Source organism: Tasmannia lanceolata, unplaced genomic scaffold, assembly GCF_043159265.1.
Source record: "Tasmannia lanceolata isolate RefF3 unplaced genomic scaffold, GAP_Taslan_0.1 ptg000012l, whole genome shotgun sequence".
Lineage (NCBI taxonomy): Eukaryota > Viridiplantae > Streptophyta > Magnoliopsida > Canellales > Winteraceae > Tasmannia > Tasmannia lanceolata.
This window is the reverse complement of record NW_027518689.1, coordinates 41,611,603-41,733,498: the sequence shown is the minus strand read 5'-3', so window position 1 is coordinate 41,733,498 and position 121,896 is coordinate 41,611,603. Positions and strand designations below refer to the sequence as shown.

The 121,896-nt window shown below is 39.4% G+C and overlaps 5 protein-coding genes across 5 annotated transcripts; all 5 read right to left on the bottom strand.

The window, feature by feature from the left end:
* Positions 1 to 294: 294 nt before the first annotated feature.
* Positions 295 to 4,599, bottom strand: LOC143888824 (isoeugenol synthase 1-like). Its single transcript, XM_077393220.1, has 5 exons — positions 4,509 to 4,599; positions 3,531 to 3,694; positions 3,224 to 3,452; positions 2,712 to 2,915; positions 295 to 641 (listed from the first exon to the last, which is right to left on the bottom strand). The coding sequence occupies exons 1-5, from the start codon at positions 4,597 to 4,599 to the stop codon at positions 445 to 447; spliced, it is 885 nt and encodes a 294-aa protein (XP_077249335.1). The 3' UTR covers positions 295 to 444.
* A 27,377-nt stretch (positions 4,600 to 31,976) lies between these two features.
* On the bottom strand, positions 31,977 to 42,992 carry LOC143887365 (isoeugenol synthase 1-like). Its single transcript, XM_077391463.1, has 5 exons — positions 42,807 to 42,992; positions 34,530 to 34,664; positions 34,223 to 34,451; positions 33,698 to 33,901; positions 31,977 to 32,399 (listed from the first exon to the last, which is right to left on the bottom strand). The coding sequence occupies exons 1-5, from the start codon at positions 42,990 to 42,992 to the stop codon at positions 32,203 to 32,205; spliced, it is 951 nt and encodes a 316-aa protein (XP_077247578.1). The 3' UTR covers positions 31,977 to 32,202.
* Positions 42,993 to 50,741: 7,749 nt separating this feature from the next.
* LOC143887364 (isoeugenol synthase 1-like) lies at positions 50,742 to 56,231 on the bottom strand. The gene is made up of 5 exons (XM_077391462.1): positions 55,968 to 56,231; positions 52,817 to 52,951; positions 52,510 to 52,738; positions 51,758 to 51,961; positions 50,742 to 51,115 (listed from the first exon to the last, which is right to left on the bottom strand). The coding sequence occupies exons 1-5, from the start codon at positions 56,151 to 56,153 to the stop codon at positions 50,916 to 50,918; spliced, it is 954 nt and encodes a 317-aa protein (XP_077247577.1). The 5' UTR covers positions 56,154 to 56,231; the 3' UTR covers positions 50,742 to 50,915.
* A 6,969-nt stretch (positions 56,232 to 63,200) lies between these two features.
* LOC143888823 (protein FAR1-RELATED SEQUENCE 5-like) lies at positions 63,201 to 64,024 on the bottom strand. Its single transcript, XM_077393219.1, has 2 exons — positions 63,301 to 64,024; positions 63,201 to 63,205 (listed from the first exon to the last, which is right to left on the bottom strand). The coding sequence occupies exons 1-2, from the start codon at positions 64,022 to 64,024 to the stop codon at positions 63,201 to 63,203; spliced, it is 729 nt and encodes a 242-aa protein (XP_077249334.1).
* A 26-nt stretch (positions 64,025 to 64,050) lies between these two features.
* LOC143888822 (protein FAR1-RELATED SEQUENCE 5-like) lies at positions 64,051 to 65,328 on the bottom strand. The gene is made up of 2 exons (XM_077393218.1): positions 64,763 to 65,328; positions 64,051 to 64,693 (listed from the first exon to the last, which is right to left on the bottom strand). Exons 1-2 carry the CDS (start codon positions 65,326 to 65,328, stop codon positions 64,051 to 64,053), a joined length of 1,209 nt encoding a protein of 402 aa, XP_077249333.1.
* Positions 65,329 to 121,896: the final 56,568 nt, after the last annotated feature.

The following is a 121,896-nucleotide window of genomic DNA, read 5'->3' as shown; positions in this document are numbered from 1 at the left end:
ATGACCTAATATATAATTTCATGATAGAAGGGTTCTTCTCATGGATTCTAGGGAATGTGAGGATGCTTATTTTACCAGTGAAACTTCACAGATTAATACATTAGGCTATTGTTGGTTAAAGTGTAGCAAAATTAGGGTGTCTACACAATCTTCTCCCCGTCTAAAAAATTTTAAATGAAACCCTAGTCTTTGATAATTAAACAGAACAACTACATTTTTTTCCTTGATAATTAAACACAACAATTACATTTTTTAATACCAATCATGTATCCATCTCTCACATGGAAAGTGCATTAACAATTTCCAATGACTTCACATCACTTTGGCTAGACCTTATTGCTCACTCTACAATAATGCAAACACTGAGGAATCTTGCTGTTTCTTAAGGGCTTAAGCAGACAGAAGAACTTGTCCTGTGAAACAGATAATATGGCTCTCCTCATGCTAAAAAGATGCGAGCTTAGGTTTGGGGGCACCGACCACACAGATGTCGAGGAAACTGTGGATTGGAGTGTATTCGTAATTTGGATATGGCTTCGAAGCTTCCAAATCCTTTTTCTCCAGTTCAAAGCTCATCTGATCACCCTTGATAAAGATGTTGTGAAGGATGGAAATTGGTATGTTGTCGGGATATGTAAGAGCTGCCAAGGGAGAAAGAGAGTAGCTTAATAAACGTAGTAAATATTGAAAAAAAATTGATAACCGCACACGTCTATCGTTTTGATTATGGCACGCCTCTCTTTCTTTTCAAGTTTTGCTGTTTGGCTAATGGGAGCATAGTTACTAGGGGTTCAACTCTAGACGGGTTGGGGCGGGTTGAGGGACAACCTTAGCCCAACCCGGGGTGGCATTACCTCAACCCTAACCTAACCCAACCTGAAACTCGGGTTGAGGAGGGTCAACCCTAACCGAATCGACCTCTAAATTAATCTCACAACCCTAACCCAATTCGTCCAACCCGATTTTCTAAAATGGGTCGCTCGAGGCAATATATATATATATATATATATATATATATATATATATATATATATATATATATATATATATATATATATATATATATATATATAAAGAAACTATGAACCTAAGATATTGATATTACAGATAAAATTAAGGAGAAGGGTATTGGGTTAAGGTTTGGTCAAGTTGCCCAAGGCATCAACCCTAAGCCAACCCGAAATTAAATAGGGTTGGCTATGTCCAACCCAACCTAAGGAAACACCAATGCAACCGAGATGAAATCGGGTTAAAGCCGTTGGGTTCAAGTTCAGACTGACCCAACTTAATCTCACAACCCTGACCCAATTCGTCCAACCCGATTTTCTAAAATGGGTCACTCGAGACAATATATATATATATATATATATATATATATATATATATATATATATATATATATATATATATAGAGAGAGAGAGAGAGAGAGAGAGAGAGAGAAGGGTTGCTGCGCTCGAGAACAGAAACAAGAGGGTGGGGCCATTGGGGGGGTGATCCTAAGCATTCATTTGGAAGGCCCCATCGTGGATGGGGGGCCTACCAAAAATCAGCTCCATTGGATCACCAATGGGTGTCCATTTTGTGGGGCCAAAAATGGACAGATACGGTTTGTCCACAAATCTGTCCATTTTTGGCCCCACAAATGGACACCCTAAGGTGATCCAATGGAGTTGATTTTTGGTGGACACCCTACCCATGAAAGTGCCCATCAAATGAATGCTTTGGATCCCACCCAAAATGTGGCCCCACCCTGTTTCTATGCTCGAGCGCAGCAAATGCATGCTCATGTGTGTATATATATATATATAAGAAACTATGAACCTAAGATATTGATATTACCAATAAAATTAAGGAGAAGGGTATTGGGTTAAGGTTGGGTCGAGTTGCCCAAGGCATCAACCCTAACCCAACCCGAAATTAAATAGGGTTGGCTATGTCCAACCCAACCTAAGGAAACACCAATGCAACCGAGATGAAATCGGGTTGAAGCCGTTGGGTTCAAGTTCAGACTGACCCAAGTTGCATCCTATAACAGTTACAAAGCTCTGGTTAGGCAATAATTCGGAAGGCAAATGTTCAAAATTTTAGAAATGTTAGGAAAGTACTCGGGAGAAATTTCCTTGTATAGAAGTGGTTATTTACTTGTGCATTTTGCAACTAAGTCCGTCACTACAATTTCTTTTGTAATAATTTGGTATATCTTTCAAAATTTATAAATAATATATGAGAAATTGACGAATTATTCGTAAAATAGTACCATTAAAAAAAAACTATTCGTAAAATCATGCTCAATTGAAAAAATGCAAGAATTTTGGGTAACTCGGGAATTTTTAAAGTCTAAAACTGTTGAAGTATAAATGATCAACAGCCAATCACTCCAAAAATGAAGTTGTTAAAGCTGATGTTATTTAATTATTTATTCTTCACCCCCTCTCCTCTCCTCTCTCTCTCACACACACACGTGGCCCCTCTTTTAGGTTGGCCCTACACATGGATTTTTAATATCAAATAGTTGTTGGTTTTTTAACCCAGGGTTTGCCTTGAGGCAGTAGCTGTGATACCATGTGAAACAGCCAATTACTCCAAAAGCTTAGGCTGTTAGAGTTGGTGTTATTTAATTCTTTATACTTCAAAAAAAAACAGGTGCAGACAACAACTTACTAGCCTTTACTATGGTCAGAAAACTGAAAAGAAATTGTGATATTCTTACATTCTGAGAGCTTCACAATTTCTTCTTCGGGGACATGGATCTTCTTCAAAGTCCTTCCAGACTTCTTCTCCCAAGACGCTATCAATTCTAGCTGAGAGATGATGTTTCCTGGTGGCCTATAGATGATGACACGATTGCAAACCCAAGGATCGGTTGCTGCCTTAATCGTGTAAGCCGCCACGTCTTTCTCATCATTCAACACAGCTGAAGAGGAAAATTTTCGTTCCATTAGGCCTTACTAATTAAGAAGAATCTAGCTATAGAAGTATCTATTAATGAAAAAGACTAACACAAGGTCAAAACTCCAATGTTTTGATAAGATGCGTGAAACATCTTATCGTCTAGCATTTAAAAGGCTTTCAGAAGGATTTTACAGTTCTCAAAAAGCTCTTATAAGCCCTTTAAATACTAAACAACAAGATCCTGAGCGCATCTTCTCGAAACAATGAGTGCTGAAATCATTTCCCTAAATAGAAACCATGAAAACACACTGAGATGTTTGTACTAAGTACCTTTGGCTTCCCCACTGCCATAGACTATGGCATCTTCTCTTTCGTCGTGCGGATGAAGCAAATAATCAACAAAGTATGCTCCAAAGGAGTTTGCAGAGACATAGGTGTATGGGATTCCTGCTGCTTCTGTAGCCCTTCTTATCTTCTTCTTGTTCTCAAGGAGAGCTTGAAATGGAGGGAGCCCACTAACCCTATCCACTTCATTCCCAAATTCTGATGGGAGAAACCTCTATAGAACCACATAAATGGAAAATTTAAGACATAAATATTAATACACACACATAGAGAAAGAGGGAGATATGAATACCTTGATGTTACCAGCCTCTTTAATGGCGTCTATGATTTTGATCTGATCTAGATGTTGAGGAACTGCAAGTGTAGATATCACCACATCTACTTGTTTAATCACATAGACCAGCTTTTCATGCTCATCCAAATTTCCCTGTTTTGAAGAAACACTAGTTTCAATCAATTAATTGGGTGCAAAAAATATTAGGCCAAAAAGGGACGAGCTAGACTCATCAACAACTCTAATTAAAAATTTTTAATGATTTTGCAATAGATAGTAATTTTCGCTTTCGTGATTAAGACTAGTTAATCTCCTAGCGTCACAGCTATAAAAATTCTCTCTATAATTTAAAAAATCTTGAAAAATCACAAATTTTTATGCCCCATTTTAAACTTTAAAAATTGATTAATTAAAAAATTAATCTAGAATTTTTTGAATTAAATGTGGTTTTTTAGAATTAAACCCGAATTAAATGTGGATTTGACGATTCCTCGTATGTTATCTCACTCTCGGGAGACATCCAACATTTTATTTTATTTTTGATGGGTAAGGAGACATCCAGCATTGACTGAAAAGGATATTGAAGTGGACAGATCTTAAGTTAGCAATAACATTAACTTAACCATCATTTCGTTGACCATATATTCGTTGTTCTATATGGCAAATGATATGTTCAACCCTTTTTATTTGTCTTTTCTTTATTTTAATGAAAAGCCAAACAGAAAAGATATTCATTTTTTAAGGAAAAGACTTAATCGGGTAGAAATGCTAGAAAAGGGGTGGAAATATCATTTACCATTTGTATAAATATAGATGACAAGTATGGCGATCTTGCCCTGAAAAAGGAAAATGACCATAGAAAACAACAAATCAGCAGGTTAAGACCTCTTTGGGATGTCTTTCTCATCTTAAGACCATAAACTTTGGTTGATAATTCCTCAAATTCGGTTTGGTAATCAAGAACAGAACCAGACTGAGTTAATTTTGACAACGCACCTTGGGGATCTGCATAAGCTGAAGGGCCAAAGCGATGTTTTAGTGCAGCTTCAAATTCAGGCCAAGATCGTAGCTGATTGCTGTTGGACATCCACTAAAACCAGCTTGATGCAGGACCTTCCATATGGAAAGAAACCATCTGAAGTTTCTGATGTTCTGGGGTTTGATGAAAAGTAAAAAACTGGGTAACTTTGAAGAGCCATGACGTCGGATCTCCTCCACTGAATTTGGGAAAATCCAGTTTAACATGGTTCTGGAAAGGCATAGAAAGAACAGAAGAAGGCATATCTCCTTGTTGGAAAGAAGAATTGGATGGGTTTTGGGTGTGTTGGGACTTGGGAAGAAGTGGATGGGTTTTGGTTTTGCTGATTTTTACTGGATTCAAAATTGGATGACAATTTATCCAATTGCTGCTGCATTGGGGGGGAGAATAGCCAAGAAATCCTCTGTCATTTGTGTCTGCATAGCAGTCATTTGAGCGAAAATTTTATCAATGTTAACATCTGGTTGAGAATTTTGTCTAGCTCGAGTTCCATCTGCCATGATCGGAAAACAATGAAAGCACCAGTGATGCTTCTTTAATGAAGAATCTTTTTGATAATGCAATCTGCACTTCTGCAATTAGAAAGAATCAAGAAAAGAAAGGAAAGCCTAGAAGAGAAACAGAGGAAGAGTAGAAAGAGAAAGAAGAAGTTCTGAGTAATTTCTTGATTTGTCCCATCTCAATGAGTACATTTATAGCCTTAGTGTATTCTGTTATTTTCTGTTACAACCATCAACTGTCTTTTGACTCTAGTTACATCATTTTAACCTACTAACTAACTCTAGTTCTAACCCATCTCAGCTGACTTTCCCTCTCCAACTTAAGTCTTGTTTATCTTCAATCCCTCACAAAAGCAGCCATCCATCTTGGCTTGCCTCTGCTCCTTTGATTAGTAATTCGTGTGGTTGGAATCGTTATTTGATCATCAGCAACAGACTGAGTAAAAGATGTATCATATATGCACTCCATCAATTTGATATTATCACTCTTTTATAAAATTATTCTGAGTCTCCTGTACAATATCTGCTAAATGGGAGCCATCAAGACCCCAATGGTTCATTGTTTGTCACTTCAAGAACCTGAATATAAAAACCAAAAAAAAGAACAATACATATGTCGATTCCTTGACGCCTGGAAGGACGCTAAAACTGAACAAAAGAACATTCAGGTTGAAAGGGCTCTGATAAATTAACAGAAAACCCAATAATGGAAATTGAACAGACTTGTAATTCCCTCTAATTTGTAAGTCACTTGTTGTTCCCTTGTCTAGAAATGAGTATTTATTCTTGTATGCAAAATGAATACTTGAGTAATAGTATTATAGTTAGAATCATCTTATAAACTATGGCAAAAGAAATGCTTTTTTTCATGTCGTTGTAAAATATCTTGGGTTTTTTTTTTTTCATTTTGAAGTAAAATAGATCCTATATGATATTTAAAGTTATTTCACTTGATGTAATCCAAATCTAAAAACAAAAGTGCATGAACCATTTCCGAAGAAAAGAAAAATGTTGTGAAAAACCCAGAGCCACAATAAGCAAAACAAAACCCATGATCCCATTAGAGCTATAAAAAGATAAAGTTTCAGCCAAATGTTGTTAAAAATCAGCTGATATGATCAAATATAAACCAATAGATGAATGGAAAGTAATTTCACTTTCGTTAGAAAATGAAACTTTTAAACCAATAGCACACCAAATGGCATAGAAAATGAAACTTTGAAACAAGGGAAAAAGGCTGTCCATTTTCCTTCCATTACTTTAGCTTACAACCAAATAATAACTTTTCTTGTTAGAAAAACATAGGGCTTTACACAGTGCAACAAATGAGCGTCGTCTTGCTTTTTATCTATTTACTGAATAGTCTGTTAAAAAGTAATAAAAAATCAGGAAATGAAAAAACGACAGTAGCAACAAAAAGAGGATGATAATAAAATGCTTTGACTACGGTTGTATGATGTAGCTTAGATATGAAATAGCCAGATCAACCAGACCTATGGGTGAAGTTTTTGAGGTCAAATTACAATCAGGAGCTTGACAACTTTCCCTCTGTAACAGACTTTTCTACTCACCACTTTCTCAATTTAACAATATTATGTTAAAAAAACACCCACAGCCATACAACCAAACATGGAATTTCCTGATGCTTCAAGGTATCACAACAACTAAAAATGCATACAAAGCATCACAAGAACAAACGAAAAATACCCATATAACGGAATTCCACAAAGTCAATGAAGAAACTGAAACCAAGACAAATAAGCACAACTTTTCTTCTGCAAGTGATAAAATAAGCCAAACCCATTTAAGAAACAAACATTACAGTTATGTCCAATCTGAATATAATCCATGGAAAACCCAATGCAATGTATATGTCCCTACTCCCTAGCATGGAGTTGCCAAATATGCTCTGTCAAGAGCTTCCATCATTATGAACCCTTGCCAATCTTCTCCAAGTAAATCTTTTGGATATTCTGCTAGGTTTCTATATATATATCCTAATTGAATCTTTGTAATCTCCTAAGGAAACACTTAATTGATTGTGATCTGTGATTGGGATTCACTATAGTTAATAAATAGAAGCTTGCAATCAACTTTGCAGGTAAATCAAACACTGCAAACTGTACACTTTAAAATCAAGATAACACCCCAAAATAAGCAGGAAAAATTAATAAATAAAATAAAAAAGTATAAAAATACATACCGCAAATTTCACCAATTACTCAATAAAAAAATCGAACTGCAAAGGGAATAATTGTGGGCACCAATTACTCATAAGAGACCAGGTGCTTGCACTTGGGCGGACGAGGTGCACTTCGGACCTTCCAAATTCGTAATCAGGCACGAACCTTTTGTATCTCTGATTATCCATTGCAACAGAGCATAGTATGGGTTACAGGGCTGACTTCCCTGGATGGCGACTCTTCTTTGTTTCAGGTACGTCTCGAATCTGGGTTAGTCCCCGAATCGAGATGTATCTTACCTTACATCGTCACTCATGCTGTGAGGGGCACTCTTTCTAGAGTTCCTGGTAGAGCTCTCCTTCACGTGGATGATCTAGAGACTTTTGAAGACTCGTCCCTCATCTCTCTCTAGGATCGGGGTCCACAGTATGGTGTATTGTCACTCGGATGTTATGGAGGTTCATAGTTTTGATGGCCTAATACTTGTGAGAATGACTGTATTTATAGGGTTTTAAACACTCAGAAACTCTCATTATACTTAGGAACCACTAATTATACCTAGGAACCACTATTTACCATTATGTAGTGGTTCCAAGCTATAAATAGTGGTTCCAAGGTATAAATAGTGGTTCCAGAGTAGAAATATTGCTTCACACAATCTAATAGTACTTCATTAGGTGTCAACGTTGTAATGAATTTATGAACAATGGGTTAAATAGTTTTCTAAACACTCGAATGTTAGGTGGTTCATAGTTTAGATGGCCTAACACTTGTGAGAATGATTGTATTTATAGGGTTTTAAACACTCAAAACTACTCATTATACCTAGGAACCACTAATTATACTTAGGAACCACTAATTATACCTAGGAACCACTATTTACCATTATGTAGTGATTCCGAGGTATAAATAATGGTTCCAGAGTAGAAATATTGCTTCACACAATCTAGTAGTGCTTCATTGGGTGTCAATGTTGCAATGAATTTATGAACAATGGGTTAAATAGTTTTCTAAACACTCGAATGTTATTGTGGTTCATAGTTTAGATGGCCTAATACTTGTGAGAATGACTATATTTATATGGTTTTAAACACTCAGAAGTACTCATTATACCTAGGAACCACTAATTATACTTAGGAACCACTAATTATACCTAGGAACCACTATTTACCATTATGTAGTGGTTCCAAGCTATAAATAGTGGCTCCAGAGTAGACATATTGCTTCACACAATCTAATAGTACTTCATTGGGTGTCAATATTGCAGTGAATTTATGAACAATGGGTTAAATAGTTTTCTAAACACTCGAATGTTATGGTGGTTCATAGTTTAGATGGCCTAATACTTGTGAGAATGACTGTATTTATAGGGATTTAAACACTCAAAAGCACTCATTATACCTAGGAACCACTAATTATACTTAGGAACCACTAATTATACCTAGGAACCATTATGTAGTGGTTCCAAGCTATAAATAGTGGGTTCAAAGGTATAAATAGTGGTTCCAGAGTAGAAATATTGCTTCACACAATCTAATAGTACTTCATTGGGTGTCAATATTGCAATGAATTTACGAACACTTGTATGACGAAATGGTGGAAAGGTCGACCTGCAGGTCAACCTGTAATTGGTCTTCCTACCTGTTTGGTCAAATGTTGAAAAGGTCGACCTATCAAGGCAAATTCCTACCTGTTGGTACATATGCTATAAAGGTCGACCTATTATGGCAAATTCGCACCTGTTTGCGAAGAATGTAAAAAGGTCGACCTTCAGGTGTGACCCATACAATACTATTTGCATTGTATTCCATTAGGTCACCCTGTGGAAATGATATTTTAGGCACAACCTATTTGCATTGTGGCTTATCTAATGGACGGTTTGGATCATCCTATGGTGTGACCCGTACAATACTTTTTTGAAAAATGCTGGAGTATATGGGTTTACACCATATAAAAACTCTTTCTCATGAAGAAACAATATAGGTTTTCCCTACCACTTAGTCGAAAGTCAAAAGTATTTATGTAATTGAACACAATTTGTAGAAGGGCAGTGAAAAATTCACGTTGTATTTTTCAAAATGGACAATACAGCCCACACCATAGGATGATCCAAACCGCCCAATTGATGGGCCACAACATAAATAGGTTCTGCCCCAAAAATTAGTTCCATAGATGATCCCAATCGTCCAATCTATAGAAGTTTCCATAATCTAAGTCCCTCTTTAGATTGGATGGTTAGAATCAACCTATGGAAATGATTTTTGGAGCACAACCTATTTACGTTGTGGCCCATCAATTGGGCGGTTTGGATCATCCTATGGTATGGGCTGTATAGTCTGTTTTGAAAAATATGGGTTGGATTCATCCTAGAAAGGAGCTGTACAATGGAGTTTTACGAAAGGCAAGACTATCAACACTTGGTATGGGGAAGAAGAATCTAAAAAAGCTTAATAGGGTTTGTAAAATACATTGGGATCTATTTTTAAAAAAGGTGGAGGGAAAAGCAACTCAACGGCATTCTTGTCTTTAAACATGCCTTCGGATGCGTTTCACGCCTTTTTGAGAATTTAGCCAACTCAACCCTTTTTTGTAGGAAAGAACATTGTACTTGTTGCCTTTTTTGAGGGAAATGATATTTACGCCCCTTTTATCAATTTTTCTGACATAAAGTACATGAGCCCCCTTTTTGCCATTGATACACTGACGCTGGGTGTCCCTGGTGATGAAAAGGGGCGTAAATATCACTTCCCTTTTTTTGTAGCCCAACTCCAGATTAACATCAATCCAAGACATTATAATATTAGACCTTTGCATTGTCATATTAACCAAACTACCCCAAACCTGCTTGCTTAAGAAAGGTCTCACGTAATGTCAGATTTATTCTTTCTCTTTCCTCGAACTCCTCATCCCTGCTATTTGATAAAGACACACCTATTGCTCTAAACTCTATTGTCTGAGTATAGATATCATTTTTTGGGCTATCCGAATACCCGATTTGAGATTTACAAAAGATCTCTTATCGGAAGAAATCAAAAGCACTCTCTCTCCATTTCTTATTTTACATCATCTCTCTGGTTCATCAGTGGTATCAGTTTATTTGGAAAAAGGAAAATGAAATTGCCATTTTGATCATTGCAATAGAAAAGCTACGAATAAATTACAATAGCACAGAATAATAACTATGCTAGATTAAAGGGATTTTACTGCCGGTTTAATAGAAAAGTGGTGCTGAAATATAGAAATTGGTAGTACATACACACATGATGCCTGTGTATTTTTTTTTGTATTAAGTGGTCATTGAGAGGATATACATAGAAGATGGGTGTATTGAAACAAAAAAATACTCAAACCTAAACAAATGGGTAATGAAAGTAAAAAATACTGAAAACTTAGTGAAGAATGAATGAATTACCAAAGAAGACCGAGAGCACAAAAGAAACCCACCACTGGGCACTGGCGCTCACAATATAGTAGAGAGAGGGAGAGATAATCTTAAACGAATTACTCTCTTTTAAGGATAGGGAATAAGATACGTATTTAATTGGAGACGGACGGTTTTGGAAAGCTGAGGAGATGCTTTAGCTGTGGGAAGGCCATAAGTCTTGCAATGATTTTTGTAAATGAGAAAACAAGGTAAGTTACCTACACACTAGCTTAAAATATAGTGGGGGCCCACATTGTTTGGGTGATCCAAACCATTCATTTGAATGGTCCTCACATAGATAGGGTGTCCACAAAAAATCAAATCAATAGGATCATCCCAACCATTCAAACTATGGAGGCAACAAATGGACTAATTTGTGAAGGTTTATACACGTCCATTTTACCTCCACAAATCATAGGGTTGGGATGATCCTATGGATCTGATTTTTTGTGGACACCCTATCTATGTGAGGACCATTCAAATGAATGGTTTGGATCACCCAAACAATGTGGGCCCCCACTGTATTTTAAGCTAGTGTGTAGGTAACTTACCTACACAAGTGTGTAGGAAATGTTTTCTCTTTGTAAATATATAAATCGTTTGGAAAGTTGAAGAGACAGACGTTTTAGGGGTGGAAAGTCTCGCTTTTAAAAATAGTAAATATATGATAAGAAGAAGGGAAATCTCGAGGGGAAAGAGAGAGAAAATCTCATGAGAAAATCTCGAAAATAATGCTAACACGTAAGCATGAATGAACAGGTGATATATCGCCAGAAGAGGAGAGCAACTCTCTAAATTATCGGGTGGAGATATTATCTCTGTAGGTGAGATGAAATAGGGGATGACTCGTAAGCAAAGTCTTTTAAAAACTTAGAAAATATAAGGCTATAATAAAGGGAGGAGAAAAGTTAGGCGATATTTTGTGGAAATCCCAAAAGATATATCGCCAGAAGAGGAGAGAAAATCTGTAAATTATCGGGTGGAGATTTTATGTCTTTAGGTGAGACGAAATAGGGGGATGACACGTAAGCAAAGTTTTTTAAAAACTTAGAAAATATAAGGTAAGACTAAAGGGGAGGTTGACACGTCAGCTTCAATGAACAGTAAATAGGCGTTCCTCCTTTTATATATATATATATATATATATATATATATATATATATATATATATGAGTTAAGTGAAGCTACACATACGTGTAGCTAACTTAGCTACACCACCGGCTTAAAATACAGTGGGCCCACATTGTTTGGGTGATCCAAACCATTCATTTGATAGACCCTCACATTGATAGGGTGTGCCCAAAAAATCAGCTCCATAGGATCATCCCCACCCTTCAAACTGTGGAGGCAAAAATGGACAGATTTGTGAAGGTTTTTACGCGTCCATTTTTGCCTCCACAAATCGTATGGTTGGGATGATCCTATAGAGCTGATTTTTTTAGCACACCCTATCTATATGAGGGCCCATCAAATGAATGGTTTGCATCACCCAAACAATGTGGGGCCCACTGTATTTTAAGCCGTTGGTGTAGCTAAGTTAGCTACACGTATGTGTAGCTGCACTTTTCTATATATATATATATATATATATATATATATATATATATATATATATATATATGAGGAAACTGTTGGTGCGCTTAAGCTCACCATAAGTTTGGTGAGCTTAAGCGCCCAATCACATGGGGGCCCACTTTGTTAGGATGATCCAAAGCATTCATTTGAAAGTCCCTTGCATAGATGGGGGGTGTACCAAAAATCAGCTCCATAGGATCATCCTAACCCCTCCATTTGTGGAGGACAAAAATGGACAGACACAAATCTGCCCATTTTTTGTCCTCCACAAATGGAGGGGTTAGGATGATCCTATGGAGCTGATTTTTGCTACACCCCCTATCTATCATAAGGCCTTGCAAATGAATGGTTTGGATCACCACAGAACATGTGGGACCCATGTATTGGGGAGCTTAAGCGCACCATAAGTTTGGTGCGCTTAAGCTCACCAACAGTTTCCTCTATATATATATATATGAGGTATCGCGCAGCCTGAGCAGTCCACTAAATACACGATCTGCCATGTTGTTTGAGTCATCCAACCCATTCATTCTATAGCAACTAACATAGATAGGGTGTCGCTAAGAAATCATCTCTATAGGATCATGGTAACTGTTGATTTGTGGACTTTTAGAATGGACGGCTAGAAAGTGGGCTTCTACAGATCGAGTGGTTAGGATGATTGTATGAAGATGGTTTGTTAGGAACACCCTATCTATGTGAGGTTCTATGGAATGAATGGGTAGGATGTGTCAAACAACATGGAGATGGTGTGTTTATATTGGCTTGCTCAGGCTGAGCTATAGCTCAGAAACTCGCTCTCTCTCTCTCTCTCACACACACACACATATATATGAGAAATTATATGATGGCCGACCATAAAGTCACGAGAAGGTGGTACGATGGAAGTACCATCCTTGATATTTGATCCAACAGCGGCATCTTAAAAAGTGCACTACTATTGGATCAAATACCAAGGGTGGTACAAATTTGACGTACTTCACGGTTGGGCACCGTATAAAATCTCTCTCTCTCTCTCTCTCTCTCTCTCTCTCTCTCTCTATATATATATATATATATATATATATATATATATATATATATATATATATATAAGGAAAAAGTTTCTGAGGTATCGCGTAGCCTGAGCAGCCCTCTATATACGCCATCTCCCATGTTGTTTAACTCACCCAATCCGTTCATTCTATAGGACATACCATAGGTAGGGTGTCCCTAAGAAATCATCACCATATGATCATGGTAGCTCTTGATTTGTGGAGTTTCAGAATGGATTGCTAGAAAGTGGGCTTCCATAGATCAAATGGTTATGATGATAGTATGGAGATGGTTTGTTAGGAACACGCTATCTATGTGCATGAGCTTCTATGGAATGAATGCGTAGGATGAGTCAAACAACATGGAGATGGTGTATTTATAGTGGCTTGCTCAGACTGAGCTATAGCTCAGAAACTTCGCCCCCTGTATCTATTATAATAAAGAGGAACGACTATTTTACTGTTCATTCATGCTTACGTGTCAGCCTCCCCTTTCGTCTTACCATATATTTTCTACGTTTTTAAGAAACTTTGCTTGCGTATCAGCCCCCCTTTCGTCTTACCTCGAGAGAGAAAATCTCCTCCTGATATTTTCGACATTTTTCTCTCGATATTTTCTCTCTCTCTTTCTCTCTTGAGATTTCCGTTTGGTATCCCCATCTAAAAACGCTCAGCGATACGGGATAAAATCTCGGGAGATTTTGGGAAGAAAAAAAAATCTTTGAAACCCTCTCTCTGCATCTCTTCACCGGATTTCCCGTCCTTCCCCATCTCTCTACGCATCCTTCATCAATACCCTCTTCACTGCCCTACTTTCTCTAACCAAGCCCTAAACAATAAACCGGATTTTCCTTTTTTTTTTGAAATGGCAATAATAATATATAGCAAATTTAGGAGGCCGAGATGGACCACCCATATCTACAATAGGAAGCAAGAAAGACACAGGAACGAAGAAAAAACAAAATACAGAGAAAACCCTTATCAGGGAGGAAGGTGGTCGAACCACAGAATAGAACCACCGGAGACACCACGCTTAGCTAGCGCATCCGCTTTTTCATTTGCTGATCTTCTAACATGTTGAAAGCCGATAGCGGACCCCGCAGTTAAGTCCTCAATCTCATCAAAAATGGAAAGAAATCTCCACGGAGGAGCCACATCACCTTTCAGCCAACGAATCACATTTAGCGAATCACCCTCAACAATGGTCTGATCCATCAACCTTCTATCAATATTCAAAATGCCACAATGTGCCGCCCTTACTTCCGCATCTGAGGAATCAGACACACCAATAGAGCCGTAGTATGCCCACATAACATCCCCCTTATCATTGTGACAAACCCCTCCCACTCCTGCCGGACCCGGATTGCCGGAACTTGCACCATCGAAATTAACCTTATACATGTTTTGAGCAGGGGGCTTCCACCTATGCAAAATAAGATCTCTGCGCTCAACACTAAAGCACACCTCCCGCCAACCTTCCCAAAGATCAAAAGCCGATACAAACCGAAAGGATGGGAGGCATCTCACCCAAGATATAACCAAGGTGATGATCTTCAAGTAAATCCAATGAGGATTCATGGCTTTCCCCTCAAAGACTCTAGAGTTCCTCTCCTTCCATATAGACCACCACGTAGCAAGTAAACAAAAATTCCACAAGGTTTTTCCTTTTTCCTTCCAAGGAACCCCTCCCCATTGGTGCAATAGCGACGGAATAGATTTTGGAAAAACCCAACAAATCCCAAATCGCATGAAGATGAAATGCCATATGAGCCTAGTGAACGAACAATGCATAAACAAGTGATCCACAGATTCCCCATCATGCAGACATAGTGGGCAATGATCAATAAGCCACATACCACGGTTTCTCAGAAAATTGATAGTTTGTATTCTATCACGACAAACCGCCCAACCAAAGATACAAACTCTAGGTGGGCAATTAAATTTCCATACCTTTGCCGAACATGAAGGGTTAGAAATGGGCATAATACTTTTATAGAAAGATTTAACTGAGAAAGTCCCAGAAGGTTCCTCAATCCAAAGCCTTTTATCCTCCCCATTCCTTTTAATGTAACAACCCGCAAGAAGGGCCCGCAGGCTAGAGACCAATTCCACCTCCCACTCAAAAAATGATCTTCTAAACCCAGGGTTCCACACAAGAACACCCTCATTCCACTCAAAGCAATCGCTAACAAAGGCCTCCCTATTTGAAGCCATATTGAATAATCTCGGAAATCGACACTTAAAGGACACATCCCCACACCACACATCCTGCCAGAAAGATATTCTATCACCCCTATACACTCTAAATCTAACCTTTAACTTGAAAAGAGAAGAGATTTTTAGAATGTCTCTCCAAACCGACAACCCTTTTTTTTCAAACAAGTCCAAGGATTCCCATCTCCCCATATCACATCCATACTTACTTCTAATGACCTTGACCCACCAACGATCATGCTCATCCCCAAATCTCCATAACCATTTACCCAAGAGCGCATGATTAAAATCTCTAATTCTCCTGATACCCAAACCACCCAACTTGATGGGTATACAAACCTCATCCCATTTGACCAAAGCAATTCCTCTCTTATCCTCATTCCCACCCCACAAAAATCTCCTCTGAATCTGTTCAATCCTGAGGGAGACACTAACAGGGCATTTAAATAAAGACATGAAGTATATAGGTATATTGGATAATACTGCCTTAACCAGCACAAGCCTACCACCACGAGAAACAAGATTCCTTTTCCATGAACCTAATCTTCTCTCGATCCTCTCAACTATAGGAACCCACATGTCTTTATTCGGTCTACCAACCCCTAAAGGAAGGCCCAAATATGAGGAAGGCAATGTGTCCAGCTGACATCCCAGAATCACAGCAATTTCCAGAGCCCTCTCCTCAGGAATATTCAAAGCAAAAATTTTAGACTTGTGGAAATTAGATTTTTGGCCTGAAATAAGCTCATAGCATCTCAAAATGGCTTTTAAGTTTCTCACTTGCCCAATCTCCGGCTCACAAAATAATAATGTATCATCAGCAAATTGCAAGTGGGAGACCTCCACCTCCTCCAAGCCGATCCTGAATCCTCTAAAAAGATCAAGACCGCTTCCCTTCGCCAGTAACCTACTAAGGGTTTCCGCCACAATGATAAACAAGAAAGGGGATAAAGGATCCCCTTGTCTAAGCCCTCTAGACGACTTGAAGAAACCCTTTGGAGATCCATTAATGAGAATAGAAAACCAAGCAGATGACACACAATTCTTCATCCACGAACGCCATAGACATCCGAATCCCATACGCTGAAGAGAGTAATCCATACATCCCCAATCCACTCTATCATAAGCTTTCTCCATGTCCAACTTACACAAGATGCCTTGCTTACGAAGTTTGCGATATGAGTCAATAGCCTCATTTGCAATCAAGGAGCAATCTAAAATTTGTCTTTTTTCTACGAAAGCACATTGATAATCCGATATGATTGATGGAAGTACCCTTTTTAAGCGATCCGCTAAAACTTTAGCCAAAACCTTATAAAGGCATCCCACAAGACTGATAGGCCTAAACTCTGATATCCTGCTAGCACCTTCCACCTTAGGAATTAGAGTAATGAAAGTAGCCCCCGAACCTCTATCCAACTCCATTCCTTGATGGAACTCATGAAAAAATACCACTAGGTCACCCTTGACATATTCCCAACAAGATTGGAAAAATGCCAAACAAAAGCCATCCGGCCCGGGAGCCTTATCTCTACTCAAAGAGAAAACAGCCCTCTCAATCTCGTCGACCTCAAACGGATCCTCCAATTTCCTACTCTGATCACATTCTAAATGATTAAAATCCACCCCCTCCGGAATAGGCTTCAATATACCATCTGATGTATATAAGGCATTATAAAAGCTCAATATAGCACTCGAAATATCTTCCTTTCCGGAAACCACCGCCCCGTCCACCATCAATGAGACAATCCTATTACCCCTTCTTCTAGCACTAGCCATAGCATGAAAGTAAGCTGTATTTTTATCACCTTCCTTCAGCCACTTGACCCTCGACTTTTGCCTCCAGGATATCTCTTCATGTAGAAGAATACTTTTATGTTCTTCACGAAGACGCCCCAATTCCTCCCTAGAAACAATGTTCCCCAATCCCTCTTCCTCTAAATCTCCTAGTTCTACAATCCTACTTTCCAACCAATTCTTTCTGCAAGAGTCAGACCCTCTTTTCTCCTTAATCCATTCCTTCAACATCTTCTTAACAAATCTCAATTTTCTCCCTATTCTAACGTCTGCAGGCCCCTCAAAATTTTCAGAGGCCCACCATTTTCCCATCCTTTCTTCCATATTCGGATCCTGGAGCCATGCAATCTCAAATCGAAAAGGTGGGGGCCCCCAAGATTCTAACCTCGGATCCAGAAGAATAGGACAGTGATCTGAAACCGAATGAACCAGGGATTTTTGTATCACCTCAGGAGTCAAGCACATCCACAGTGGACATACAAGGAAGCGATCAATCCTACTATGACTCTCCCCTCTATTCCACGTGAAACGAGCCCCAGATAATGGAAGATCGATTAACTCATGCTTAGAAATGAAATCAGCGAACAAGACCATATTTCTATTAGACCTCGTGCAATCCACCCTTTCACACGCAAATCTAATTTCATTAAAGTCTCCACCTAAACACCAAGGATGGGACCATCGCGCCCTAATCCCATCTAACTCCCCCCATAACAACCTTTTCTCCACCCTTTGAGAAGGCCCATAGATCCCAGAGAAAACAACCCTCACCGTGTCTTCCACCCTTTCCAGAACAACAGACAAGGAGAACCTACCCTTCCATTCCTCGACCACATTCCAATAAGACTCCTCCCAAGCAACCAAAATCCCCCCAGAAAGGCCAATTGAACCCACAAAAGAGAAGCTCCACTGACCTGTGAGACCAATACTCTGAACAGTAACCTTATCAATAACCTCTAATTTGGTTTCTTGTAGACATACAAGACTCGGTTTACATCTTTTAACCATTTCCTTCACTTGAGCTCTCTTCGCCAAAGAACCCAATCCATTTACATTCCATGATAACGTCTTCATAAGGAAACAATTTTCACGTACTTTCTCCCCTTTCTCCCTGACTTGACACTCCTCAATGGAGAACTCTTCTCACCTCCCTCACTCTTCTTACCTCCCTCACTCTTCTTATCCCCATAATTAACACCCGATTTCAATCTAGCCAACTCTCGGAGTGACTTCTTCGAAGAATCACCCCTGTGAGACTCGTTAACCTCTCCCCCAACCATATCCCTTAATTCAATCGACCGAATCATACCACGAAACTCCGGTAATGGTCCGAGGTATCTTAACCCCACCTTCCCACTAACATCTATCACCTTATCCACTGCCCTCTCCAGTAGCTCCATGTTACCCTCAGACCCCTCAACCCCCTCTATCTCCTCGGGACTATTGGAATTTTCCCGGCCCAACAAAGCCCTCTTATCAAGATGCGCATAACAAGAAGGAATAGGAGAGGATAGCAAGCAATGGTTTGGGACATCCATACCCAAAGACTCACTGATTTCGTCCTCTACATAGAAACCCATTTTTGTGCCCTGCATATTTGGATAAGGAAAAGACACCTCATTGCCACGAAATGAAAACAAAGAGTTGATACCTTTGGGGGAGTTGAAGCCAAGACTACAACCATCGCATTCCAGTTGTGATTGATTGACTTGAAATATTTTCATTAACCCACCAATACCTGGTAAGATAGGATCTTCTACGGCACTTGTGGTGCTTTTCTCTCCCGCTCGGTCCAGGCTGAACTGTACAGAGTGCTCTGAGTTACCCAACCCATCATTAATTCTCCGGAAAACCAATTCTGAAGGGATAATCCTCCGAGAGTATTCCTCACACCCTCCCCTCAAAGCAATGTTAGAATCTTCCCTACGACTCACCGATGTTCGCCTTAATTCAGCGTCACTTGAAGAGACACTATCCACTGCTCTTGAATCAGCCCTCCATTCTTCCAGGCTAATTTCATTGCCAGCAACACCATGCAAATCTGCCCCAAAGTTTATGCTCCCTTGATCTGGTGACATGTCAATCAAGGGCGGGCCATCAGCAATGTTGCAAAATTTCCTAGTAATTGGCATTTGTCTTAAAGGTGTAACAGGCCCACAACCTCTCCCTGAGTTGTTCTCCACCAGTCCAATAATATTCTCCACCAGCAGGTTCAAATGTCTTCTAAGCCCATTAATATGTCCACTGATTTGATCATCTGGCAAGCCCACCATCCTAGCGTCAATCAAGTCAACCCCCCTACCTCTGTCAACACCAGACGTCTGACCTTCCAGAAACTCCAGCCCACTCCCTTCCACTCTTTCCTCACCACAAATTTGGGAAATTTGATTTGCAAATTCTGCGCTATCGTGCGCCCCCCTGCTATCGTGTGCCTCCCCGCTATCGTGCACCACCCTATTCCTTCCAGCCCAATCCATGCTAACCTGCTCCTCCTCCCCACTACCAGACTGTTTTTCCGAACATCCATCAGCCCCAAACCCATCCTCATCATCATCCGAGCTGAATTGAGTGGAATATGTCTTCCCCCCATCCACCTTTTTGCGCGCCGACTCCATTTCGCATTTCACCCACATTGTTGCTCCGTCGATGCCTACCGGAAAAGCCACCACGACTGGGCAGCCATAGCTTGTGGCAATCCGAACTTTGGCCCACTGATATCCTCTAGCAGCTTTGCAGGAATCATCCATCTCAATTACCCTACCAATCCTCTTCCCGATGTTTCTGAAATTCTCCACACACCAAGCTTGAGGTGGAATTCCAGAAATGAACCACCACTCCACCCTTGTCAGATTCTCAAACTTCTTCGACCAAGAGCTCAATTCAACAAATGGCGAATTTCTAGCAGTAAACCAGGCTATCTTCGATTGCTCAAGAGCAGATTCTGCCTTTAAAACAATCATAACTTCCCTTTCATCTATTTTGTAAACTTTAACAGCCCCTTCTGCAACTTTCCTTTCAAACAACCAAGCTTCCAAAGCCTGAACATTGCCAGACCATCCTTCCCCGATTTTGCCCCACAAACTACGTTCTGTTCCTTTCAAAGAGACCAATGGAAGAACCGCTCCATTGTCCGGCTCGCCAAAGACAATATTCAAAGGAGTTTTCCTACTGCCAGACTCAGGCTTATCAATCCCTTCGATACTCCCACTACTTGATGCATTCAATGCGTTGGTCTTTGGTTTTGTCGGACTCGTATCGACATTGCAGTCATACGACGACCAGATCTTCCCGCATTGCCAACACTCAACCCTTCTCTTGAAATTGTAGAACCCGCACTTGCAGCACTGCCAGTCTCCCCTCAGCTGTTCCACTCTCTTCTTTCCTATTCTATCTATTCTCTTCTCCCTGCGATTCTTCTGCTTCGCCCAAGGAACCACCATTCTCTTCTCCCCCCTTTTTTCTTCCGCAGCACAATGGAGGGAATGGGTTTTATGGCCTAGAATAGAGGGAAACAATGAAGGTTGAAAAAGATGGTGGTAGGAGGTGGAACGGCTGAGAAGGGGAAGAAGGAAATCTGCAGAGGTGGCTGAGGGTGGAGGTAGGTGGTGAAATGGGTTTATAAAAGATCAAAAATGGGAGAGGTTAAAATGAAATGGGTTTTGTGGTGGTAAGGGTGGTTGATTTGGGTAGGGAGGTCGGATTTAATGGTGGCTGCAAAAAGGAGGGGAAGAAGAGGTAAGATGATGGTGATGATGAGGTGGCCGGTCGGTGGAGGTAGAGATGAAGATGAGGCGGTGGAGGTGGTCGTCGGTTCGAGGCGCAGAAATTGCAGTGGTGGTGGTGATCGGTGGTGGTGAAAAAAAAAAAGTGGCGGTGGTAGTGATGGTGGCTCAAGGTGGGTGGGGATCAAGCTCTGCCACCAACAAGAAATTCATGAGGCAGGATGGCTCAAGATGGGTGTCCGATCCTCAGATCCACATCTTGTGCTCACCAAGATATGTAATTTCTTTTGATGTACCCACGGAAAACCCTAATACATCATTTTCCCCCTTTTGAGCTCTAAACCCTCTTCTCAAAGACAAGAATATTTTGGATGAGGGAGGAGGAAAACAGAGCGGTGGAGAGGCGGCGGAGCCGGAGATGAGGCGGACTAATGGAGGCCGCGGAGCCACGCAATCGGAGATGAGGCGGAGGGCCGGAAGTGTTATGAACCCGATCTATTTGCAGCGGTGGTCATCTCCCCCATTTCCCAAAAAAGCTGAGCGGTTTTCATTGTCTCACTGCTCTCTCTGTCTTCATTATTTTCTACATTCTTTTCCTTTTAATCCTTCTTTGATTTGAAGCTCTATTTAACTACACTATAAACCGGATTTTCCTGCCCTACTTTCTCTAACCAAACCCTAAACAATAACCCTGATTTTCCTTCATTCCCCATACCTCAATCCCATCTCTGCATCAACCGGATTTTCCGTCCTTCCTCTCTCCACCACACGCATCTTTTTCTTTCTTTTGAATGGTGGATGAAAGAGTGATAAACGAGTGGGAATGCTACACTATGCACAGTTGACATACTTGGATACGACAGTTGACACCCATGGAATAACTTATACTCACCACATACTTGGATACGACAGTTGACACCCATGGGTTGAGGCAGTTTCTACATGATCTTATCAAAGGATGAGGAGATTCTTTAGAATTGAATTCTAGTTTTGACGCTAGGAGGTGCAGTGCGAATGAACTTGTATCTCTTCTTGTTTTGAGGTACTGTTTGGTGAGTGTAATGGTAAAGAGTCGACGACTGTCACATGGGTCAACGGGTGTATTTGAGGAAGACAATGAAGGGAATATGAAGAGAGGGAGACTAGTCCAACTTCTCTTCTATTCCTGCGTCTTGGCGTCTTATTGTTTTCTCTCCTCCTAATGAAGAGATATTATTGAGGAAGATGAAGGAAAATGGGGTCTTCATGATGAAATGGCATGTTTCCTAACAATTTGTATCACAACATAGTATATGGCCGGATCCATTACATTTCATTGATTTTTCTCTTCTTCATGAAATGGCAGCTGGTTCCTAAAGATTTTGTTTCACCATTTAGGAAGTCAACATGGAATGTAGTAACTGACTAACCGTGAGGCAATAACTGCAGTTTAGTGGTGAGATAAATGCAAAACCCGGATTTCATGAAAAAGATTTCCAATAATAGGGTGCAGATCCAAGATAATAGCGGGCGCAAATTCAATTTTCAATTTTGTATGGCGGTTTTTCCAAATTTATAGGCGGCACATTAATTCAAACGCAAAATAGGGCAAATGGGTTTTGGAGGGAAATTGTTAGCCGCAAACCCAATTTTGTATTTTGTAGGGGAAATTTAATTTTCTAAAACGGTAAACCCAACTTGTTAGCGGCAAACCCATTTTGTAGGGGGGGGGGGGGGGGGGGGGGGGGAACTTTTCCACAAAAAAATCTTGGAAAAAAGACGAATGACAACAGAAAGAAACATGCTCAGTATATATACGTATTAGCATGGACCGCTTAGAAAACACATCAGAGACCACTTTAGTAGATGATCGTAACCTTTCATTTTTTGGGCCTTCATAGCCCGTACACCCAAAAAATGTGGGCTGTTGGATGATCCTTAACCCTTCGATTAGAAGAGTTTGTCATTAGCAGAGCCATATAGCTTAGAATCATCCAAGTGGTTTGCAAAACGATGATGAATGCCAAATGATCGAATGGACTGATTTATACCTAGTGTCATCTTTAAGGTGTGGGCCGAAATATTAATAAAGGATCCATATCATGCTAGCAACATTTTATTAAAAGAGGTGTTAAACAATTTTGAGTTAACGCTTTAAATGGTGTGAAATACGTAAACAGAGGAATGGTAGAATTTATCCCATCTCAGAAAGAAGAAAGTAGGGAAATCACCTCATAAACCAGAAGCCGTCACCAACAGCAAGAGTAAGATGACGACCTCGACTTTGCAACTTCTTGAAAGAGGTGATCTTTGTGTTGAAAGAGGTGATCTTTGTGTTTTGGAAGGGAATGGTAGCCTTCAATGTTTGGTTTCTAAAAGCTTAATTAATCTTTCACCAATAGCTTCTACTTAAAAAGAATTTCTGTAAGTATTTCCAATGTTCCCTGCAAAAAATAAGGTCTCACTTGCCCAAAAAAAGGCAAGAAAAGAACAAAAAAAGAAAGAACAGAAAAAGTTTCAAAATAAATGGACTCTTCATAATCGTTTTGGGTGGATTTTCAAAGAAGGGAAATGGAGAGATATTAGGAAACTACCAAAACCGAATTAGCGGCCGGGTCGTTTAGGGAGGAAAGACAAATAGAAACCGAATTAGTGGGATTTTCTCTCACTCCCTATTGGCTGGGGGAGATTTTCTCACACTTAACAGCAATTTTCTTTCTATTTCAACTCAATCACGATCAAGAAATTTAAAAATGCAACCCACACTACATATAGAGAGAGAGAGAGAGAGAGAGAGAGAGAGTTTTTTTTTGAAATGGCAAATATTATAAAAGAATTGGGCCACCCGATAGGGAAATCCCGGGAGGACGTTACCATGTTTGGGTAGAAGTCAGTTTTTTTAGGGAAGGTGAAATCGGCAATTTCAACAAAAAGTGCGTGAAATTCGTTTTGGTGGATTCAATTTCAAAATTTAAAACTGATGTAATCCTAATTAAAGCTGTAAATTCTATTTAAGACAATATCTATTCCAAGGCAAATTTAATTTTGTTGAGCGGCAAACTCAAACGGCAAACTCAAATTAATAGCGGTAAATGATTGGAACGGGAAAAACTTTTCCAAAATAAACTTTTCTTCGAAAAAAGACGAATGACAACGGAAAGAAACATGCTGTGTGTGTGTGTCTATATATATATATAGCAGAAGAGAAAAGGGAGAATTATTGTCCATTTAACACTTCAATTTGGATGATTTTTACCGTTTTTTGCCCTCCCCACATATCTCTATATACTATCTATGTGAGGGTAAAATCGTAATCTACATACAAAAAGTACCGACACGGGTACCTGTCTATGACAATTACGAAAAAAAACTACCAAGAAGAGGTAAAGACATATGACAATGACGAAAGAACTAATTTATATTACTCATGCAGGACACTTGCAAAATATTGACGGATTCCGAGCACCTGAAGAGGAACAACAATTACGAAAATCTCTATCGATTGGAGAGCTAGGATCAACCTATGGAAATGATTTTACGGGCACAACCGATTGATGTTGTGTTATATAGAGACTTGCTCACCCTGTGCGATACCTCAGAAACCTCGCCCCCATATATATATATATATATATATATAGAGAGAGAGAGAGAGAAGAGAAGGTACTCCCTGAAGTAGATAACTTATCTACTCCCTACCTTAAAATAACAGTTGGGGCCACATTGTTTGGGTGATCCAAAGCATTCATTTGATGCGCCCTCACATAGATAGGCTGTGCCCAAAAAATCAGCTTGATAGGATCATCCTAACCCTATGAAGTGTGGGGGCAAAAAATGGACAGATTTGTGGAGGTTTTATACACGTCAATTTTTGCCTCGACAATTCATAGGGTTAGGATGATCCTATCGAGCTGATTTTTTGGGCACACCCTATTTATGTGAGGGCGCATCAAATGAATGCTTTGGATCACCAAAACAATGTGACCCCAACTGTTATTTTAAGGTAGGGAGTAGATAAGTTATCTACTCCATGGAGTACCTTCTCTTTTCTCATATATATATATATATATATATATATATATATATATATATATATATATATATATATATATATATTCATCTTCTTCGAATTCAATATATATTTGCATTTTGCATCTCTGATTCTTCTTCGACCTCCACGAGATTTTTCTCACATCTCTGCATCTTCTTTCACCTCCATATATTTTTCCGGCATCACTACAGAGTGATACCCATATATTTCTGCCAAAATTGCAAATTTCAGGAAGCTTTGCAGGAAAGATTCAATGAATACAATGGCGGATTTCGTAGCTCCACGAGTTCATCAATTGAAGATTTCAGGGACCAGATTTTGTAGCTCCACGATTTCGTCAATGGTAGATTTGAGGGTGCTACGGTTCGTCAATGGCAGATTCAATGAAGACCATGGGAGATTTCAGGATCATCCATGAAGACAATGGCAGATTTGGTAGCTCCAAAAGTTCATCAATGGCATATTTCTTGGTGTTTAGGGTAAGGGAAAGAAGAGGTAATAAATGATATTATGTATTTCCCAACGGCTACCTCCAATGGCTTGAAAATCTCAAAACTTGGAAGGCGCAATAGCCGAAGCAACTTTCTAGCCGGAAAGAAAACATGAATCCTCTTGATTTTGAAGGATTTTGGGTGGTGGATTCTCATCTACCACTCCACAGAAATAGAAAGGTAGTTCATTTTCCAGAAGAGCTTAAGGGCAGCAACCGAATGCAAGAAAGTCACTTTCGACCGGAAAGTAGGCAACAAAATCCTTTCCTTTCCACCAAAATACATCAATCGAATACTCCCTGATCGAATTTCTCAGGAAATTTGGCTCTTCCTTTCAAGGGTGTTCCCTTCATCAATTAACATTAACGGAGGAATGTCCTTTCTTGTCCCCTCTATGAGATTTCAAAAAAGGGATTTTTGCTGATTCGTCCCTACATGGCAAAATAATTGCTTATTAGTCCCTAAGAAAAGCATATTAGCTGAACAATCCTACTTTTAGAAAATATTCGCTAGAAGGTCCCTGAAACTCACGAACTTCAAAATGGCAAATTTAACACCCCCCCCCCTCTCATTTAATCCGTTTTAGCATTTTTTGATTTCCCTTCCAATATTTTCAAAAAAAAAACTAGGAAATGGAAATAAGCAACAATATTATCTCTTCCAATATTGACTGTCCCTTTTGCATCTCTGATTCTTCTTCGACCTCCACGAGATTTTTCTCGCATCTGCATCTTCTTTCACCTCCATATATTTTTTCGGCATCACTACAGAGTGATACCCATATATTTCTGCCAAAATTGCAAATTTCAGGAAGCTTTGCCGGAAAGATTCAATGAATACAATGGCGGATTTCGTAGCTCCACGAGTTCATCAATTGAAGATTTCACGGACCAGATTTTGTAGCTCCACGATTTCGTCAATGGTAGATTTGAGGGTGCTACGGTTCGTCAATGGCAGATTCAATGAAGACCATGGGAGATTTCAGGATCATCCACGAAGACAATGGCAGATTTGGTAGCTCCAAAAGTTCATCAATGGCATATTTCTTGGTGTTTAGGGTAAGGGAAAGAAGAGGTAATAAATGATATTATGTATTTCCCAACGGCTACCTCCAATGGCTTGAAAATCTCAAAACTTGGAAGGCGCAATAGCCGAAGCAACTTTCTAGCCGGAAAGAAAACATGAATCCTCTTGATTTTGAAGGATTTTGGGTGGTGGATTCTCATCTACCACTCCACAGAAATAGAAAGGTAGTTCATTTTCCAGAAGAGCTTAAGGGCAGCAACCGAATGCAAGAAAGTCACTTTCGACCGAAAAGTAGGCAACAAAATCCTTTCCTTTCCACCAAAATACATCAATCGAATACTCCCTGATCGAATTTCTCAGGAAATTTGGCTCTTCCTTTCGAGGGTGTTCCCTTCATCAATTAACATTAACGGAGGAATGTCCTTTCTTGTCCCCTCTATGAGATTTCAAAAAAGGGGGTTTTGCTGATTCGTCCCTACATGGCAAAATAATTGCTTATTAGTCGCTAAGAAAAGCATATTAGCTGAACAATCCTACTTTTAGAAAATATTCGCTAGAAGGTCCCTGAAACTCACGAACTTCAAAATGGCAAATTTAACCCCCCCCCCCCCCCCTCCTCTCATTTAATCCGTTTTAGCATTTTTTGATTTCCCTTCCAATATTTTCGAAAAAAAAACTAGGAAATGGAAATAAGCAACAATATTATATCTTCCAATATTGACTGTCCCTTTGACATCCTCCCTTCTTCTTCTCCCAATATTAGAAGCCAAACCCTAGTTCTTATTCCCAAAACAAAACTAAAACCCTACCGTATTTAATTTATATAAGGGAAATGTTATCAGCACTACTGTATTTTGATGATGGCACTCCTCACTTTATTAAAAGCACGATATGGCCCGCACCATAGGATGATCCAAACTGTCCATTAGATGGGCCAATGCCTAAATAGGTTGTGCCCCAAAAATCATTTCCATAGGTTGATCCTAACCCTCCGATCTAGAGGGTTAGGATCAACCTATGGAAATGATTTTTAGGGCACAACCTATTTAGGCTATGGCCCTTCTAATGGATGGTTTGGATCATCCTATGGTGCGGGCGATACCTTACTTTTAATAAAGTGAGGAGTGCCATCATCAAAATACAGTAGTGCTGATAACATTTCCCTTTATAGAAATAATTTTCCATCAGAGAAAAAAAATTTCCATAGAAATAATTTTCCATGAGAGATATTTTCTTGCAATCCAACCAAGATAGGATTTTTTAGAAAAGTTAAAGATGAAAAATATTCCTAAAATTTCATACTTTATTTATCTATGAAGAAAAAATAACTCAAACCGACCCTATTTAATTTATTTTAGAGAGATTTTCAATTTATTTAATTCCTAAAATGATTTTTTTGTTGAAGGTGTTTTGACGAGAATATTGAAAGAGATAATATTGTTGCTTATTTCCTAGTTTTTTTCCAAAAATATTGGAAGGGAAATAAAAAAAAACGCTAAAACTGATTAAATGGGTCGGGCATCTAAATTCGCCATTTTAAAGTTTTTAACGGAGAAAATTGAAGTTCGTGAGTTTTAGGGACCTTTTAGCAAATATTTTTCTAATTGTCGGACTGTTAAGCTAATATGCTTTTCTTAGGGACTAATAAGCAATTAGTTTGCCATGTAGGGACTAATCAGCAAAAATCCCTTCAAAAAAAAACCTCATGGGGTTTGACTAGAGTCGCCACATTGGATGTATGGTATTGGACCCACAACTGACTCTGGAAGTGGTACGTATTCCCATCGATCAGGTTTGTTGCCTAGTTACAGGAATGGATTGTGCCAAGCACCATCCCCATTCGGTATGCATTGGTCTCTAAATCAAAGCCATATTTCGGTCAACATATTTGCTTAATCGGGCTGAGCAATTTTTATCCAACAAGACTGAGTTAAAAATTGTAAGCCCAAGGGTACAACCCATTGATGTTTTGATGATTAACAGACCCAAATTGATGGTAGATTGCTAATAGCTTCTCTAGTGTTGTGGTTTAGATATGATTCATCAAAGCCAATACTTGAAGCAAGAAGAAGAAGGGCACAACTTGGAGACAGTCAAGTATCGGTGGTCTTCTTATGATCCTTGAAGTTCATTGAAGAGTAAACAAAACTACAAGCACAAGAGCAACATTGAAGACTCTCCCAAGTCAAAGAACGTCCATGCAAATGCCTGGAAGAGAAAGAATCAAGAAGACTCAAGGTTTCTTTACTTTATAGAATGTATTGGAGTCCTCTTGACATAAGCAATTTGCATAAAAATATGTTTTCAAAACTGTTTGAACAAACACAAAAATGCATTTGAAAACACATGACAAAAGCCCAAAGACCATGGCCCAAAGCCCCAAGGAATTCATTCTTAAAACCAAGTTTTTAAAACGGGGCCGGTCGACCGTGGGAAGGGTGCTAGAACTTCACCACCTACCCATCATTATAGGGCCGGTCGATCGAGGCACCCTGGTCAACCGCAGATGAGCTTCTGGAAATTCTAGAGGCCATCCAGAATGGTTAAGGCGGTCGATCGCCATAGGGCCGGGCGACCGCGGACAGGCTTCTGGGTTTAAAATAAAACGTCCAAAAGGGTCAAGGCGGGCGACCACGATACCCCGGTCGACCGCGAATGTTCGAAATTCAAAATTAAAAAGAGTGAGCTCCCAAAGGACTGGCGACCGCGACACCTCGGTCTACCGCGCCTATGCGAAAAAGTTAGGGCTCGAACGGCTAGTTGTTTTTCACCCAGTTTTTTACCATTCTACCCCCAAACGGTAATAACTCTACTTGGGCTATTTATACCCCATCCTTGACCATCTTGGGAACCTTTTGAATCATCATTTATCAAACCCTAGAGTTTTTTCATTTAAATCAAAAGGAGTCCTTCTTCAACCTCTTGAGCATTTACTTTGTGCATTTACTTCTTGTCAAGAGGCACTCCTTAGGACTTTTACTTGTAATAAATAGGAGTGATTAGTGAGCCATTGAGTGTTGTATTTGCCTTTAAGACGCTTGAGTGCGTTCTTTCTTTTATCTTCTTGTACTTGGAAAGAGAACCCATTTCCTTTGAGGCGTGTTGCGAAGTGGATTGGTGTTCTTGGAGGAGGTTCGCAAAGGGGGTTTGTTCTCTTGGAGCCAGTTCAAATTGTAAGGCTCGGGACTCGGCTTTAGTGGAGGTCCAAAATAGTGAAGAAAAATCTCAAAGAAAAACCAAGTACTTGGGTAATGGAGTATGTCCGTTTGTGACTAAATCACTCTAAAATCCTTGTGTGATCTCATTACTCTTCATCTCCTCTTGTTGGGTGTTTGGTAATTTCTTTCCTCACTTTCTCATTTTAATTTAACAAGGGTTAGTATTAATTAAAATCAACTAGAAAACCCTCTTGATTTAAATTAATTTTTTAATTATCCAATTCACCCCTCTCTTGGGTTGCCCTTTGGATTTCAAAAATAAATCATGTGGTTTGCGGCCGCAATCATCAAGTCATGCGATAATTGCGACAACAACATGTGGGTTGTGACCGCAATCTTCTGCTTGGCAGTTTATCTTATCTTGGTCCTTTTCTGTATATTTCAATCTGAAATTAAAATGGAGAGAATGAGAGAAGGTTTTTTAACCATTATTTCTTTAAACGTGTGTAAAGGAAGAAAAATCAATTAAGCAAAGGAAATTTATCAATAATTTTAGGGATTTAGGCTATAGGAGAAAACCTACTCCCTGGATCTCATAGATGATCTAAGATAAAATCAAATATTAAAATAAAAATTTTAAGCCAACTATCCTACATTAGTTTAACTACATAATCAAGGAATGCCTTGAGATTTAGGATTCTTTGGAACCCTGAGCCTCGTGACTTTCTCATATTCTAATTATATTAACCCTAGTATGGTACTACGTGATGAAAATGAAAATTAAAGGGGGAGGGAAGAGATTAATTACTTGGACTGCCGACGAAATCATGACGTTAGTTATGGAGCGCCGCTCAGACTCCACAATGCCTTCTCTGTGCTTTCAATCATCAATCCTTTCAAGGAGCGGGAGACCTTTTCAGGGTTTCAGACTCTTTACCCGAGATTTTGCTCAAAATTTAGTGGTAAAAGCTCTTCTTTGTGAATGCCTAGGGCATTGTGCCTTTTATAGACTCGAAAACCAAGGAAATGGGCTTATCGGTGATGTGGCATCGTCCAGAGTAGAGAAAATGGAACCTCTAAGGTTTCTCTTTATCGAGCAATTGCGGATGCAAAGTCAATTGTGATTGCAAGTTAACCCTAATTTCAGTGGTTTGCGACAACTGCAATAGCAACTGTTTTGAAAACTGATTTTTTCTGAAATGAGGTATTTCTAGATTTTTGAAGAATTTCAAAGTGGGTGATAATTGGGTAGGCTGTGGACGATAGATTCTTCGAACTTGGAGCCTACAAAGACCTGTGGTTCATATATTCAAGAGTTGCTCATTATCGGAGTACCTATCGCCACAAACTATCATCAGTCCGAGCTGGGCCCAACGTGAATATGCTGTGTCCACAATGTAAAAGCACTTTTATGGCTTTGTTCTCTTTTTTGTATTATTAGCCATCTCGGTCTTTGAGGTTTCTCTCAGTTTTTATATAATTATTACCATTTCAAAAAAAATACGTGCAATTACATGTGAACACCCTATAAAAACTGCACAATTGTGAGTCTTTTATGGAGATGACTTTCGGGGCACGAGCTACTTATATTGGGGACAAACAAATGAGTGGTTTGGATCAACAATAATATGTACTAACGATAATATTTGCTACAGTGTGTGTAGCAAATGAGTGGTTTGGATCAACAATAATATTTACACACATACTTGCAAATACATCATATAAAAACTCAAAAATTGTGGATCTTTTAGGCTATCGATTGTTGCACTGCCATGTTTTGATTATGACACAAACCTTTTCTTCTATTGGAAAACGCTTTCAAAATGGGATTTTGTTTGGAAAATAAAGAAGGAAGTAGAATTGACCGACAACTTGGTCATTTCCACATTGTTTTTCTACATTTCGTGGGGATTCGAAGTCACTTGTTTTCTTGCGCATGTGTTACAACATAGGATTTCGTCTTTATTTTCCAAATGGAATCCCATTTTACTAGCAACCCTCTTCTTTTGTTATTTAACTAGCGGTCAAAAGCTTAAAGACAAGGTTAGTTTGTATCATTATCAAAAAATGGTAGTGCAAACATCAGTAGAGCATTTTATGGTATGATGATCAGTAATTAAATTGCTAGTTTTTACCTATTATCATAATTATATTGTGTACATATGCTTCGAGAGAACCAAGTAACATGATTCCAAACAACCAATATTGTCCCCATCTAAAAAAATTTAAATGAAACCCTAGTCCTTGATAATTAAACACAACAATTACATTTTTTCCTTGATAATTAAAACACAAGAATTACATTTTTTTAATACCAATCATGTATCCATCTCTCACATGGAGAGTGCATTAACAATTTCCAATGACTTCACATCACTTTGGCTAGACCTTATTGCTCACTCTACAATAATGCAAACACTGAGGAATCTTGTTGTTTCGTAAGGGCTTATGCAGACAGAAGAACTTGTCCCATGAAACAGATAATATGGCTCTACTCATGCTAAAAAGATGCGAGCTTAGGTTTGGGGGGATCGACCACGCAGATGTCGAGGAAACTGTGGATTGGAGTGTATTCGTAATCTGGATATAGCTTCGAAGCTTCCAAATCCTTTTTCTCCAGTTCAAAGCTCATCTGATCACCCTTGATAAAGATGTTGTGAAGGATGGAGACTGGTATGTTGTCGGGATATGTAAGAGCTGCATAGATTAATAAACGTATTAAATATTGAACCAAATTGATAGCCGCACCTCCATCGTTTTGATTATGGCACACCTCGGTCTCTTTCTTTTCAAGTTTTGCTGTTTGGCTGGTGGGAGCATAGTTGCTAGAGGTTCAACTCCAGACGGGTTGGGGCAGATTGAGGACAACCCTAGCCAGGGGCAGAGCGTTCCGGGCTCTGCTCCTGACCCTAGCCCAACCTGAGGTGGCATTCCCAACCTAATCAGTCTCTAAATTAATCTCACAACCCTTACCCAATTTGTCCAACCCGATTCTATAAAATGGGTCAGGTTGGGTTCGGGTTAGCTCGAGGCACAAAAAAAAGGAAAAATATAAAAGAAACTATGAACCTAAGATATTGAAAATACCGATAAAATTAGGGAGGAGGTATTGGGTTAAGGTTGGGTCGAGTTGCCCAAGGCATCAACCCTAACCCAACACGAAATTAAATAGGGTTGGCTATGTCCAACCCAACCTAAGGAAACACCTATGCAACCGAGATGAAATCGGGCTAAAGCCGTTGGGTTCAAGTTCAGACTGACCCAAGTTGCATCCTATAACAGCTACAAAGCTCTGGTTAGGCAATAATTCAGAAGGCAAATGTTCAACATTTTAGAAATGTTAGGAAAGTGCTCGGGAGAAATTTCCTTGTATAGAAGAGGTTATTTCACTTGTGCATTTTGCAACTAAGTCCGTCACTACAATTTCTTTTGTAATAATTTTGTATATCTTTCAAAATTTATAAATAATATATGAGAAATTGACAAACTATTCGTAAATATCATACCATTAAAAAAAGCTATTTGTAAAATCATGCTCAATTCAAAAAATGCAAGAATTTTGGGTAACTCGGGAATTTTTTAAGTCTAAAACTGTTGAAGTATAAATGATCAACAGCCAATCACTCCAAAAAATGAAGCTGTTAGAGCTGATGTTATTTAATTATTTATTCTTCACCTCCCTCGCCCCCTCCTCACACACACACACACACGTGTGGTCCCCCTTTTTCTTGGGTTGGCCGTACACGTGGCTCCTCTTTTAGGTTGGCCTTACACATGGATTTTTAATATCAAATAGTTGTTGGTTTTTTAACCCAGGGTTTGCCTTGAGGCAGTAGCTGTGATACCATGTGAAACAGCCAATTACTCCAAAAGCTTAGGCTGTTAGAGTAGGTGTTATTTAATTCTTTATACTTCAAAAAAAAAACAGGTGCAGACAACAACTTACTAGCCTTTACTATGGTAAGAAAACTGAAAAGAAATTGTGATATTCTTACATTCTGAGAGCTTCACAATTTCTTCTTCGGGGACATGGATCTTCTTCAAAGTCCTTCCAGACTTCTTCTCCCAAGACGCTATCAATTCTAGCTGAGAGATGATGTTTCCTGGTGGCCTATAGATGATGACACGATTGCAAACCCGAGGATCGGTTGCTGCCTTAATCGTGTAAGCCGCCACGTCTTTCTCATAATTCAACACAGCTGAAGATGAAAATTTTCATTCCATTAGGCCTTACAAATTAAGAAGAATCTAGCTATAGAAGTATCTATTAATGAAAAAGACTAACCACAAGGTCAAAACTGCAATGTTTTGATAAGATGCGCGAAACATCTTATCGTCTAGCATTTAAAAGGCTTTCAGAAGGATTTTACAGTTCTCAAAAAGCTCTTATAAGCCCTTTAAATACTAAATGACAAGATCCTGAGCGCATCTTATCAAAAAAATGAGTGCTGAAATCATTTCCCGAAATAAAAACCAGGAATACCAATTTGTAAACACACTGAGATGTTTGTATTAAGTACCTTTGGCTTCGCCACTGCCATATACGATGGCATCTTCTCTTTCGTCGTGCGGATGAAGCAAGTAATCAACGAAGTATGCTCCAAAGGAGTTTGCGGAGACATAGGTGTATGGGATTCCTGCTGCTTCTGTAGCCCTTCTTATCTTCTTCTTGTTCTCAAGGAGAGCTTGAAATGGAGGGAGCCCACTAACCCTATCCACTTCATTCCCAAATTCTGATGGGAGAAACCTCTATAGAACCACATAAATGGAAAATTTAAGACATAAATATTAATACACACACATAGAGAAAGAGAGAGATATGAATACCTTGATGTTACCAGCCTCTTTAATGGCGTCTATGATTTTGATCTGATCTAGATGTTGAGGAACTGCAAGTGTAGATATCACCACATCTACTTGTTTAATCACATAGACCAACTTTTCGTGCTCATCCAAATTTCCCTGTTTTGAAGAATAACTAGTTTCAATCAATTAATTGGGTGCAAAAAATATTAGGCAAAAAAGAGATGAGCTAGACTCATCAACAACTCTAATTAGAAATTTTTAATGATTCTGTAATAGATAGTAATTTTGGCTTTTGTGATCAGGACTAGTTAATCTCCTAGCATCATAGCTATAAAAAATCTTGAAAAATCACAAATTTCTATACCCCACTTTAAACTTTAAAAATTGATTAATTAAAAAATTAATTTAGAATTTTTTGAATTAAATGTGGTTTTCTAGAATTAAACCCGAATTAAATGTGGATTTGATCATTCCTCGTATGTTATCTCACTCTCGGGAGACATCCAACATTTTTTTTTTTGATGGGTAAGGAGACATCCAACATTGACTGAAAAGGGTATTGAAGTGGACAGATTCTAAGTTAGCAATAACAATAACTAAACCATTGTTTCGTTTACCATATATGTGTTGTTCTATATGGTAAATGATATGTTCACCCCTTTTATTTGTCTTTCTTTATTTTAATGAAAAGTCAAACAAAAAAGATATTCATTTTTTTAAGGAAAAGACAAACAATCGGGTAGAAATGCTAGAACAGGGGTGGAAATATCATTTACCATTTGTATAAATATGGATGATAAGTACTAGGGCTGCAACTCGAGCCGGGTAAAACCCGACCCGCATCGACCCGACCCGAAAATAGCCTGGGTCGGGTTCAGGTTTCATGGGTTTCGGGTCGAGCCGGGTTCAACATTCAAAAGCCCGCATGAATCTCGGGTCGAGCCGGGTTTGAAGGGGCCCGACCCGACCCGACCCGAGTTACATAAGTTATAATATGTACATTTTTTTCTATTGTTAGTTAAAAGTTAAAGGGATAATTACATTTACACCCCCTCTAGTTTCTGACACATCCACTTCCACCCCTATAGTTTAAAACGTGACAAATACACCCTTGTAGTTTCAATTTGTTTAAGGTAGGCCCCCTCAGCTAAAGGTTCGTCCATAGATTGAAGGGTTAGGATGATCCGATGGAGCTGATTTTTTTGGCACACCCTAACTATGTCAGGACCCATAAAATTAACACTTTGGATCATCCAAACAATGTGGGCCCACATTATTTGGATGATTTTTTGGTAGTGTTTGGATTCGGGTAGGGGCCCACATTATTTGGATGATCCAAAGCGTTCATTTGATGGGTCCTGACATAGATATGGTGTGCCCAAAAAATCAGCTCCATCGGATCATCCTAACCCTTCAATCTATGGACGAACCTTCAGCTGAGGGGGCAAACATTAAACAAATTGAAACTACAGGGGTGTATTTGTCACGTTTTAAACTATAGGGGTGGAAGTGGATGTGTCAGAAACTAGAGGGGGTGTAAATGTAATTATCCCAAAGTTAAAAGTGAAAACCCACGCACCCATTGTTACTGTATGTGAGTGTAATTTCTGCTTCTATGAGTTGAGTTGCCTTGCCAAACAAGAATTTTCCTTAAAAATTTGCGCCAACGTGAAAAAACCCGACCCGACCCGAACCGACCCGAGATTTATCATGGGTAGGGCCGGGTTTGGGAATCGTGGGTTTTTCGAAAAAAAACCCGACCCGACCCGACCCGAGATATTTCTCGGGTAGGGCTGGGTTCTCCAAAACCCGACCCGCCCGACCCGAGTTGCAGCCCTAATAAGTACGCCGATCTTGTCCTGAAAAAGGAAAATGACCATAGAAAACAACAAATATTCTTGGCTTTAACCCTGCGACGAATAGAAGGAATAAAGAAGGAACCAATAGAAATATTCCGGCTGATACCGTTTCCAACCGTAAACGAATTCCTAGGATTTTAGGTGGAATATGTATTGTAATTCTTTCTACTTCTCGACGTATAATGACTGATCCACAAGGTCGAGTAGGAAGAATTGGAGGAGAATCAAATTTTGTGTTATATATGGTGATCCTTCTGGTATCTGAATTTGATCTGTAACTTCAATCCAATGGCAGCGCATTATATGTGCTTGGTGATTGGAACCATTGATCTGATGGTCCATCTCCGAGTAATCTAGCTAGTGGGTCCAGGTCTGATGCCAAAGAGATCCCATCCCAAGATTTAGGTGTGAAAAAATCAACAGGTTAAGACATCTTTGGGATGTCTTTCTCATCATACTTGATTAAAGGTCTATAATCATCCGTTGAGGGTAGGATCAAGGGGACATGTTATGGAAACAACATTTGAAGAATAATCATTCAATTATTCAATGAATAATTAAAAAACTCTTATAAAATCGTGATTTTTCATGCCCATATAAACACAAAGCTGACAAAAAAAACCTCATCAATTTCTCATATTCATTTTGTAAATCTCACAAGTAGTCCAAAATTATTAGAAAAGCATTATATTAATTAAAATGGAACTCATAGCTTAAAATTTATAGAAGACATTCACATAATCAAAATTGAAAAAATTCCCATGTGAAAAATACTAAAACAATTTAGACATGCAAAATTATTGTAAAATTGCACAAATGAAATTGATGAATTATTCCACACTTAGTATCCTTCTTCATTCAGAATTAAAGTAAGTATATGTACAGTAAATGCATTTGGTTAAATAGAAAAGTAATTCATCTAACTTTGTAATTACTACGAAAACGATCTTCATCTTAAAAGATATATATATATATATATATATATATATATATATATATATGTTTATGAGGTATCTCGCAGCCTGAGCAGTCCACTAAATACACGATCTGTCATGTTGTTTGAGTCATCCAACCCATTCATTCTATAGGACCTAACATAGGTAGGGTGTCCCTAAGAAATCATCTCCATAGGATCATGGTAACTGTTGATTTGTGGACTTTTAGAATGGACGACTAGAAAGTGGGCTTCTACAGATCGAGTGGTTAGGATGATTGTACGGAGATGGTTTGTTAGGAACACCCTATCTATATGAGGTTCTATGGAATGAATGGGAAGGATGAGTCAAACAACATGGAGATGCATGGTGTGTTTATAGAGGCTTGCTCAGGCTGAGCTATAGCTCAGAAACCTCGCCCCCTATATATAATATTATTCGTAGTAGATATAGTTATTGTCAAAAGAAAAATAACAACTATTCAGGGTAGACATTTGCCTCTCCAAATTATTCCATAAGCCAAACTTTGTAAATGTGCTTAGCATAAATATTAAGTTCTTTTTTACGTTAAAAAAAGGAGATTATTCTATTGGAGTTAGTTACCTCATAAACCTCCACCCCCATGGATTTGAATTCCTTGAGCAAGTCTCGCTTGGCAGAGTTGGCGGTGGCCGTGATCGGTCTAATATAAACATACGTAGGGTGTCCCAAGGACACACTAGCCTTCACCATGTATTTTCCAAGATACCCACTTGCTCCAAATATGAGTATCTTGCTCTCACTAGCCATCTCTATGTATATGTCTGTGGAGGAAACTAAAGGAGGAGGAGGACGAAGAAGAAAAAGAATTGGAAGGAGAAGAAGATGAAGAAAATAAAAACTGAAAACTATAGAAACCAGAGAAAGAAGAGGATGGAAGGATAGCTTAATTAGTTTAGTATGGATCATTGCCTTGAAGGTTGCCTACTTATATAGATACTCCAAGGGGTCTGGCCTGTTTATTTACTTTAGAAAAAAATTCTAAAATAAAAGCTTATTGGAGATGATATCCACACTCCTTCAACTCCCTTTCTCTATTTCAAACATTTTCCAATAGCTGATACAGCTCGTACCAAATGGCATTCTCCAATGAAAAATAAGTTTTGAATTTTTTAAAAAAGAGTCAACTTGTTTATCAATACATAAATGACAAAGTTATAAATATCAGTTCCAAACTAGAATGGAAAAAAAAAAAAGAGGAATCAATATACTAATGAAAAAATATTATATTGTACAGGCGTTAATTGATAATGACAGTTGTGGGCCCATACATCATGGGCAAGGCTAGCTACAACAACTCTCGTTTATACAGGATCAATTTGACACTAGTGGAGATTTTTTTTTCTTTTTTCTCTTTATAATTTTCGAATTTGAGTAAACGCACATAGAAAATGCTTGATTTTGTGGGGTTATGATCTTTCCTCATATTGAAAATTGATTATTGTGCATAAAATATCACAATTTAAGGACGTAAAGCCTTGTTCTTAACAATAATATAAGTAGGTCTTCCTAAAAAAAATTGTCAATTTGACACTAGTGGAGTTTTTTTTTTCTTTTTTCTCTTTATAATTTTCGAAATTGAGTAAACGCACATAGAAAATGCTTGATTTTGTCGGGTTATGATCTTTCCTCACATTCAAAATTGATTATTGTGCATAAAATATCAAAATCTAAGGCTGTAAGGCCTTGTTCTTAACAATAATTTAACTAGGGTCTTCCTAAAAAAAATTGACCAAGAGAGACTACGTCACTCAAGGGGTGAGTGTTGATGAATTGGAAAAGTACATTTTTCCTTTCTCTGGAAACTACTCGCCCCTCCCACTCCCATGGTCCCACCGTCCCAACTCGGCAACTCTCAAGCCGTTCGATTCAACTTCGCCCCTCCCACTCTCATCTAAGAAGTAAAGAAGAAGAATAAGAAGAAGAATAAGGAGGAGGAGGAAGAGGTAAGGGCAGATTTTTTTTCTTTTTTTCTTTTATTTTTTGTATTTATAAAGACTAAAGCATTTGATTGATGAGATTTGCCCTAGATATTTATGATAAAACCTTAGAAATTTACGGAATCGGATGGCAGATCAATGGATGACTGATAGTATGATTACTTACATTGAAAATGATATATTTTGTAGCATTGATAATGAAACAATCATGCATTGGTTTCAGAACATGATCGACTCGTCGAGGACAACTGTAGTGAGTTTTTCATTTACAATGTAATTTTTTTTTGATTAAATATATTATCTTATTTTGACCCCCTTATGTATAAATCTTGGCTCCGCCAATGCTCACACACACACAAAAACACACTCTCAATAGTTGGTAACCTAATTTTTCGTGAAAAAAAAATTGCAAAATTGCATGGTTGCCAAACATGACTTAGCAGAAAAAATTATTTGTGAGATTGGTTGTCTTCAGCGGTTCTCAACTCTTAAGTGCCTCTGAATTATTAAATTTCTTCATGCTAATTTGTATTTAAAAAGATGATGAAATGTACATTCATCAACGAAAATGCCCTTTGACCGATCGAGAGAAGGATCATTAGATGATTGTGTTTGCAACAAATACACACACTTCATTTTAAATTGTTCTTGAGAGAGGTGCATGAAAATGGCCATCTTAATTAGCTTGATGAACCAACGAAAAATCCAATTAAAAACTCAAAAACTAAATAATACCCATTTTTTTTAGATAACAACAAAGTTTTGAAAGAACCTATGTTTCCTCTTCTTCTTCTTCTTTTGTTTGCTTGTGCAAATGTCTTAAATTCTATTTGTAGACTTTCTTTGGGGTTTCTAGAAGAAAGAAAGAACCAAATATTGAGGACACGTTGGGCTACCATGAATTTTTTTTTTCCATGATAAACTAGTGTCTCCAAGTGGTGAGAGAGACGTAAGGCGGGTGAAGTACCTAAAAATCACGAACTAGTGCCTACAAATGATGATAATTAAGTGGCTAAAAATCAGGAAACAAAAAACTTTGATCAAAATAGGATCGACCTTTTCATAATTTTTAGCCACTTCTCACTCTCATCTCAACCGTGCCCTCTCAAGCCTCTCTCTTTCTCCCACCCGCCCTACCCCTCGCTCACCATTTGGAGACACTAATTTTCATGGGAAAGAAAAATCATTTCCTCACTACCAGACATGGCGTGAAAGTGACCAAAGAGAAAATTGGGAGTTGCTTTGGAAAGGGATAAATATGCCCCTTTCATTACTTGGTACACCCAGGTGCACTTTATCTATGACTATGAAGAGGTAATTGTACATCACATGCGAAGGGTTGAAGGGACCTGATTGCCATCGTACACTACACCTGGGTGTCCCAAATAATGAAAAGGGCGCATTTATTATTTCCTTTTGGAAAACGTGAGAAACTGTTACCACTTGGAAACAACTCTCTCACACGTCCAACACATTTCTGGTTACACCCTCTTGAATTCCATGTCTTTCTCATGGAACAGCGGGCCCGGAAAATGCCTTAATTAATGGGATGGTCCTTATCAAATCCCTATTAAGAAAAAGGCACAACGTGAAGCATGGAACATGGTTTTAAAATATCGATATTTTAAAAAATGGGATTTGCTAGGGACCATCGCAGAAGGCATTTCGCGGACCCCCTGTTGCATGTGAGAGCACTCACCTCATGAATAAGACAAAATCAGTTGAAAAGTGAGCCTATGTGGCTGCTCTCACATGCAAAGAAGGCCCATGAAATGCCTTCTGAAATGCCTTCTGGGATGGTCCCTAGCAAATCCCTTAAAAATATATATCTCCATTACACCACTATTTAAAATCGGGATTTGCTAGGCAATTTTGCGCAGAACCATTTCGCGGCTCACTTTTGCACGAGAGAACAACCACCTCAAATGAATTAAAGTAATAAGACAAAATGTGCTAAAAAGTCAACATGTGTGACTGTTCTGTGGTGCAAAAGTGAGCCAGGAAATGGATTTCCACGGAATTGCCTAGCAAACCCTGTTCGTTTGAGATTGTGACAAGCAATTGTAATCCACCCAGCCGATTATTGGACTCAAAATTAATGTAATTTTGACTCCAATAATCGGTTGGGAGCTCACAATCAGTGGTCATAATCTCAAACGAACAGCGACTAAATATTACCAAAATATCAAGAGATAATCGGTGTCCTACGTAGGGTGCCAACTTGATATTTGATGCAAGGCTGCCGTAGGATCAAATATCAAGAATGGGCGCAACAAACGGGCGGACACTATATAAAACCTTTGGTATGCAGAGATGATATTGACACTCCTTTATCCACTTCATACATTATAAATGAAAATAATATTCATACCTGCATATTTTGATAAGGGGATTGATATTTGCACACCCGAAGGTAATAACCATGCTAAAGAACCTTATGAAAAAGGAGATTTTATATGGGAGAATTTATATGATCGGTGGCCGTGAAAACATGCGAAGTCTAAAAAAAGTAGGTACGGCCCACTTTCTTTTATGATCCAAACCATTCATCTGTTTGGGCACAACGTAAATAGGTTGTGCCCCAAAAATCAGTTCCATAGGATGATCCTAACCCTCCGATCTGTAGAAGATTCCATAAATGATTTTTGGAAATCTCCATATTCAGATCAATTCAGATCAGAGGGTTAGGATCATCCTATGGAACTGATTTTTGGGGCACAACCTATTTACATTGTGCCCAAGCAGATGAACAGTTTGGATCATCCAAAAAAGTGGACCGTGCCTACTTTTTTAGACTTCACGTGTTTTCACGGCCCCCCATCATATAAATTCTCTTTATATCTTGCCCGACTATGAAGTCGTGCGTGGGCCGTACCGCCCATTATATTTGATTCAACACGGGACTTCACGGTCGGGCACGAAAAAGAAACTTGTAACTCTCATAAAAGCTAAGCCGGCTCCTAATCTACTCCCTACCCACTCTCTCTGGGTGTTTTTAGGGTTTACAATTAATGGGACTTCACAGTCGGGCCGAAATTTGGGCGAAATTTTGATAATTTCGGCTGAAATTCTGTAAAGGATTAAAAAATAATATTTTATTAGAAATTTCGTCTTTTCCAAATTTCAAACGAAATTTCTACCGAAATTTGAATTTCGGTTCCAGTTTCGGTCCTCACCAAAATTTCGGATTTCGGCCGAAATTTAAAAGAGTAATGCTAGGGAGGACGAGAGTATGACCTAAAAGAGGACCGAACAAATTGTTTGATGCCGCAACATCACTAGTGATGTTATGAGTAATCCCTTAAGTTTAGGAAAATAATCAAAAAGTAAATTTTTCTTTAACACATGGCATATTGCAGGTCCCGTTTTAGGTCCTAGTCTAGGTCTCCGTATCATTTTCCAATTTAAAACCTTGCTTGCAACACAATCTTGTCTTGAAGAACAACAATATAATTCTTTCAACTATTCTATTATTAATTTCTTTGTTTTATCTTTAAAAAAGATTATTTTATTGGGGTTAGTTACCTCAAAAGCCTCCACCCCCATGGATTTGAATTCCTTGAACAATTCTTGCTTTTCAGAGTTGGTGGTGGCCCTGATGGGTCTAGTATATAGAAACGTAGGATGTCCCAAGGACACACTGGCCTTCACCATGTATTTTCCGAGATGCCCACTTGCTCCAAATATGAGTATCTTGCTTTCACTAGCCATCTCTGTGTGCCTACGTAGCAAAGTACTATAGTATGAAGAAGAAGAGGGAAACAACAGCTTAGTTTGCTTTGGATATTTGCCGTGAAGGTTGCCTACTTATACGGATATGTGGAGTGTATCGGCAAGTTTATTTACTTAGCATATTCAAAAGTGAAAAAGTTAATAGAGAGTAATGAAAGAAAATGCATCAGCCATTCAGGACCACCACCATTTTGGAAGTGTTTTTTCTATTTAAAAGGGGGAGAGTCATTATAGGCTATAAGGAAGTTTCTTAGCGTGTGGAGACCGTCGTTGGGAGAAGGAAATTCTAATCTTCTGGAAACCCTTGAAAAAAGTGTTAATCGATTAGGTTTTCAAAAGTACCAAAGTTTGACAGCACGAATGTCATTTCTCACTTCATCTATGTAATAAAATTTAGAGAAAATGATAAAAAAAAAAATGGAACTTTTAACTGAAATTATGAAAAAAATGGTTGAACTGGCTAAATTCTGAGAAAGGGGTGAAACGCATCCGAAGGCTTGTTTTAAGACAAGAATATCCTTTACTTGCTTTTCCCTCCACCTTTTTGAGAAACGAATTCCAATGCATTTCACAAACGCTATTCACCTTTATTACCTTCTTCTTCGGTAAAACTCCATTGTACAGCCCCCTTCTAGGATGAATTCAGCCCATATTTTTCAAAATGGACTATACAGCCCATACCATAGGATGATCCAAACCGCCCAGTTGATGGGCCACAACATAAATAGGTTGTGCCCCAAAAATCATTTCCATAGGATGATTCTAACCATCCGATCTAAAGAGGGACTTAGATTATGGAAACTTCTATAGATTGGACGGTTGGGATCATCTATGGAAATAACATTTGGGCACAACCTCTTTATGTTGTGGCCCATCAATTGGGCGGTTTGGATCATCCTATGGTGTGGGCTGTACATTCCATTTTGAAAAATACAGGGTGAATTTATCACTGCCCTTCTAGAAATTGTGTTCAATTACATAAATACGCTTGGCTTTTGACTTGGTGGTAAGGAAGACCTATTGTTTCTTCATGAGAAAGAGTTTTTATAAGGTGTAAACCCGTATACTCCAGCATTTTTCTAAAAGTACTGTACGCACTACAACAAAAGTGATTTTTAGGAGCAGACATTTAGCAGCGGTCATTAAAACCGCCACTAATAGTTAATTTAGCAGCGGAATGTCCTATTACAGACTAAACTTTGCAGTGATGATGACCGCTTCTAAATGTTAAGAAAGACCACTGTTGTTTTTCCTACATTAAACAATGCCCTAATCAATCCCTTCCCGCGCGTCATTTTCACCCCTTCCGCGCGGAACATTTTCACGTAACTGCTCTGCTCTTCCCCCATCCTCATCAAAGAATACCCTAATCCCCTCTTTTTCTATCCTAATCCAGCCCTTTTCTCTGCTCTTCCTTCATCCTTGGTAAGAAAACCCCAATCCCTTCTCAATCTGATTTGGGGAAGAAGCTTTGGAGATCTGATTTCGAGCTTGAGTCTAGGGTTACGCCCAATTCCCATCCCACCCCTCTCTCTCTCTCTCTGATTTGGGGAAGAAGCATTGAAGAAGATAAGAATGGGAGGTTGAGGGTTTCACCCTTTTTGTTGATCTTCATAGGTATGTCTCTCTATATTTCTCTTTTTTTTTGTCTCTCGTTGTTTGCTTTCTGTTTATTTCAAACATTAGGGTTTGTAAAAGAGGCTTTCAAATATTGGGTTTATTATATGTGATCAAGGGTTTGGGAAAAAGCTGAAACCTGTTACAATCATGGTTTATAAAATCGAGGGTTTAACATATAAAAACCAAAACGTCCCTTAGGGTTTGTAAAATCCAAGTATCCAAATGACCACTTGGGCAAAGACCCATCAGGATTTTCTTGCTAGGTTTTCTGATTTGTGGTTTTTCTATTTTGCAGACAAAGATCAAGCTTTCTCATCCATTGGATTTCCTTTGAAGAAAGAGGTATTTTGTTGGGTTTGACCAAGGTAAATGGCTTCTCTTAATATGGTTTCTCTATGATAATTTTCAAATAAAAAAATATGGTTTCTCTATGACTTTTATTGTGTCAGTTAATTAGAATGTGGTGTGGCAAAAAACAGGACGGAAAAAATTCAAGTTTAATACGATATTGGCTAAAAATGTAGTAATGAGTGCTGCTAGCAAAACGGGATTTCGTTTGGAAGATAAAGACCTACATGGTGACACATGCACAAAAGGCAAGGAAGTGAGCTTGCATCCCCACCGAATGAAAAAAAAAAAAGTTGTGGACATGACTAAATCATCCGTCAATTCCACTTCCGTCTTTATTTTTCAAACGAAATCCAATTTTGGAAGTATTTTCCTATTTAAAATTTGAAAGATGGTCCAAAAAACGTGTTTTGAACGTTCTCCTTAAAAAAAGATTTTTTTGCCGTAAAAACTAGGGGTGCAACTTGGGTCGGGTAAGACCCGACCCGCATCGACCCGACCCGAAAATAGCATGGGTCGAGTTTAGAAATCATGGGTCTTGGGTAGGGTCGGGTTTTAGTTTAAAAACCTGGCTCAACCTTGCATAGGGTCAGGTTTAAAGAGAAAAAACCTGAAACTCGACCCGACTTATGTAGGTGTACTATGACATTTTTAATTATCTCTTGAATAACATGGCAAATTATTTTTCAAGATATTGATATAATTGCTTTCATTGAGGTGATCATGTTTGTAATGTGGAAATATAGTTTCCTTCTTAAATTGATACACTTGTTTACATAAATTTAGAGATTTTGGGGTGAAGATCTGTTTTTTTTTTTCTACAACGCTTCAAAGTGAAAAAATCCGACCCTACTCGACCCAACTTGAGAATTATCATGGGTAGAACCGGGTTTGGGAATCGTGAATTTTCCGGAAAAAATCCAACCCGACCCGACCCGAGATATTTCTCGGGTAGGGTAGGGTTCTTCAAAACCCGACCAGCCCGACCCAAGTTGCACCCCTAGTAAAAAGTACAAAACTCGTGCCGTTTAAAATGAAGTTTTGCTAACTATGGTGGGAACCAGTGACCTTAGATATAGGACTGCACGTATGGGCATCCCATAAGTCAACATGGGCATTATTTTGTTGTTGGGAGGGGGGTTTATTCGTTCGTTCATTAGATAGGTCTTTTTCATGTCAACGTTAATGAGTAATCAAAAGGCCTACTTTACAAAAGTATTTTGAAGTTGGTAAGGGAGTCATTCATTCATCAGATACGTCCTTTTCATGTCAGCTTTAATGAGTAACCAAAGGCTTACTTTTCAAAAGTCTTTTTAAATAGAGGAAATTCTCAAAAAAGTTGCGTTTTTTTATCTGAAATTCTCAAAAAAGGGTGGAGTTGGCTAATTTCTCAAAAAGGGGTCAAACGCATCCCAATGAGTGTTTGAGGACAAAAATACTCTTGTGTTGATTTTCCCTCCAAGAAAGTAAGCAATGGATCCCAATGCATTTCACCTAACATTTTTACCTTTCTACCTTCTTCTTCCCCACGGCAAAATGAAACTCCATTCTCTGTTGTAAAAATCCATTAAAAATCCATTGCAGAGAGGTGAAACTCCCCTCTCCTAAAATCTAGATTTTAGGAGATCTCTTTATTTTTCTTTGGCTATCGAGCATAAGCTTCTCAGGTAGGTCCATTGCAATACATTTTGCATAGGTTTAACATGTTCCTTACAACGTTATGGTGTATTGCCATCATCTTGTTTATTTGTTAGGGATTTGTTATGGTTTTGTTAGGCATTTGTTATTGTCATTATGGGGAAGAAGAACGTAAAAAAAAAAATTTGCAAAAAAATCGGTCGACCAGAAGGTCGACCTATCCACCATCCCGTCAGACAGGTTTAAAACATATGAAAAGGTCGACCAGTTTTTTGCGATTTTTTTTAAACCAAACGTCGTTTGCGGAAACCACTCCCCATAAAGACCACTTCCACACCTCCCCCCACCCAATTACAACTGTGCGTTTCCTCCCCAAACCCTAAATCCCTCCACTCCCCTCGCTCCACCATAACATCTGAGGGTTTAAGTTAATATTTTACAACTGTACATAAATTCATGACAACTTTCACGCCCAATGAAATACTATTAAATTGTGTGAAGCAATATTTATACCTTAGATCTGCTATTTATACCTTGGACCACTATTTATACCTTGGAACCACTACTTACCACTACCTAATGGTAAATAGTGGTTCCTAGGTAATTGAAACCATATAAATATAGTCATTCTTACTTTTTATAGTGGTTTTGACTGCATAACATCTTGTAATCACAATTTAAACTCTTCGAACAAGTATTAGGCCATCTAAACTATGAACCACCATAAGATCTGACTGTTTAGACACCTATTTAACCCATTATTCATAAATTCATTGCAACATTGACACCCAATGAAATACTATTAGATTGTGTGAAGCAATATTTATACTCTGGAACCACTATTTATACCTCGGAACCACTACATAATGGTAAATAGTGGTTCCTAGGTATAATTAGTGGTTCCTAGGAACCACCACATAATTCATTACAAGATTGACACCCAATGAAGTACTATTAGATTGTGTGAAGCAATGTTTCTACTCTGAAACTACTATTTATACCTTGGAACCACTACATAGGTATAATTAGTGGTTCCCTATGAACCACTACAGAATTCATAGCAAGATTGACACCCAATTAAGTACTATTAGATTGTGTGAAACAATATTTCTACTTTGGAACCACTATTTATACCTCATAACCACTACATAGTGGTAAATAGTGGTTCCTTTGTATAATGATTACTTCTGAGTGTTTAAAACCCTATAAATACAGTCATTCTCACTTTTTATAGTAGTTTTGACTGCATAACTTTTCAATCTCACAATTTAAACTTTGGCTTGAAAGGACCCGATTGCCATCGTACACTGCACCTGGGTGTCCCAAATGCACCTGGGTGTCCCAAATAATGAAAAGGGCGCATTTATCATTTCCTTTTGGAAAACGTGAGAAACTGTTACCACTTGGAAACAACTCTCTCACACGTCCAACACATTTCTGGTTACACCCTCTCGAATTCCATGTCTTTCTCATGGAACAGAGGGCCCGGAAAATGCCTTAATTAATGGGATGGTCCTTATCAAATCCCTATTAGAAAAAGGCACAACGTGAAGCATGGAAGATGGTTTTAAAATATCGATATTTAAAAAATGGGATTTGCTAGGGACCATCGCAGAAGGCATTTCGCAGACCTCCTGTTGCATGTGAGAGCACTCACCTCATGAATAAGACAAAATCAGTTGAAAAGTGAGCCTATGTGGCTGCTCTCACATGCAAAAGAAGGCCCGTGAAAATGCCTTCTGGGATGGTCCCTAGGAAATCCCTTAAAAATATATATCTCCATTAAACCATTATTTAAAATTGGGATTTGCTAGGCAATTTTGCGCAGAACCATTTCGTGGCTCACTTTTGCACGAGAGAACAACCACCTCAAATGAATTAAAGGAATAAGACAAAATGTGCTAAAAAGTCAACATGTGTGACTGTTCTGTGGTGCAAAAGTGAGCCAGGAAATGGATTTCCACGGAATTGCCTAGCAAACCCTGTTCGTTTGAGATTGTGACAAGCAATTGTAATCCACCCAGCCGATTATTGGACTCAAAATTTCGATAATTTCGGCTGAAATTCTGTAAAGGATTAAAAAATAATATTTTATCAGAAATTTTGTCTTCTCCAAATTTCAATTCCAGTTTCGATTCTCAAAGAAATTTTGGATTTCGGCCGAAATTTAAAAGAGTAACGCTAGGGAGGACGAGAGTAGGACCTAAAAGAGGACCGAACAAATTGTTTGACGCCGCAACATCACTAGTGATGTCATGAGTAATCCCTTAAGTTTAGGAAAATAATCAAAAAGTAAATTTTTCTTTAACACATAGCATATTACAGGGTCCCGTTTTAGGTCCTAGTCTAGGTCTCCATATCATTTTCCCATGTAAAACCTTTCTTGCAACACAATCTTGTCTTGAAGAACAATAATATAATACTCGAAGAATAATTCTTTCACCTATTCTATTAATAATTTCTCTGTCTTATCTTTAAAAAAGATTATTTTATTGGGGTTAGTTACCTCAAAAACCTCCACCCCCATGGATTTGAATTCCTTGAACAATTCTTGCTTTTCAGAGTTGGTGGTGGCCGTGATGGGTCGAGTATATAGAAACGTAGGATGTCCCAAGTGATGGGGTCCGAACTCAGCACTGAGGGGTCCGAATTCAGGACTGATGGGCCGAACTCAGCAACCAATTGGCTGTTGACGCGTGGCCCTCACAGGGACCGCTGCAAAGCCAACACCTGTCCCTGCTAGGTGTGACACCTGGACCAATCAGGGACTTCCACCTGCCCCTCCTAGGTATGAGACCTGGTCCATACATAGGCCACCACCTGTCCTGGACAACTGGCTCAGGCAGCCCTTTAGGCCCAGATCAGCCCTTCAGGCACAAATCAGCCCTTCAGGCCCAGATCAGCCCTTCCGGCCCTACCATAACCTGTTACCAATTTTAGACCTAACACCAAGGACACACTGGCCTTCACCATGTATTTTCCGAGATGCCCACTTGCTCCAAATATGAGTATCTTGCTTTCACTAGCCATCTTTGTGTGCCTATGTAGCAAAGTACTATAGTATGAAGAAGAAGAAGAAGAAGAAGAGTGAAACAACAGCTTAGTTTGCTTTGGATATTTGCCGTGAAGGTTGCCTACTTATACGGATATGTGGAGGGTGTCGGCAAGTTTATTTACTCAGCATATTCAAAAGTGAAAAAGTTAATAGAAAGACATGTGAACAATCACTCCAAAAGCTCAATCCGATAGAGTTGGTGTTATTTAATCATTTATAATTAACACTGTGGCCCCCCTTTTTTGGGTGGCCGTACACATGGCACATGTGGTCATTCTTTTAGGTTAGACGTACACATGTATTTTTAATATCAAGGAGTTGTTGGGCTTTGAACTCAGGAACTGCCCTGAGGCAATAGCTCTTAACCGGTGTTAGAAATTTAATCAGCCTTAATTGAAAATAGATTGTTACCTCAGACCATGATGATCAGATAGAAGCTGAAGATGCACGTGATCCAACCGTTGAAGACGCTCTTCGATGAACACGAGCGACATGGTTCGGACGTCCGAAGGGAACCCTCAGGAGACTCTCGCAATGAGAGAGCCGATTTTATCAGTCTCGTTGGGACGGGTGCCTGGAGGTTTTCCTTCAGACGTCCGAAGACGGTTCGGGCTTCCGGATCGACGAACGGAGCTGTTTCTCTTTGGAGTTTTTACCCGATTTTCACCAAATTTCAAGAGGTCATATCTTCTTTGTTTCTCTTCAAAATGAAGTGAGATTGGATCCGTTGGAAAGCTTGTGATCGAAAAGTTTCCAAAGAATCGCCGGAACTTCACCGGATGGCGAAAAATGAAAAAGGATCATTTCCTTATAAATGATCCTACCCATTCGCGATTTGTGGCCTATAAATGGACTAGATGCGATCGGTCTAAACATAGTGTGGAAATCTCCACAAAGAAGGGGGTTCAGATCGTACGATGGGAGAGAGTTATTTGAAATACAGATGAAACGGCTTAGATCATTGAAGAAGTGGTCCCAACAATTACGTTTTACAACCTCATATAATTATTTTTAAATGAAACCCTATTCATTCTTGATAATTAAACACAAAAATTACATGTCTTTATACCAATCATGTGTCCATCTCACATAGTGAGTGCCAATATCAGTCATATAACTTGGACTAAACTTTATTTCTCACCCTACAATAATACAAACTCCGAGGAATCTTGTTATTTACGTAAGGGCTTATATGTGCGGATAGAGGAACGTTTTCCATGAAACAGATGATATGGCTCTCTTCATACAAACGATGCGAGCTTAGGCTTAGAGGGATTGACCAGGCAGATATCGAGGTAACGATCAATTGGAGTGTATTCATAATCTGGATATAGCTTTGAAGCTTCCAAATCGTTTTCCTCCAGTTCAAAGTTCATTTGATCACCCTTGATAAATATGCTGTGAAGGATAGAGGATGATATGTTGTCAGGATGTGGAAGAGCTGCCATGGGAAAAAAAGACAATTAATTAGTAAACCAAGTAAATTCATATAGAAACAGACTGATAAGTGTATCTCCACCATTTTGGTATTGGTGCACCTCTTTTGTTGGACTATAAATGATTAAATAACACCAACTCTAACAGCTTAGGCCCTGTTCGTTTGAGATTGTGACAACCAATTGTAATCCCCCCAGCCGATTATTGGACTCAAAATTAATGTAATTTTGACTCCAATAATCGGTTGGGAGCTCACAATCAGTGGTCACAATCTCAAACAAACAGGGCCTAAAAGCCTTTGCCTCATGACAGGTCCTGGGTTTAAAACCCAACAAGTTCTTGAAGTATAAATGTATTTGCTAAATTAGGGTCTGAGTTCAATTTTCTTTTCAATTTCTCCAATATTTTTGCATTTCTTACAAGATTTACATATAATATTTGAGAACTAGAAATATATATTCACAAAAATCATGTTTAATCCAAAAAATAGACTTAATTTGAAAAATGCAAGAATTTTGGGCTTTCAAGGAATTTCTAAAGTCTAAAAACAGGCCATGAAAAACCAGGTGGGTGCAAACAAACACTTCTCATGTTGATGTTGGAGCTATTGGAAAATTTAAATGAAAATTTTTTGTGATACTCTTACACTCTGAGAGCTTCACAACTTCTTCTTCGGGGATGTGGGTCTTCTTCAGAGTCCTTCCGGTCTTCTTCTCCCAAGATGCGATCAATTCTAACTGAGAGATGATGTTTTCTGGTGGCCTATAAATGATGAGACGATTGCAAACCCTAGGATCTGTTGCTGCCTTAATCGTGTAAGCGGCGATGTCTTCCTCATAATTCAAAACAGCTGAACATGAAATTTATGCTCCATTAGTCCTTAATCAAACTATCTAACTACCTATTAATGAAGAACCATTTGAGGATCGGATGTTCCATAATGGTATACAAACATACATATAAATAAATATTTATATATACATGGTTATGTTTGTCTAGACCCACATTGTTTGGGTGATCAAAACCATTCATTTGATGGGCCCTGACATAGATAGGGTGTGCCCAAAAAAATTAGCGCCATAGGACCATCCTAACCCCTAAAAATAGACAGATTTCATAGCCGTCCATTTTGCACATCCACAAATCAAGGGTTAGGATGATCCTCTCGAGATGATCTTTTGGGCACACCCTATCTATGTCAAGGCTCATCAAATGAAGGGTTTGCATTACCCAAACAATGTGGGTCCCCTTGTACTTCTAGTCGACAGACCAGAAACACTTTTCTGATGTATCTATCTATAAAACTATCTGCACATGTCAATAATTGTCACACCCCAAACCGAGATCACGGGCTAGGCGCATGACGACGCTGCTTGAGAGGCCAGTACTGTTAAGTACCTTTGGCTTCGCCACTGCCATATATGATGACTTCTTCCCTTTGCTCATGCGGATGAAGCAAGTAATCAACGAAGTACGCTCCAAAGGAGCTTGCAGAGACAAAGGTGTATGGGATTCCTGCTGCTTCTGTAGCCCTTCTGATTTTCTTCTTGTTATCATGGAGAGCTTGAAATGGAGGGAGCGAATTAACTCTATCCAGTTCATTCCCGAAATCTGATGGGAGAAACCTCTGTAGAACAACATAAATGAAAAATATAAGACATAAATATTAAACACACAAGAGAGAGGGAGGGTGGGTGAAGAATACCTTGATGTTACCAGCTTTTTTAATGGCATCTATGATTTTGATTTGTTCTAGATGCTTAGGAACTCCAAGTGTAGAGATCACCACATCTACTTTTTTAATCACAGAGACGAGCTTGTCATGCTCATCCAAATTTCCCTTACAAATTAAACAACTAGTTTGAGTAATTGGGTGCAAAAATAGAAAAAATAGAAAATATTAGAAACAAAAGATGTTCTAGAGGCTCACTTACAATTGAAATTAGAATGTTTTAATATTTTATGCATATTAACTTTTATTACACATCAAAGAGTATTTTAGTCATTTAATTTTTATAATATAAACCCTGTTCCTTTAAGATTATGACAACCGATTGTGGGTGCTAAACCATTTATCGGACTCAAAATTTAAAAGTAATTCCGAGTCCTATAATAGGTCTGGCACTCACAATCGGTTCTCATAATCTTAAACAAACAGGGCTGAAGAATGTCACATTTGTCAAAAGTCACAAACAGGCCTGATCCATATTGGGACAGAAGTGAGGGATATCTTTTCAATAGATATATCTGAAGTCCATTTGCGAAGAAGGGGTCGCCCTCCATGGCTTTGGTTATTGACCTCAAGCACTTGAGCACAATTCTCTGCATCATTAAACTTGGATAAGAAAAAACCATTACTAAGAGCAAAAAGTTGCATTTCCTCCCTTAATTTCCACATTATTGCAAGATGGTCTCTATGTGTTAGGAAGTATGGGCCCTTTCCCAGGAAATAGCCCATGAGGAGGTTGGACCATCTGGATTCGGCTTCAATGAAACTGTCCCCTTCGAACTTAATGAACTTGGGTCAATTTCCATGGGTGGAAGGAGGGATGTAGTCCAACTGCGATATGGTTTGGGATTTTTTGATACCGAATACAGCGTTTCAGGGGATTTTTGTTTCAAAAGGAGGTTATGTAAGATCTTATGTCATCAATCATTGATCTAAGATTGACTGTCTAGATTGAAGAATGAGATTAAGAGCGAAATGACTAGAGTTACTTGTTGCGAGAATGACCAGTAAAGGGTATAAGGGTAATCAGTGGATCCCATCCCTATTGAGACATTGATGGTTAGTGTGTAGCACAGAGAGTTACGTCTGAATAGATTAAGCCAAATAAAATTCTACTGTGGATGGAAGTCTTGGAGGCCATCTAACTTGATTAATCTTTCTTTGTATATGGTTAGATCCTTTAAATTATTTTATTATAATGTTTTATTGTGTAGAAAAACCCAACTAGAGCCGGGTAGATTCCTTTCACCTTGTTCATGAAATTTTTCTTAAGGATCCATTTAGCCGACCCCAACTAGTTTGGGACAAAGGCTTTGTTGAGTATTGTGTTCTAGGTGCTCGAGGGGCTGGTGGAGCTGAATAGGTTGCCGGTGGAGAGACCAGATATCCAGCACTTTGTGGTCTGGGCAGGAGGGGAAAGGGCTCTGGTGGGGGGAGAAGCCTCCCCGGATGAAACCATGGTCTATCACACTCCTGGAAGGAGCATTTCGTCGAGCACTTTGTGGCCTAAAAAACCACCAACGAAGAAAGTCACCTACTAAGGAAAGCCAAAATGGCGTAAGAATCTCTCCTGGATGCTGTTTCACATAAGCTTCTGATGCTCTTCGAATTAATGGTTTGGCGAGTGAGATTTAGGTATTTTGTGATACCAAAAATTTCCTAAGCCTGAGTGGTTTTTAGGTAGAATTCGGAAAACGGAAGTCATTTCCACGATTTAGACATTCAATTCATCTACTTAGATTTTTAAACCTCTCAAATTAGCTGTTTGAGGTTGTTGTAATTTGTGAAGTCCAGTATTTTTCAAAAAGTACAGAGGAGCCCACTTAAAGTATGATTTAAACCATTCATTTGTTGGTCCATAGGTGTCAAACTAAAGGTTGTACCTGTAGATTATATCCATAGGATGATACTCACTTGTAGATTATGTCTATGTATCCTAACCCTCCGGGTCAGGATCATCCTATGGAGATGATCTACGGGTTACAACTTATTTATGTTGTCGCCAACAAATTAGCCTCTTGTATTTTGATGAAATTGTATGTAGCATCTAATTTTGTTCTACCTTATAGTTCAGGAGTATGCTCTTGAACAGACATGCTATGTAAATGCAAGTTGGGACCTCTGGTCCCCAATGCAATTCTCATACTATAAATATACTTTTATCAACTTTCAAAAATAAAAACAAAAGAAAAACAAAACAAATTAGCTGCTTAGATCATCTTGTAAAGTGGGGCCCACTATACTGTTTGAAAAGTACTGGACTTCACATGCACTCACCATATAAAATCACGAAAATAACATTTACCATTTATTTAAATAGAGAAGAGCTCTTACTCAAAGTAGATACTTTATCTACTCCCTAGGCTTAAAATACAGTAGGGGCCACATTGTTTGGGTGATGTAAACCATTCATTTAATGGGCTCTCACATAGATAGCCCAAAAAATCAGCTCCATATGATGATCCCAACCCTTGGATTTGTGAAAGTAAAAATGGACGGGTATAAACATTCACAAATCTGTCCATTTTTTGCCTCCACAGTACAAAGGGTTAGGATGATCCTACAGAGCTGATTTTTTGGGCACACCCTATCTATGTGAGGGCCCATCAAATGAATCGTTTGTATCACCCAAACAATGTGCCCCCACAGTATTTTAAGCCTAGGGAGTAGATAAGTTATCTACTCTAGAGAGTAGGAACTCTTTTCTCATATAAATATATATGATTTCTACTTGCAACCAGGGTTTTAAATTTCGGTTTCGGGGGTAACCGAAACCGAAATTTTAGCTGAAATCCCAAAATTTCGGCCAAAATTCAGTAAAGGAGCACGAAATGGCATTTTTTTGGGCTGAAATTCCAGTAATTTCGGCTGAAATTCCGTAAAGGATTAAAAATAAAATTTTATTTGAAATTTTGACCGAAATTTGGTAAATTTTGGTTTCGGAACGTTTCGATTTCGGTCCTCACCGAAATTTCGGATTTCGGCCGAAATTTAAAACCTTGCTTGTAACACAATCTTTTCTTGAAGAACAACAATATAATATTCGAAGAATAATTCTTTCAACTATTCCTTTAATAATTTCTTTGTGTTATGTTAAAAAAAAGATTATTTTATTGGGGTTAGTTACCTCAAAAACCTCCACCCCCATGGATTTGAATTCCTTGAACAATTCTTGCTTTTCAGAGTTGGTGGTGGCCGTGATGGGTCTAGTATATAGAAACGTAGGATGTCCCAAGGACACACTAGCCTTCACCATGTATTTTCCGAGATGCCCACTTGCTCCAAATATGAGTATCTTGCTTTCACTAGCCATCTTTGTGTGCCTATGTAGCAAAGTACTATAGTATGAAGAAGAAGAAGAGTGAAACAACAGCTTAGTTTGCTTTGGATATTTGCCGTGAAGGTTGCCTACTTATACGGATATGTGGAGGGTGTCGGCAAGTTTATTTACTCAGCATATTCAAAAGTGAAAAAGTTAATAGAGAGTAATGAAAGAAAATGCATCTACCATTCAGGCCCACCAGATCTATGTATGTGGCATATGTGCTTAGTGGCTGGGACCTTTGATATAATGTGACATCACACGGCGACCTAGTCAGCCCAATGTGTTTGGTGACACATGTGCAAAGTACAAGGAAGTGAGCTCGGATCCCCACCAAATGAAAAAAAAACTGTGGACATGACCAAATCATCTGTCAATTCCACTTCCGTCTTTATTTTCCAGGTTAAATCCCATTTTGGAAGTGTTTTTCTATTTAAAATTTTAGGGCTAAAATTTGAAAGTCGGTCCAAAAAACGTGTTCCTTAAAAAAAGATTTTTTTGGCTGTAAAAAGTACAAAACTCGTGCTGTTTTAAAAGAAGTTTTGCTAACTATGGTGGGAACTACGGTTGCAACTTTGGTCGGGTTTTACCCGACCGGAAAAAGCCCTGGGTCAGGTTTAAGATTGATGGGTTTAGGGCTGGGCCGGGTTTAGAATTTAAAAACCCGAGCGGTTCTCGGGTCGGGTCAAGTTTAAATGGGAAAAACCCGACCCGCACTACTTACGCGCGTTATTTTTCTTTTTTTTTTTGTGTTAAAAAACTATAAGCGCCAAAATGAAAACTTTCATTTCCCCTCAATTTTTCGTCCTTATCCTAACCCTTTCTCCTATCAGTTTTTCGTCCTTATCTTAACCCCTCTCTCTCTCTCCACCGAGAAGGGGCTTCTAGGGTTTCTAGATCTCTTACTCTATTTTCAGAAATAGTTACTTTCAGATTAAGTTGTTTATGGCCTTTACTTTTTTCCATTCCCACTATTTCCCAGAATCTTTCCATGGTGGTTGAGATTAGAGCATTTCTTCAATTGCTAGTCCTTAGATATTCTCTGTATCTACAGAGATGTGAGTTTTTCTTCTTGATTTAAGGACCCTAGTTGTGGTTTGCAGTTAGACCAAACTCTGCATCTGCTCTTTTTTGCAGAAATAAATATATTTTTGGGTTTTTTACTTTCTATGTTTTCTTTCATTTCGTTGTAAGAGGAGGCAGGGGTTGATCAGCTCACATGCAGATGTTTATGGGCGTATGTATGCTATTCCAGATTGTATTTGAATGGCCATGTCTCACCTCTCCTTCCCATCTTCCTCACAGCTTTCGGAACCTTCTTCTGATCTGTGGATGATGAGACCATTGATCTGAACTATCTATATATGTTGGGCCCACTATAGATAAGCAATGGCCCAAAATATTATTCTAATTAGATGCTACTGTAAAATGATACGTTTGTTTTCAAATGTGTACAGAGAACATGGTTCATAAATCTTCCAATATCAATCTGTAACTGAAAATGATAAATTGTATGGTTGTTTTGGCCTTTGTGAAGGGTGTTTAACCACAATTGAACACTTTTAGTTGCTTGTAAGGTGATAATGAGTGCTGAAATCATTTCCCTAAATAGAAACCATGAATACCAATTTGAAAACACACAGATGTTTGTGTTAAGTACCTTTGGCTTCGCCACTACCATAGACGATGACATCTTCTCTTTCGTCGTATGGATGAAGCAAGTAATCAACGAAGTATGCTCCAAAGGAGTTTGCACAGATGGGATTCTGATCGGGGTGGATTGTGGCTAAGCGTAGGCCCAATTGGAGGGGGCCACAAATGCCAATTAGAGTAAGCCCATATGTCTTTTTGGCCATGATGAGGTGGCGTGTTTTTGGCATAGGGATGATGACGAGACGTGAATTTGGAGAGAATTTCTCCACTCGATCACTTGGAGATAGGGGTGTAAACGAACCGAGCTTGGCCAGGCTCGGCTCGGCTCGTTAAGCTCAAAAGCTCGGCTCGGGCTCGAATCAGGCTCGGGCTCGGCCAGGCTCACGAGCCTTACCGAGCTTTTTTTCACACCCCTCATCTTCCCCGGACAGCCCTATATAGTGTTAGGATCAACCCTCTAACTTTCAGATCGGAGGGTTAGGATCAACTTGCGGAAATGATTTTTGGGGCACAACCTATATGGGTGTTGGCCCATCTAATGGACGGTTTGGATCATCCTGGTGCGGCCGTACTTTTAATAAAGTAAGAGTGCCCTCATCAAAATACAGTAGTACTGATAACATTTCCCTTTTTTTCTTTTTACAAGGATTTGCTAGCCACCTTCGCCGATTCCACTTGCTTGGCTTGTGGCCTGTCCGGATGCAAAGATTGGAAGAAGTAAATGGGTGCAAAGGTTGCTAGCAAAAAGTAGAAAAAAAATCGTAATCATTACGGTTTATTAGATTTGTGAAAGTTTTAAATGAAAAATTACTGAAAAAGGGTAACAAAGCATGACAATTACAAAGAAAATACAAATAGGTGTTCCGACATATGACAATTACAAGTGACCGATAGCTCCATACAGCTGTACACAGCTGCGCATAAACACTTCTCTCAATAAATATATATATATATAGAGGAAAGTGTCTCTAGTCTCTCCCCTAGATAAGCTTATCTACTCCTCCCTTTAAAAAAACACAGTGGGCCCACGCTGTTTGGATGATCCAAAGCATTCATTTGATAGGTCCTAACATAGATAGGGTGTGCCCAAAAAATCAGCACCAAGGGGTCATCCTAGAACTTTGTTTTGTGGTGCCTTGTGGTACCCAGAATGGACACATATAAACGTCCACGTTTATATGCGTCCATTTTGGACACGGTGTGCCCAACAAAATGAAGTTCTAGGATGACCCTTTGGTGCTGATTTTTTGGGCACACCCTATCTATGTTAGGACCTATCAAATGAATGCTTTGGATCATCCAAACAGCATGGGCCCACTGTGTTTTTTTAAAGGGAGGAGTAGATAAGCTTATCTAGGGGAGAGACTAGAGACACTTTCCTCATATATATATATATATATATATAGCTGCGCAGAAACACTTCTCTCAATATATATATATATATATATATATATATATATATATATATATATATAATTATTATCGAGCCTTAACGAGACGAGCCGAGCCGAGCCTGGCCTAAATCGGGCTCGGCTCGTTAAGCTTAACGAGCCTGGAGAGCCGGCTCGGCTCGGCTCGTTAAGGATTCGAGCCGAGCTCGAGCCGAGCTTTTTTCAAGCCGAGCTTTTTTCAAGCCGAGCTCGAGCGAGCTTCCGAGCCCGAGCCAAAATTGACACCCTTACTTGGAGATGACTATCATCAACAAGGAGCCTTGAGGATTCTTCGTGATGTGGAACTATTGAAGAGAGAGGAGCCGTTTGATTGGCTGAAATGGTTGGCCCAGTTCTTTTTTTTTTTTTTTAAAGGAAGCGGCGTTACGGAGGGTGCGTCTTCGACGTACCCTCGAAAAAAACTTAAAACAAAAACTTGCGTTACGAGATGCACCCTCGAGAAAAAAGAAACTTCATCTCTCTCAGCCGTTCTCTCTCTCTTCACTGTGTGTTTTTCTTTTTAAAAAACCGAAACCCATATGGGTTAATTTCTTCCCCTCTCTCTCTCTGTCTCAACCGTATGAGAAAACCCATCGGCTCTTCATCTCTCTCACTCGTTCTCTCTCTCTCTCTCACTGTGTGTTTTTTTAAAAAAAAAAAACCCAAACCCATCAATTGCTGCTACCCCGATCTCTCTCTGTCTCAACCATATGAGGATCCCACACTAAGAAAACCCAACGTCTCTTCATCTCTCTCACTCGTTCTCTCTCTCACTGTGTTTAATTTTTTTTTTAAAAACCAAACCCATCTAGACCTGGCAAAATGTTAACCCATAAAAAACCGAAACCCATATGGGTTAACATTTTTTGAGAATGTTATGAGCACTACTGTTTTAGTGTTTTTTATGAGGGAACTCCTCACTTTATAAAAAGTACGGTATGGCCCGCACCATAGGATTATCCAAACCGTCCATTAGATGGGCCATAGCCTAAATAGGTTATGTCCCAAAATTATTTCCACTGGTTGATTCTAACCCTCCGATCTATAGAGGATTAGGATCAACCCTCTAACATTCAGATTGGAGGGTTAGGATCATCCTATGGAAATGATTTTTGTAGCATAACCTATTTAGGCTATGGCCCATCTAATGGACGGTTTGGATCATCTTATGGTGTGGGCCATACCATACTTTTAATAAAGTGAGAGTGCGCTCATAAGAAAACAGAGTGTTGATAGCATTTCCTTCTGTTTTTTATTTAATAATAATTTGCTACCAAACTTCTCCTCTGGCAACTTCTCGGCATGTGGCCATCTGGGTGCAAAGTTGCGCAATGGCAAATGTTGCTAGTAAAAACAAAAAAACGTAAAATAGCTAAAGTTTATAAAGTTTTAAATTAAAAATTATGTAGAAAGAGTTATAAAGTTGTAAAATTATAGAAAAAATACTAATAAAATATAGAAAGTTGTAAAATTACAGAAAAAATACTAATAAAATATAGAAAGTTATGACAATTACTGGAAAAACAAATACGGTAAAATCAGAAAATTATTACAATATATATTTGCAGGATTTGCGGGTGACCCGCGGGTTGACCCGTACCCGCCCGGGTGGGGTCTGGGTAGATGAAATGGCTACCCGCATAATCGCGGGTATTTTTTACCCGTACCCGCGCGGGTTACCCGTTTGCCAGGTCTAAACCCATCGGCCTCTCCTACCCCGATCTCTCACTTTTGGAGGTTTTGACAGGAAGGTGTGCCGGAGATGTGGTCTCTGGCGAGGAGGGCGGGGTTGATCTAACTGATTGGGTGAGGTTAAGGGTGGCAGAAGGGTTTGGCAACCATGAAAAATCATTTCATGGAAAAAGAGCCCAATTGTAAAAGAACATTGAAAGCGTGGGAGACATGATTCCCTATATTGAGAAATCCCTGAAAAACAGTAAAAAAAAATAATTCATTACTTCAAATTGGGTTTATTTTCCCCCCTATGTTTATGGCCTTTTCAAGCCCTCCTTACTCCCACCCTCTCAAGTCTCTCTCAGTGTGCCCATCTCTCAAAACTGGCCCCAAGAATATTCCATGGAATATTTTTTCATGGTTACTCAACGTGCTTGTGTCCACACTGTTAAGAAACCGGTATCCCGCGTAAAGACCATTGCAGTAGGCATTTGGCAGCTGGGCTTTTAATTGGTATAAAACATTATTAACATAATTAATTAAAATTTAAGAAAATGCCAAAAGTGAGCTGCAAAAATCCAAATTAAGCTAGAATTGCTAAAAATCCAAATTTCTAGCTTATTTGAATCAAGCTAGAAATCCAAATTTGTTTTCTAAATGGGCATTTAATTTAAGGCTGACAAATTGTTATAAAATTGCTAAAAATAATACTTGTGCAAAATTCCAATGATTTTCCAAGAAGAAATCTTAGCCAAGAGCACTTCAGCATTCTCTTAGTCACACAAATGGCCAAGTAAAATCTGATGAACCACACCCAAGATATACATCCAATAGAAATGAACAGTTGAACTAAGAGGGGAGTACAATTTGCATTCAATGCCATTAGTTAGACAGCTAGAATTATTAACCAATAAGAGTTCGTCACCAACAATGGGGCCCATCAATCAGTGGAGCATGATTTATTTTATTTTTTTGTTGGAATGATATTCGTGGAGCATGACTGCTACACTTTCCTCAGAAAAAGAGAGCCCAAGCCAAGAGTACGCCATGCGTTTTGGTAGAGCAAGTCTCAAGCTTTACTCAGTTAGATTGGATATAACAATTCACTATGTACCAACAGCATATTGTGAAGTTCTTTTCGAAAGTTCTAGTTCCACAGACTGTGGATGGAAAACTACCAAGAAAAGATGGTCTTCCAGGGGAATCATAAATGAGCCCCTATAGATCATCATGAAATTGACTCACATGGTCTTTATCTCATCAAGGACACCAAAAATAAACAGATTAGTCTTCCAGGGGAATCATAAATGAGCCCCTATAGATCAAGGCAGAGGTTGGAATCAAAAGTTGTGGACCTTCACCAATAAAATGTGCATATTTATGTCACTCATGCTGGTAATAAAGAAACAGAGAGCATAATAAAGAAAACACATTAAAAAAAACCACTCACTTGCATGGTAAAAAAAACATGACTTCAAATTTCTACAACAGTTGGGCAGTGAATGATAAGATGATTAAATTCAAACAGACACCTTGCTTCTTGAATTCTCTCATTCTGAACATAACCTGTCATCGTCACAGTCCGAGAAACAACTGTCTGTTCAAAAAATCTCTCATACAAAGAATTGACAGTAATTTGAAGAATATTAACACTTACCTCAAATGTGATGCTTCTCCACCTTTATTTTCTCCATTGAAATGCTCCTTTTCACCTGAAAAATAAAAGCAGTTGTTTTAAACTTACAACGCATAATATACTTATGATGGCTGAAAAGAAGGTCAAGAACAATTTTTTGAACTTAATATCAAAGTAAATGAGAGCACAAACATGGCAATGCTTTCAACATTTTGGTCCCCCTCAGCTTCTTCTCCTTTATCATCCTTTTTCTTCTCATTTGCAGCCACCTATTAGCAAGCACAATAGTAGATATTTAAACAAAAAAGGAAAAAATGCGGGGCATAATAAAAATGACGAGTAATAACCATATTTTGTTTCACCTTAGCCCTCTTTTGACAGCTTGTTCTGTAATGTCCATATTCCCCACAGTTTTGGCACTGGCGTTGCTGTTTTTTTGCTTGAGTGGCCTCTATGCCAGATACATGACGCGTTGCACGCTTTGGCCTGCCCTTCGTCCTTACAACTTCGGGGTCGTGAATTGTAAACCCAAGTATTTGACTTGAATCAATGTTTGACAGAGGTATTTGACTGGGACCAATGTTTGACTGAGGCATTTGACTAGGACCAATGTTTGACTGCACTTGGCTACCAACTGTTACCAAGTCACTCTGTGGAGAGACAATTTCCTTCTCATTCTTTTCAACTTCTACAGCAAGCTCTGTACAAAAATCAGTCATCTTCTTGAAGAGAATCTCGTCATTACCAACTTTTTCAATTAGTTGCTGCCATGTTGACATTAGACACCACCTCTTCAGTCCATTCACGCCACTAGTATCTCCTTGGGTTACAGATGTTGTGCCCCCAGCTCGATACCTTGCATCAATTGACCATCTCTTTAATAAATAGCGTGTGGGGATAGTAGGTAATTGCTTTCTATCCATAACGTGAATGACATGTCTGCATAATATTCCTTCCCTCTCAAACTTAGCACATTCACATGTCGCAGTTGCATCGTTAGAACTGTCAAACAGAACCCTGACGTATTTCTTCTTGTCATCTGTCCTAATTCCTACACTGTATTCCACAACATTACCGTTCTTTCCCAACTTATCTTTCCATAAGGTAAAATTACCCATCATCTCATCTTGGAATATGGTGAACATCTTCTTCGTATAGAATTCCCCAGCCTTTCGTTCCAATGGGCTGGTTGTCTTCAATTTAGCAATTGTATTTTTAGACTTAAAATCTTCTTCGGATTCAGCTTTACGCCGCTCAACCAGTGCCTTATCGTATTGACTCAAGAATTCAACTAAAGAGGTGTTCTGGTTAACATAACCATCAAAGAATGAATTTATACTTTCACTCCGTTGACTAGATGTCATTCCTGCTGTGAATGTGTCTCTCCAATAAGCGGGGACCCAATGCTCACGGAGATCCCACATTTTCCCTAACCAATGACTTTCATCAATACCATATTTATCAACCATAGTTTTCCATTCTGTCTCAGAATCCTCTATTTTCCTCCTAAAAACCAATGATTGTAATCCTTGTAGAAATTATTGTCGGCATCTCTCATGTGTGCAACATGCTCAAGGAGATGCTTCTTTATGTGCCACGAACAAAACCGATGTCTGGTCTGTGGAAACACTTTCGTAATTGCATTTCGCATAGCTCCGTCCATATCAGTTATTATAGCACCTGGAGCTTTACCAAACATACACGTGAGCCACTGCTCAAATAACCAGGTGAAAGTCTCCTCTCTCTCGTCTGCAAGAAGTGCACATCCAAATAGAGTCGACTGCCTATGATGGTTAACTCCAGTGAACGGTGCGAACGGCATTTTAAACCTGTTCGTTTTGTAAGTGACATCAAATATGATCACGTCACTAAAGGTAAGGTATGCTTCTCTCGCCCTTGAATCGGCCCAGAACATCGAACGCAAAGTCCCATTCGCATCTAACTCCAACTCGAAATAGAAGTTCGGGTCTTCAGACTTTCTCTTTTGAAAATGGTTTGCCACTGTCACCGCTTCTTTACCCATATTGTTCTCCCTAAGTGCTCTCAAATGGGCAATAACTTGATTTGTTGAGACCACGGGAGCATTGGAAGTAGAGTTAATGGCATTTTTGATCTGAGCAGGCTTGAAATTACTTCCACTGAGCTATTCAATCAAATTCTTACAACTTTTGTTATTACGGAACTGACTATGTGAATGATGCATTTGCCTTTTAACTGGAGAAGTAAGCTCATGAGAATGAATGTCGTCTAAAGTTGTAATTTTCCACTGATTATCTCTCAACTTGATGATTATCTTCACTTTACAATTCATTCTGGTAAGGCGACGCTCCCTCAACTCCTTCACATCATCTCTCTTCTCCATAACTCTTTTTTGTCCCTCTTTGTCACATACGTATTGTCTCGATATCACCTCCTTCGTTATATTTGACTTCATTGTACTAGATATTCGTACTCCAAAACCAGTAGCGTACGCATAATTATTGTAGAACTCATATGCAGCTTCCCAAGTTTCAAAAACTTGATCCACAAACGGCTTATTCATAACACTTTTCTGACTGCAAACCTCGTTGGGACTACTAACTTCGTGACTACAACCCTCATCTCCGTCTTTCCTATCATTAGCCTCCGATACTAGCTCATCATCATTGAGATTCACCCCATCATTAACCTCAACCGTAGTCCTTTCCCACACTAAATTATCATCACAGAGATCAAATCCATCGCCAAACTCAATTAAACCATTTGCATCTACTTCGTCAATAGATGGATCCATTTTTTTACCTAAAAAATACAACATAGACATGGCCCATCATCATAATTAGAAATGGTTAAATGTACTGCTAAGAAAATCAGAGACAAGAATATATGATAAAGATAATCACATTTTTTTTTCACATTGCCAACAATAGAAACTAAAATATGGATCCATCTATTGACCCTTGTCTCACTACCATAATCACAAGTACCCCCGAGACTCAACTCCTTGACGTTGTTTGGCTCTGATACCAATGTAAGGATCTTAACCATTTCGCCCAAAAGCCCGGGCTGATGGGGAAGGCCAGGGATTCCTTATAAGGGAACATTACAGAGTGCATAAACCATGACATAGGAAACATCGCCACCATAATGGCACTATTCTTGTAGAAGAAGATATAATGTTGCAATCCTTAATTTATCAGCAATACAAATGAACTGTGTCCAATACAAATGACCAAATAGCCTACAGATAAAACAGCTGCCCAACAATTGAATGCAAGCAAACAAAAAAAAAATCTCAACCTCAATTGTAAAATAGAGTTGCTCTAAAACCCAGATGAAAAAAGATAAATCAGAAAATGCGAAATGGGAGAGTAGAACTAAACCTGGGGCTGAAGAGAATGTTTTCGAGTTCATACAATTCAGAGTCAGTAGCCAGTTCCAACACTAACCTGAGCTCAGGGTCATAATTACTACCTGCAAAATGCAAACCAACCAAACAGACCAATCAATCACCACAAACCCAATACAGAGAACCCAGAAAATAAATGGAAAAAAAAACAGAAGAGAAACATGCACACCATCTGCTCTTCCTGAAAGTCCTGCTTGAGGAACAAAACCCACGAACCCTAGAGCATCTTTACGCCCCGGACCCTTTATAGTCTGCAAATTTAAAGAACAGATAAGACAAAAAAAGAGAAGAGGAGGAGGTTTCTATGTGGGGTTGTTGTTTTAAAGCTTACAAATGAGCGTGAGAAGAGGAGGAGGTTTCATAACAGGGTTTGGGTGATCCAAACCGTGAAGATGGAGAACTCCGTGAGCCGATGGGTTTCTTTTTTCTTTCGAGGGTTTGGGTTTAATTTTTGGGTTTAAAATACACAGTGACAGAGAGAGAGAACGGGTGAGAGAGATGAACCCCCGATGGGTTTTCTTAGTGTGGGAACCTCATATGGTTGAGACAGAGAGAGAGAGAGAGAGAGAGAGAGAGAGAGAGGGGTAGGAGAACCATATGGGTTTGGGTTTTTTTTTTTAAAAAAAAACACAGTGAAGAGAGAAAGAACGAGTGAGAGAGATGAACCCCCGATGGGTTTTCTTAGACAGAGAGAGAGAGAGAGGGGAAGAAATTAACCCATATGGGTTTCGGTTTTTTAAAAAGAAAAACACACAGTGAAGAGAGAGAACGACTGAGAGAGATGAAGTTTCTTTTTTCTCGAGGGTGCGTCTCGTAACGCAAGTTTTTGTTTTAAGTTTTTTTCGAGGGTACGTCGAAGACGCACCCTCCGTAACGCCGCTTCCTTTAAAAAAAAAAAAAAAGAACTGGGCCAACCATTTCAGCCAATCAAACGGCTCCTCTCTCTTCAAGCGTATATAAAGAAATGCGCTTCAAGCGTATAATCTTTTTCCTCTATATATATATATATATATATATATATATAGCTGCACAGAAACACTTCTCTCAATAAATATATATATATATATATATATATATATATATATATATATATATATATATATATATAATTATTATTATCGAGCCTTAACGAGACGAGCCGAGCCGAGCCTGGCCTAAATCGGGCTCGGCTCGTTAAGCTTAACGAGCCTGGAGAGCCGGCTCGGGTCGGCTCGTTAAGGATTCGAGCCGAGCTCGAGCCGAGCTTTTTTCAAGCCGAGCTCGAGCGAGCTTCCGAGCCCGAGCCAAAATTGACACCCTTACTTGGAGATGACTATCATCAACAAGGAGCCTTGAGGATTCTTCGTGATGTGGAACTATTGAGATAAGCAATATCTCCAACTTCCCTTGTAACAAGGAGTCTCTATGACCTGGGTACTTCTCTTATTTGATGCCACACAGATGCCTACATAGGAAAGGTTTCTTAATTTGGTTTTTAGAGAGTTTGTTCTTATCTTCTAGAAGTTTATGTAAAATGGGCAAGAGTTCCCATGACCGATGGGTCTTTTGGAATTCCTTTCTTAAGCTTTGCGGGAGAAGGAGAGGGTAGTTCACATTCTAGAAATTTCAATTATGAGTTGCTTGTTGATCTCCTTGTTCTTTATTTTTTTATTCATATAGTTTTTGTTAATATGTTGTGAAGTTGCCTAAATCCGAGAACGACTTCTTTTTGTCTTTGATTTGCCAATTAATAATCGCAACAGATATCCAAAAAATACAATTTTGGATCAGGTGGTATCAGAGCTCTAATTTCGCCATCATCTTGGGACCGCAAAACAATGGTGAACGCACATGCTTCGCAACAACAACAACGTGAAGAAGAAGGCCTACTACCTGTAAGTCCGTAACCATTTGTAGACACCCCATTTTGACCGTACACTAAACCTCCCATGTTTGAGCAAAACCTAACCAAACTAATGTTTTAAAACTCCAAACTTCACCTCAAGGTCGGTTAGGGTCCCAGTAAGGTCCCTGCAAAATTTCGTCAAAATCCGAGCTCGTTTGCCTAGCGAACAAGCCGAGTGGGAACCGTGCCATAAACCAGAAAAGAGGGGTGAATTCATCCTGAGCGGTGCAGATCGTGGTCCGAATAGGACACGATTGCACTGTGCATTTATCAACATTTGCGCAACCGCGCGCCAATCAAAATTGGTAGTGTGGATATCAACCACCAAAATCTCTTATAAATATCATGTTTTCTCTCGTTAAAAAAAAAAAAAATTTCGTCACAAAGAAAGGGAGAGAGAGAGAGAAACCCGATCCGAACCTACGCCTTTTCCGATCCAAGCTTTTCTTCTCAGGCAAGCCTCCGATCAGACTTCCGATTTTACTTCGAGAGAAATCTGCAAGCAGAGAAGAGAGAAAGGAGATCCGTACGAAAAAGGAGAAGAGATCATTTCCAGATCTAGAAAAATCAGAGAGAGAGAGAGAGAGATTTCCGGTCATCTTCTCCGGTGTTTTCTCTCTGCTCCGGCCATCCATTTCCGGTGAGATTTCAACCACTCCTTCAAATATTACTCACGGTCAGCATCTCTTATAGATCTAAAACCCTAAATCCAATTCACCGATCCTCAAATCTCCAAACCCTAGCTTGTTCCCTTTTCTTCTTCGGCCAATCCGTTAGATCTCCGATCGATCACCGTCAGAAACATTTCCTTCATTTTCTCTCTATTTTTGTCCTTTTCCAATCGGATCTCATCCAAACTCCGGCAAGATTCCGACAAGATCATCGTTTTGTTCCGAATCTAGCTTCTCAAACCTTACCCGAACCATAGTTCTTTATCTTTCTTCTCCGATTGAACACCGGTCGAAACTCCGGCGAGATCGTAAATTCGGGCCAAGGAAATTTCTTTTGTTCTCTGCATACAAAACTCCTTTGATATTGCTCAGATATGAAGAAAAATGATCAAGCTATCTTTCTTTACTAAGCAAGCTTCAACAAATTTTGGTAAGTTTTTCATGTACAAGCGTTGTTAATTTCAGAAAATCGCCATCAGCCATATACTCTGGTAATTTCATTTTGAAGAGATAAAGTAGTAATCTGATTATGTATTCTGTGCATCATGATGATTATTCAAGAGCTTTCTTTTATTTTAAACTTGTCTTCTGAATATTCATGGATCTTAGATTCTTGTGGATTTGAATGCTCCAGTTTATGCTCCAAATCTGAGATTTGATCTTAATAGCTTTGGATTTGAGATTTTAACTCTTTAGATTTTTAGTTTTGATTTTGAATTTTTTTTTTAATTGGAACTCAGATTCAACAGTTTAATCTTTCCTTAACCAGATTCTCGGAAAATTATGTTAAGATGCTATAATTTGATCATTTTCCTTTGAAAATTTATAAAAAAAAAACTGAATAAAGAGTACTTTGAAATAAAATTTGAGAAGATTTCGATAAGGATTTCCAAAATTAAGCCTATAGTCCAGTACTTATAAATTTAATACTTCTCTTTCATACTAATCTTTGAGTTAGGGTTCGAAGACGGTAATAAATGGATTGTTCATGTGAGATTATCTCAAAGCTTATTATACTCATTCCTTTTTATTTAAATAAATTGTTTAATAGGAAGAAGGAGATCAGATGACTACTCTATTCGATATTATCGACATGAGTACTGTCTGATTTCAAGGTGGGATATAGAAATATTATTATGTGTATATGATATCAGATGATTACTTTAGCATCATCTGATTTCATCCCTATATTGGGGTGGTGTTTGTGGTTGGGCATAGAAGTGTTTGATATTGTTTTCTTTTACTTTATTAGGCTATCCAGCGGCTGGTCTGGACTAATTAATGTTGTTTATCATTTTATGATTGCTATAGATTTTATTTTATTTTATTTTTGAAAATTCTTCTTTGCTTAGCACTTGATTTATTTTTATAAGAATAGAATGGAATTTGCGATTATCTGGTAGCCTTTTCTTCTCTTTTTGATAGACTAACACAGTCTTATAGAATTCTGTTAATTTTCTTTAGATACTAGAATCCTCTCTCATTGCAAGGGCTATGAAGGAGTCATCCCGAGCCCATTATTTTAGAGGACTTGCATAGTCCTAGTAATGTTTTCCCTTCTAATCTTTTCTTCATTTTATGAGACTGTTTAAGTCTTTCAGGTTTCTTTCCTTTGTCATTTCAAGCCCATCTCTAGGGGGACTTGCACAGTCCAAATAGCATTCTATTTTCTCAAAAGACTTGCCTAATCTTTTAGATCCAAATCTTTGGAGACAGGCATGTCTCATTAATGAATCAACCTAAGTCAACCCCTAGGAGACTACCTCTAGTCTCACAGGTCTTAAACCCTCTTCTAGTCGAAGACCAACTTGGTCTGTCAGTTATCTCATTTTCTTATCATTGTTTAGGCAATGAAAAGGTTACTTGGAGCCCATCCTTATGCTTAGGAGACTTGCCCAGTCTTGCTAGCATTTTTCTCTATCCTACCTCTGTGTCTAAGAGACTTACTCAGTCTCATTCTCTTGCTAAACCTCCTCTTTGTGCGTCGTTTGGTTTTGGGAGAACACCTTACTCGGCTTAGCAGCATACCCCTACCCTTATGGGTATTGGGTTGCACATTTATTGCACCCTAGGGCTGGGTGTTTTTCCTTTGCCAAATATGCACAGGGTCTCTTTTTTCCTTATTACTTGTGAGCTTTATTTTGGTTTGATAGTCCACTAGCATAGGAATCCGTCCTTAGTCTAGAAAGTCAGTCCTCTTGTTCAGGAATCAAATTCTATCATCATAGGGGTTAGGATTTTATCCAACCTTTCATCAGATCATGTTCTTCTATCCGCTCTTGCAAGGTATAGGATGCTGTCCAACCCTTGCAGAGTCGTGTTTCTGTCTTTTTCCCCCGCAAAGCATAGGATGCTGTCCGACCTTTGCAGGATTCCAGAAGTCTACCCTACCCTTATGATGATAGGATTCTATTCTCTGGTGTCAAAAACAACAAAAACATTTCAAGAACACTCAAAAACAACAAAAACATTTCAAGAACACTCAAAAACAACAAAAACATTTCAAAAATACTTGAAAACAACAAAAATATTTCAAAAACACTTGAAAATAATAAAAAAATCTGAAAAATCAAAAATATCAACAATCTTGAGTCTTTAGGAGAATAGTTAGGAAAATCTGTTTTCGAACTACGTTGGCTTGATCCCTTTCAACAGGGTACGTAGTGCAGCTTGGGATTCACATCCCAGGTCCAGCCAAACTTTTAAAAAAATAAATATTTCAAATCTTCCATAAATGCAAAAATCTTCAAAACCTTTTCAAAAAGATCTTCCTCTAGAGTTAGGAGTTTGTCCTAGCTGTTTGGAGTGTTTTAGAGTTAGGAGGCTGTCCTGATTTGTATTGATATGGTGTGTCTTGTCGTGTGAGTGTCCCTAGAGTTAGGAGGCCTCAAGTTGATCGGTTAGACACTTAGTCAAACCGATGGCTAGACTAAGAAGCATATAGTCAGCCCATGATTTTCTTTAGGATGCATAGCCTAGTTATACATAGGATGTAGGGCCCACCTGCATTAGCTTAAGGCTAATCAACTTGCATTAGTTAGGGCATATAGAGAGTCCTAAAATTTACAATTCACTTGAAATTAAACAATCGTACAAAAAGCTTTAAAAATCAGTCGAGTCTAGTGGATCGAGTCTAGGATAGCGGTTCTAGATAGTTAGGTATCGTAGTTAGAATAGGTCATCGAACTACGTTGACTTCGATTCTTCCCGAGGCCGGGATACATAGAGCAGCTGGGATGGACGGCCATCTTGGTCCGAGTCAGGTCGCATTAGAGTTAGGACTCATTTTGTCCAGTCATGTATAGAATTGAATTGTGTTGTGTGTTTTGTTGTGTTTTCTTACTTTCATGTACAGAACCTATACCTTTAGCTGTAGCATGCATGTGTTTGCACACCAGAACTCAGACACCAATTAGGTATGACATTCATAACCTAGTTATTCTCAGGTGACACTTATTTCATTTATCTTATGTGTGCTTATTATTTTCATCTCTGAGACATGCATGATTAGATAGACGTCTTCTCGGAGATATTAATTCCCATTTCATATGACTTTCGCCCAAAACTCTTCAAAATCAATAATAAATGGCATAAGAGACCAGGTGCTTCCACTTGGGCGGATGAGGTGCTCTTTGGACCTTCCAAATTCATAACCAGGCACGAACCTTTCTTTTATAATCTCTGGTTATCCGTTGCAACAAAGCATAGTATGGGATCCTTGGCCCACTTCCTTGGATGGCGACTCTTCTTTGTTTAAGGTACGCCTCGAATCTGGGCTAGTCCCCGAATCGAGAGGTATCTCACCTTTGTATCGCCACTCATGCTGTGAGGGCACTTCTTTCGAGAGTTCCTTGGTAGAGCTCTCCATTCACGTGGATGATCCATAGAGACTTCGCGCGTGGAGGCCTGTCCCCCGCCGTCTCTCTCTCGGATCGAGGTCCACACCATTGAGCAAAGAGATACCCTGGAAGCTCGTGGAGTAGACCAGAGACTTTCACAGATCGAGAGCCAGATGGTGGAGCCAGACTTTCGCAACTGATGTCTGCCAAAGAGGCGTCAACCTCACAGCCGAATCCTGAACTCGCCACTCGTGGGAAAGTGGTGGAGGTTGAGAATGACCGAGAAGGGAAAAAAGGAGATCCAGACATCCAACTCGAAAGAAAGAATCCAAGTTCAACCCTTCAAGGTGGAGACAAGGATCGACATGCCGGTGTACGATGGCAAAGCCGAAGCGGAAATATTGGACGATTGGATCGACAGGCTTGAGACGTATTTCTCGATCTACCAGTATACAGACACGCAAAAGGTAAATTTCGCCAGACTAAAGCTCACTAGTCATTCTCTCACATGGTGGAATTCCTATGCGAGAAACAAGGGATTAGCAGACGTAACCTGGCAGCAGTTCCAAACATTGATTCGGAAGTAGTTCTACCCCTTCGGATACGAGAAAGACCGATGGGTACGATGGCAATACCTACAACAACGATTCTAGCAAACGGTGCAAGAGTACACCACATAGTTTCACAAACAATCCATAGTGCTTGGGATCTCCCTAGATGAGCGTGAAACCTTTATGAAATACCTAGGTGGACTGCACGAGTATATCCGAGAAGAGTTAAATCTCTTCCACATCGTCGATATTGAGGAGGCAAGCATTAAAGCCATGGCGATTGAGAAACGAGATCGGAGACACAAGAAGAAAGATGATCGAATAAGAGATAAATCAAAATTCGATCCAAAACCGAGCAAGTACACTAACACAGTTCGTAAAGCTTGGTGTGATCTTTGCAAACGACCAGGACACACAAACGAGGAGTGTTGGATACTGCACCCCGAGCTACGACTGACGAGGTCCCGAATCACAAACACGGAGGAAGAATCTAATGCTACCCTTCATGTTGTAGAAGCCGAGAAACTCCAAGAGAAGACAAGCGTAGATGAGAAGCTGACACTCATGACCAGATCTGATGAAGCACCTTCAGTTCAAGATGAAAGTGAGGAGCTTTTTCATGTTAGGATCCAAGTCAAGCAAAACTTGGTGGGGGCTATCATCGATCCAGGAAGCCAGAAAAATCTTATCTCCGAAGGACTAGTCGCTAAGATGGGATTAACGAATACTCCACATCCACGGCCGTATCCACTTGGATGGATCCAAAAAGACGTGAAAAGGAATATCACACGTCAATGTACATTCAAGTTCGCCATTACCGACAAGTATGTTGACGAAGTCACTTGTGAGGTGGTACCGTTAGATGTTTGCCAAGTAATTCTTGGTAGTCCGTACCTATGGGACCGCGATGCTATTTTCTAGGGGTGCAACTCGGGTCGGATTCAACCTGAACCCGACGGGTTGAACCCGAATTTGGGTTGGGTTGGGAAAAATCAACCCGAATTGGAAATCGGGTTGGGTCGGGTTGGGGTGTCGGGCAACCCGACCCGACTCGAAACCTGATTTCCAATTCCGATATGTGCTTAAATGTGCTTAAAACCCGATTTCAACTGAACACATTTCCCATTGAAGCTAGAAATGTGCTTAAACTTCAACATAAATTTATCCTTCAGTTCAGTTACAAAGAGTTTTTATATGGTGGATGCCTGTGTAGGAATGTGAGCAAAAAAAATAGTGGGACCCACAAAAAACATGTGCATGAATTGGAAATAGGGTTGAGCCCAGCCGGTATGGAAATCGGGTTGGGTCGGGTTGGCCTCAACCCGACCCAACCCGAGTTGTACCCCTACTATTTTCACCCCCACAAATGGACATCTTATGATGATCCAATGAAGCTGATTCTTGGTACACACCCCATCTATGATGGGGCCTTTCAAATGAATGCGTAGGATCAGCCCAACAATGTGGCCCACCCTTGTTTTACGCTAACGTTAGCAGCTAAGCTAGCTGCTAACGTTAGCAGGAACCCTTTTCTAATATATATATATATATATATATATATATATATATATGAGAAAACGGTTCCTACACACACACACACACATATGAGAAAACGGTTCCTACACACATGTGTAGAGAAACTCTCTACACATTAGTGAGTTGCCCAGCGCCTTTTAACCTCAGCCCTTGGATCGCTTTGATCTACACCATACATTTTCATACGGATTAGGGCGTCGACCAAAAAGAAACGAATGAGGAACAACCCCATTCTCTTCGTCTCCTTCGCTCGCTGGCTTTGAGAGAAAACCCAAAAACCTTCTTCCGTCTGAAACGAAAGCTAAGGCCCTCATCTCATTCTCTGGATATCATCTCCCTCCCGCAAGTAAGGGTGTCTCCACACTTTCTTTCCTTTTCTGTTTTATTTTGTGGCCTAAAATGTGGGTTTTGTACAATTTTCTTGCATTCTATCCATTGGAAAAGGGGTTAGGGTTTGTTTTTTTGTTTTTTAGCTTCGGTGGGAGGGGAAGATGGGTTTCAAAAGCTAAAAATCTGAATTCCTCTTCTTCCTCTCTAGGGTTTCGAAAGCAAAAACCTAGGTTTCATATTCATGTTTTCCCTCTTTCTTGGGTCGAAAACTCGACACCCTAAACTAGTGTTTGTGTTTGTCTTGTACTGATTCTTTAAACAATCTTGTTTAGGGTTAGTATTGTAATGATTCTTTAAACAATCTTGTTATCAATACAATACAAACCCTTGTTTGTATTCGGCTCAAAACAATCTAGTTTTGATTTTAAAGAATTAGTTTTCTCTATAAAAATACAGTTTTGGACAATCTTGTTTAGGGTTTGTAGCCAATAATTTTGATCCAATAGTTTATAAATCAGTAGAATACAACCCTTGTTTGTATTCTTTAAAATCAAATTATTGGGCTCAAAACCCTAAGCTAGATTGTATAAAACTCAAAATCATTCGTTAAACAATCTTATATTGTACTGATTCTTTAAAACTTACATTAAGCCATTGAGGAACTTAGGTCCAATCCTTGAGTCCTTCCCAATGGACTGAAAATTAAGAAACAACACAAATTCAGAAGGGCTATGGCTCATTTATTTTGCTGAGTAATGTGATTGGTTTTTGACAAGAAAAATGTCGTGGAAAGAATACCCGTTGTGTACTTATGATGAAATGATTCAGTTACTTATGATGAAATCCCTAATTTTTGTGTGCAGATAGTTAAGATTAATCAATGGCGTCGCCTTGATGGCAGTTCAGCTGTGGTGAATTGTGAATGTCGAACGAAAGCCTGTATTAGAATAACTAAGTCGGATAAGAATGGCAACTGTGGACGGCCCTACTACACATGTGGATTCGTTGTAAGTAAACATTCAATATGTTTCAATAAGTGTGATTTTATTTCTTGACCAAATTTCAAATTCCTAAAGCTCATACAACACACGGGAACTTGGCATCAAGAAGTGTGAGTATTTCCATTGGTGTGAAAATGATGTTGACGACAACGAATTTCGTTTGAGGAGGGACAACGTGATTGCAGATCAACGTCTACAGAGGTTGCCGAATTGAAGGTGTTGGTGCAACTGGGACGTGAATGCATTAGAGTGGTCGAAAGCTTCGTTAACGAGGTTGTTGAATTGAAAGTGTTGGTGCAACAGGGACGTGAAGGCATTAAAGTGGTCGAAAGGTTGGATAACGAGGTTGCTGAATTGAAGGTGTTGGTGCAACAGGGAAGTGAAGCCGTTAAAGTGGTCGAGAATGAAACTGGCTGGATTAAAGTTATGGGAGTTGTAGTTTTTTTCCTTGTTGTTTTTTTATCAGTGTAGCACTAAGTGAGGTGGGAAGAACGAAAGAGTCTCAATCATATTGTAACAGACATCATCTCTTGTAATGCTTTGCTTGTAGAGTTGTAATGTTTATATGCTTTAGCCATAGTTGCACTTTGCAAATGCTTTAACCACAGTCCAATGCTTTGAGCCTTGAGCAGATTATATGTGTTTCCTATTTGATCATGATCTATGATGATCATGTAGAACTGATCCTCATCTGTAACTCCTAATCAGGAGCCATTTTTAATTTAATTTAAAATGGAAGCTGAGAGTGAAAACCAATAGTGCATTTGGAGGCCTGAAAAATGCAAAGGCTGAAATTGCTCATTGGACTTAAAATTTGTGTTTAATTTAATTTGATCCAAGACTGATGGGCTGTTGCATGTGAGAGCAGCCACCTAGGCTTGCTTTTCAACAAATTTGGTCTTATTCATTTAATTCATTCGCAGGTGGGCTGTTGCATGTGAGAGCAACCACCTATATTCACCACCTATTTACGTCAAATTTGTTATGTTATCCATAATGACCTATTTCACCACCTATTTACATTACCATTAACACCTGGTGGTAGAAGAAAGTAAAAGCAATGCTACATTACCATTAACACCAGGTAGCATCAAGACCTATTTCACCATCCAAGGAGGAAAACTTAGAAGAGTGGAGCAGGTCTTGTGATAGACCGAACCACTATAAAAATTGTGTGTTCCTTGTGGTGTGACTTCTTCCTTCTCTCTCTCTCTTGCACGTGTGGTGATTGGTAAACTCTAACCCTAACTTGTGTTAATGTTTTAAACCGAACAAGGGTTAGTGAATGCATGATAAAGTAATGTCTAAACCCTAGCTTCCATTAATATGCCTATTTGAACAAGGGTTAGACTAATTTGTGCTTAATTAGGAGATTAACTTTTAATATCCTACCTAATTAAGCCAAGAATTTTTAATTTACCAATTCACCCCCCCTCTTGGGTTGTCACACTTGCATTTCATTTGGTATCAAAGCTTACATTCCAAAAGGCACCCTGTTTACATTCACCACCAGTTTACATTCTCATCCAAAAGGCACCCTGTTTACATTCACCACCAGTTTACATTCTCATCCAAAAGGCACCCTGTTTATATTCCAAAAGGCACCCTATTTACATTCACGACCTATTTACATTCACATCCAAAAGGCACCCTGTTTACATTCACCACATGTTTACATTGAAAATCCCAAAAATTGGGTACAATTGCATACATAATTTAAAAAAAACAACCACTATTGTCGAAAAGTTGTATGGATTAACTTCTCAATTGTTCAACTTCAAACAGTTTGTAGGTTCCAAACACCAGTTGAACCGTTGTTAGTTCCAAACAGCAGGTGAACAAAAATATGCATATTACAACCAATTGTTGAAGTGAGGAAGTATAGCAAAAATGTGTCATTACTAATCGTCCTTTTTTCCTTGAAATGTCAACAGTTGTATGGATGAACTTCTTAAAAAAAAAAAAAACAGCAACAATTGTAAGAATGAACTTGTCAAAAAAAGTCATCTCCACGAAATGCATGATTAAAATTCGTAGGTTATAAGTTATCATTTGCATCAAAGCTTCGGTCACCATGAGTAAAGAAAGCATCTGCACCAAAGCTTCGATGAGCAATTTTCGACCTCTTCTACTGACCTGCATCAAATGGATGATTAAAATTCATCAGTGGTACACAAAAATCTATTAGAAGTGAAACAAGATATGGTACACAGATAAAATAGGATGGCCAATCATTTTGCACGAGTTTTAATTAAATAGAATAGAGGCATTATGATTGTTTCAATAAATCTATTAGAAGTATAGTTGATTGTAAACACTTACTTAGTGCACTCCAACGGTGATCCTCTTCCTCGCCAACTCTAACTTCCTCCTCTTCAACCTCCGTTGTAGTCATCTTTATGAGAAACATATTATTAACCTTCCTATTTGGAAAAAAAATATTACAAACACATTAAGATAAATCCTAAGAGAGAATCCAAACCTTGGGTAGGTTTTTGCACGTCGTCGCATAATGGCCTTTTCCTCCACATTTTTTACACGTCTTTTGCTGCTTGGGTTGAGATTGAGAGGCCTCCACTGGAGATTTAAACCTTGTAGCATTTGTCGGCCGACCCATGGTTCTCACAAATTGAGGGTCATAAATACGTATCTGTGAACCCCGATCCGAGACAGGCGGGGGACGTGTCCCCACGAAGGTCTCTGGATCGTCCACGTGAAGGAGAGCCCCACCAAGGAACTCTCGAAAGAGTGCCCCTCACAGCATGAGCGGCGATGTAAAGTGAGATACCTCTCGATTCGGGGACTAGCCCGGATTCGAGACGCACCTTGAACAAAGGAAGAGTCGCCATCCAAGGAAGTGGGCCCTGGATCCCATGCTGTGCTCTGTCGCAACAGGTAACCAGAGATACAAAGGGTTCGTGCCTGATGACGAATGGGGAAGGGATTAGGCGCCCCCGCTTCGCCCAAGTGCAAGCACCTGGTCTCTTATGCCATTTATTATTAATTTTGAAGAGTTTTGGGCGAAAATCATGCGAAATGGGAACGGATATCCCCGAGATAACGTCTAGCTAACCATGCATGTCTCGGAGATGAATAAGAAGCACAAAAGGAATAGATGAATGACGTGGCACCTAAGAATAGCTAGATTATGAGTGTCATGCCTAATGGGTGTCTAAGTTCTGGTGGGCAAACACATGCATGCTACATCTAAAGGTATAGGATCTGTACATGAAAGTAAGAAAACACAGCAAAACATACAGCACAACCAATGACTCGACCCGACGCACCCTAAACTCTAAGGTGATAATTGACTCGGACCAAGATGGCCATCCATCTTAGCTGCACTACGTATCCCGGCCTCGGGAAGAATCAGAGCCAACGTAGTTCGGCGACCTATGCTAAACTACAATGCCTAACCCTCTAGAACCGCTATCCTAGACTCGATTAACTAGACCCGACTAGTTTTTAAAGCTTCTTGCGACATTACTTAAGTTCAAGTGAATGGTGATTTTTAGGACTCCCTGTATGCCCTAACTAATGCCAGTGAACCCTACACCCTAGGTGTGACTAGGCTGTGTGTCCTAAGGAAAACCGTGGGCTATCTAAGCGCGTTCTAGTCTAGCCATCGGCTCGACTAAGTGTCTAACCGACCACGACCTGAGGCCTCCTAACTCTAGGGACACTCACACGACCGGACATGACAAAGCAACACAATCAGGACAGACTCCCCACTCTACGACACCCCCAAACGCCTAGGACTGACTCCTAACTCTATGGGAGGATCTTTTGAAAATTGTTGGTAAAGTTATTTTGAAGAATTTTTGTAGTTTTGGAAGGTTTTGAAGTTGTGAAAGTTATGAAGTTGTGGGAAATATTTGCAAAATGGTGACTGCACTCAGGATGCCAGCAGCACGCCTGAGTTGCCTACGTACCCCTCAGCTAGGGATCAAGCCATCCGTAGTTCGGACTTGATTACTCCTAATGACTCGAGATTTTGAGATTTTTGATTTTTAGATTGTAGACACCCCATTTTGACCGGACCCAAGTTCGTGTCGCTGGTGCGAAACCTCGCCAAACCAGTGAGTTAGGGCCTCAAATTGCACCCTAAGCTAGGTTAGGGTCCCCCATAGGTCCCTGTAAAATTTCGTCGAAATCCGAGTTGGTTTGCCCTGCGAACGGATCGAAGTAGTGAGCGTAGTGCAAGTCTGGAAGGGGGGGCAAATTATCCGCACAGGGGGGTGTGTTTTTGAAAAATTGGCCGAGGTTTGTCTGTTAATAATAAGACAAAGCGGCGAGAGTGCAGCTAATAATTCGCGCGCCTTATCCAAAAGTGGAGTGCCGATATCAACGATTTTTTTTTTTATATATATACAAAAAAAACCGAAAATTCGGGATCACTGTTCATTCTTCGTAATTTTTTTTTTGAGAAACAGAGAGCGAGAGCTGAGTTTTTTTTTCTTTCCATTTTTCATTTTCTCGAGGTATTCTTCTCCGATCCAGCTCCGGCAGACCTCCGGCTAAACCCAGATTTCTTTCTTCTTCTTCTCCTTCTTCTTCCAATTTCCTTCACCCTCACCATTATCTCTCCCGTTTTCAAATCTGTCTGTGAAAAAAAAAAAAAAAAAGATCTCAGATCTGAAAAGAGGGAAGAATTTTTCCATTCTAGTCTTAGCAAAGAGAAAGAGAGAGAGAAAGATTCATCCTCGTGGAGAAAATTCCGAGAGAGAAAGAAGAGAAAAGAGAAAAATCCTTTTCCCATCTCCGATCATCTTCTTCGTCGGATTATGCCGGATTCCGGTCAAGATCCGGTCAGTATTCATCTTTGAGCTACTGTGTCTTCTTACTACCATTAGATCTTTATAGTTTTAGTTTTCTTTCATCCCTAAACTGTATTTTTCCCCAAATCCTCCATCTTCTCCGGTCGTTATCTCATCTCCGGCATCAACTCCGACCAATCACCATTATCTTGCTGTATTCTGTCTTCTCTATATAGAAACCCTAATTTTAGGCTTAATAAAATCTCAGATCTGTTTTCTTTTAATCCTAGCCCAGATTTGCTTTAGATCAAACTCTAGAACTATTCGATCCTATTCTTTAAATCCGATGGATTTCGGTTGCAAGATCTGTGTTCTCTTTGTAATTTTTACTCATCCATAGCTGGAATTCATGAGAGCTGAAGAAAGGAGTGAGGATCGGAGAACAGCAAAGAAGAAAACAAGGTAAGGAGGAGCAGAAATCTCAAGAGAGTGGTTTTGCAAGTAAAACAAGGTAATTAACTCTCTGATTTTTTCGTTGAGGCTATGATTATTCTTTTTATTCTGATATCTCTTTTAAATTTAAGACATGAAAATGAATTAATCTCGAACCAAGTAGCTTTTGGGATTGTGTTACAGAGTTTGTGATGAGATAGAGTTTCTTTTGGGTATTGCTTAATCCAGGTTTTAGTAAATATATATATATATATATATATATATATATATATATATATATATATATTCTGTTTCTTTCTATATTTAATTCAGAGGCTGAAAGGTACTAAGAATTCTTTGAAATAGTATGATCATCAAGTTTAAGATTTCATAGGTGAATGTGTGAAATGATCATATACTTACCAATTCATATACATTTGAATTCCCATGAATCAGCTCATGACTTGATACTTATTTTGGCATAAACCCATCCAGAAATCTGTCCCAGTTTTATACAGAAATCTGTCTTCTGTTTGATACAATTCTGCCCATAAATCTGCACAGATTTTTGCCCACAAATTTGCCCATGTTTAGCACAGTGCATGCACCATAAATCTGTTTATTTTTAACACAACGCACACATATAAATTTGTTCTCTGTTTTGCATAATTATATTCACCATTTAGCCCTATATTTCAGCACAGTTTTTATACGGATTTCACTCATTTCAACCTAGTTTTGCACAAAATCTGTCTTCTGTTTGATACAACTCTGCCCTGTTTTGGACACAGGTTTTAACTCGTTTTCTGTACAAATTTCCACCCACAAATCTGTCCCATTTGAGCACAGATTTAACCCCATTGCTGCCCCAGTTTTCTGCACAATTTTAGCCTATAAATTCTGCCCATTTCAGCCCTGAATCTGTCCCTTTTGTCTCGCCCAGTTAAGCACTTAAACCTATCCCAGTTCTGCCCCTATTTGACAGACATATTTCATCCCCTGTTTCAGCACAGTGCTGCCTTGTTTTAACACATTTCACTCTCATGTTTAAGCACAATTTTTGCCTTAAATGCTCATACATTCTACTGTCATAATCTTGAACGTGTGCGTGAATCGAAATGATCACGGATTTTTGTGTGTACATGAGCTGAAATGATCGCAGATTTTTGTGTGAGTGTACATGAACTGAAATGAACATAGATTTGTGTGCGCAGGTTTTTGTGTGAACAAGGTTATATTTGATTTAGTTTGGAATGATTCTATAGGGTGAATGCTCGTGAATTATCAGGTTGTCGCGCTTTAAATGTCTTGATTCATTTATATCTTTATTATGTTCATATAGTGATTATGAAGAAATGTTGACATTATAACTAATCATATTTTATAGATGCATGTGCTCTTTGTGTTTACCTTCTTTGCTAATAGCAGGTAGAGGTCCTTTTATGTACTTTATAAGAAATAATATCAGCAATGTGCAGTACTTTAACCTCTCGTTTGTTCATTTTAAAAATGATATCAGTCTTGCCATGATCTTTGTTGTTATATGGATATTTGCTGTCCATTAGGGGATAATTGCTGTCCCGTCGTTTCATTACTCTGCAATTGTAATAGTTGGGTTTAAAAGTGTATCCACTGTTCATCTTAGTAGTGGGGTTTAAAAGCGCATCTGCTGTCCTATAATTGCATTGCTTTGAAATTGCAATTTTAGTTGAACTAAAAGCACATATCTGATACCATCAATCCATAGCTGCTGTTCTATAGTCTCTAATGCTTTATATAATTGTTATTTTAGGTGAGTTAGAAAGCATATCTCTACTGCCCAATAATGCATAGATGCTGTCCTACAACTTTGTATTTTATAATCGTGATTTTAGTTAAGCTAAAATGCAATCTACTATCCATCAATGCATAATTACTGTCCTTCAAGTTTATAGTCTTTGTAATGGTAATTTAGTTAAGTTTGTAGGCTACCCAGCGGCTGGTCTGGGCTAATTAATTTCATTTTAAATACATTGTTTAATTGAAGGAGGAAATCAGATGACTACTCTATTCGATATTATCGACATGAGTACTGTCTGATTTCAAGGCGGTTTGTAGGAATATTATATGTGTATTGAAATCAGATGATTACTTTGGCATCATCTGATTTCGCTGAGTCCCCGTATCGGGGTTTGTGGTTGGCATTGAAGTGTTTGATATTGTTTTTACTTTATTAGGCTATCCAGCGGCTGGTCTGGACTAATTAATGTTATTTATCATTTTATGATTGCTATTCTTACAGATTGTGCACTCTTTAGTCGTAAATCATATCTTGCTAACACTTGATTTGTTTTTTATAACAGTTGAATGGAAATTTGAGATTACCTGGTAGTTTTTTTTTTTTTCTTCTCTATGTTGATTAGACTAACACAGTCTTTTAGATTTCTTTGACTTCTTTAGATATTAGAGCCTGTGCTAGGAGACATACTCTGTCTCGTTAGGCGATCCTCCTTTGGAGGCGTGCCTCATTTGTAGCCTAACCTCGGGAAGGTTGCTTTCATTTTGATAAATGGTGTACCCATAGGAGGCATACCTTGCCTCATTTAGAGAGCCTTTGAATCGTTTGTTTGTGTGGTGATGTTATCAGGGGAGTCTTTGACTCATTTTATCTTTATCGGTGTTATTAGGAAGTCATCTATCCTGGCTTTGTAAGTATTTAGCCTTTAGAAGGCCTGCTTGGCCTCATTTGTAGAATTCTCTCTGAGTTTGCACCTCAATTTGTGCCTCTGTTAATTAGAGACCAATTTGGTCAATTAGTGGTCTTAGCCTTGCTTACCCCTTTTAGGGCAATGATAAGGTTACTTGGAGCCCATCTTTGTGTGTGTTTAGGAGACCCGTCCGGTCTCATTCTTTCGTTAATCCTCTTTGTGTGCTTTTTGATTTTGGAAGAACACCCTACTCGGCTTGGCTTCATACCCCTACCCTTATGGGTATTGGGTTGCACATTTGTTGCACCCTGAGGGCTAGGTAGCTGTCCGGCCCGGTTGAGTGTTTTACCTTTGCCAAATATACACAAAGTCTCTTATTTCCTTTTAGACCCGCCCGGTCTCATTCTCTTGCTAAACCTCCTCTTTGTGCTCCGTTTGGTTTTGGAAGAACACACTACTCGGCTTGGCTTCATACCCCTACCCTTATGGGTATTGGGTTGCACATTTGTTGTACCCTGAGGGCTAGGTAGCTGTCCGACCCGGTTAGGTGTTTTACCTTTGCCAAATGTGTACAAGGTCTCTTATTCCTTTTGCTTGTAAGCTTCTCCTTAGTCGATAGTCCATTCGCATAGGAGTCAGCCTTGATTAGAGAGTCTTTGACTCATTCATCCTTTAGATAGTGTTATTAGAGAGTCTTTGACTCATTCGCCTTTTAGGTGGCGTTATTAGAGAGTCTTTGATTCATTTGTCTTTCAGGTGTTATTATTAAAGAGTTCTGAATCAATCTTTCTCTTTTAGAGAGTCTTTGACTCATTTATCCTTTAGTCGGTGTTTTTGGAGTCTTTGACTCGTGTTTCTATCTCTTAGAGAGTCTTTGACTCATTTATCCTTTAGTCGGTGTTTTTGGAGTCTTTGACTCGTGTTTCTACCTCTTAGAGAGTCTTTGACTCGTATATCCTTTAGTCGGTGTTTTTGGAGTCTTTGGCTCGTATTTCCATCTTTTAGAGAGTCTTTGACTCGTATATCCTTTAGTTGTTGTCAGTGGAGTCTTTCACTCGTGTTTTCTCTCTTAGAGTGTCTTTGAATCGTGTTTCCGTTTCTTTCAGAGAGTCTTTGACTCATTCGTCCTTTGGGTGATTTTATTAGAGAGTCTTTGACTCATTTGTCCTTTTAAGAGTGTTATTAGAGAATCTCTGATTTGTTTACCTTTGCTTTTGATGGTGTTATTTGTTTAGGGGTTTCCCCTATTTGCCCTAAGGTTTAGCCTTAGGATTTCGCTTTGTGTATTTCCCTTAAGTCTTTGACTAAAAGGGTGAAAACAATTAAAATCCAAGAACATATTAAAACATTTAAAAATCCCAAAACATTAAATATTTTAAAACTCAAAAACATTCGAAAAATCTTAAAAAAAAGCCTAAAGTGTTGAGTGTTTTAGAAGTATTAGTTAGGAGAGTTCGTTTCGAACTACGTTGGCTTGATCCTCTTCCGAGGTACGTAGTGCAGCTTGGGATTTACATCCCAAGTCCAGCCAAACTTTTTTGTAAATAAATGTTTTAAACCTTCTTCAAAAACCTTTAAAATCTTGTTTTCAAAAGATCTTCCTCTAGAGTTAGGAGTTTCTCCTAGATAGAGAGTTTTAGAGTTAGGGTTTTTCTTTTGATAGGTTGTTTGATTGTTTGTTTGCTGTGTGCTTGTTTTAGAGTTAGGGGTCTGTCCTAGAGTTATAGGAGCGCCTCCGTCCGGTCAGTCGGCGATCCACATCGCCGAGTGATGACTAGAGTAGGATACGCTAGTCCACCTTCGGTTTTCCTTAGGAAATACAGCCTAGTTACACACAGGTTGTAGGAATCACTTGCATTAGCCTAGGGCTAACATGCATTTAGTTAGGGCATATAGGGTGTCCTAAAAATCCACAATTCACTGGAATTTAAATAATCGTACAAGAAATTTTAATAAGTAGTCCGGTCTTTTAGATCGAGTCTAGGATAGAGGGCTAGGTGTCTTAGGCATCATAGCTTAGAATAGGCGCGAAGAACTACGTTGCCTTGATTCTCGTGGAGGCGGGGATACGTAGGCTTCTTTGGATGAATACCAGACCATCCGAGGACTCGGGCTAATAATTTAGAGTCTTAGGATTTATTATGTTGTTATTATATGTTTTGATGTGTTTTCTTACTTTCTCGTACTGATCCTATACCTTTTGTTGTAGCTTGCATGTGTTTGCACATCAGAACTTAGACACCCATTAGGTTTGTCACTCATAACCTAGCTATGCTTAGGTGGCACATCTTTCATTTTATTTTATATGTGTTTATTATCTTTATCCTCAGGAAATGCATGCTTAGGTAGACGATTCTTGAGGATTGTTCCCATTTCAGATGATTTTTACCCAAACTTCTTTGGAGTTAATAATAAATGGCATAAGAGACCAAGTGCTTGCACTCGGACGAATCGGGGGTGCTCTCAGACCTTCCCCATTCGTAACCAGGCACGAACCCATATATATTTCTGGTTATCCATTGTACAGAGGATTTGATTTTAGGGTTCCATGGCATATCCATGGATGGCGACTCTGAGTTTATTTCAGGTATGTCTTGGTTTCGAGCCTTGGCTCCGGATCGAGACATATCTCTTTCTTTTATATTGCCACTCGTGCTATGCTATGAGGGTGGCATCCGTTTCGAGAGTTCCTTGGCAGAGCTCTCACACACGTGGATGATCCAGAGGATGGTGTCGGGACTAGTTTCCCTCACCTCGCCTACCTCTTCGGATCGGGGTCCACATAGATGCTTTTGAATTTTCAAGTATTTTTGAAATGTTTTTTTGGAATTTTTGACACGAGAGGACACAACCCTATCATCATAAGGGTACGACAGACTCCTGATATCCCGCAAGGTTGGACAGCATCCTATGCTTTGCGGGGGAAAAAGACAGAAACACGACTCTGCAAGGGTTGGACAGCATCCCATACCTTGCAAGAGCGGATAGAAGAACATGATCTGATGAAAGATTGGATGGGATCCTAACCCCTATGATGATAGAATTGGATTCCTGAACAAGAGGACTAACTCTCTAGACTAAGGACGGATTCCTATGCTAGTGGACTATCAAACCAAGATAAAGCTCACAAGCAATAAGGAAAAGGAGACCCTGTGCATATTCGGCAAAGGTAAAACACCCAGCCGGGCCGGACAGCTACCTAGCCCTAGGGTGCAACAAATGTGCAACCCAATACCCATAAGGGTAGGGGTATGCTGTCAAGCCGAGTAGGGTGTTCTCCCAAAACCAAACGATGCACACAAGGGAGGTTTAGCTATAGAATGAGACTGGGTAAGCCTCTTAGACACAAAGGTAGGATAGAGAAAAATGTTAGCAAGACTGGGCAAGTCTCCTAAGCACAGGGATGGGCTCCAAGTAACCTTACCATTGCATGTAGCTCAATGATGATAAGGACAGAGGAGCAAAACTAAAAGCCCAGAGATAATCAAGTTCAACCCTTTCAGACCCGCACCCCCGAATTATACAAACCTCATCTCCCACTGCTATTATCACATTGAAATCATGCGAATATATAACACCTTAATATTGTTTAAAGGGAACTTCAACCAACAATCCTTGAACTAAAATAACCACCGATGCTCCCATTTCAGCAATATTCTCAAGCTCACTCCCAAAGATCCAAACCTTTGCATATCTAATATAAAGGGTATAGAATGCCTAACACTGTTATATTCGTGATATCCTAAAAGAAGCTGCTAGCAACATACTGGCTATTATGCTCGCAAGACCGAACCTAGAAATTGGCAAATGGCTCATCAACCTGCGTCATCTTTAACACCAAAGATTGCGAATCTTTCGCTCAAGCTAAAACACAGCATTTAATAGCCTAGAATTCCATGAATTTTCCCAAAACTGTATGTGAATATATGAATCTCAAACAATTTTAAAGTAAACAACAGATGCAGGCCCTCAACATTCAGAGCAATTAACATTTTCATGAGCTTTAAGCTAGTTGGACCGAATATATGAATCTCAAACAAATTTGAAGTAAACAACAGATGCAGGCTCACAACATTCAAAGCAATTAACATTTTCATGAGCTTTAAACTAGTTGGACCGAATATATGAATCTCAAACAATTTTAAAGTAAACAACAGATGCAGGCTCACAACATTCAAAGCAATTAACATTTTCATGAGCTTTAAACTAGTTGGACCGAATATATGAATCTCAAACAAATTTGAAGTAAACAACAGATGCAGGCTCACAAATTTCACACTCATTCTAACACAACCCAAAGATATAAGCTGAGAAAAATCACATACAGGTCGTGTAAGCATTACTCCATCGAGATCAGCAGAACTCCTCACGGATATAATTGAATTACTGAGCCTTTGAAGTGTGAGGTTATCAAACGACTGATGGGGAGAGTGAGATTCGTTGGAACAGAGACGGGCGCAGGAGGGTTAGAAAAGGTGGCGGCCGGCCGGAGCTCCGGCGATTTGCAGAGATGGTGGGGCCGAAGGTTAGTGGTGACAGAGATTTAGGATAAAATAAAATAAAAAGTAGAAAATGGTGGGGTTTGAGAATGAGGGTTTAGGCCAAGAGAGAATGAGATGGGTTTGGGGTTGGGATAAAGGTAGAGGGAGAAGAGGGTTTGGTGGTCGGAGATGAAGGCGGAATCTGGTTGGCGGTGGATCTAGCAGAGGAGATCCGACCGGCAAAAATGGGGGCTCGGATGTGGATGGCTGGAGATGGCCAGCCGGATTTGCAGGTTTAATGGGGAGGGTTTTGAAGGAGGAGATGAGGGTGAGAAGAAAATGGGTTTCGGGATCTTGGGAGAAGAGGTTGCAGAGAGATGATGGAGTTGGGGGAGGTTGACAGATTTAACGGGGTTCTTGGTCGGAGCCGTGCCGGAACGGCCAGAGAGGGTGGAGACGATGGGTTTCGATTTTTGGGAGGTATAGGAAAAGGGGTTTTGGGTTTGGGTTTGGGGGAAGGTGAAGGTGGAGGTGGAGGGGGATTTTCGAAGGGTTGGGTGGTGGTGGAGCTGGAGGTGGAGGATGGTGGAGGTGGGTGGCCTTTTTCCCTTTTCTTTTCTCTGCTTCTCCCCCTCTGTTTGTGTTTTTTTCTTGGAAAATGGCAGATGGAGCTCTTTAGGGGAAGTAATGGTGATGAGTTTTGAGGTGATGGTGGGTGGCTTGGCCGGATTTCATGGCCGTGGGTTCACCGGATTTGGTGAAAGAAGATGACGAAGAATGGGTTTGCAGATGGTGGGTTTCGATGGGGTTTGAAACCGGTTTTGGGAACTTGAGGGAAGGTGGCCGAATTTAATGAGGGTCAAGGGTAGTGAAGGTGGTGGAGATGGAGATTGGCGGTGGAGGTAGCAGAGAAAGGGGAGGATGGAGGAGGAGGTGGCGGCTGTGGGTGGCTGATGATGGTGGCTGGCAATGGAAGAAGGGAAGAAGAAGGAGAAGGTGTGGTGGAGAGTGATAGGCTTGCCGGATTCCGGCAAGCTTGCCGGAGAAGAAGGTGATGAGGGTGGGCTTTTCCCTTCTCTGTTTCTCTCCCTCTCCTTGAACGAAAAAAAAAAAACAGCTCCCCCTCTTCTCTTTTTTTTTTTGTTTTTTATAACTAGGGTTAGGGGCCTAGCTCTAATCCTCACCCTCTATGTGGCATCTTGCTTCCCTTGGTTGTTCTCAACCCTTGATCCTCTCCCTTGCCCTAATTCTATCCTAGAAACCCTAAAAACATAGAGTGCCTAGTTGATCTAAGCCCTACACCTCATCTCTTTCATCCAATGGCCTGAGTATGTTGCTTGCAAAGGAAGTAATGCCCATCCTTATTAAATGCCCCCAAGATAAAGCGATTTTACCCTATTGCCATTATGCCCTACTTGCTTTTATTTCCATCAATGAACACCCTCACTTGGTTGTTTTCAACCCCCTCTTTCGTAATAAAGAGAGATAACACCAATACTACCCTGCTTCGATAGCCGCGCTAACCTGTTCCGAATTTTTACACCGATTGACCAATGGGCCGACATGGGCCCACCCTCATTTTGCATCGAACGAGGGGAATGATATGAGCACAGCCAGTTTTGATGATGGCACACACTCGCCCGTCTTGTTCTCCATTTTTCGCCCGATTGCCCTGAAATTTTGCAGGGGGATTCCCGAGAATACTAACAACCTCTTGGGGGATTTGTACCCATAAATGTGCACAACCCGATGCCCAGAGCACGAGCCTTCTTCTCATTTTGGGGCCACCCCTCAGGAATTTCGAGATTAATTTCGGGACATCTGGGGACTCGAAATTCGGGAATTCTATTGGATATTCAATTTTGGGGCCTTTAGGGCCTTGTCAAAATGGGGTGTCTACAGATGCCCCTCTTTGGCAGAGTGCGCTTGTCGCACGAAAGCCAAAGCCGAGCAGACAGCACATTTTGACTGGCCCAAGATTTCAAACGGAAGGGATGCAAGGGGGGGACGAGATGGATCGACGAGACAGATTCTCATCGAGAGGGAATGATAAGATGAATTGACGAGACAGATTCTCGAAAAGAAAACTGAGATGGACTCTCAAGGGGTAGTGAGACAGACTCTCACAAATTGCAGAATGGAATAATTAGACAGCCTCTAATTAAGTCACTCAGGGATTTGGAGATTATAAAGCGGAATGATTAGACAGCATCATGATCAAACCTGAATTAGGATCTGAGAAGACAGCATCTTGACAGATGAACAAATCGGAATGATTAGACAGCATCATGATCAAACCTGAATTAGGATCTGAGAAGACAGCATCTTGACAGATGAACAAAGCGGAATGATTAGACAGCATCATGATCAAACCTGAATTGGGATCTGAGAAGACAGCATCTTAACAGATCGACAAGGCGGAATGATTAGACAGCATCATGATCAAACCTGAATTAGGATCTGAGAAGACAGCATCTTGACAGATGAACACAGCGGAATGATTAGACAGCATCATGATCAAACCTAAAGTAGGATCTGAGAAGACAGCATCTTGACAGATGAACGAAGCGGGATGATTAGACAGCATCATGATCAAACCTGAATTTGGATCTGAGAAGACAGCATCTTGACAGATGAACACAGCGGAATGATTAGACAGCATCATGATCAAACCTGAATTTGGATCTGAGAAGACAGCATCTTGACAGATCAACAGGGCGGAATGATCAGGATCATTCCCAATTTGAAAATTTGATTTGAAAGACGTGTTCAAGTTTCTCAAATCTTGATTTGTTAAAGCTGATATCTCAAACATCAATGCATGCTGGGTATCTTTTATGGTCTGACTTTCATCAGGACATAAAAGATGCCCCTAGTATAATTTCGCTTCCAGTTCAGGAGTCTTAACAAAACTCAAACAGATTCAAGCTTTCTTTTATGAAACTTGGATTACAAAGATTTTGAAGGTACAAGAGACTGATTTTGTCTGAAACACTTTCAATTTTCTACCAACTGTCAGAACTTCAGGTTGAAATGGTTTTCAACTTCCAAGCAGACTGATTCTGCCTGACACATCTTCAACCTCCTGCCTGCTGCAGAAATTTCAAATGGGCCTGAGAGCTTGCCGCGCTTCTAGACCATGTATATGTCATTTCGCCTTCTGGAGATGCGACCACCTGTTACCCCAGCGTCTGAAAGGATACTGGACCCAAACAGGTCATTTTGGGACACACCTGACCCGACTGAGTACATGACTTTGACTTGACAAGAATGACCTTGACAACTGCTTGACGAAGGACTTTTGGTGAGTACACAACCGAGTTACAAGACTGACTTTCAGGAAAGACCGAATCTGCTTCTTAATTTGATAATTGTTTTAAGAGGGTACAGCTTACCACTCTCGGAACTCTTTGAATACCGTGTTTTAAGGTGATTTCGCCTCTTTCTGGTATTTAGTGATGGTTATTATACCCTTTGGGTTGTTCGGTTTTAACCCCTAGCTTAGAGAAATATCAAAGGAAGCCTTGCCGGCACTATTCAGACCTTGAAGTGATGCCGATACAGGTATGAAAGTCTTGCTAGCTTCTGAAATTTAGTCCTTTACGAGAAGTCACTGCCATGACCAGACTGCCCTTTTGGGTTTTCAATCTGGCGGACCGCTTGCCTTAATTTTTGCCTGGACTGCCTGCCCTTGCAGGTTTTCCGTCCAGCAGGCTCCGCACCCTGATTTTTGCCTAAGCCGCCCTTTCGGGTTTTCAACTTAGCGGGTGAATGACCCTAACTTTTGCCTAGACCGCCCTTTCGGGTTTTCAGTCTAACAGGTCTAAGACTCCATTATTATTTTTTCTTTTTATGTTTCTCCGCAAACCTTTGCCTTATCACACCAGGAGGACTTCTAGGTGGGTTAGGGTTTGAAAGAATTGGATCAGGGTGTTTGCATTGACTGGACCGAATCTGGACCCTTCCAGATAGCCTACGTACCTCCAAAGAGTGAGGATCAGGTCCGCGTAGTTCGCCCATTGGGGACTTTGGGGTTGAGATTGTTTTGATTTGACTTTTTCTTTTTTTCTTTCCTCCACAGATTTGAAGGATTTGTTTTCTTTTCTTTTTTTTCTTTTTTATTTTCAACAGCTTTAAAAGATTTGACCGAACCCGAGTTTGTCAGGTTGCCTACGTACCCTGTGGAAAGGGATCAGGTCACGGCGTAGTTCAGGCTTTGCATCTTTTATGGCGTAAGTCATAAAAGATGCCCCTGGTTTGAGGGTGACAAAGAAATTTTGATTTTGCTCATTGGCTCAAAGGGTTCTGAAAAAAAATCGGCAGCATGACGGTTATACTAGGAGGGTCTCAGCAACTAAACATGAAGAGTATGCCGTCATGGTCAAGATAAAGCAGGGCTCTCAGCAAGAACACACTCTCCGGTAATGATAATGGCAAGATAGACTCATAATCGACATGCGAAGTACATCTGATCAGGATCAATCAAATGATCAAGCTCACGGAAGACAGATCATGACTAAAAGAGCCAAGAATCTGATGATAATCCACAGAATGGATAGATGGGGAAAAATTGATTAGATTAGAAGGAAACCTAACTAAGAAGCAAGCCCTAATCTAATAATAAATATATACATACATCCTAACCAGGGGCACCATCCCTAGTCTAACCTAGCGGAGTCAAGGATGTCTTGACTCAAAAATGCTTGTGAGTGTACTAGATAACGCGACGGGTAACCACGGTGTGACTTACCCTTCTACGCTACATGGGTAGTGTGGACCCCGATCCTGAGAGGACGAGTGCGGCGAGGGACGCGAGGTCCCCACAGCAATCCTCTAAGATCTCCACAATGTGAAGGAGAGCTCTGCCAAGGAACTCTCGAAACGGATGCCACCCTCACAGCATAGCACGAGTGGCGATACAAAACGAATGAGATACATCCTGATCAGGAGCCAGGGCTCGAAACCGATATGTACCTAAAAAGAACTCAGAGTCGCCATCCATGGATAGGCCATGGAACCCTAAAATCAAATCCTCTGTGCAATGGATAACCAGAAATATATATGGGTTCGTGCCTGGTTACGAATGGGGAAGGTCTGAGAGCACCCCCAATTCGCCCGAGTGCAAGCACTTGGTCTCTTATGCCATTTTCATTAATTCCAAAGAAGTTTGAGTAAAAATCATGTGAAATGGGAACAATCCTCAGGAATCGTCTACCTAAGCATGCATTTCCTGAGAATGGAGAAATAAACACGTAAAATGAAATGAAAAATGTGTCACCTAAGCAAAGCTAGGTTATGAGTGACATGCCTAATGGGTGTCTAAGTTTCTGGTGGACACGCACATGCAAGCTACAACCAAAGGTATAGTATCAGTACAAGAAAGTAAGAAAACATATCAAAACATGAGACACAAATCTATGCTATGTATGACGGGACAAGACAAGTCCTAACTCTAATGCAGGACTGGACTCGGACCAGAATGGCCATCCATCCTAGCTGCGCTACGTATCCCGGCCTCGGGAAGAATCGGAGCCCACGTAGTTCGATGCCCTATTCTAAATTATGATGCCTAAGACATCTAGCCCTCTATCCTAGACTCGATCTAAAAGACCGAACCAGTTATTAAAGCTTCTTGTATGATTATTAAAATTCCAGTGAATTGTGGATTTTAGGACACCCTATATGCCCTAACTAATGCAAGTTGATTAGCCTTAGGCTAATGCAGGTGGTTCCTACAATCCTATGTGTAACTAGGCTGTGCAACCTAATGAAAACCACGGGCTGACTATATGCCTAGTCTAGCCATCGGTTCGACTAAATGTCTAACCGATCGACTCGAGGCCTCCTAACTCTAGGGACACTCACACGACAGGACATACCATATCAATACAAATCAAGACAAACTCCTAACTCTAGAACACAACCTAAACAGCTAGGACATACTCCTAACTCTAGAGGAAGATCTTTTTGAAAATGGTTTGAATATTTTTGTAACTTTGAAAGATTTAAAATTTTTATTTTTAAAGGTTTGGCTGGACTTGGGATGTGGATCCCAAGCTGCACTACGTACCTCGTGGAAGAGGATCAAGCCAACGTAGTTCGGAACGAACTCTCTACCTATCAAACACTTACGGCAAATCAACTATGCTCTAATAATACTATTATAAGAGCAAATGAGTCAAAGACTCTCTAATGACAGTAACTGGAGAATAAATGAGTCAAAGACTCTCTAATAAAAGCGACTAAAGGATAAACGAGTCAAAGACTCTCTAATAAGAGCAACTGATAACACTGAAATGAGATAACGAAGTCAAAGACTCTCTAATAATACTGCAAATGAAACAGATGAGTCAAAGACTCTCTAAAAACGGAAATACGAGTCAAAGACTCCAATGACACCAACTAAAAGATAAATGAGTCAAAGACTCTCTAAAGGAAAAGAAACACGAGTCAAAGACTCCACTAACATTAACTAAAGGATTAATGAGTAAAGACTCTCTAAAAGAGATGAAAAACACGAGTCAAAGACTCCACTAACACCAACTAAAGGATATATGAGTCAAAGACTCTCTAAAGGAAAAGAAATACGAGTCAAAGACTCCACTAACACCAACTAAAGGATAAATGAGTCAAAGACTCTCTAAAAGAGATGAAAATACGAGTCAAAGACTCCACTAACACCAACTAAAGGATATATGAGTCAAAGACTCTCTAAAGGAAAAGAAATACGAGTCAAAGACTCCACTAACACCAACTAAAGGATAAATGAGTCAAAGACTCTCTAAAAGAGATGAAAATACGAGTCAAAGACTCCAGTAACACCAACTAAAGGATATATGAGTCAAAGACTCTCTAAAGGAAAAGAAACACGAGTCAAAGACTCTACTAACACCAACTAAAGGCTAAATGAGTCAAAGACTCTCTAAAGGAAAAGAAACATGAGTCAAAGACTCTACTAACACCAACTAAAGGATAAATGAGTCAAAGACTCTCTAAAAGAGATGAAAACACGAGTCAAAGACTCTACTAACACCAACTAAAGGATATATGAGTCAAAGACTCTCTAAAGGAAAAGAAACACGAGTCAAAGACTCCACTAACACCAACTAAAGGATAAATGAGTCAAAGACTCTCTAAAAGAGATGAAAACACGAGTCAAATCAGATAATATAAGATTGAAAATCTGTGATCAAGATGAGATGAGATAGCATAAGATTGCTTTCAACGGATGGATCATGAATGACTAATCCTATGAGATCTTTGGAAATGAATGGGATTTACATCCTAACCCCAAAGGAAAAGTTTTTTAATCTTCGCACATTTTATCAGTGTTACCTGAAGGCATCAACCCTAACCATAATCTAGCGGAGTGGAGAGAGGATCTCGACTCATGACTTTGTTTGTGTACCTAGGACCGATCGTAGCCATTGGAAGATGGACTACGGCCTAATCTAGACACAAATGGGTAGGATATCCTAAACTAGGCTCACACACGTGATGCACATGTGTTCGTATACTACATGCATGTGTGGGTTAATCTAGGGGTAAGGCCAAGAGTTCCCTTAGCGCGAATCCATGTTCGATATACTGTACCAGTGTCCGGCGTATCAGTACGTGAACAAGAGATCCGTTTACGTACCATAAAGGTACTAGGCTAAGGGTGGAATGCTTCTCTAGCACAGAGGCACCAGGTGATGAAATCCCAGTCAACCATGCTAGATAACACTCCGGGTTCCTAAAATAGGACGTGTGTGCATGTGAGATGCAGGGGTTTAGATGCAAGTGATGTAAGTGTGTGCAATAAGTTCGCGCAATCTATGATGCCTTCAGGTTTTGTTAGATTAAGTTTGAGTAAATGTGATGAGAAAATAAAACATACAAACTAATCACAGCATCAGGATTTTACAAAGGAAATCAGTGATTCCTAAGGTTTCTATTTTGATAATTTAATGATTGAATATGTGATGGAATATTATGATCTGGAAATTTTTAAAACAATTTGATTTTAATTCAATTTACTCAAGGATTTTAAAAGGTTTCAATTCAGATTGTAGATTTACACATCAACATATAACAAATCTTTTCAGAACAAGATGAAATTTTTACAGTAACTTCTCCTTAATTATATAAGATTATAATAAAAATTTCATAGATTTTAAATGTGGTTTGCTATTAGTTTTTCAATGTTGAAAGTTTCTGTCCAGATTGTGAATTAACACAGTAACGTATAGCAAATCAATTCAAAACAATATGAAATTTCTATAGTATGTGTATTACAATAAGAAAGGATTACTGTAAAAGTTTCATAAATTTTAAAAATGATTTACTATTAATTTACGATTTTACAAATATCCATCCAGATTATGAATTAACAAAGAAACACATAGTAAATCAAATCCAAATCAGTTTAAACTTTATGAAAACATGTAATTCCAGTAGTCATTATCAAACAAATATTTTCAGAAGTTTTCATTGCAATTTACTATTTTTATCAGATTTAATACAGCATGCATGAGTTTACGTAAAAAATCATAAACAAATATCCAACAGCAACCAAAAATCTTGAAAAATTCACGGGAGATTAGATTAGATTTAATTTGCATCTCATCCAAATTTGACTTTTGAAAACATTATAGAGTTTTTGAAAATTGGTTTTTTCCAAAAATACCCCTAGAGTTAAATGAATTTTTAAACCCTTTAAATCAAATCAAGAATTCATAAAGAAATTCGTACTAATTCAAAATCTTACAATTATGTTATGTTTAAATTTTCATTGATTTTGGATCTATGTTGACATCTTCTTAAATTCAATCTTTAGAATTTTACCCCTTTGAGGGTAAAGTTCAAAAGGTCAAATTACGGTCAAAACGAAGTCAAAATTCTTCGAAATTCCAGATTTCTACACTTCTTAATGTTCAAAACACTCAGAGATTGAAAAAAACATATTTTGAATAACAATAAGAAAAAATAAAAATAAATCACAAATTCAATCCTAGCATGCTTCTAGTTTAAGATATATGAAAGAGGGTTTTGGAATACCAACCTTGCTAGCTCTCCTTGTCTCTAGGGTAAGTAATCCTCGGATATACGCTTTGTCTTACCCTTTCAATTAGCAAAGAAAACCCCCAAAAAAAATGTTGCCGCCGATCCGTTCCGCCGTCTTCACTTTCTCTTAGAGGGAAGGATTGGGAGGTGATTGGGAGAGATAATGGGAGAAGAATATAGGGAAAGGGATTGGAGGGAGTGATTGGAAGAGATAATGGAAGAGAAAAAGATAATGGAAGATAAATCTCTCCTTTTTCTCCTCCTTTTTTATGGATGGGAAGGAAGATATATATAGGGAGAGAAAGAGAGAGAGAGAGATGTGTTGGTGGAGAGCTCATCATGTTGTCCCTCTTAGTGGAGAATCCATCATCATTCTTCTTAGTGGAGGGCCCATCATGTTTCTTAGTGGAGAATCCATCATCATTCTTCTTAGTGGAGGGCCCATCATGTTTCTTAGTGGAGAATCCATCATCATTCTTCTTAGTGGAGGGCCCATCATGTTTCTTAGTGGAGAATCCATCATCATTCTTCTTAGTGGAGGGCCCATCATGTTTCTTAGTGGAGAATCCATCATCATTCTTCTTAGTGGAGGGCCCATCATGTTTCTTAGTGGAGAATCCATCATTATTGTTCTTAGTGGAGGGCCCATCATGTTTCTTTAGTGGAGAATCCATCATTATTGTTCTTCATAAGAGGCCTCACAAGAGGCCCTACTGAGGCCCCACAATGTGGGCCCCACAACGCGGGCCCCACAACGTGGGCCCCACAATGTGGGCCCTCGGTTGATTCGAATTTTAAACAAATGTTCAATGCGGGCCCACCAAACGGGTCCAAATTCTCCCTCGCTTGGATTCTTATGAATAATCTCTCTCAACCTCTCACGGAAAAATGCGAAACATGGCGGAAATGATCGGATGGGGTTTCTCCCAAGCATAGCGAACTTGGGTCCGGTCAAAATGGGGTGTCTACAGATGCCCCTCTTTGGCAGAGCGTGTGTAACACGCGAATGGCAAAGCTGAACAGACGACACATTTTGACTGACCCGAAACCAAAACAAAGCAAATTTTTGGGTTTTCAGTTTTAAAACGATATTCACAAAGATAAAACTCTACTAACAATAGGGAGATAGTCTCTCACCGACTCTTAACTCGGCAACTAAGACATCTCAAAGAGATAGTCTCTCCCTAATACTCATGACTCGACTAATTAATAAAAAACGAACGAACGATTACAAAAACACAAACATTTTTTCTTTTTCTTTTTTTTTATATATCAGGCTAAGCCAAAGTACACATAACAATTGCTCAAAGAGCACAAACCAAACAAACAAACCAATCACTTCAATTACTCAAAGAGCTTTCATTTTTTTTTTCTTAGAAACCACGTTGCAATTTGTCTAAGACAAGCACAAACTCAAACACTTAAAGAGTTTTTCCTTTTTAGAAACCTGCAAAAATAGGCCAAAGACCAATGTATTGAAACTCGTCCAAAACAAGTTCAAAACCAAACACTCAAAGAGTTTTTCCTTTTTAGAAACCTGCAAAAATAGGCCAAAGACCAATGTATTGAAACTCGTCCAAAACAAGTTCAAAACCAAACACTCAAAGAGTTTTTCCTTTTTAGAAACCTGCAAAAATAGGCCAAAGACCAATGTATTGAAACTCGTCCAAAACAAGTTCAAAACCAAACACTCAAAGAGTTTTTTTTCTTTTTAGAAACCTACAAAAATAGGCCAAAGACCAATGTATTGAAACTCGTCCAAAACAAGTTCAAAACCAAACACTCAAAGAGTTTTTTTTTTTTTTTTTTTTTTTTTTTAAATCATGCCGATCAGTCAAAGACTCGACCAATTATTAGGGTAATCGAATATTCAAGCTAAACTCAAACTTCTAATACCCGAGGCGAGACTAAGTCTCAAGCCCAGCGATAGTTATACAGATCATTGCTGAAAATAAATCTGTGTAACTATCCGAGTAACTCTGACTCCTCTCTTTCAAGGTAGCGAATCACTCCGGATCATGCGGTTCTGCTAAACAGTTCCACGTAAATCCAAATTCGTAGGTCCTGCTAAACAGTCCCCTACAAACCTCTTCGCAGATACACATGACTCCTAACACGTTAGGAAGCTGCACATTGCGGGACGATGATTAGGTAAGTCACCACTTGACATTACACTACTAATCATCTGGGTACTAAGTACCAGAGGCGAGACTAAGTCTCAAGCCTAGCGATAGTTATACAGATCATTACTGAAAATAAATCTGTTTAACTATCCGAGTAACTCTGACTCCTCTCTTTCAAGGTAGCGAATCACTCCGGATCACGCGGTTCTGCTAAACAGTTCCACATAAACCCAAATTCGTAGGTCCTGCTAAACAGTCCCCTACAAACCTCTTCGCAGATACACATGACTCCTAACTCGTTAAGAAGCTGCACATTGCGGAACGATGATTAGGTAAGTCACTACTTGACATTACACTACTAATCATCGGGGTACTAAATACCCGGGAGAAGGAAGAAAAGACCAATCCGTGTAACACAGGATCGGAAATATTTTCCTTATTAAAACATTTCAAAAAGACCAAACCGTGTAACACAGGTTCGATAATTTCCATCTCTATTAAAATCTTTCAAAAGGACCAAACCGTGTAACACAGGTTCGGTAATTCCTATCTCTGTTAAAAACTTTCAAAACGACCAAACTGTGTAACACAGGTTCGGTAATTTCAAACTCTGTTAAAATCTTTCAAAAAGACCAAACCGCGTAACGCAAGTTCGGTAATTTCAAACTCTGTTAAAATCTTTCAAAAGGAATGAAGAATTTACCATCTTTGATCGATTTCACTAATGGGCCAGTCATCTCTTACCAAGAATAACTAGGAGCGCATGATCTTTGCTGAAAGCAAAACTCAAATAGATTGATGAGATTTTCAGGTGCTGACTCTCTTTAACAGGTGAGAAGCATTTTGATGAGGTTTGAAGGATGCAGGAGTAGATTTTATACTCCGCTGGGAATTAAAGTTTCTGAAACTGACTCCAAAAGAAACAATTGGATCAAGGAATTCAACTCAAAGAGCATGTTCAAGCTTCTCTGCTTTCTATTTGCTAAGAATAGATATCCCAGTTATCATTGTGTAATATCTTTTATGACGTAAGTCATAAAAGATGCCCCTAGTATGATGTGCTTCCATGACAAAGTCTTAAGAAGGCAGAACCAAGGTAAGTAGAAAAAATTTGAGTTTGCATGGGTTCTTTCTTTGGTATAGTGGTAAAACCAACTCTACAAAGGCTGAACGTAAGAATTCTTCATTTTGCTCAGTGTTTGAGGCTTTGATGTTTCAGGCAGGTCAGAATAAAAAATCTCTTGCCCTTCTTTGATTCTTAAACCAGGATCTACTTTGAATTTTCTTTTCACTTTGGAAGGTATACACCCATTCTCTCCAGTGCCAAACACTTTTGATTCTAAAAGAAAACAATGATAAACAAGGAACAGACTCCTGAAGACTCTTTCAAAGAAGACTTACAATATTCAAATGATTTGACTAAATTTTGATTCACTCTTAAATCAAATGTATCATTTTTTAATGGTAAGGTCAGCCACTCTCAGAGTAGTCTAAAAAACTATGTCAAGATGGCCTAATTTCCTCCATCGGGATCTCCGTCATGGTTATTACCCCTTTCGGATTGCTCGGTCTTAATGCCCCTAGTTTAAAAAGGTGTCAAAATAAGTCTCGCTGACACTACTCGGATTCCAGGATTCTGCCCTGTGCAGAGGTGGCTTCTCCGTCTCCCTGATTTCTCTCTTCAAAAGAAGTCATAACTTTTGCTTTCCAAGCTTTCAGTCTGAAAGACTACTTATCTCAACTTTTGCTTGTACTCAAACTTGGGAATTCTACGTAACTGAGGAACTCCTTCTGCTTCTATTCAACTCAACTGTTCATGGGAAGTCTTTGCCCTTGACTGGATTACCTCTTCAAGTTTTCAATCCAGCAGACCACTACCCTGACTTTTTGCATAAGCTAACTCTTTTGGCTGTTAACTTAGCAAATGTATATCTCTAGGCCGCCCTTTCGGGTTTTCAACCTAGTGGGTCTTCAGACTCTCATTCTTTTCTTTCTGTTTTTCTTTTCATTCGCCTCGAACCTTTGCTTGTTTCACCAGAAGGACTTTCTAAGTGGGCTTGGGTTCGAAAGGGTTGAATACCTAAGGTTCTAAAGATTTGAACCGAATCTGGTCTAGCCAGACTACCTACGTACCCCAAAGATGGAGGATCAGATCAGCGTAGTTCGCTTTGGGATTTTTCAAAGAATGGTTTAGCATTTAGCTTCAAAATTTTCAAAGGGGATTTTATCCCAAGGTTTGACCGAACTTGAATCAATCAAGTTGCCTACGTACCCCTGAAGAGGTGGGGATCAGGTCCGACGTAGTTCGGGTGCATAAATGCCCCGGGCTTATAATGTGTTTGAAAAGAAGTTGTTTTAATTTTGCTTTTGGCCCAAAGGGTTTACAAATGGATTTTAAAACATTAGGATTTTGGCTATAAAAGCTCAAACGATCAAGGATGGCCTCCTGATGTATTTGATGTACAAGCCCTTTTGTTTAAGGTTCAAAGCCTTTGAATTTTTATTTTTTTTAGGAGTCTGGTGGTTTTCTGGCAAAACTTCAACCACTGTGCTCCACTCCCGTCTCAAAGATCTTGAATTTATGCTCAAGATTCCACAACTCTGTCTGAAAATCTTCTCTCAATATCTCATCAGCTCCACAGGATGCCTGACGCTTATCTCTTTAAAATTTTATTCCTCAACTGGATGTCTAAAGCAGATGAAGTCTTGCTTTGATCAACGACAGGGCATTCCCCTGGTTTATCCTTATCTCATCAGCTCCACAGGATGCCTGACGCGTATCTCTTTAAAATTTTACTCTTCAACTGGATGTCTAAAGCAGATGAAGTCTTGCTTTGCTCAACGACAGGGCAGTCCCCTGGTTTATCCTTATAGGATCAAGCAAAACTACCTCAAATCCCTCTAAACAGGTTTATCAATTCTTTGCGCTCCTTAGGAGATAAAGTTTTTCCAATCCATCCATCCCGAGTTTCGGATTTCGATACCACTATCAATGGCTTTGATTTCTTCTTTAAGTGGCTATGCTCGACGCTCTTCCTCTCGTTCGACCATCTTTCAGATCTCGAGGTGAATTTCGTCTGCATTCTCATCCGAGAAGGGGGTCTTTAGTTGTTTAAACATTAGATCTAAGAGTGAATCATAGAGTATCAAAGATACGAAATCAACAATTTTATTGAATTGAAGACTGTAAGTACATTGATGATTTTTGACACACCTCAATGGGCTCTTCAACAGTTCTGATAGAAAACAGAATACTGACTCTGTATAAGAAAGATTGACAGACATGACTTCATTTTTTTTTTTAACATCTACGTAACTGAACTTTTTCAACTTAGAGAGAAGAAAGTTGATGTACACTCAATGAAAGACAAATCTAAAGATACAGGACACTTCTTCAAAGGTAGTGAACTGACACTGAAAGCTTATAGGTGATACACCTTTCCTCATGATAATGATAACTATAAAGTTCAATCCCGGAGTAGAAATCACAGAAAAGGCAACTCCACAAGGTCTAGGTTAAATGGGGCAACAAAAGGCTTATGTTGACAATGTGGGTAAAACAATAGACTGCCTGGATCAAGTATGATTAGAAATAGTCAGTCTTTAGAAAAAATGGTCTTTCGCTAAACATAGACTCTTGACTTGGAAGCACACACACTAGATCAATAGTCATGGGATAAAGATTCTGAACAAACAGAGAAAAGAGTAATCTTGAAATACACCAAAGGGTATTTTATTCTAAAAAATCAAAGAAATACTGTCTATGAAGGTCAAAGCGAAATAGACAGTGATATTATGACCTACATCAACAGGGTTTCAATGAATTCTCAATCCACACCTTGAAGTCTCATTTGAGTATAACTACTCTTCTTTTTGGGAATGAAAGAGTCAGGAACGATAAACATCCATAATCAAAATAAATTTCGATCTCAGCAATGATCATGCACTCAAAGAATACAGGTAAGATCAAACTTTTCCATTAATGATTTCGATATGATCCAAGGGTAAAAGATATATGATAGGTAAACATGGATCAAAAAATCAATGGCTCAGATAATAGACCATGGCCATAAGAATGACAAAAGTAGGGTCAAAGACCAGATCTAAAATCTGAATGATGGATATCAACAACTGTACGATCAATATGATCAGAAATGATAGACCATGGTCATAAGGACAGCAAAAGAGCCATCGGCCAGGTCTCAAGATAAAACAGGTAGACAAAGACAAGGATCTAATCCCACTGAGTGATGTATATATGAGAATCAAGATAAGGCAGACTGACTCCAAAGGATAGCAATCATGCTTAACATGCTTTTGGATAAAATCCAGCAGCATAACGGCTATACGAGGAGGTCAAGGTCCAGACTAAGTAAACTGACTCTAAAGAGTAGCCGTCATGCTCAAAATGTTCTGGATAAAATCCGGCAGCATAACGACTATACAAGGGATCACCCTAGCTCAATCGAAAGGTATGAATAACGGTTACTAGAGAAGGGTGATCAACAGATGGACTAACCAAAGGTGAGAATATACAACAATGAGTCAAACCCTATAATCAACAGATCAAGGGCTAAACCCGGCCAAGGTAATGACGGTCAAAATCCACTGACTAGATCTAGATCTAAATTCGGAATGGATATAACCGACTGAAAGGAATAAGGAATCTCTGACTAAGAGGAGAACCATAATATACATAATCAGTATATATAAGTAAATACACATACACACAAATCCTAACCAGGGGCACCAGCCCTAATTCTAATCTAGCGGAGTCGAGAAAATCTCGACTCAAGACAGACTAATGAATGTACTAGGACCGTACTGTAGTCATGTAAAATGAACTACCCTAGTCTACAAATGGGGCAAAGCTCCTAACTCTAGGCTTCACATGTGTAAGCAACACATGTTCGACCCTATATGAATGCAATATACACACGGGTACTCCCTAGTTGGGCTTCACTAGGTCAGTAAGTATATATATATATAAAACAAAGTAGGGCTCCGGACTCAATCTAATGGGTGCTATGCATATGAAACATACTTAATATGTAGCGCTGGCGCATAGCTTGGAAATAGATTCAACAGTACCATCAGGATGTAATAACATCCCAGTCAGGCACGTATTGAATCTATCCCATGGAGCCAATAATGAAAAACAATGAAAAACAATAAAAGAAATAAAAAAATATGACAATGCATGATGTGCAGTGTGTGAATCCTTTGTTTTAATTACGCACCTTCCTGGTGCCCCTGGATTCTAACGATAGAGTTCCCATTTAAAATGATTTTAGCTCAAATTTCTCCAAAGTTAATAAAAATTGCATTTTTAAAGAGTTAGGCAATGTTTCAAGAACTCCCCAGCAGAGTCGCCAGCCTGTGGACCCCGATCCTGAGAGGACGAGTGCGGCGAGGGACGCGAGGTCCCCACAGCAATCCTCTAAGATCTCCACAATGTGAAGGAGAGCTCTGCCAAGGAACTCTCGAAACGGATGCCACCCTCACAGCATAGCACGAGTGGCGATACAAAACGAATGAGATACATCCTGATCAGGAGCCAGGGCTCGAAACCGAGATGTACCTAAAAAGAACTCAGAGTCGCCATCCATGGATAGGCCATGGAACCCTAAAATCAAATCCTCTGTGCAATGGATAACCAGAAATATATATGGGTTCGTGCCTGGTTACGAATGGGGAAGGTCTGAGAGCACCCCCAATTCGCCCGAGTGCAAGCACTTGGTCTCTTATGCCATTTTCATTAATTCCAAAGAAGTTTGAGTAAAAATCATGTGAAATGGGAACAATCCTCAGGAATCGTCTACCTAAGCATGCATTTCCTGAGAATGGAGAAATAAACACGTAAAATGAAATGAAAAATGTGTCACCTAAGCAAAGCTAGGTTATGAGTGACATGCCTAATGGGTGTCTAAGTTTCTGGTGGACACGCACATGCAAGCTACAACCAAAGGTATAGTATCAGTACAAGAAAGTAAGAAAACATATCAAAACATGAGACACAAATCTATGCTATGTATGACGGGACAAGACAAGTCCTAACTCTAATGCAGGACTGGACTCGGACCAGAATGGCCATCCATCCTAGCTGCGCTACGTATCCCGGCCTCGGGAAGAATCGGAGCCCACGTAGTTCGATGCCCTATTCTAAATTATGATGCCTAAGACATCTAGCCCTCTATCCTAGACTCGATCTAAAAGACCGAACCAGTTATTAAAGCTTCTTGTATGATTATTAAAATTCCAGTGAATTGTGGATTTTAGGACACCCTATATGCCCTAACTAATGCAAGTTGATTAGCCTTAGGCTAATGCAGGTGGTTCCTACAATCCTATGTGTAACTAGGCTGTGCAACCTAATGAAAACCACGGGCTGACTATATGCCTAGTCTAGCCATCGGTTCGACTAAATGTCTAACCGATCGACTCGAGGCCTCCTAACTCTAGGGACACTCACACGACAGGACATACCATATCAATACAAATCAAGACAAACTCCTAACTCTAGAACACAACCTAAACAGCTAGGACATACTCCTAACTCTAGAGGAAGATCTTTTTGAAAATGGTTTGAATATTTTTGTAACTTTGAAAGATTTAAAATTTTTATTTTTAAAGGTTTGGCTGGACTTGGGATGTGGATCCCAAGCTGCACTACGTACCTCGTGGAAGAGGATCAAGCCAACGTAGTTCGGAACGAACTCTCTACCTATCAAACACTTACGGCAAATCAACTATGCTCTAATAATACTATTATAAGAGCAAATGAGTCAAAGACTCTCTAATGACAGTAACTGGAGAATAAATGAGTCAAAGACTCTCTAATAAAAGCGACTAAAGGATAAACGAGTCAAAGACTCTCTAATAAGAGCAACTGATAACACTGAAATGAGATAACGAAGTCAAAGACTCTCTAATAATACTGCAAATGAAACAGATGAGTCAAAGACTCTCTAAAAACGGAAATACGAGTCAAAGACTCCAATGACACCAACTAAAAGATAAATGAGTCAAAGACTCTCTAAAGGAAAAGAAACACGAGTCAAAGACTCCACTAACATTAACTAAAGGATTAATGAGTAAAGACTCTCTAAAAGAGATGAAAAACACGAGTCAAAGACTCCACTAACACCAACTAAAGGATATATGAGTCAAAGACTCTCTAAAGGAAAAGAAATACGAGTCAAAGACTCCACTAACACCAACTAAAGGATAAATGAGTCAAAGACTCTCTAAAAGAGATGAAAATACGAGTCAAAGACTCCACTAACACCAACTAAAGGATATATGAGTCAAAGACTCTCTAAAGGAAAAGAAATACGAGTCAAAGACTCCACTAACACCAACTAAAGGATAAATGAGTCAAAGACTCTCTAAAAGAGATGAAAATACGAGTCAAAGACTCCAGTAACACCAACTAAAGGATATATGAGTCAAAGACTCTCTAAAGGAAAAGAAACACGAGTCAAAGACTCTACTAACACCAACTAAAGGCTAAATGAGTCAAAGACTCTCTAAAGGAAAAGAAACATGAGTCAAAGACTCTACTAACACCAACTAAAGGATAAATGAGTCAAAGACTCTCTAAAAGAGATGAAAACACGAGTCAAAGACTCTACTAACACCAACTAAAGGATATATGAGTCAAAGACTCTCTAAAGGAAAAGAAACACGAGTCAAAGACTCCACTAACACCAACTAAAGGATAAATGAGTCAAAGACTCTCTAAAAGAGATGAAAACACGAGTCAAATCAGATAATATAAGATTGAAAATCTGTGATCAAGATGAGATGAGATAGCATAAGATTGCTTTCAACGGATGGATCATGAATGACTAATCCTATGAGATCTTTGGAAATGAATGGGATTTACATCCTAACCCCAAAGGAAAAGTTTTTTAATCTTCGCACATTTTATCAGTGTTACCTGAAGGCATCAACCCTAACCATAATCTAGCGGAGTGGAGAGAGGATCTCGACTCATGACTTTGTTTGTGTACCTAGGACCGATCGTAGCCATTGGAAGATGGACTACGGCCTAATCTAGACACAAATGGGTAGGATATCCTAAACTAGGCTCACACACGTGATGCACATGTGTTCGTATACTACATGCATGTGTGGGTTAATCTAGGGGTAAGGCCAAGAGTTCCCTTAGCGCGAATCCATGTTCGATATACTGTACCAGTGTCCGGCGTATCAGTACGTGAACAAGAGATCCGTTTACGTACCATAAAGGTACTAGGCTAAGGGTGGAATGCTTCTCTAGCACAGAGGCACCAGGTGATGAAATCCCAGTCAACCATGCTAGATAACACTCCGGGTTCCTAAAATAGGACGTGTGTGCATGTGAGATGCAGGGGTTTAGATGCAAGTGATGTAAGTGTGTGCAATAAGTTCGCGCAATCTATGATGCCTTCAGGTTTTGTTAGATTAAGTTTGAGTAAATGTGATGAGAAAATAAAACATACAAACTAATCACAGCATCAGGATTTTACAAAGGAAATCAGTGATTCCTAAGGTTTCTATTTTGATAATTTAATGATTGAATATGTGATGGAATATTATGATCTGGAAATTTTTAAAACAATTTGATTTTAATTCAATTTACTCAAGGATTTTAAAAGGTTTCAATTCAGATTGTAGATTTACACATCAACATATAACAAATCTTTTCAGAACAAGATGAAATTTTTACAGTAACTTCTCCTTAATTATATAAGATTATAATAAAAATTTCATAGATTTTAAATGTGGTTTGCTATTAGTTTTTCAATGTTGAAAGTTTCTGTCCAGATTGTGAATTAACACAGTAACGTATAGCAAATCAATTCAAAACAATATGAAATTTCTATAGTATGTGTATTACAATAAGAAAGGATTACTGTAAAAGTTTCATAAATTTTAAAAATGATTTACTATTAATTTACGATTTTACAAATATCCATCCAGATTATGAATTAACAAAGAAACACATAGTAAATCAAATCCAAATCAGTTTAAACTTTATGAAAACATGTAATTCCAGTAGTCATTATCAAACAAATATTTTTAGAAGTTTTCATTGCAATTTACTATTTTTATCAGATTTAATACAGCATGCATGATTTTACGTAAAAAATCATAAACAAATATCCAACAGCAACCAAAAATCTTGAAAAATTCACGGGAGATTAGATTAGATTTAATTTGCATCTCATCCAAATTTGACTTTTGAAAACATTATAGAGTTTTTGAAAATTGGTTTTTTCCAAAAATACCCCTAGAGTTAAATGAATTTTTAAACCCTTTAAATCAAATCAAGAATTCATAAAGAAATTCGTACTAATTCAAAATCTTACAATTATGTTATGTTTAAATTTTCATTGATTTTGGATCTATGTTGACATCTTCTTAAATTCAATCTTTAGAATTTTACCCCTTTGAGGGTAAAGTTCAAAAGGTCAAATTACGGTCAAAACGAAGTCAAAATTCTTCGAAATTCCAGATTTCTACACTTCTTAATGTTCAAAACACTCAGAGATTGAAAAAAACATATTTTGAATAACAATAAGAAAAAATAAAAATAAATCACAAATTCAATCCTAGCATGCTTCTAGTTTAAGATATATGAAAGAGGGTTTTGGAATACCAACCTTGCTAGCTCTCCTTGTCTCTAGGGTAAGTAATCCTCGGATATACGCTTTGTCTTACCCTTTCAATTAGCAAAGAAAACCCCCAAAAAAAATGTTGCCGCCGATCCGTTCCGCCGTCTTCACTTTCTCTTAGAGGGAAGGATTGGGAGGTGATTGGGAGAGATAATGGGAGAAGAATATAGGGAAAGGGATTGGAGGGAGTGATTGGAAGAGATAATGGAAGAGAAAAAGATAATGGAAGATAAATCTCTCCTTTTTCTCCTCCTTTTTTATGGATGGGAAGGAAGATATATATAGGGAGAGAAAGAGAGAGAGAGAGATGTGTTGGTGGAGAGCTCATCATGTTGTCCCTCTTAGTGGAGAATCCATCATCATTCTTCTTAGTGGAGGGCCCATCATGTTTCTTAGTGGAGAATCCATCATCATTCTTCTTAGTGGAGGGCCCATCATGTTTCTTAGTGGAGAATCCATCATCATTCTTCTTAGTGGAGGGCCCATCATGTTTCTTAGTGGAGAATCCATCATCATTCTTCTTAGTGGAGGGCCCATCATGTTTCTTAGTGGAGAATCCATCATCATTCTTCTTAGTGGAGGGCCCATCATGTTTCTTAGTGGAGAATCCATCATTATTGTTCTTAGTGGAGGGCCCATCATGTTTCTTTAGTGGAGAATCCATCATTATTGTTCTTCATAAGAGGCCTCACAAGAGGCCCTACTGAGGCCCCACAATGTGGGCCCCACAACGCGGGCCCCACAACGTGGGCCCCACAATGTGGGCCCTCGGTTGATTCGAATTTTAAACAAATGTTCAATGCGGGCCCACCAAACGGGTCCAAATTCTCCCTCGCTTGGATTCTTATGAATAATCTCTCTCAACCTCTCACGGAAAAATGCGAAACATGGCGGAAATGATCGGATGGGGTTTCTCCCAAGCATAGCGAACTTGGGTCCGGTCAAAATGGGGTGTCTACAGGTAGGCTGACTTCTATCCTAGGCTCACATATGCTGGTCGCACATGTTCGTCCTATATGAGTACATATATATAGTGTCCTAGCAAGGGTTCCCTAATTTTGGTTCTAAAGGGAGCAACTAATATATACATACATAATATAATGAAGTAAAAGTAGGGCCCAGGCATCTCTGCAGGGTACTATGCTTATGACCATACCCTTGATGTATAATGCCAGCACACCCAGCATTATACAAAGTACGTTCATTGCTCATCGGCTGCTATAGAACACCAGCACACCCAGTGTCTACGGCTGCAGCTCCGGCGCATAGCTCGGAAATAGATACAACGGCTCCCATCTGGTGCGCGTCATATCTATTCCCTGAGGCCAATAATGAAAATAACGAAAGAAATAAAGAATATGACAATGTATGATGTGCAGTGTGTGAATCCCTTGTTTTATTTACGCACCTACTTGGTGCCCCTGGATTTCTAACGATAAAGTTCCCATTTAACTTGGTTTTGACCCAAATTTCTTCAAAATTAATTCAAATGGCATTTTTATAGAGTTAGGCAATGTTCCAAGAATTCCCCAGCAGAGTCGCCAATCTGTGAACCCCGATCCGAGACAGGCGGGGGACGTGTCCCCACGAAGGTCTCTGGATCGTCCACGTGAAGGAGAGCCCCACCAAGGAACTCTCGAAAGAGTGCCCCTCACAGCATGAGCGGCGATGTAAAGTGAGATACCTCTCGATTCGGGGACTAGCCCGGATTCGAGACGCACCTTGAACAAAGGAAGAGTCGCCATCCAAGGAAGTGGGCCCTGGATCCCATGCTGTGCTCTGTCGCAACAGGTAACCAGAGATACAAAGGGTTCGTGCCTGATGACGAATGGGGAAGGGATTAGGCGCCCCCGCTTCGCCCAAGTGCAAGCACCTGGTCTCTTATGCCATTTATTATTAATTTTGAAGAGTTTTGGGCGAAAATCATGCGAAATGGGAACGGATATCCCCGAGATAACGTCTAGCTAACCATGCATGTCTCGGAGATGAATAAGAAGCACAAAAGGAATAGATGAATGACGTGGCACCTAAGAATAGCTAGATTATGAGTGTCATGCCTAATGGGTGTCTAAGTTCTGGTGGGCAAACACATGCATGCTACATCTAAAGGTATAGGATCTGTACATGAAAGTAAGAAAACACAGCAAAACATACAGCACAACCAATGACTCGACCCGACGCACCCTAAACTCTAAGGTGATAATTGACTCGGACCAAGATGGCCATCCATCTTAGCTGCACTACGTATCCCGGCCTCGGGAAGAATCAGAGCCAACGTAGTTCGGCGACCTATGCTAAACTACAATGCCTAACCCTCTAGAACCGCTATCCTAGACTCGATTAACTAGACCCGACTAGTTTTTAAAGCTTCTTGCGACATTACTTAAGTTCAAGTGAATGGTGCTTTTTAGGACTCCCTGTATGCCCTAACTAATGCCAGTGAACCCTACACCCTAGGTGTGACTAGGCTGTGTGTCCTAAGGAAAACCGTGGGCTATCTAAGCGCGTTCTAGTCTAGCCATCGGCTCGACTAAGTGTCTAACCGACCACGACCTGAGGCCTCCTAACTCTAGGGACACTCACACGACCGGACATGACAAAGCAACACAATCAGGACAGACTCCCCACTCTACGACACCCCCAAACGCCTAGGACTGACTCCTAACTCTATGGGAGGATCTTTTGAAAATTGTTGGTAAAGTTATTTTGAAGAATTTTTGTAGTTTTGGAAGGTTTTGAAGTTGTGAAAGTTATGAAGTTGTGGGAAATATTTGCAAAATGGTGACTGCACTCAGGATGCCAGCAGCACGCCTGAGTTGCCTACGTACCCCTCAGCTAGGGATCAAGCCATCCGTAGTTCGGACTTGATTACTCCTAATGACTCGAGATTTTGAGATTTTTGATTTTTAGATTGTAGACACCCCATTTTGACCGGACCCAAGTTCGTGTCGCTGGTGCGAAACCTCGCCAAACCAGTGAGTTAGGGCCTCAAATTGCACCCTAAGCTAGGTTAGGGTCCCCCATAGGTCCCTGTAAAATTTCGTCGAAATCCGAGTTGGTTTGCCCTGCGAACGGATCGAAGTAGTGAGCGTAGTGCAAGTCTGGAAGGGGGGGCAAATTATCCGCACAGGGGGGTGTGTTTTTGAAAAATTGGCCGAGGTTTGTCTGTTAATAATAAGACAAAGCGGCGAGAGTGCAGCTAATAATTCGCGCGCCTTATCCAAAAGTGGAGTGCCGATATCAACGATTTTTTTTTTTTATATATATACAAAAAAAACCGAAAATTCGGGATCACTGTTCATTCTTCGTAATTTTTTTTTTGAGAAACAGAGAGCGAGAGCTGAGTTTTTTTTTCTTTCCATTTTTCATTTTCTCGAGGTATTCTTCTCCGATCCAGCTCCGGCAGACCTCCGGCTAAACCCAGATTTCTTTCTTCTTCTTCTCCTTCTTCTTCCAATTTCCTTCACCCTCACCATTATCTCTCCCGTTTTCAAATCTGTCTGTGAAAAAAAAAAAAAAAAGATCTCAGATCTGAAAAGAGGGAAGAATTTTTCCATTCTAGTCTTAGCAAAGAGAAAGAGAGAGAGAAAGATTCATCCTCGTGGAGAAAATTCCGAGAGAGAAAGAAGAGAAAAGAGAAAAATCCTTTTCCCATCTCCGATCATCTTCTTCGTCGGATTATGCCGGATTCCGGTCAAGATCCGGTCAGTATTCATCTTTGAGCTACTGTGTCTTCTTACTACCATTAGATCTTTATAGTTTTAGTTTTCTTTCATCCCTAAACTGTATTTTTCCCCAAATCCTCCATCTTCTCCGGTCGTTATCTCATCTCCGGCATCAACTCCGACCAATCACCATTATCTTGCTGTATTCTGTCTTCTCTATATAGAAACCCTAATTTTAGGCTTAATAAAATCTCAGATCTGTTTTCTTTTAATCCTAGCCCAGATTTGCTTTAGATCAAACTCTAGAACTATTCGATCCTATTCTTTAAATCCGATGGATTTCGGTTGCAAGATCTGTGTTCTCTTTGTAATTTTTACTCATCCATAGCTGGAATTCATGAGAGCTGAAGAAAGGAGTGAGGATCGGAGAACAGCAAAGAAGAAAACAAGGTAAGGAGGAGCAGAAATCTCAAGAGAGTGGTTTTGCAAGTAAAACAAGGTAATTAACTCTCTGATTTTTTCGTTGAGGCTATGATTATTCTTTTTATTCTGATATCTCTTTTAAATTTAAGACATGAAAATGAATTAATCTCGAACCAAGTAGCTTTTGGGATTGTGTTACAGAGTTTGTGATGAGATAGAGTTTCTTTTGGGTATTGCTTAATCCAGGTTTTAGTAAATATATATATATATATATATATATATATATATATATATATATATATATATATATATATATATATATATATTCTGTTTCTTTCTATATTTAATTCAGAGGCTGAAAGGTACTAAGAATTCTTTGAAATAGTATGATCATCAAGTTTAAGATTTCATAGGTGAATGTGTGAAATGATCATATACTTACCAATTCATATACATTTGAATTCCCATGAATCAGCTCATGACTTGATACTTATTTTGGCATAAACCCATCCAGAAATCTGTCCCAGTTTTATACAGAAATCTGTCTTCTGTTTGATACAATTCTGCCCATAAATCTGCACAGATTTTTGCCCACAAATTTGCCCATGTTTAGCACAGTGCATGCACCATAAATCTGTTTATTTTTAACACAACGCACACATATAAATTTGTTCTCTGTTTTGCATAATTATATTCACCATTTAGCCCTATATTTCAGCACAGTTTTTATACGGATTTCACTCATTTCAACCTAGTTTTGCACAAAATCTGTCTTCTGTTTGATACAACTCTGCCCTGTTTTGGACACAGGTTTTAACTCGTTTTCTGTACAAATTTCCACCCACAAATCTGTCCCATTTGAGCACAGATTTAACCCCATTGCTGCCCCAGTTTTCTGCACAATTTTAGCCTATAAATTCTGCCCATTTCAGCCCTGAATCTGTCCCTTTTGTCTCGCCCAGTTAAGCACTTAAACCTATCCCAGTTCTGCCCCTATTTGACAGACATATTTCATCCCCTGTTTCAGCACAGTGCTGCCTTGTTTTAACACATTTCACTCTCATGTTTAAGCACAATTTTTGCCTTAAATGCTCATACATTCTACTGTCATAATCTTGAACGTGTGCGTGAATCGAAATGATCACGGATTTTTGTGTGTACATGAGCTGAAATGATCGCAGATTTTTGTGTGAGTGTACATGAACTGAAATGAACATAGATTTGTGTGCGCAGGTTTTTGTGTGAACAAGGTTATATTTGATTTAGTTTGGAATGATTCTATAGGGTGAATGCTCGTGAATTATCAGGTTGTCGCGCTTTAAATGTCTTGATTCATTTATATCTTTATTATGTTCATATAGTGATTATGAAGAAATGTTGACATTATAACTAATCATATTTTATAGATGCATGTGCTCTTTGTGTTTACCTTCTTTGCTAATAGCAGGTAGAGGTCCTTTTATGTACTTTATAAGAAATAATATCAGCAATGTGCAGTACTTTAACCTCTCGTTTGTTCATTTTAAAAATGATATCAGTCTTGCCATGATCTTTGTTGTTATATGGATATTTGCTGTCCATTAGGGGATAATTGCTGTCCCGTCGTTTCATTACTCTGCAATTGTAATAGTTGGGTTTAAAAGTGTATCCACTGTTCATCTTAGTAGTGGGGTTTAAAAGCGCATCTGCTGTCCTATAATTGCATTGCTTTGAAATTGCAATTTTAGTTGAACTAAAAGCACATATCTGATACCATCAATCCATAGCTGCTGTTCTATAGTCTCTAATGCTTTATATAATTGTTATTTTAGGTGAGTTAGAAAGCATATCTCTACTGCCCAATAATGCATAGATGCTGTCCTACAACTTTGTATTTTATAATCGTGATTTTAGTTAAGCTAAAATGCAATCTACTATCCATCAATGCATAATTACTGTCCTTCAAGTTTATAGTCTTTGTAATGGTAATTTAGTTAAGTTTGTAGGCTACCCAGCGGCTGGTCTGGGCTAATTAATTTCATTTTAAATACATTGTTTAATTGAAGGAGGAAATCAGATGACTACTCTATTCGATATTATCGACATGAGTACTGTCTGATTTCAAGGCGGTTTGTAGGAATATTATATGTGTATTGAAATCAGATGATTACTTTGGCATCATCTGATTTCGCTGAGTCCCCGTATCGGGGTTTGTGGTTGGCATTGAAGTGTTTGATATTGTTTTTACTTTATTAGGCTATCCAGCGGCTGGTCTGGACTAATTAATGTTATTTATCATTTTATGATTGCTATTCTTACAGATTGTGCACTCTTTAGTCGTAAATCATATCTTGCTAACACTTGATTTGTTTTTTATAACAGTTGAATGGAAATTTGAGATTACCTGGTAGTTTTTTAAAGTAAACAACAGATGCAGGCCCTCAACATTCAGAGCAATTAACATTTTCATGAGCTTTAAGCTAGTTGGACCGAATATATGAATCTCAAACAAATTTGAAGTAAACAACAGATGCAGGCTCACAACATTCAAAGCAATTAACATTTTCATGAGCTTTAAACTAGTTGGACCGAATATATGAATCTCAAACAATTTTAAAGTAAACAACAGATGCAGGCTCACAACATTCAAAGCAATTAACATTTTCATGAGCTTTAAACTAGTTGGACCGAATATATGAATCTCAAACAAATTTGAAGTAAACAACAGATGCAGGCTCACAAATTTCACACTCATTCTAACACAACCCAAAGATATAAGCTGAGAAAAATCACATACAGGTCGTGTAAGCATTACTCCATCGAGATCAGCAGAACTCCTCACGGATATAATTGAATTACTGAGCCTTTGAAGTGTGAGGTTATCAAACGACTGATGGGGAGAGTGAGATTCGTTGGAACAGAGACGGGCGCAGGAGGGTTAGAAAAGGTGGCGGCCGGCCGGAGCTCCGGCGATTTGCAGAGATGGTGGGGCCGAAGGTTAGTGGTGACAGAGATTTAGGATAAAATAAAATAAAAAGTAGAAAATGGTGGGGTTTGAGAATGAGGGTTTAGGCCAAGAGAGAATGAGATGGGTTTGGGGTTGGGATAAAGGTAGAGGGAGAAGAGGGTTTGGTGGTCGGAGATGAAGGCGGAATCTGGTTGGCGGTGGATCTAGCAGAGGAGATCCGACCGGCAAAAATGGGGGCTCGGATGTGGATGGCTGGAGATGGCCAGCCGGATTTGCAGGTTTAATGGGGAGGGTTTTGAAGGAGGAGATGAGGGTGAGAAGAAAATGGGTTTCGGGATCTTGGGAGAAGAGGTTGCAGAGAGATGATGGAGTTGGGGGAGGTTGACAGATTTAACGGGGTTCTTGGTCGGAGCCGTGCCGGAACGGCCAGAGAGGGTGGAGACGATGGGTTTCGATTTTTGGGAGGTATAGGAAAAGGGGTTTTGGGTTTGGGTTTGGGGGAAGGTGAAGGTGGAGGTGGAGGGGGATTTTCGAAGGGTTGGGTGGTGGTGGAGCTGGAGGTGGAGGATGGTGGAGGTGGGTGGCCTTTTTCCCTTTTCTTTTCTCTGCTTCTCCCCCTCTGTTTGTGTTTTTTTCTTGGAAAATGGCAGATGGAGCTCTTTAGGGGAAGTAATGGTGATGAGTTTTGAGGTGATGGTGGGTGGCTTGGCCGGATTTCATGGCCGTGGGTTCACCGGATTTGGTGAAAGAAGATGACGAAGAATGGGTTTGCAGATGGTGGGTTTCGATGGGGTTTGAAACCGGTTTTGGGAACTTGAGGGAAGGTGGCCGAATTTAATGAGGGTCAAGGGTAGTGAAGGTGGTGGAGATGGAGATTGGCGGTGGAGGTAGCAGAGAAAGGGGAGGATGGAGGAGGAGGTGGCGGCTGTGGGTGGCTGATGATGGTGGCTGGCAATGGAAGAAGGGAAGAAGAAGGAGAAGGTGTGGTGGAGAGTGATAGGCTTGCCGGATTCCGGCAAGCTTGCCGGAGAAGAAGGTGATGAGGGTGGGCTTTTCCCTTCTCTGTTTCTCTCCCTCTCCTTGAACGAAAAAAAAAAAACAGCTCCCCCTCTTCTCTTTTTTTTTTTGTTTTTTATAACTAGGGTTAGGGGCCTAGCTCTAATCCTCACCCTCTATGTGGCATCTTGCTTCCCTTGGTTGTTCTCAACCCTTGATCCTCTCCCTTGCCCTAATTCTATCCTAGAAACCCTAAAAACATAGAGTGCCTAGTTGATCTAAGCCCTACACCTCATCTCTTTCATCCAATGGCCTGAGTATGTTGCTTGCAAAGGAAGTAATGCCCATCCTTATTAAATGCCCCCAAGATAAAGAGATTTTACCCTATTGCCATTATGCCCTACTTGCTTTTATTTCCATCAATGAACACCCTCACTTGGTTGTTTTCAACCCCCTCTTTCGTAATAAAGAGAGATAACACCAATACTACCCTGCTTCGATAGCCGCGCTAACCTGTTCCGAATTTTTACACCGATTGACCAATGGGCCGACATGGGCCCACCCTCATTTTGCATCGAACGAGGGGAATGATATGAGCACAGCCAGTTTTGATGATGGCACACACTCGCCCGTCTTGTTCTCCATTTTTCGCCCGATTGCCCTGAAATTTTGCAGGGGGATTCCCGAGAATACTAACAACCTCTTGGGGGATTTGTACCCATAAATGTGCACAACCCGATGCCCAGAGCACGAGCCTTCTTCTCATTTTGGGGCCACCCCTCAGGAATTTCGAGATTAATTTCGGGACATCTGGGGACTCGAAATTCGGGAATTCTATTGGATATTCAATTTTGGGGACTTTAGGGCCTTGTCAAAATGGGGTGTCTACAGTATCTCGGGTGTTTCGAGAGGATAGTTGGATTGTACTTGACTGCCACTGCTTTCCAAGATAGTCTCCTTGTCTTTCTTTGCTTGTTCGCATTCCGCCAACCACACATTTAAGTTTTCTTCCATCTTCTTCAAAATACTCTTCTTTCCCGGGTGTTCATCTAGTACTTTATGAACCTTTGATGCAATGCATCATCTCTCAAATGAAGTTACTTCGTCACTATCTCCTGTGCTTGTAGATGCCAAACCATTCACTTGATATCTCTCCCCAATTGTCCACCTTTTTAAGAGATATTGCTCGGGAATAGAACCTAAATGCCTCATATCCGTTATATGAAGTATGTGTCTGCATAGAATTCCTGCGGTCTCAAACATCGCACACTCACATGTAGCATTAACACCTTCAAATACATCATATATAACATTATACATCTTCCACTCCTCATTACGCATTCTTACCTTGTATTCAGTGGCGTTCTCATTCTCACTCTCCTTGTCCTCCCAACGATCAATACTCGCTATAAATTCAAGTTGGAACAAGTCAAAAAAATTTCTAGTATAACACTTTGCAGCATCTGCTTCCAATGTGCTCTTTGTCTTCAATACTGCATGTGATGATTTAGTCCTCCAATCCTCTTCAGCTTCCTTTCTCCGCCGATCGACAAGTGTCTTTTCATATTGTACCACGAATTCTTGTAAAGTGGTACTCTGGTTAACAAATCCATCAAAGAAAGCATTAATGCTTTCGCTACGTGCACTTGAAGTCATTCCAGCTGTGAATGTGTCTCTGAAATAAGCAGGAACCCACTGCATTCGTAAATCCCACATCTTACATAACCAATGTCTTTCATCTAAATTATATTTCTCCACCAATGCTCCCCATTCCTTCTCACTTTGGATTTATATTTCTTATAAAACCAATGGTTGTATTCCTTATAAAACTGACTAGTTTCATCTTGCATGGCTGGAACATGCTCAACTAGATGCCTACTAATGTGCCAAGGGCAAAAGCGATGCGGTGTATTTGCAAAAACACGCCTAATCGTGTTTCTCATCGCCCCATCCATATCAGTTATTATACACCCTTGAGCTTTGTCAAACATGCATTTTAACCACTAGTGAAACAACCAAGTGAATGTCTCCTCTGTCTCATCTGCTAGGAGGGCATAACCAAAAAGTATAGACTGTCTGTGGTGGTTTACGTCGGTAAATGGTGCAAACGGCATCCTATACCTATTCACCTTATAAGTGACGTCAAAAACAATTGCGTCGCTAAAGGTTAGGTATGCCTCCATGGCCCTCGAATCTGCCCAAAATATCGATCTCAAGTTTCCATCAACATCTATCTCCATGGCAAACTCAAAATTCAGATCTTCCGCTCGTTTCTGTTGGAACTGATTAGCTACTGTGACAGCTTCTCGTCCCATGTTGTTAGCCCTCTGTGCCCTCAAATGAGGCGACACCTGATCTGGTGTGAGAGCAGTAGATGAATCATCGTTTGAAGCGTTAATTGCCCTTGCAATGCCAGTAGGCCCAAACCCATCACTGTGCATTTTATCCATCAAGTTCTTACATGAGGCTTTCTTATGTAATTTATTATGTGAATGGTGCAACCATGTCTTCAATGAAGATTGCAATCATGGCAATGTTCCTCCACAAAAATTCTAACTTCCCACTTCTCCTCTTTTGTCAAATTGATCTCCATCTTTACCTCACAACCCTCTCTTATTTCACAACGCCGCTTCACATCATTCCCAATCTGTCTCTTATCATTAGGATTTCTCAATCCCTCTTTATCACATACATAAGTCTTCCTTAGGTTCACCTGTTTTCATGGACCTATTGGTCCTGCCTTTTCGAATTTCAAAACCTGTAGTCAACGCATATGAGTTATAGAATGCATAGGCATCTTCACAATTATCAAAATGCTGGCCTTCAAAAGGTTTGCTAGCTAAAACACTCCCCGCATCATCCTTATTAGGCGTTTCTGAGGTACCAGTATCGCCCTCGTCATTATCAACCCAACCTAGAGGAACCTTGAGATCCTCTTCATCAGCCAACTCTAATCTATTTCCCTCATCAACACATAACCTATCGGCTTGCGACAATGTATCACCAACCATAATTAATCTATTTTCATCAACCTCCACAATAGAGAGCCCCAACGGATCCATTTCCTATTTATGTGAAGAAACACTTACAAATATCAATTCTTTTACAAACATAATTGTAGAGATCTATGAAGTAAATAGTTAAAAAAAAACACAGAGAAGTTTGTAATTAAAAAGGGCTAATGATTATACAGGAAAAAACAAAACCAAAACACAGAATAAAGGGCTGAAGTTTGTTAACAAAACACAAAGAACAGAAACAAAACCAAAACACATATTCCATACACGCATTAAGTCCTCTACAACTATCACCCTTCACCCAACCTGATTCTTCTGAACTCTCCATTCCTAATTATTTATCATAGCACATGCACAACAAGAATCGAAATAGAGGAACAACTTCGATGTGTAAACAAGTCACTCAAAATCTGATGTTTATTTTTGAGTTTGTATATGTAGTTAGTATATAGGGAATGACAATGGAAAGAATAGTAAAAACGCCCCCTAAACAAGATTGTAAAAATCAAATCAAGTTTGTTTACCCCACTGAAATAGATAAACATGGGCATTAAATCCTAAGTCCAATAACTAGTTCGATAAACGTTAGAACTGAAAAATACGTTTATTTTTTACTTCATAATAGATTATTGGGCTCAACAATGCGTTTATTTTTAGTTTAATCCACAGTTTTGGAGTGAAAAATCCAAACGATCAATTTTTAGTGCAAATCCTAAGTCCAATAATCAGAACTGATTTTCAGATAAAAACAGATTTGAGTGAAAATCTGTAACCTAGTAAACCCTAAACAAGTTGATTTTCTCACAAAAAAAGTAAAATCCTAACATTCCTAACCCTAAAGATGCTGTTTACCTGTTAGATGAATATCTGCCAATGAAAAAGCCACTAAAAACCAGCAAGGGAGGAGATTCCGATGCAATGGATGTGTAGAGGAGAAACCAAACCAACGAGAGGGAGGAGTTTCCGATTCAAAGGACGAGTCGAGGAGAAACAAGCTACAAGAGAGAGCGAGAGCAATCAGCGAGATGGAGAGCCAGAGAAACCGGCGAGAGAGAAGTCGTAGACCTGAAACTAGCGAGCGAAGGAGACAAAGAGAATGGGATTTTTCCTCATTCATTTATTTTTGGTCGACGCCCTAATCCGTCTGAAAATGTATGGTGTAGATCAAAGCAATCCAAGGGCTGAGGTTAAAAGGCGCTGGGCAACTCACTAATGTGTAGAGAGTTTCTTTACACGTGTGTAGGAACCGTTCTCTCTCTCTCTCTCTCTCTCTCTCTCTCTCTCTCTCTCTCTCTCTCTCTCTCTCTCTCTCTTATATATATATATATATATATATATGAGGAAAATGATTGTGAGCTTGAAGCTCATATAGCTTATATGAGCTTGAGGACCCAAACACATGGGTCCCACATTTTTTGTGGTGATCCAAACCATTCATTTGCAAGGCCCCATCATAGGTAGGGTATGTACCAAAAATCAGCTCCATTGGATCATCCTAACCCCTCCAAAAACGAAGGGCAAAAATGGGCAGATTTGTGGCAAACGGTGTCACGGTGTCTGTCCATTTTGCCCTCCACTTTTGGATGGGTTAGGATGATTCTATGGAGCTTATTTTTTGTACACACCCTATCTATGTAAGGGCCTTTCAAATGAATGCTTTGGATCATCCTAACAATGTGAGCCCACATGTATTTGGGCCCTCAAGCTCATATAAGCTATATGAGCTTCAAGCTCACAATCACAATATATATATATATATATATATATATATATATATATATATAGTTAAGTGAAGCTACACATACGTGTAGCTAACTTAGCTACACCAACGGCTTAAAATACAGTGGGCCCACATTGTTTGGGTGATCCAAACCATTCATTTGATAGACCCTCACATTGATAGGG

What these genes read in the sequence shown, in the direction of transcription:
- LOC143888824 (XM_077393220.1), bottom strand. Translation starts at nt 4,599, where the DNA reads ATGTCCAACAGCAATCAGCTACGATCTTGGCCTGAATTTGAAGCTGCA. An exon ending in AAGAGGCTGGTAACATCAAG is followed by an intron (nt 3,453 to 3,530) that starts GTATTCATATCT and finishes GTGGTTCTATAG; the next exon opens with AGGTTTCTCCCATCAGAATT. An exon ending in TGGCAGTGGGGAAGCCAAAG is followed by an intron (nt 2,916 to 3,223) that starts GTACTTAGTACA and finishes TTTCCTCTTCAG; the next exon opens with CTGTGTTGAATGATGAGAAA.
- LOC143887365 (XM_077391463.1), bottom strand. Translation starts at nt 42,992, where the DNA reads ATGGCTAGTGAAAGCAAGATACTCATATTTGGAGCAAGTGGGCATCTC. An exon ending in TGGGGGTGGAGGCTTTTGAG is followed by an intron (nt 34,665 to 42,806) that starts GTAACTAACCCC and finishes TCTTCAAAACAG; the next exon opens with GGAAATTTGGATGAGCACGA. An exon ending in TGGCAGTGGCGAAGCCAAAG is followed by an intron (nt 33,902 to 34,222) that starts GTACTTAATACA and finishes TTTCATCTTCAG; the next exon opens with CTGTGTTGAATTATGAGAAA.
- LOC143887364 (XM_077391462.1), bottom strand. Translation starts at nt 56,153, where the DNA reads ATGGCTAGTGAAAGCAAGATACTCATATTTGGAGCAAGTGGGCATCTC. An exon ending in AAAAAGCTGGTAACATCAAG is followed by an intron (nt 52,739 to 52,816) that starts GTATTCTTCACC and finishes GTTGTTCTACAG; the next exon opens with AGGTTTCTCCCATCAGATTT. An exon ending in TGGCAGTGGCGAAGCCAAAG is followed by an intron (nt 51,962 to 52,509) that starts GTACTTAACAGT and finishes TTTCATGTTCAG; the next exon opens with CTGTTTTGAATTATGAGGAA.
- LOC143888823 (XM_077393219.1), bottom strand. Translation starts at nt 64,024, where the DNA reads ATGGTTGATAAATATGGTATTGATGAAAGTCATTGGTTAGGGAAAATG.
- LOC143888822 (XM_077393218.1), bottom strand. Translation starts at nt 65,328, where the DNA reads ATGGATCCATCTATTGACGAAGTAGATGCAAATGGTTTAATTGAGTTT. An exon ending in CTTACTTCTCCAGTTAAAAG is followed by an intron (nt 64,694 to 64,762) that starts GCAAATGCATCA and finishes TGAATAGCTCAG; the next exon opens with TGGAAGTAATTTCAAGCCTG.